The following is a 125,376-nucleotide window of genomic DNA, read 5'->3' as shown; positions in this document are numbered from 1 at the left end:
GATGGTTCCCACCTTCTTCTGAGCTTTCCAGGAGCCTGCTAACCCCTCATGTGAGAAAGCCAGCATCCAGGAAAGCTCATCTGGGTACCCTAGCTTCTGGTTTGCAGCTGCTTCAGGCTAGATTGGTAGTGGTCATCTAGCTGTGGTCTGCTGGCCTTCGGGACCTCCCAGAGGAAGCTCGACCTATTTGCTTGGAGATGGTCTCAGTCTGTAGGCCACACTGGCCTTGAGCACACTGCAGTCTTTCTGCCTCAGCCTCCTAAGTGCTGGGTTACAGGCATGAGCGACATAACTTGGCTTAGAAACTTGACCTTGAGATTGGGCTCCTAGACCAGGAGTGACTACAATCAGATAAACACTGTACCCCACTCCTGCAAGGGACAAGGCTACTGACTGACAGCACCAGACCTATGCTGGCTGGTAGAGGGACACACTTGAGGCAGACACACTCATGTTCCCCGCCCGAGACCTCTGTCCCCACTGCACGGGAGGCAGGGAGTGGGCTCAGGGGTACCCTCTAAAGTTCTGGTATCCAGAAGTCCCAGCTCAAAGTGACTGCCAAAGCAGGATGTGGATGTTGTCCTAGTAGGAGTTTCTGTCTCTGCTGTCACACTATGTGTCTCCACAGGACCTTATCTTAGCAACTGCAAAGGCTCACTTCTAAAGGTCTGCAACAGGTTAGGATCATGACACGGATCTGGGGTGGGGACTGCTGTTCAGCCCAAACATATAGCTTGAGAAGTCACTCTACCTCGTCCTCACTCTTAGAGCGAGGTGGGACAGGGTCGGGGAGATCTGATGATTCCTTTTTGAAATCTATACAAGGTCATGGGGTAGTCAGGTATTGGAAATAACTTGAAAGGTTTTGGGTAAGAAGCTCCTTCCCTCCCCCACCCTCTCTTCATCTCTCTGTCAAAGCAAAGGACGGTATCTTGTCCCCAAATGTCTGGTCCTTTTGTAAGCAGGTCAAGATTCCCCTGTCAGAGGGGCCCTCAGAACCCCAACTAACATGAGCCTGGGTTTCTCATGGGAATGTTCTTTTAAAATAGCATCCAGATGCCCAAAGGAAGCTATATTATAGATTGTGTTCTATTCCTGGTTCCCCATGTCTAAATGGGGCTGTCACACCTGTCGGGTATGAAGCAGGGAATCTCACAGCCCAAAATAAAGTGGAATGTTTCCCCCCCTTTGGTTCCAGCCCATGGAAAATACTCTCGTATTTATATCTGGGCTGGTGGAGGGCTGAGGTAGCGGAGGGTGGGGGTTGGCAGAGAAGCGGGAGGAGGGTACCTGCCAGGGAACTGATACGGAAGGAACAGAGGACACGTTACACTCCGCAGGCCAGGCTGAAGTCAGGCGGCAGCAGCTGAGCAGCCCTGCCTGCAGACACCTGCGCCTTCCCAGCCAGCCTGGCACAGCAAAGGAACTGGGGGTGGTGGCTTCTCGCTTAATTTCTGGGCCCAGTCCCTGACATGCAGAAAGAGGGTCAGGAAGGGGGGTGCCCCAGTGTGCTTAGGCGGCCTTTTCTCTGGGGTTGCCTGCCTTCCTTGCCTGCCCGTCTACAGAATCGCTTTTTTTTTTCTTTTTTTCGGAGCTGGGGACCGAACCCAGGGCCTTGCGGTTGCTAGGCAAGCACTCTACCACTGAGCTAAATCCCCAACCCCTACAGAATCGCTTTTGAAAGTCCCAGTTCGGGCTGGAGAGATGGCTCAGCAGTTAAGAGCACCTGACTACTCTTCCAGAGGTCCTGAGTTCAAATCCCAGGAACCACATGGTGGCTCACAACCATCTGTAAAGAGATCCGATGCCCTCTTCTGGTGTCTGAAGACAGCTACAGTGTACTTATATATTATAAATGAATAAATCTTAAAAAAAAAAAAAAAAAGAAAGTCCCAGTTCCCCTCCTAAGGAAGAACTTTTGAGAAAACTTGTAGGCCTTTTGTAAGAACCTCCCTCCAAAATGGGAGCAGGGGACAAAGAGGGACAAGGGGCTCAGGAGAGTGGGAAAAGGGGTTAAGTGTCAGCCCTGTGGTGTCTGTGGGAAGCAGGGATCTGCGAGCTCAGTTAACATTCAGGATGAGATCTATAACCCATCCCATCTTGAAGCCGTCTTCCCTGCTCACAGGACAGCACCTGCAGGGAGAATATCTAGGGTCTCAGGGCCTCCACTGGTCTTCCGGTCAGGGTTGAAAGCAAAGAACATCCCCTCTTTCTGGAAGCAGGTGCCTGACCGACACTTTGGATGACCCAGTCTCTCTCCCCACGGCCTGCTTAAAGAAGCCACTTCAGAAAGCCAAAGGGACACGAAGGTTATAGCGTTTGCTTCCAGAAGCTCGGTGGATTGTATAAATAGCATTTTGGCCCGGAATATTCTAGGGGGTTCTCCAGATGCTTGAAATAGCCCACTTGTTACTAACTATACTCAGAGCAGCTACCCCTGGCCGCGCCCACGGGGCTAAGTATAGCTCCCTGGCTGAACTTCATGGAACACAAGTTTCCAGGCTGCTGCGACGGGAGTGGAACGTCCAGGCAGAGTACATGGTTGCTGAGGTAAGCAGTCCACACCCCTGCAGCCCAGCCCAGAACATCCAGTGTCTGCTGAGTTAATCAGATAGCCAGCTTTTCCGTGTCTAGAACTGCTGGGACTGGAGAGACGGCTTAGGGGTTAAAACAGAGACATCAGGCATAGAACTCCAGCTTCGGGGATCCAATGCCCTCTCTCCCTGCCGGCTTCCAGGGACACACCATGCACATAGCATTAAACATATAAACATAAAAATTTTTTTCTTAAAAAGAACCACACAAAATTTAATATCAGAATTAAAGAGACCACCAGACAAAAACAGTTCAGTTACAGAACACGTGGAAGCCCTGGGGTTTATCCTTGTTTCTGAGTTTTTTTATATATATATATATTTTAAAGACATTTATTTATTATATATACAATGCTCTACCCGCATATGTGCCTACAAGCCAGAAGAAGGCATCAGATCTCATTACAGATGGTTGCGAGCCACCATGTGGTTGCTGGGAATTGAACTCAGGACCTCTGGAAGAGCAGTCAGTGCTCTTAACCTCTGAGCCATCTCTCCAGCCCCGAGTTCTATATTTTTATCTCTGAAGTGGGGATGTAGTGTAGCGGTAGAGAACAGGGACTAGCCTGGCTGAAGACCTGGGGGAAAGACAGAAAGAGAAGGAAGTGAGGGAGGATAAAGGATCCTCAAGGCATTTAAAACACAGCCTTGCTGTACCTGAGGCTGGATTAGAACACACTCCTGCCCCTTAAATACAGTGGTCACGCTAGAAGGCCAGATCCCACATCCTGAATAAATCAGGACACACACCCCTGCAGCTCTCTTTGGGACAGAGTTAAGTCTGTTGTGACAGCTCTTTTCCCTTCGTGTGTATGAATGTTTTGCTTTCCTGTCTGTGCACCAGATGTGTGCCTGGTCCCCGTGGAGCTCAGATCCCGTGGGGCATCGGGTTCCCCGGAACTAGAGCTGCAGATTTTGTTTTGTTTTTCAGGACAGGGTCTCTTTGTGTAGTTTTAGCTGTCCTTGAACCCTTGAACTCATAGACATTCTCTTGTCTCTGCCTTTCGAGTGCTGGGATTAAAGACATGCGCCACCACCAACTGGCCTGAGTTATAGGTAATTGTAAGCCACCGTGTGGATGATGAAAATGGAACTCAGGTCCTCTGTGAGAGAACAAGTGCTCTTAAACTGCTGATCCAGCCCCACCCCCATGCCACGTGACAGCCCTTAATAAGACACCTGTCTCCTCCAGGCTCTCTGGCTTACATGCTGTGTTGAACGAAATCGTGTGGCATGAAACTTCCCACTGATTCCCCAAAATGAGGAACACTGGGACCTCACACTGGGGACACCATCTCCTACCTGATCAAAGTTCTCTCCGGCCTCACCAGCTCCTATCTCAGGCTCCTCCCCTCCCCCCCCTCATTTTCCATTGCTACAATTCTTTCCCTCTGGGAGGCAAAAGCAACATTTATCCCACTTCACACAAACTAAGATACTGTTCCACTAGATGAGTCCCTGTGGATGTGCGGATGGAGTCCTTTCCTCTGACTGTTCACTCATGTAGATCCTCTAGCCCTAGCCAGAGGCCCCAGGTCACATGCAGGTGAACTGCATACAGCTTGTTGGGAGGAGTGGTCGGATACTCAGATGGGGTCTCCACGATCCTCCCGACCTGCTTGGCCAGAGGGGAAAGTCAGCAGTCAGCAAGTCCGGCTTCCATGATAATCACAGATGTGGAGAAGTACTTTTTCGGCCACATCATTTAATACACCAATGCCAGCTGGTCCTTCATCGGAGCCTATGGCTTCCCTGGTGAAAGGTTTTTGTCTAAGTTCCCAGTACCAGAAGTGAATCTCCTCCTTTGGGAGGGCATTAAGTACATTCAAAAAGTTGGGGGGAGCTGTTTGTTTTTGTCTCTGTACGTAGTAGCCCTGTTGTCCTGGAATTCTCTATGCAGACTAGGCAGGCATGAAACTCACAGATATTCACCTGTCTCTGCCTTCTGAGTGCCGGGATTAAAGGCGTGAACCACCACACCAGGCTTAGAAAGTTTTATCACACCACCTGGGTGGCTATTGAACTAGCTGCACATTTGTGAAGCACGCAGGGTCCACAACTAAGCAGGACTTTTGGTCTTAATCCTCCCCAGGATCCTTAGTAGTAACTTCTGACCCCACACATAGGTTGATGTCATTATGCAGGTGAGAGCAGGTACAGGGTAGAACGAGGCCTGCCATTGGACAAGAAGGAAGGATGGGCAGGAGAAGTTTTTAGGAGAGGAGGCCAGGGCGAGGAGGTGGTAGGCAGTTGAGAGAACATGGCGGCAGATGTTAGGATTCCTCTCTGCACATATTACAGGTTGTTATGAGTATTTTTTTTTCTTTTTCTTTTTTTTTTTCAGGAGCTGGGGACCGAACCCAGGGCCTTGCGCTTGCTAGGCAAGCGCTCTACCACTGAGCTAAATCCCCAACCCCTGTTATGAGTATTCTTAACGGATGGATGTGTACAGGGTTTTGTGTTGTCTAGATGGGCAAATTATATCTTTATCAACTGGATCAGAGGATATTGTTCTTTCATGTGTCGACTTAATTGAGTTCAACAGAGTGAGTGTATGGTGGCAGTATGTACCGGGCCTGCCACGGAATTGGGATGTGTATGCCTGGCATGGTGGAAACCAGCCCAGAGAGCTGTGAGTGAGAGCTGGGCGGCCTGACAGGTACTGTGTGGAATGGCTGTCAGACGGCAGGTCAGAAAGTAGACGGGGGGGGGGGGGGGGGGGGGACAGCGTGGAGCCTCAGAGATGAATTAGCACTAGTTGGAGCCAGAACTAGTGAGAGAGCGCCACCATCAGGGTACTCTCTGGGAACCCGTTCCACCTTTTAAATTTTAAGGTAATGACCACAGGCTAGCTCGCAGGGAGGAGACACTCCCAGCTGAGTCTAGCTTTATTTCTGCACATCTACAACCAGGGTGTAAAGAATCTTCATCCCTAGGTCTTACCATTCAGTTCTAAAACAGAGCCAGCAACTGTGGCAATGGCTGTTGTCTTTGGGGGCCTCCAGGGCCTCTTCAGCCAACAACTGCTAGGAACCCATCGCTGGCACTACTGAAGTTCTCAATCAACTTTATGGGCTGGCCATGGTGGCATACATACTTGTAAGGCAGAGGCAGGTGGATTTCTGTGAGTTAGAGGCCAGCCTGGTCTACACAGCAAGTTCTGGGCTAGCCACGGCTACATAGTGAGACCCTGTCTCCCAACAACTAACCAACCACCTTATGACTTCAGGGAACACCTGTCCCCCACTCCCATTAATCGTTAACATTCACAGACCCAGGTTATGGTACTTTTTCCCAATCACCTTGGTGGGTAGCATCTGTGCCTTACTCAAACTATAAAGTTCCCAAGAATGTCACGGCTGCACCTGGCCCTGTCACCCTTTTGCTCCTCCTGGGGCAGTCATGCATCTCAAAGGGGTTTCCAAATCTGTAAAAACACTCAGAGCTCAGCATTCTGCCGTCTATGTGACAACGCTTTTCCCCCAGACAGTAATCGAGACATACCACAATGCAAAGGCCTCGACCTCCCCACCGTAATGATTAGTGGCCTGCGTCGCACTCTGAAAGCCCATCACATCACCCGAAAGTGTCGGGTTATCGTAGAAGTTCACAACTAGGAAGATTCCAAAGTCAAACAGAAGCTCACCACACGGAGAGAGTTCTCTACTAGGACCAATCACTTCCTCCACAGATCAAGGTTGGGTACAGTGGTGCGGATAGTGGGAAGGATTCGATAACTTAATTAGCTCTCCACAGTCCTTAGTCGCTCTCTGAGCCTCCACCTCCTGGTGCTGAAAGTCTTCCCAGGAGCCTCCCTGTATTCCCCCAACCCTGATGAACTCAGTGAGGCTGGCTCAAGTTACTCTGCTCTACCCGGGACCAAGTGGCACTACCCAGGCCCTGCTCTCCCCCTTCTACCCCTCCTGGCTCCCTGGGTCTGAGAGGCTCTGAGTTGGGTTGGCACAGTGACTGGAAGGGCAGCTGTTTCTCTATCCACCACACCTGGCTACTGGAGGAGGTCCTGACTAGACAAATGATCTTGAGCCCTGTTGTAACTTCTTGTAGGAGAGAAACGTTCCCTGCTTAGTCAGGAGGTGGAAAATTACCTACCCCTGGCACGGGCTTGACCACCTTCACTTGGATGATTTTATCACAACGCTTTCTGTAAACTCCTCCCCAGGCTTCAAAGCCTTCTAGAAGCTCCTCAGTACAGAATTTTTTTCCCTCCGAGAATCTCCGCACATCTTGCTACATTTGTTTCTGTTTGGTTTCTCTTAAGTTTGGTTTCTCTTAACTGGGCTGGGTTACACATCCTCTATACTAACACGCTATACGTGATAGTCTAAGACACTCAGATCCTCCAAAGCCTTTCCTTCTCCCTAAGGATCCTGTCTCACCAACAGCCCAGCAAAGCCACAAAACTCCAAGCCAGATCCGAGGTCCCCGATGGATCCAGCTCACTGGCCCCTTACCGAACGTGTGGCTCATACCTGTTCTAAAGGCCACATTGGGCTGTGGTCACCGAGTCCAAACAAAGGGACTTTAGAGGCTGCCCAGTGCAGGTGTCTGATTTGTCAGGGCCAAAGTCCAGGCAAAGAACAAGCCAGGGGGCTCGGGAAAGTAGGGACAGTGAGTCCTGAGGGCTGGTGCCCAGGTACTCGTGTAGATCAGAGGGATTGGTGACTCCCCTCCTGGCCTGGCTAAGGAAATCACTGCCTGGGGTGGCCCCGACAGCTTCTGGTTTCTCCTTCCCTCTTTCTTTCCCCTCTGCTCAGTCTAAGGCAACTTTTCTTCCTCCCCTAGTTCTGCTCAGGCTCCATACCTCCTCTTTCTTGGTCCTTTCCTACTTTAGCCCCTCCTAAACACAGCTGACAGCCTACAGCCACCTACTTGATTGGCTGCCCCTGCTAGCCATGCACTGGGCTGTTTTTCACAGGGAACCAGAACCCCTGGATGAAATCCACCTCTTCCAGTCTCTCTGGTTGTCCAGGCCCCAGGCGCTCTGGAACAGCTCTGACCTCTGAGAACTTCCCCAGGGAACTGACTTCAAAGGGACAAGGGATGGGGTACAGAAGTCCACAAACAGTATCTTCCCTTCCTAGGTTGCTTGCCGAGGTTTTCTGTCCCCAGTGTCTGGGAATCACAGCTACACTTTGGTCCCCTCTGCTGGCCTCTTCAGGCCGAACCCTGAGGTACAAGCAGATGATGCTGGGCCCTGGTACACTCTCCTCCCTTCCTGTGTCTCATACATGTGTACCCGTGACCTAACAATGAACCTCACATCAGGGACAGACATTTATAACGTTTGATGAAAGAGAGATGACCTACCACTGACTCTTAGCTTCAAGGGACACAGGGTTCCAGGCACTGGTGTCCTTCAGCCCTTGAAGTGACCTTGGCTTCTGTACCTGATAACAATGTAGGAGGACTCCCATGAGTGAAACCATTCCTTCTGGACTGAATCGTTCTCTTTAACTTAGTGGTTTTATTTATTTATTTATTTATTTATTTTGGTTCTTTTTTTTTCGGAGCTGGGGACCGAACCCAGGGCCTTGCGCTTCCTAGGTAAGCGCTCTACCACTGAGCTAAATCCCCAGCCCCGGTTTTATTTTTTAGAGACAGGATCTCACTGTGTACTTCTGGCTGGCCTTGAACACACAGAGAGACACCCCCCACACACACACACCATTCCTTTCTTCTTCTTTGGGTTTATTTATTTAGGTTTTTTTTTTTTTTTTTCCCTCTGTGTAGCCCTGGAACTTACTCTGTAGATCAGGCTGATCTGTAATTTACAGAAATCCACCTGACCTCTGCTGCCTGGGTGTTGGGATTAAAGGTGTGCACTACCACCTTCCTGTTGGGGTGTGTGTGTGTGTGTGTGTGATGCAGAAAAGTTATTGCAAGAGAAATGGAAAATAACCGCCTAACAAGCCACAAGGAAACAGCAGTGAGATTCTATTGGTCAGCCGTCAGCCAGGCTGACAGGCTGTCTCCTGTAGCGCAGAAGGCCTATTCACACACTGGCGCCCTAGCGGAGATTGCTGAGCAATCGATCCAGCTTCCAAGATGGCAGTCAGCCAACAGCTATCACCGTCGCCCCAGGCACATAGCTGCTTGGCTGGTTCTTCCACTTCTAGGAATCTGTCTACGGAAGCATTCTTATACAAAATGCAAGGAAAGTGCATGGCTTCAAAGGGAGACGGCTTGAATAAATTACCGACGGTCTAGACAAACAAGGAAGTCGTTTTGGTGTGGTGCTGGAAATTGTTCAAGACATTCAGTAGAAAACTTGCAGCGTGGAAGAAAAAGCAACTCCCATTCATTGTGTGTAAAATGCCAGCCAGAAGACTGTTAAAGAATTGGTACCATTCGCATTCCTAGGAACAGAACTGGTGGCCTGGGTATCGGATACTTCACATCTTCGGAACTCTAAGCCATTCAAAAGCCACGAAATTTCAGAGGAGATGGAGGAATTAGGAAGTTATATCTGTTTCTGTCGCTGAGTGGTTAGTTCTGGAAACAGAGGTGATGGCTGTACCAAGTAAATAAACTAAATGTCACTAAACTGTAACGTAAAGATGACTCAGAAAAATGTGCCGAATCCATTTCAGCTATGAAAAAAAAATGACAAAATCCTTGCTTGTGTGGAGCTTGGGAGAGAGGACGGCATTTAAAAATGCTCATCTCGGATGCAGCACTTCCGCTGGCGGCTGGACACCTCAGGCAAGCTGGATGGCTCAGACAGGCTGTAAGACCCCAGACTGAGGGAGCAGGAGTCTCGAGACTGTCACAAGAGAAGTCAGAATGTGAATGTAAGAGACTCCAGGATGTGGGGCTCGGGCACGACCTTGGGCTGCGGATTCGAGGATCCCTCCGGATTCACGGTCTAGTGATCTTTGCGTGTAGCCGAGAAGCTGAAAGCGCATCCTTCTTCAGCTCCGCTGTTTCAGCAGCAGATGGCCCCGCAGTCCCGAAGGTCACACAGCCTAGTCTGCGAGGCTAGTGCGAGAAGGAGGCGCCTGTGCGAGGCGGCCTCCCACGCCTGCGCAGATGCCAACTGTACATAAGGCGCATGCGTAGATTCACTCCCTGAGCAGACCCCGCCCCTCGCCTGCAGCCACGAGCTTAGAGGCTCCGGGGGCGGGCTCAGCGTCAGCCGCACATCATTCGATTCTGTCCATAGGCTGAAAAGTGGATCATGGGCTCGGCCCGTCGCCTATTGGACGGCACGGGAGAAGCCCGGTCGGCGGGCCAATCGTACGGCAGCGCGTGAGACTGTAGACACCGGGGGAACCGGTGCTGGGCTCTGTAGCTCGGTACTCCAGCCTCTCGTCATGGCCTCGGAAAAGCCTCAGGACCTAATGGTCACCTGCACCGCGCCGGTCAACATCGCGGTTATCAAATACTGTGAGTGCTGGAGACAGGGGTCACCTCGACCGGGATCGGGGCGTAGAGCTGGAGGCCGTAGTCACCGGGACTGGAATCGGGGGATCCCTGGGCTGGAGGGTCGGGTTCCAGAGTAGCTGGGCTGGGGAAGGGGATCCTCCAGGCTGGGATGGGGGAAGATCACCACCGTCGGAATCTATGGGTACAGTGCTGGAAACGGGGGTTATTGCAACCAGGATCGGGGGTCCTGGGAGCTGGAGACCGGGGCCACAGCTGCCGTGATCGATGGGCACAGGGCTGGAGGTGAGGGTCACTGCTGATGGGATTCAGGGTCCTAGGGCTAGAGCGAAAGGTCCATGTCCGAATCTGGAGTAGCTGGGCTGGAGAAGGCTGGGAAAATAGCTCAAGGATGAAGGGGGCGTTACCTAGTGCAAGGATCAATGGAGCGCTGGGCTGGAGACAGGGTTATCGCTGCTAGATTGGTTGGGATCTGTTCTGGAGAGGGGTACACCACTACTTGTCTGTGATGGTGAAATTAAGGCTCTTCGCTGCTGGGAGAGGCGGGGCTCTCCGTGGGCCAGCCTTAGCCTCACATGCTATATGTACCCCTGGCCTCTATTGTCACTCCAAAGCTTTGCCTGTTGACACAGTGGCCGCTGCACCCACGGTTCTGAGGAGTAGCCTCTTGCTCTTCCTCCTTCCCTGGTGACACCTGTCAACTGGGGAAGTATCGCCAGGGACCAGGGCTTCTCATCACCCCCCTCCCTGCTCTTCCTTCCACCGTGGTCATTTAGAACTGGTCTTGGGGGTGGATTCACACCGCCTGTAGATTCTTGAGTTTGCCTCATTTCTGTCCGCACACTTTTCCGGAAGATTATCCAGGTGGACACAGCAAGATGTCACCGCCCATGGTTGCTTGGCAACCCCAGGAGCTCTGGTACCAGGAAGGTGCTGCCCACATATATGGGCAGGTTTTAGGGTGAACTTTCGTCCTTCCAAGAAAGAATGCCCTGGAGCACCTCTGGGAGAACAAGTGCAGTCCTTTATTCTGTTTAGGATCTGTGGGTTCCCTGGGGTGGCAGTACCCAGATTGTATCCCACCAGGGCTGCAGGGACCATCTTGATTTATGTTTTTTTAAAAAAATTTTTTTAAAGATTTATTTATTTCATGTATGTGAGTACGCTGTCGCTGTCTTCAGACACACCAGAAGAGGGTATTGGATCCCATTACAGATGGGTGTGAGCCACCATGTGGTTGTTGGGATTTGAACTCAGGACCTCTGGAAGAGCAGTCAGTGCTCTTAACCGCAGAGCCATCTCTCCAACCCCCTTGATTTCCATTTCTCTTTGGGTAATTCTTTCCCAAACCACGAATGGCTGTTATTTTTATCAAATATCTTTTCCTGTTGATAAGATGTCCGGGGTGCTTAGCATGTGTGAGAGCCCTTAGGTCCAAAACACAGAGCCTCAAACCAAACACAAACACCAGGGCCCTTGGGAGGAATTGGAGGGAAAATGGGGGGTGGGTGGGTGTGAAAATAACTAAGATACATTGTGTACATGAATGAAAATTTTGAAGAACAGTGTTTTTGCTTTGCTTTTTCTCTTTTTTTTGTATTTTTTGTGGGGTTTTTTTTGTTGTTGGTTTGTTTGTTTGTTTTTGTTTTTGTTTTTGTTTTTTTTTGGTTTTGTTTTTGTTTTTCTGGTTTTTGAGACAGGGTTTCTCTATGTAGCCCTGGCTGTCCTGGAACTGACTTTGTAGACCAGGCTGGCCTCGAACTCACAGAGATCCACTTGCCTCTGCCTCCCAAGTGCTGAGATTAAAGGGTGTGCCACCAAGCTTGGCTCAAATATTCATTTCAAAGCTGTGACATTATTCTGCGTGTTGTCGTGCTGGGGTGTTTTGCGATTGACTGACATTTGGATACCAGTCACGGTTCAGCTGCCTGGGTTTTCACTGCATCTGTCTGTTTTAAATTTGCCCCTGAGCTTTTGTTTCAGTTCCTGGCTTTCTTGGCTCTCTGGTTTCCATTTCTTACTTCATCCTCTTTGCTTCTGGTCGCTGCCTGGAGCACTTTCATGGTGGCTGCCTTGAAGCCTTTGCCAGCAGTTGTGGCATCACTGACACCTCAGTGTTAGTATCTTTTGGGTTTTGTCTCAGGGCGAGATCCTCCTTTTGCTGTGGCATGATTTGGGCTGAGATCTAATGTTTTTCTGTTGCGGTCTGAGACTCAAGTCCTATTAAAGTCTTTAGCTGGCGGAGGAGGGGCACCACCTCTTTTATGGCAGATAGAGGGGGTCCACTCACATTACAGGACACCCGTTCCTGCTGGGGGCTCTGTAGGTTTCCTGAAGGAGCCATCAGGCCTCCTCTGGAAACTGCAGACCAGGCTGGGAGAAACATCCATCAGCTGTGTGGATGAAGTCCAGAGCTCCCAGGCTACCAGGACCTTGGGATGAGAGCCGGGCTGAAACAACCTATGGCGAAAAGTTTGCCTCACCCAGCTGCCTGGGTTCCCTTGATTCAAGTGTCGCTGACCTGGGACCGGTGGGCAGGAAGAAACCCAGATAAGTGTACCTAAAGTCATGCACCCTAGTCATGCCTGCAGCAGAGGGCCCAGAGTCCTATGGCTTGTGTAGAACAGCTGGGCTTTGGCTCTAGAGGATAGAGCATCCCCTCTGTGTTCCTCAGAGCAGCCCTGTGATTCCAGGAGAGCTTCCTGCGTGCAGATGTCTGTAGGTGGCAAAGGGAAATCACCTGCCCAGTGTTACTCTTGTTATCGCCCGGCCACACACCTCCATATTAGCCAAGCATGCGCAGATGCCCAACAGAAGTGTGATACAAGCTCAGAGCCGTGGACGTCGGCAGGTGTCTTCTCAGGCTTTCTGGAGATTTGGCTGTGTTTGGTGTCACACGTGGGGCTCGGAGTACTGGGCAGAGAGGGCCGTTCTGACTGGTACTGTCTGCAATCTGGTCAGGAACGGGGCTCTTCTGGGCGGACCAGCAGGTGGAGGAGGAAATAGAACGCTAGCCAGATAGGCACCGTGGTTCCTAGCAAATGCTCACGGCTGTATTTGGGCAATGAAAGAAAGATGGGGGAAGCGTGAGGCACAAGAGGGCTGCCCCTTCCCCTCCGCTGTGCTCTGGGAACCTGAGCCAATCTAGGAGGTCTTCCTGAGGTGGTGTAGTGAGAGGGGGCACTGTGGGAGTACCATGGGATGCCAGGAACTCACTGGTTCCCGGTTGTTGTTTCAGGGGGAAAGCGGGATGAAGCGCTGATCCTGCCCATCAACTCCTCCCTGAGCGTCACGCTGCACCAGGACCAGGTAACTTGTCACCGCATTGACTGCTCTGGTGGTGGGAATGGGGTGGCTTCCCATGGGACCATAGTCAGTCCCGTGTCCTAATTCCTGTTGACTGTCCAACACACGTTTCCCTTGTCTCCTCATCCACACACAAAAACCCACACTTCCAGACACAGGGATGGTTTTACAGCTGATTCCTTTACTCAAGAGGGACCAGGTGCCCGTGGTTCTGCTGTGGGTGAGACGGTTTACACCCCGACGTAGCGCAGGCCAGGCCAGTGCAGCTAGCCCCAGGGGCTTGCCGACTTCTCTGCTTCCTAGCCAGGGTGACCCCAGTAGCCCTTCTGACCTTCTACATGCTTGTCCCTGCCCAGGTGGGGACAGCCACACTGGCCCTAGGTAGGAAAGATCTCCTTGGCAGAAAGGGATGCTTGGCGGGCATTCGTCCTCAAGCACTGACCCCTGTTTTTCTTCCCAGCTAAAAACCACCACAACTGCGGCCATTAGCAAGGACTTCACAGAGGACCGCATCTGGCTGAACGGTCGTGAGGAGGACGTGGGGCAGCCACGGCTCCAGGCCTGCCTGAGAGAGAGTGAGTTGGGGTGATTGCAGGGTGCTGAGTGCCCACAGGAAGCCCCTGGTAGCAGACAGAGAAGGGCTGGGGTTGGAGCACCCTAGGAGGAAGTCCGTGTGAGAGTTACTGTGTCACAGATTTCAGCCATATTCTCCCCTCTCCCAGCCTCTCCCCTCTCCCAGCCTCTCCCCTCTCCCAGCCTCTCCCCTCTCCCAGCCTCTCCCCTCTCCCAGCCTCTCCTCTTTCCCCTCTCCCAGCCTCTCCTCTTTCCCCTCTCCCAGCCCCAGTTAAACGAGTAGGTTCAGTGGGTCTGCCAACCAGCAAGGTCACTCACTGTGCTGTCTGCCCTGTAGTTCGCCGCCTGGCTCGGAAGCGAAGGAGCACGGGAGACGGGGATGCCCTGCCCCTCAGCCTCGGCTATAAGGTGCACGTGGCGTCAGTGAACAACTTCCCCACCGCTGCAGGCCTGGCTTCCTCAGCAGCCGGCTACGCCTGCCTAGGTGGGTGCCCATAGACACCGGGGGACCTGAGTTCTGCTCTGTGGTAGTAGGAGGTTCTCTGGCCTGTCAGCCTCCAGGGCTCCCACCACTACAGGCTCTGAGTTTGGCCTTTCCCAGAATGCACTTGACCACCAGACTGGGCATTTGTGTGAGGGCCCTTCAGCTCCCAAGTGACACAAGTGACAGAAGCCACCTGAAGGGGGAAAATATCTTGAGTCATGGGGGCCAGGGGATGTTTCTTGGCTCTTCCAGAGAGTTTCAAGGCCTTGGCCCAGCTTCAGGCATAGCTGCCTTCCAGCTGTCTGACCGATGGTCAGGAACTCTCCTCTTCCACCAATATCATCACTGCTTTCTTTTTTTTTTTTAAAGAATTATTTACCAATTGATTTATTTTATGTATGTGAGTACACTGTAGCTGTCTTCATGGCACCAGGAGAAGGCATCGGATCTCATTGCAGATAATTGTGAGCCACCATGTGGTTGCTGGGATTTGAACTCAGGACCTCTGGAAGAGCAGTGCTCTTAACCACTGAGCCATCTCTCCAGCCCCCCATCACTGCTTTCTTGCCTTGGGCCACTGTGTGGCATCCCATTCCTGGCCCCGGTAGCCCACAGTGGCGAGCTTAGCCCTCACCCCTTAGCTCCAGGGGCAGTGACTTCCCAGTCCTGCTGGCTCCTGTGTTGTCCTGAACTGGAGGTGTAGGTGAGCCCTAAGGCAGAGTCAGTCACCTTCTCAAGAGCTCTGGGCTCAGAGAGGGCCCCATGCTACTGAGCAGCAAGCTCCCCTCAACGCCTCGCCCTACTGCCTTCCCGTGTCTCAGGCTTTCACCTGGTGGCCTTCTCAGTGCCTCCTCTTCCCTCAGTGCTCCACTTTGGGTGCAGCTCCTCAAAGAAACTTCCCCACCCCAAGCCCCGAGGCGGTTTACAAGACTGACTGCATTTCCAAACCCAATACTCAGTGAAGCGAGGTGGAGCCCAGAGATGCCAGCCCAGACACCAGAGCCCCAGCTCTGCCTTCTCAGAATCTGCTTTCCCGTACAGTGGGGGAGGGAGCTCCCAGCAGAGCTGGCCTGTACAGCACATTAACCCTTCCCCCGCCTCTGTGCCTTTGCTGTACCCTCAGCCTATACCTTGGCCCGGGTCTACGGGGTTGAGGGAGACCTCTCAGAAGTGGCCCGGCGGGGCTCAGGCAGCGCATGCCGCAGCCTCTACGGGGGCTTCGTGGAGTGGCAGATGGGGGAACAGGCCGATGGGAAGGACAGCATCGCCCGGCAGATAGCCCCAGAGTGGCACTGGCCCCAGCTCCGAGTTCTTATCCTTGTGGTAAGTAGATGGGCACGCAGTCGGTGGGGGAATGGCTGTTTAGCAAGGGCTGGGGCTAGAAATGGAAGGACTGTAGCCGTGCAGACTTCACCAGGACCCTAGGCCAGCGGGGGGCTAGAGAACAGACCAAGGCTTATGATGGCCGTAGGTGGCGAGGTCAGGAGTGGTTCCCACTCGGCAGGGCTGCGCCGGCTTCCATGATGTGTCCAGACGCCTACCCACATCACCCCTCCCTGTTGAGGACTTCAGGGGTGGGACGGCAGGGGACAGGGCCAAGTGATAGGCCGGGGCTCTGGGTTCCTCGTGTCCGGGGACCCAGTGCTACCTCCCATTCAGGTGAGTGCAGAGAAGAAGCCGACGGGCAGCACAGTGGGCATGCAGACCAGCGTGGCGACCAGTACCCTGCTCAAGGTAGGCTTGCTGGGGACGGTAGAGACCAGAGCCCCGCCCAAGGCGAGTCTGCAGCGGGAAGAGTGGAGTGCAGTACCCAAGGTCGGGCTCCCCCCCGTGGGTGGATGGCTCCGGAGGTCCTGGGCCCAGACCTGCTGGCAGAGAGTATGCCCACCCACCCACCCAGCCGCTCGCCCACCTTGCAGTTCCGGGCTGAGTCCATTGTGCCTGAGCGCATGAAGGAGATGACCCGTTGCATCCAAGAGCAGGACTTCCAGGCCTTCGCCCAGCTGACCATGAAGGACAGCAACCAGTTTCACGCCACCTGCCTCGACACCTTCCCGCCCATCTCCTACCTCAATGACACCTCCAGGCGCATCATCCAGCTAGTCCACCGCTTCAACGCCCACCATGGGCAGACGAAGGTGACAGGGCGTTGGGGGTGCAGGCAAAGGGTGGCCATCTCCAGCGAGGGCAAAGGATGGGGGCTGTAGTACTCAAGCACAGACAGAGGAGGGTGCGGGTGGCCTCCAGGATGGGCCTCAAGACCATGCTGACACGGCACCGACAAGCTCCACCCCACAGTTCTGGTCTGTTCTGTGTTGGTTTTTTTTTGTTTTTTTTTTTGGTTTTTTTGGTTCTTTTTTTTCGGAGCTGGGGACTGAACCCAGGGCCTTGCGCTTCCTAGGCAAGCGCTCTACCACTGAGCTAAATCCCCAGTCCCCTGTTCTGTGTTTTTGTGTCTTGCCTAATTCTCAGCCTGGTTGCTGAGCCCCAGGCAAAGGTGACTCACACCGGGGTGTTTGGTTGACACCACTCCTTGGTTTGACTGCCTGGGCCCAATATGGCTCTGGGAGGCCCTAGGTTCCCCAGCGGGTTAGAGGGTCAGAGCCGAGGGTGCTGACCAGACAGCCGGAGATGCGCTTTGGTTCCAGGTGGCGTACACATTTGATGCGGGCCCCAATGCTGTGATCTTCACTCTGGAGGACACCGTGGCCGAGTTTGTGGCGGCAGTAAGGCACAGCTTCCCCCCTGCTGCGAATGGAGACAAGTGAGTGTGCGCCCCTCCTTCCTGCCTTGAGACACACAGAACATTCTAGGAACTAACGGTAGTCACGGCGCTAAGCCTGGAGCTCTTAGGCACATGAATCATCCTCCGGGGACACAGCCACGGCGCGTGGCAGCATTGAAACTCCCCCGATAGCCACACGGTGGGGGTGTGTGAACAAACACCATATCCCCCCCCTCTAAGAAATGACATTTCAGCAGGGTGAGGTGGCTCACACCCGTTCACCTGTGCAGGAGCTCAATTCCCAGCCAGCCCGGACTACAGTGTGAGATGCTATCTCAAAAAGGCAATCTGAATTTTTAAATTATTTTTATCTTTTTTTCTTTTTTTTAAACTTTAAAGAATGATTTCTTTCACTAAACATGGGGGATATTTCTTTTTTTTTTTTAAAGATTTATTTATTTATTATATATGAGTACACTGTTGCTGTCTTCAGACACACCAGAAGAGGGCATCGGATCCCATTACAGATGGTTATGAGCCACCATGTGGTTGCTGGGAATTGAACTCAGGACCTCTGGAAGAGCAGTCAGTGCTCTTAGTGCACTGAGCCATCTCTCCAGCCCCCAAGGGGGGGGATATTTCTTTATTGGTTATTTTATTTATTTACATTTCAAATGTTATCCCCCTTCCCGGTTTCCCCTCCGCAAACCCCCATCCCATCTGTCTGTCTGTCCGTCCATCCATCTGTCGCCCCCCCCACATACCGGGTTTTGTTTTTTTTTTCCAAGACAGTTTCTCTGTGTAGCTCTGGCTGTCCTGGAATTTGCTCTGTAGACCAGGCTGGCCCCAAACTTAGAGCTTCACCTGCCTCTGCCTCCTGAGTACTGGGATGAAAGGTGTGGGTCACCACCACCCGGAAAAAAAACATTTTTTAAAGGAGAGTAATAATATTTATGGAAGCCTAGGGGCCCTTCTTCAGCTAAAGCTGACTTGAGCTTTTTTATTTATTTAAAACATTTTAAGACTTTAAAAAAATAAATGTGTCTAAGATGTTTGCCTGCGTGAATGTCAGTGCTCCCTGTGTATCCAGTATCCTCAGAGGCCAGAAGAGGGCATCGGATCCACCGGCACTGGAGCCAAACATGGTTGTGAGTTGCCACGCAGGTGCTGGGAACCTAACCGGGGTCCCCTGCAAGAGCAACAAGTGTTCCCAGTCGCTGAGCCACCTCTCCAGCCCAGAAGTGGCTGGAAACGCACAAGGCGCATTCTGATGTGCGGTGTTCGATATCTGACACTTTGAAGTGTAGGATCTAAGCAGAGCCCCAATTTCTTCCATATTGAACGAGTCGGAGCCTGTGCGTGTCGTTTCTTGTCTCTTCCTGGCAGGGGTCTGTCTTCTGGGACCGGTCTGAATGTGTGTGCGCGTGCCACTCAGCAATTCAAACTCATGGTGTTCTCATCGTCCACAAACAAACCAACCAACCTCCTAATAGACCCCACCCTCCTCACCCTCTGGGCCCTCCCCGAACACCGTGATCACACTTCTGCCATCATTGCCTAGGTTTCTCAAGGGGCTGCAGGTGGCACCCGTTCTTCTCTCCGATGAGCTGAAAACTTCGCTGGCTACGGAGCCCAGCCCTGGTGGGGTTCAGTACATCATTGCCACTCAGGTGAGGCCAGTCCCCACGGCAGGCACCTCCTGACCTGCTGGAGTGCCCAGGCTCCCTCACCCCACTGTGTCTCAAGCAGGAGGCAGACGCCCTACATCAGCCATGGCACAGAAGTAGCCACACACATGCTGGTCGTCCGAGTCATCAGACACTGTCTGGTTTACTCATTCCCCTCCCAACCCCCCAGCGGTCACTTAGGGACATCTCGAACGTAGAGGAGGAGAGTGGGGTGTGCTGGGATGCGAGGGTTGGGTACACGGGACCGAGAGGAGATGAAAAGTCGTCGCTTGCCAGCATAGGTAGGTGTTGAGGTCCCCAGGACTCTGCTTAGGATGTACCCCACCACAAGCAGGCCAGCATCCCCCTGTCTCCCGATCCTACTCAAAGAGGCTCACTCCGAGTCCTCTCTCTCTACACCAGGCATGTGATGGGGGTCCCTAAGACCCCCAGGATGTAGCCCAGTCAGGAAGGAGCACCAGGCAGCCCAAGTGGTTCAGCTTACACAAGCTGGCGTGGGCTTACCAGGGAGGGACACACCTCAGCCCCAACCTAATCCTACTTTTAGAATCTCCGGCCTGTAAGGTCTCTGCAGCAGTGGTTACCGCTGTAACCCGTGACTGGACACTGATTTTTTTTTTCTCCCCCAGGTGGGACCAGGACCTCAAGTCCTAGACGACCCTCACCATCATCTGCTAGGCCCGGATGGCCTGCCACAGCGGGACCTTTGATCTCTCCCATGTGCATCTGGAGAAAGGGGTTGCTCCCGGGAGCTCGGGAGCTCCTGTGCTGATGGGCCACGTCCAAAGGCTTGCTTGATGACACCTAGGGGTGTCTCCTGTGATGAGCAGCTGTCTGGGCAGCCGGGGACCCCTCTCAAGTGCCTCACCTTCCTGCTGGCTAGCCGACCTTAGGGAAGAGGAGTCGGCGTCTCTCCCACCGAAGATGCCCCCGAGGGCCTCTAAGCGTGAAGGATGAGGGCTCAGACAGCAGTGCCTCTGTTGAGACTCAGGCCACAGTTTCTTTGAGAAGCCTCCTGGTGAGGGTAGGGGCTGTGGAACCCACAGGTAGGGTCCATTGTGGGTGTGGATGTACCACGAAGGTGCAGTCGATGGACCCGATGACCACAGGAATAAAGTGTGCCACTGCTGCCTGCCAGTCTGGGCTGTAGTTTCTTCCTAAAGCAGTTTTCTAGGGTCCCTGATCTACTGGTTACTGATCTGCTGGTCGAGACCTGCGATTCCGTTCAGTTCCCCTATGTAGTGGAGAGGTGGGGCCTGAAGTGGGTCCTGCCAGGAACACTTCCCACCGTCCACAAGCCAGCCCCAGCCACACACCCCCCCATAACCCCCCTGTCAGAGTCTCCTACCTCCTTGTCACCCTAAGCCATACCCCAACATACAGCTGCTGGAGCTGGTCTAGGCCAGAGGGAAGACAATCGAGCACTAGTCTTCTGTGCCCTGCTTTCTGGGTTTTCCCAGCCTTGCACACCACGGTCCTCCCAGCCCCACCCCTTAGTCATGTGACCCGGGACACACCTGCCCCAGCTCACAGTGGGTGGGAAGTAACCTCATCCTCCTTTTAGGGAGCTGCCTTTATCCGATAACCATGGGAGCAGATGAGTGAAATGCCTTACTCCCGTGGTCCTGGGGATACTGGTCACAAGTCACAAGCAGTCCTAAGCAGCCCTGGTACATTCCAGTTGAAGAGAAACGCCAGTGGGGAGACTGTCCCACCCACCAAGGCTCAAAGGGAAGGTGCAGAGGAGGCCTCTGGGGCACACAGCCCGAAAGGGCGGGGCCTGAGCAGGGGGCGGGCTGATCAGAGAGGACTTGCGGAGTGGGCTGCAGAGTTGGACCGAGCGGCTGCGTGTGCTGGGTCCTCACCATGGGGCAGATCGAGTGGGCCATGTGGGCCAACGAACAGGCGCTGGCATCTGGCCTGAGTGAGTGAAGTGGGCTGCGGGTGGAGGGGTCGCTCAGGAACTCTGGGGCACCGCGGGGGAAGCAGGATGGGCTAGTTCTGCGCACCTCCAAGCAGGGAGCCTCGGAGGGACCTACCGGGGCCTCGGGGCTCAGGACGGGTGGTGGCTGCTGCAGGCCGAGCTCGGCCTGTTCTAGAGACGACCCCGCCCTGCACCCTGTTCGGTCCGTGCTGGGACCTCAGAGGAGGAAGTTGCTTGCCGCTGGGGAAGAGGCATTCACCCGGTGGTTTCCCGCTGGGTTAGGAAAACCCCCGGAAGACCCTCTAATGCGCACAGCCCACTTGGCCTGGAGTTGGGACTCTGGCCCTGGGGTCACTAGGGCTGTGGTTTCTCCTGGAGCTGCCTGGGATAGGAACCGAGCTCATCCTAGAGGAGCAGAGGGCTCCATCCCACAAGCTGAGTGTGCGCAGAAACTATTTCACAAGAGTCTCGGCATCACTCAGTGATCTTAGCCCTTATGGCCTGCCGAGTTAAGATGCAGGACACTAGTCTTTAGTCAGGATGACACTGGCCGTGGCTTGAACAGTCCGGATTGTCTGAGAGGTCTCCTAAGGGGCAGTGGGCTTCATTGTACCGGGAAAGGAACCGAATAGACCAGACCAAGGCATCAGGCCTGAGACAGAGAAAACTGCAGAAATGCTTCAAAGCCGAAGGTAGCCAGGAAAGACCTGCAGGGGCAGGATCATGGCCCAGACCCACCTCCACTCACCCTGGAGTAGCGCATAGGGGAGCTAATAGAGAAATCGTCTCAGTCCAGCCGGAAGCTCCCATGCCGGGACCGGAGGTCTTGAAACTGAAACCTTTTGAGAATGGTGGGCATGTTGTCTCCCTTCTTTCCCCTTCCCAGACTCCTGTCAGTGGTGGTTTGTATTGTGAACACTACCGACACTTTCAAAAGTTTCCTCCAGGAAGTAGAGGTGACAGACACAAGCTGGGGTGGGAAGACCAGGCGGGGGCTACTCCTGTGCAGAGCTAACCTCTCAGTGCCTCCTGTCCTCATGCGTGCACAAGGTCTCTGCGAACTGCCTCAGCCCATTGTTCAGAGTCCAGGCTGACACAAGTCTCCTGTGGTGCTCAGGAGAGCTCAAGAAGTCACAGGTCACGGCCACTTTCTCCACCAAGTGTGACTTCCCCTGGCTTTTCTCTTTTACTGGAAAGTACAACTGTCCCGGGGAGGTTCTGAACTGTCTAGGTCCCAATCAACAGAAGCACACTTTTTTGTTTTGTTTTGAACATTTTATTTTCTCACACAGATTATGTGTGTGCCTGTGTGTCTGACCATGTTCGTAAGTGAGGCGCTTGGAGACAAAAGCTAGAAGAGGGTGTCGGATTCCCTGGAGCTGGTGTTACACGGGGTTCTGCCTGACGTGGGTGCTGAGAACCTTACTCAGGTCCTCTGTGAGAGCAGCCGGTGCTCTTAACCCCTGCTCACAGTGAGGACATGACACCCTAAGGACTGTGGGTAGCAGGCCAAGTGAATGTGTAACAAAGCACCCTTCCCTGCTGCAGAACGCACCCTTAATGCTGACCAGCGAAACAGGAAGGTTAATATGTAGTCCAGCTACAGACCATGCATAGAGACACACCAATACGATTTGAAGATAGAGAGGGACCTGAAGTCTGGGGATACCCGGGACAGTGTTCCAACTTTCCCTGAGGCTGCTCCAGGGTCTCTGTGCTGGAGAAGGTGGGAGTCACCACCCTAGCAAGATTCCCATAGGCCATCAGTCCCTCCAGCTGCAAAGAGCCGTTGCTGCCAGGGGTCAGGCATGATCAGCCAAAGCCCGAGACCTGGGCCTGTGGAAGGTGTTAGAGTGAGGCTGCCTCCACCATGGATGCAAAAGCTAGAGACCTCAAGTCAGCCCAGGGGGCTGCTGTGGAATACACACCCTATTGCCATGAGTTCACGCTCAGTGTTTGAGGAAGTGAATCCCGTGAGGAGTCGACACCCACAGGGCAAGGGTGCTGATTCCCCCTGGAAAGGGGGAAAGGCGTTCTTTGGATGTCAAAGGAGATAAATAGCCAACTGGGTTTGAGAACGGGGATTCTACAACACACGCAGATCAGGTCTCGGTATAGTGGATGACCTGCAGACGCACCGCCCCGAAGAAGGAAGCAGAAGGGAGCTGAGAGGAACCACATGGACACGGGGCTTTCTACATAGAAATTGTGTCATACATTGTACAAGCAGAGTGACCATGTGAGGTGCTGAGTTCCACAGCGTGGGGGAGGGCCGGAGGCTATGCAAGCATTACCCAGAGATGATAAGACTTTAGGCAGAAGAGAAAAAGAAGTCTCCTCCCCCACCCCCAGAATGAATAGGAAAAAAAATCCCTTCCCAGACCCATTGAAGTGAAATTAGACAAAGAAAGAAAATGTCATGGGCTAGTACCAGGCTAGAGTTCTCAGGTCGATCATAGATGCCAGGAGACAGGGTAGTAGTAATCAGATACTGAGGAAATAATAGCTCTCCTCTGGTGAGATCCTGCAGAGTTTCAGCTACAGGATCCTCTGTGCAGAGGTGACCAGTGGATGAGTTGTAGCCAGCGGGAAACTGAATCCAGAGCCGGGCTGGTGCGTGAGAGAGAACGGAAACTGCCAGGCGAGAAACAAGTTCGGGAGCAAAAGCCAAACTAAGCTCCCTGAAGTCCACCCACGGCCACGAAGAATCTTACAATAAAGTAGCCTTAAAGATTTGGGAAGTTAATTTTCAGATGTCAGGACAGGGAAAAGAAGAACTTGACTCTGTGCATTTCAAATTGAAAAATAGGAAAGACATCACCATACTTTTGAAAGATCCTGACTATCCTATCTATCTATCTATCTATCTATCTATCTATCTATCTATCTATCTATCTATCTGCTGTGTATATATATACATGTGTATATATATATATATGTTGTGTATATGTATATATATATACACACACACACATATATTTAGTCTGAGTAAAACTTACTGCAAACTTCTAGAATAGAAAGAAAAAATTTTTTTTAATTTTTGCTTATTGTTTGAAATAGTATTGACCTGGAATCTGTGATTCTTCTAGCTTAGCCTCAGGGGTGTGGAGGTTGCAGACATGACCACACCTAGCTAAGAAAACAATACATTGGAAGAGCAGGCGGTTCTCTTAAACACTGAGCCATCTCTCCAGCTCTTTCGTAACCGACATCTTCAGATGCTCCTTACGCCAGGTGCATCACGGTCTTCCGAAGCCTACAACAGACTCCTAGCTTTTATTTATCCGTTTGTTTTGAGACAGGGTTTCAGGTTGGTCTCAGGTTCACTCTGTAGCAGAAGATGACTTTGAATTCCTGGTCCTCTCACAGCCATCTCCCAAGTACTAGGATTTCAGGGACTCGTGTATCCCAGCCTGTCCTGGCGCGTACTATGTAAGGGAGGCTGGCCTTGAACTCATGTCTTCCTGCCTCCACCTTCCAAGTGTTGAGGTTACCTACCAGTCCACCATGTCCAGTTTATGCAGTCCTGGGGGTTGCATTGAGAGCTTCGTGCACGCTAGGTAAGCACCCCACCAACCTAGCCACTTCTCTAGCCTTCACTGGTTCGTTTGAGCCACAATCACTTGTAGCCCAGGCTGTTCTCAAACTCATGGGGTTAGCCTTGAACTCTGACCATCTTGCCTCTACCTCCCCAGTACTCCGATTATAGTTGTTCACCACGGTGCTAAGATAGTAAGCCTATGGAGGTCAAAGGGCAACTTACGGAGTCGTTCTCTCCTGATGGATCCCGTCGGGATGAACTCGGGTCTTCGGGCTTGGTGGTGGCAAGTGCCTTTCCTCGCTCCCTCATCTTGCCAATTCCACAAAATACCTTCCATGCACTCTTACGATTGGTCAAGGAAAGTGTAAAGGCACAATCACATTACTTTACCCATCGCCCTAGATCAGAAGCCCTCAAAATCCCAAAGACGGGAGAAGCACATCAGTAAATCGTGGTTGATTTCATATACTAGAACACGAGATCGATTTTTAAAAGTTAGTTAAGAAGCAGGGTGTGGTGGTCCCTGCCTGCAACCCAAGCACACGGGGGAGGGAGACCAGGAGTTCCAGACCATCCGGTATCGACAGCAAAACCAGCATGAGCCACTGGTGATTTACAGAGCGCATCACTTCAACGTCATCTGAGCCAAAGACACAGATACAAGAAAGAACTTCCTGAAATGAGGGAAGTTGTGAGTTGTGTGGTCCCATGGGGGAACCAAGCCTAACTCGTGTGTATTCTACTGTAAGGAAGTCTTGGATGGGCTGGCCGAGACATTAGTGGGGGTGAGGGTAGCTCGATACTGCAGGAATGTGCCCCTCCCCCTCCCCTCCCCCCGTCCCCCTCCCCACCGCCCCCAAACAGGGTTTCTCTGTTGTTCTGTCTATCCTAGAAGTTCCTCTGTAGACCAGGCTGGCCTCCAACTCACAGAGACCTGCCTGCCTCTGCCTCCTGAGTGCTGGGACTGAAGGTGTGTGCCACCAGCGCCCAGCTATTACCCACCTCCCACCCCCTACCCCCGACGGGGATGGAACTCAGTATGTACTACGTACAGAAGGACCAGGAAGTAACAGCGTAGCTGAGAAGAGTTGACATTCCAACCCGAGTGTAGCACCAACAGCTAATGGAGTCCCGCTTGCTGTGGCCACCTCCCCGAGTGTCCTCTCTGTCCCTGAACCCCATGCCGTACAGTGCCCTGCTCCAGTAGGCAGAGAGTTGGAGGTGGTCCCAAGTCCAGGGGCAAGGTCAAGCTGGCTCACTCCTGCAGCAGGTGGTGAGTCCTAACCACCACCCTCCATCTTTAGTCCTCATCACAGGGGGCATCGTGGCTACTGCGGGACGCTTCACGCAGTGGTACTTTGGTGCTTACTCTATGTATCCTTCTACTGGGGGCCAGGAGGGTGAGGTGATGAGAGCGCTTCCAGGACTAGTGTGTGAATTTACAAGAGCACTACACATAAGCTGTTCCGCCACAGCCTCCGGAAGCAGGGCCAGCCCTGTCTGCAGTTTTAGAAGCCATGGCCCAGGGCTGGACAGCCACTTCCAAAGGTCACAGAGGGTGGGGTTTGGGCAAACATGGAGCTGAGGCCCAAGATCCCAAGGTTTGGACTGGAGTACATCGCCTCCGCCCCACCTTGCTGGACAGTGCCTGAGAACTGAACGGGGTGGAGGGTAGGTATGGGGCAGGAGCTGTGCCTCGACTTACCTGTAGGCAGTAGTACACCCTGGCCTAGGCCTAGCGTGGCTTTCCTTAACCTCACCTCAGTGTTGCAGGAGTGCTCATCTGTCTGCTGGAGTACCCCCGGGGAAAGAGGAAAAAGGGCTCCACCATGGAGCGGTGGTAAGTCACTCCTACCTGGGGACCTGCCCCCACAGAGCCAACTGACTTGTCCAGAGCTTCCAGCCCAAGGCCTCATGTGCCCAGGAGGAAAAGGACCTAGAACCCTGGAAGGGGGCGGATAAGGAGTGACCAGGGATTCTGAGTGCGGTTGGTGCTGACCCTCTGATCTTTTGTCTTCCCGCTGTCTAGTGGACAGAAGTACCTGACCGCTGTGGTGAAGCTGTTCGGGCCCCTCACCAGAAATTACTACGTCCGGGCTGTCCTCCACTTACTGTGAGTCTCTCTGCCCATCCCCCGGGGAACAGGAGACTAGAAAAACACCTCATGGGTCTGTAACATCGTCCACCCAAGCCCCCTTCTTTTTTTTTTTTTTTTGGTTCTGTTTTTGGAGCCGGGTCCCGAACCCAGGGCCTTGTGCTTGCTAGGCAAGCGCTCTACCACTGAGCTAAATCCCCAACCCCCCAAGCCCCCTTCTTCGTTGAGGTTTATCCAGATAGAAAAAGCTTAGCTCAGGCTGAAGAGATGGTTCAGTGGCTAAGAGCACTGACTGCGGGGTTGGGGATTTAGCTCAGTGGTAGAGTGCTTGCCTAGCAAGCACAAGGCCCTGGGTTCGGTCCTCAGCTCTGGAGAAAAAAAAAAAAAAAAAAAAGGAAAGAGCAGACTGCTCTTCCAGAGGTCCTGAGTTCAAATCCCGGCAAATACACGGTAGCTCATCTGATGCCCGCTTCTGGTGTCTGAAGACAGTGACAGTGTACTCACATACACAAAATAAATAAAAATCTTTTTAGAAGAAAGAAAAGCGAAGCTTTTAGAGAGGGCAGAAGGTCCCAAACCTTATAGCAACTGAGCTGTAGGCCCTGCGCTGGGCCTGTTACACCAGCAGTTTTGGGACACACCCATGTGACCACACTCCACCTCAGGCCTTTTCCCCAACAAGATGTCTGAGGCTTGAATCAAAGGACACATCACCACAGAGAGCAGCTTACACCAAACCCAAGCTGGATGTGGGCAGAGCTGATCCCTGCTCATCCGGGGCCCTGGGGATGGAATCTCCCTCTGAGACCTCTCTGACTGATCTCTGTTTCCTCCTGTCATACCTCAAGGCTGTCCGTGCCTGCAGGCTTCCTGCTGGCCACCATCCTGGGGACCGTCTGCTTGGCCATTGCCAGTGTGATCTACCTGCTGGTAAGTGGATGTCCTCAATAGTCAGCCTCCCTGCCGTAGCCCACCCTCATGTCCTTGGTGCTTTTGGCTCTCGTAGCAGCTCGCTCCTCCGGTGTATACTGGGCACTTCCCTGTTGAAGCTGTATTGTGGCTCCACTGGGCAGGGGGATAAAAAGACTAACTTGGAGAGGCAGCGTAGCTGGCCCAGGTCATACCTCCAAGCCTTGGTGTGGGCCTGTGGTTCATCCAAACCTGCCTGAGTTTAGGGTGTGTTAGGTGGACTTCCCAGGAGCTCATGACATAGAAGTGTCATTCATTCATTCATTCATTCATTCATTCATTCATTTTTATTTTGAGAGACAAAGCAAGGCCTCATGAAGCCCAGACTAGTTTCAAACTGGCTGTGTAGTTGAAGATGGCCTTGAACTCCTTCCTGATCCTCCTGCTTCCACCTCCTAATTAATTCTGGCCTTTTTTTTTTTTTCTTTCTTTCCTTTTTTCGGAGCTGGGGACCGAACCCAGGGCCTTGCGTTTGCTAGGCAAGCGCTCTACCACTGAGCTAAATCCCCAACCCCAATTCTGGCCTTTTGAGACAGGGTTTCTCTGTGTAACAGCCTTGGCTGTCCTGGAACTCACTCTGTAGACCAGGCCGGCCTCAAAGTCACAGAGATCCACCTGCCTCTGCCACCCAAGTGCTGGGCTTAAAGGTGTGTGCCGCCGCTGCTGGGTGAGATACTAAATTTAAACGGACACCCCCAGATTCAGAGAACCGGTCACCATGGAATGTGGGGGGTAGGAGGGATAACAGCACTATTTCCAGAAAGTTCTTTGCTTGCCCTGGATGCTTGCCCTTGACAGCCTCCTTACCGAGGCTGTAACGTAGGTGGGTAGCCTTTAGAGGGAATGCAGAAGCTCTGTGGGTCATGGAATCCGTGCCTGGAAGTGCTTCTGGAAATGTTACAAAGCCCAGGGCCTCTCTGCTTCCTCAACTGCAGGGCCCTCCTGGCATGGGTTTGGTGTCAGGTAGCCTCAGATCCTGATTATGTGGCCTTGGGCCAGTCAGTTAATAGAAGCCACACCCATCATGGGACTAAGACCCAGGTACACTTGGCATCCCCACATAGTCCTTCTCTGACCCAGGCAGCCATCCGGGGTGAGCAGTGGACTCCCATTGAGCCTAAACCCAAGGAGCGGCCGCAGGTTGGAGGCACCATCAAGCAGCCACCTACCAACCCCCCACCCCGGCCACCAGCGGAGGTCCGCAAGAAGCCAAGTGAGGCCGAAGAGGAGGCAGCCTCGGCAGGAGGACCCCAGGTTAACCCAATTCCAGTGACAGATGAGGTCGTGTGACCTTCAGTGGCTCCTGCTTGAGTTTCCAAGGTGTTGCTCCCAGAGGGTGGTGATGCCCACTGTAATAAACATGGTTAATAGCTGGTATGGACAAGTAGTTCTTCATGTGAGGCTGGAGGAGGGACTGTGGCCAGCAGTGCATCACACACTCCCTGTCCTGTTTGGCGACCCAAAGGCCAGTCAGTCATAGAAGGCCTGGCCGCTGCCCAGTGGACCCTGGGTGGCTTATGTTTTCGAGGGGGCCGCTGAGCCTAGTCCAGGTCTGGTTCTTCCAGAAGCATAGTGGAAACCGCTGGTACTCACTCCCCTTCACCCAGTGAAGCCAGAGTACTGTGTGCTACCACTGCTGGTACTCAGTCCCCTTCACCCAGTGAAGTCAGAGTACTGTGTGCTACCACTGCTGGTACTCAGTCCCCTTCACCCAGTGAAGTCAGAGTACTGTGTGCTACCCTGGCAGCTCCTGGCTCTGAGTGAGTGGGAATTTAGGTCTCCAGTTTGGCTTTGCAGCCCTAGGTCCCTATTGGGGAAAAGGCCTGGGAGGTCCATGTTGGAAAGGTATGTTGTGGCAGTGAATGTCTGTCTTGATGCAGGGGGTCGTTCCTAGGGGTTAGCCTTAGGCAGAGATGGTCAAAGTAATAACAAAGACTAGGAGGTGCGATGTGAGCTTGAAGGACTGCCTGGGACCACGGCTGCCTCCCGTAGAAAGGTAGAGACCCAGGCCTGATGGCTCTGCCGGAGATGTGTGTTCAAGCCCCTCCCCACCACTGCAGGACCCACTCAACCTCAGGAAAGGAATTTGGGGCTTTAGTTACCCTCCGAGCACCCACTCGGTGGACAGGGCCAGGAGGGAAGAAAACCAGACTCGCAGGGGTTAATGAAGGAGACACTGAACTCTGTCAGTTTAATAACGGTTAAAATAAATAATTGTTTAAAAACAGGTAGCAGGGGGCTGGGGATTTAGCTCAGTGGTAGAGCGCTTACCTAGGAAGCGTAAGGCCCTGGGTTCGGTCCCCAGCTCCGAAAAAAAGAACCAAAAAAAAAAAAAAAAACAGGTAGCAGAAGGGTTTCATCAGGCAGGAGCTCTGGGTGACATAGACCCAGGTTCAAGGAGAGGAAGCCGGTTTCCTTCAGGCTGGCCCACCCCACCGTCTGGCTTCCCCAGGACTCATTGTGTAGACCAGGCTGACTGCAGACCTGTGGCTACCTTCCAGCCTTCAGTTTCCTGGTGTGCGTTAAACCACGCCCAGTTTCCCCATTGGCGGTAGGGGCAAGCTAAATGGTCCTTCCAGACCGTGGGGATTTCTGACCTCCCCAATCCTGAGAAGACCAGCATCCTGGATCCGGGCAGTGTCCATGGATCACAGGAAAGGGCTGGGTATAGCTTCCGCTTGCACTCTTGAGTCAATAAATAATCAATAAATACACATAAATAGAAGATGTCCTCTGCGGAGGTGCCTGGAATGTCTGTCGGGGAAGGATCCTGTTGCACCACGGTGGGACTGTGACAGAAGTCGTCACTGCGTAGACCTGGGAAGAACACAGGTGCAACCGACAGGCACGCGGATGAACTCAGTGTGGAAGGTGAAAGATCCTGGTGTAGGGTCTGCGGCACCGTCTTGGGAGCAGGGCCGTCGTCTCAGCACCAGTAGGCTCTGCAGCAGCTGCACAGAGTTCAGGGCAGCGGTCTCGCGACCCGTCTTGGCGTTGATGCAACCCCGACACAAGCATTCCGCCACTGCCAGCTTCTGCGGGTAGCGGTTCTCATCTGTGTCGATGCTGTGGGGAGGGAACCATGAGAATGCTCACTCTGGCTCGACCCAGAGCCACTCCGAGCTTTCTTTCACAAGCAGCACGCACGGTGGGCTCAGCATCCCTGTTCTTCTCTTTGGCGCTGCACTGGGATTTGCAGTCTGAAGAGTTCAGAACGTGAATGCTACAGACAGAAAGGTGCAGGCGCCAAGAAGGCTGGCGTTCTGTCGGTGCTCGATAAACGATGTTACCTGCACCCCACTCCCCCATCCCCCTCCTCTCCTGTGGCCTCCGAGGACACAGAAGCAGGCTTTAGTGGAGGCTATGGTCTCACTTGGCCCAAGCCTCAGTTTCTCAGGGGAATGTGTTTTTAGAAGTTGGGGTGAGTGTGCACACTGAACAGACAGAGATCTGAGGCTGCGGAGTAGGAATAGAGCCACCCACCACCCCACCAGCGGGGACCCCATCCGCCCTCACCGATATCTCCATGGTGAGATGGAGCGCTCGTGGGTGTCAGCTTCCAGCACCTCCTCTGGCCGCAGCACGGGGCACTGTGTTCCAGGTAGAGGTCCTTCTTGCTGTCTCCTGCGGCCTGTGGCCTCCAGACTGGCCACTAGGGCCACAGGGAGGGCCTGCTCCCACCTGGCACTTCGAGTTAGCAGGTGCGGAGGAGCCTGCCCGTGAGAGAGCTCCTCAGCCGAGTAGCACCTCAATGTCGTCTTATGGCTTCGGGGTTTCCCCCAGAATGGGGGATCTTGGTGGGTTATCCCAGTAGGCAACCAGGCTAGAAGCAGGAGACACTGTGGAGCAAGGCAGGTGTATGGTTAGGGGAAGCCCAGAGAACACCCACTTCCTCCCAATCTCACTGAAAAGATGGGGTTAGATTTCCCTTTGTCAGTGGGCAAACAGGTTTAGCCTAAAGGCATCCCAGGCTTAGAGAGAAGGCCCCAGCATCCACCCCTCCGGGTAGGCAGGTGATGGGCTGTCATCACGAAGCTGGGAAAGGCACGAGGCTCACCATCACAGTGGCAGTGACAGTGGCCATGGCAGTAGACATGGAACAGCTTTACACCTGGCGACGGTCCCAGTGCTGTACCCGGTGAAGCCCGGCTGTGTGCTTCTTTATACCTGGGGCCACACCTGGGGAAAATCCAGCACTGCTTCCTCCTCTGGGTCTGTCCCTTTGCATCACAGAGTTGTCCAGGTAGGTCCTGAGAACAGCCCTGTGCCCTGCCCGGCCACACCTACCCTTTTGTCACAGATACTTAGGAACCCCTGCAAGGCACCCGTTTTACCCAAAGATTCTTTCCCGTGGAGTGGCCAGGAAAACATGGGGCCCCACCTGGTGGGACACTCTGGAACCAGGAACTAGGGGTTCCGGCTGAACGGCTCTCTGCTTGGATTTGTGTCAGCTCAACTATTTGAGCGCAGGGACCCTGGGGTTGGCACTGGGGGGGTGGGGGTTACAGGTTACTTCCTGCCTGTTGTGAGTCTGTAAGGTTCAGTCCCTGGACCCGTGGATGGACTTTGAGGCTGTGCTTCCTGCCTAAGTTCACCACGAACCCCTCCCCTGTACAGGCAGGAGAGACGGGTGCCAAGGAAAACCCTTCGGATTGGAGACCCTACAGGTTTATAACTTTTGTGTGAGCCAGCTATGGTGCCATCCACCTTTAATCCTAGCACTCAGGAGGCAGAAGCAGGCAGATCTGAGTCTGAGGCCAGCCTGGTCCACTGAGTGGAGTCCTGGACAACCAGGGCTACGTGGAGAAACCTGTGTCAATAAACAACAAACAAACAAAGCAGATAAATAATAAACCACCCCCAAAACAAAACACGTGGATGAGTGTTTTGTCTGCCCGTATGTGCCTGGTACCCTTGGAGGCCAGGAGTGGACCCCTGATCTCCTGGAGCTGGAACTATGGCCAGAGGGTGCAGGGAACAGAACCTGGAGCAGCCAGTGCTTTTAACCTCGGAATCTTCTCTCCAGACCATCTCCAAAAGTTGTATCCCAAGTGAAAATCCTGGGGCCCGGGAGGTAAGTGTACCGGAAATGAGTCCAGCCATTGATGGAAGTTCGGTTGAGCCTGGAGCCACCTGCAGTGCCCCCTCCCCCTCTGAGTCCCACGAAGCTGGGTACTGGGGGTGCTTTTGATTATCTAAAAGGAGGACCCAGATCTCGGGATGTTCTAAATGCCTTAGGTTTGAATGCCTTTCTGGGAAAGCCTCCTCCTCCCTGGGACCCTCTGGAGCTCTGACCACCTCCAAAGTCTGTCCTGGATTTTGCTAGAGTCTGACCTGTCCAGCTGTGGGGAAGGAGCCAGGGAGTGTAGCTGTGATATCAGTCTTTTTTTTTTTTTTTTTTTTTTTTCTTTTTTTCGGAGCTGGGGACCGAACCCGGGGCCTTGACCTTGCTAGGCAAGCGCTCTACCACTGAGCTAAATCCCCAACCCTGGATATCAGTCTTTATACCTACAAGCAGTATCAACCTGAGGGCAGAGGCTATGGTGTGGCATCTGCTGTGGCCCAGCTCCAGAGCGAAGGGGGCACATCAGGATGCCCAGTGAGTGACAGCCCAATGGGAGAAAGGGACAGCTCTGTTCACACACTTGAAAGGCCACCACGAGGGCAGTGTCATGCTGCCAACTGGCTGGGGTCAGTTGAATCACTGGAAGCTGAGTGTTGCTGTCACCAGTCTCCCAGCCTGTTCCCAGAATCTGGGGTGGACACTCCCAGCCCCTCCCCTCACATAAAAGGCCAGGTAGGGGATGAGACTGAGTAAATGAGCCAAGGAAGCTCCTTCGGAGATGTCCGTAAGGGTCCGGAAGTTGGCGCTGAGGTGTTTTGTGCAAAGCCCAGCCCTAGTTCCCTCTCTTGCAGGCCTCTCCCTGGCACACACACAAGCCCACCAACATGCACTTAAACTCCCACACGTCCAGGTGTAGCTGCAGGTCCTTGGAGAATGTTCTAGTGGATGGGGGTGGTGTTTCCCAGACCTCGATTTTTCTGGCTAACCAATGAGAACCCTGACATGATTCCCGTGGCCTCTCTGCATTCTGAGTCTGTGAGTCACAAGACTTTTCAAGATGCAGGTGGGAAGGAGGTAGAGTTGAGGTGAGGGAAGAGTTGGGCCAGCTATATCCTGGAAGAGAGGGATGTGTCAGGAGATTCCGGCCACTTCCCTGGTTGGAGTCTTTCTGTATACAACCTGTCTGACAGCACCCAGTGTCCTGGGAAAGGAGGAGGAACGCAAGGGAAGGAAAACCGGTGTGTGCGTATGTGTCTGTGTGTCTGTCTGTGTATATGTGTTGTCTGTGCATCTGTGTATTTGCGTGTATGTGTCTGTGTGTCTCTCTGTGTGTATTTGTGTATCTATGTGTATGTGTCTATGTGTCTGTGTGTCTCTATGTGTGTTTTTCTGTGTGTGTCATGTATCTGTACGTCTGTGTGTCAGTGTCTGTGTATCTGTGTGTCTGTGTGTGTGTGTGTGTCTCTATGTGTGTATCTGTGTGTCTGTGTCTGTCTGTGTCTGTGTGTCTGTATGTATGTGTGTCTCTATGTGTGTGTGCCTGTGTGTTTCTCTGTGTGTGTCGTGTATCTGTGTGTCTGTGTCTCTGGTGTGTGTCTGTTTATGTCTGTGTTTACGACAGAAATGAAAACAAGAGAGGAATACCAGGGAGAAAGGCCCACAGTGCCCTGCTTTAGACCAGCCATCTCTCCCCAGGGCTACCTCTCCCAGAGTGGAGCCCAGAGGGGCCACATGGCTCCCTATGGAAAGGCCACTGTCAGGGAAGTGCCCAGGAAGAGAGTCCCCTGATGTCCACACCTCTGTCTCTGTCCCGCCTAGTACCTCAGGCCCAGGAGAGAATGGGAGCATGAACTATGAACTTTGGAGACAATGCCCAACTATTACCATGTGTACACTCTTCAGGAGCTCCAGGGTACCTACTTCTCAGGTGGAAAAACTGAGGCCCAGGATGGCAGCAAATTAACCCAGGCAGTACAACAAATATGTTGTTCAAATTTGTACTACTCTGCTTCCTGACAGGTCCTAAGGCTGAAGGTCCTGAGGCTGAGATCTGTGTGCTAGGACCAGTTTCCAAATGGAACCCAGCAGAGTTGACCAGACCTCCTGCCTTGGCTCACAGCAGCTCCTTGTTGGTCCTGTGGCCAGCTAATCCCAAGCAGGGCTTCAAACCAGACATCTCCATCTCTTAAAATGCAAAGGACTCTGGGCCAGGCTGGCACTAGCATCCTGGCCTCTGAGCTCCCATGTTGGAGCAGACATTCCATGGGTGTCTTTTTTTTTTTTTTTTTCGGAGCTGGGGACCGAACCCAGGGCCTTGCCCTTGCTAGGCAAGCACTCTACCACTGAGCTAAATCCCCAAACCCCCCCCCTTTTTTTTAAAGATTTTTATTTATTTTATGTGAGTACACTGTAGAGTGAGTACACTGTAGCTGTCTTCAGATACACCAGAATCCTATTATAGATGGTTGAGAGCCACCATGTGGTTGCTGGGAATTGAACTCAGGACCTCTGGAAGAGCAGTCGGAGCTCTTAACCTCTGAGCCATCTCTCCAGCCCTCCATGCGTGTCTTAAGATGGCAGCAGGACAGTCTTGGTACCTGCCTGTCTTCCCACCTTTCTTCTTTTTAAAATTTACTTATTTATTTTATGTGAGTAGTACATTACAGATGGTTGTGAGCCACCGTGTGGTTGCTGGGAATTGAACTCAGGACCTCTGGAAGAGCAGTCAGTGCTCTTAACCGCTGAGCCATCCCTCCAGCCCTTCCCGCTTGTTTTGTGTTTCACTTTAACCACTGGGCGGGCAGCCTGAGGAATCTGAACGCAGCTCTCCTTGGCTGTAGGAAGGATATGGGGAGTGGGTAGATGTGGGCGCCAGAAGGCATGGAGGCAGAGGTAGGTAGTCCTGCTCCTGAGGTTCGTTCAGAAGTCCCAGGTTGGGCAAGACTGGAAAAGCACCCAGGAGGAAGGATGCTGGGCAGACCCGCCCTGGCTGGGCAGGCCCGCCCACACCACACTTCAGCCCACTACACAGATTCTGCCCTGTCTGGGTCAGGCAAGCTTGGCAGGTCTGGAGATCTCAGGTCTCTCTGAGGGGGGTCTTAGGCAGGGGCTGCCTCTCTCCTGTGCCTGGGGTGCAGTCAACAGCAAGGCTGGCTGCTACTCTGACCCAGGAGCAAGGCAGTAGGGAATGGTTACACTGGCCTAGCCTGGATGAAGACTGGAGCTGGGGGTTGGTGAGACAGCTCAGCTGGTAGAGCTGGCCTTGCCAACAGGAAGGATCAGAGTCCAATCCTCAGAATCCATGAAAAATGTCACTTGTGCTGGGAAGGTAGAGATAGAGAGGTCCCAAGGTCTTAGGCCAGCCAGTCCAGCCTAGTGGTGAGTTCCAGCCAATGAGACCATCTCAAAGGAGGTGCAAGACATCTCTGAGAATGACACCTGAGGCTGTCCTCTCAACTCCTCCAGACTTGGGGGGCTTTTGGGTACTTCCTGGAAGGTGGTGATGGAACAGATAAGGTTGGGCACACCACAGGATCGTTTGCCTAGGAAGACATTGTGGCACTGACCTCTCTGGGGCTGTGGGCACCGGCTCGCCCTTACTCAAGTGTTCTCACAGGAACAATAAAGGCCTTGGAGGGACCCGGGAGTGAAGTGTTCTTATCTAGGCTTTGCATATCCTGGACCTGAACGTATGCATGCCTGGGTCAGGGCCAGGTGACATGTTCAAAGCAAGAATGACAAGCAGCTCCGTAGCGTGGGGTCAGCCCAACCGTGTCTACAGCCCCTGCCCAGCCAGGACCCGCTGGAGGGAGGTAGCTCCAGAATCACTCCAAGTCAATGACAGGAACTGGGCTGCTCTTGGCTCAACCACAGATGGGAAAACTGAGGCCTAACACTGCAGGGGCTCACGATGAGCAGTCTGTGCCCACCGGCTCCCTGCGGGGCAACAGACAGCGTCCGCTCTCCTGGAGGGCTCTGCCCACCGTGAGCCAAAGCATGGGTGCCCAGTAGGAAGGCAGCCGAGACCCAAGCAGACATCACCAGGACCAAGAATGCTTATCAAAATATTTTATTTTAGGAGATCGCTCAAAAAAGACCCTCCACATTGGACAGACACCCCAACAATACCCTTGGCCTGTATTATTTTATTTTTTTTGTCTTTTCTTTTTTTCCTTTTTAATCAACTAAAACAATTTGATGCTTAAAATAAAAGACAGGAAATATTTCCCAATCAGACTTTAGGCAAGAATATATATATATATATATATGTATATATATATACTTCTGATCCGGGGGAGGAGGAGGGAGGATGGATGCCTGTAGTCCAGGAAGTGTTCAGCCTTCCTGTCCCTAGAGAGGAGACTGCTGAAAATTGCAGCCCAGGAGGCCCCCTGGAGAAACGAGGCAGAAGGGTGAGTCCAGCCCGTGTGCCCGCAGCTCTTAAGTTACATAGAGTTGGTGCTCCCTGCTCAGTGCTGATCTGTCCATCTGTCCGTGGAGACTATTCTGGAAGGAGCTGGTTCAGTCTGGTGGGGAGGTTGGGACTCAGCGTCATCTTCATCTTGTGTGTGGCTTCTTTTCCAGCTGAGAAACTTTTTTTTTCTTTTTTAATTTTTAAAAAGAATCACAGCCAAAATAAGACATTGGCTGGAAAATCCAAAATGGCCGCGCTTACCCTATTTTTATAAAAACATTGAAGAGTCTACTCCAGGGAGTGAGCTGGGCCCACTACACTTTCCCGGGAATCTTGGCCCGCTTGCGAGCGATGGCATCTTCAACGGCCTTGAGCTGTTTAAGGAGCTCCTCTCGCCGGGACAATGTGCTGGCCTTCCCTGACTTAGTGCCTGCTGTGGCAGTGTCTGTGGCTTTGCCGGGCACACTGGTGACCTTGCTGGAGCTCTTAGACTGGGGCGACAGTGGGCGCTTCCTGTAGGATGGAGAAGGTGTGAGGCAGAAGATGAAAAAGGGCCTGCCCTGGGGTGAGTAGCCAGGGCTCCCCGCTTCTTCTGTCACCCCACTACATAGCCACTCTGAGATCCACTGGTCCTGGCCTAGGGCTCTTTAACAAGGCGGGAAGGTGCAGCTGAGTCCGACTGAGTCTGAGGGTTAAGTGGAGTTAAAACTGCTCTTGTCTGTCCTTCCTCCTTGCCTCCATGTCTCCCACACTCCTAAAGCCTATCACCTGCCCAGGACGAGCCTGAGGGGGACACAAGCAGACTCACCTGTCCGCTGGGGCAGCAGGAGCTTTAGCATTCTGGCCCCTCTGCCTCTCTGGTTTCGGGGAGCCCATTCTTCCACCCGATTTCCGGTCTCGAGAACCTGGCCAGCAAGGGGACAGAATGAAACCACTGCTTTGTACCTGGGGCTATCAGAGAACCCTGGTCCAAAGTATCAAAGTGACCATGTGGTTAGCGAGAGTTCTAGCACTGCAGCTAGAGGACAGAGGGTCAGGAGTTGAATGTGGTCCTTGGTTCCCAGTGGGGTTAGATTCAGCCTGGGCTACCACGAGGCCCTGCTCAAAAAGTCAAAGCTGACCGACACACTTCTCTTTCTATAAGGAATAAAAACAGGAAAAGCCAGGGTGGGAGAGACAGCTCAGCAGTTAAGAGCACTGGCTGTTCTTCCACAGAACCGGAGTTCAATTCCCAGCACCCACATGGCAGTTCATGACTCTAACTCCAGTTCCAAGGGGTTCGAGACCCTCACACAGACAATACATGCAGGCAAAACACCAATGTATATAAAAATACTAATAGATAAATATTAAAGACAAATAAAACAGGAAAAAGGCAAAAGGCAAGTGTTACTTCAGAAAGCAGAGTCCATGCAGCCAGGACACACGGCCTGCAGCTGGCCTGTCTCATGGAGGGCACTCTCTATGGTGAGAGCCTGCTCTCCGCACACTGACAATCAGGTGTAGTGTCGGACTGGAGCCAAGGCACCATGGAGAGCTCTACTCCGTCCAGCTTGGGGCTAGGCAGCGGGGAGAGGAGGGCAAGGCCTGAGCACAAACCAGGCCAGGTGACACAGTGGCCATGGCTCTGACTGAGGAAAGAACTTCCCCTGGGTACAAAGCCTTAAGGTCATGGGCCCAGGACCTGCCTGTGATGAGCCCCGCAGCAGCCTCCTTATGCCTGCTGCAGAGCAGGAGGAAACACTGGCTTTTGCGCTATCAAAGTGAGGCAGGAGAATCCCCCATCTTTCCTGCTGGGCTTAAGGTGGGGTGTCCTGGGAGACTTAGAGGGTCCCCAAGACTCTCTAGTTTCCAAAGTTAAACAGTGACTCAGAGCCACTGTCCCCACAGCGTGCAGAGGCACAGCTGGGTCGGCCTGGGGTGAGACTTCACTGACTGGGGTGTGCAGGTTGGGTTTTACAGCAACTTGACACAAACTAGAGTCATCTGACAGGAGGGAACCTCAACTGAGAGGCCGCCTCCCTAAGAGCTGTTTCTGGGTAAGCCTATGGGGCACTGACTTAATAAGTAATTGATGTAGAAGGGCCCAGCCCACTGTGGGTGGTGCTACCCCTAGGCAGGGGGTCGTGGGTGCTATAAGAAAGCAAGTTGAGCAGGCCAGGAAGCAGCACTAAGCACAGCCTCTCCATCAGGCCCAACCCCAAGTTCCTGTCCTGACTTCCTTCCATGATGAACAGTGGTGTGGAAGTGTAAGCCAAATGGACTTTTTCCTCCCCAAGCCACGTCTGGTCATGGTATTTTACCATAGCAATAATGACCCTGACTACAACAGCGGGTGTTAGGGTTTGACTAGAAAGAGCAGATGCACTCCCATTCACTGCTGCTGCCCCTGACTTTTGTTTTCATGCTGTCTCATGCAGCACAGGCTAGTTTGGAACTCTGTGTAGCCAAGGATGATCTTAAACTTGTAACCCTTCTGCCTCTCCAGTGCTGACATTACAGAACACTGTTAATGTGGTGTGGGGACCAAACCAGGGCTTTTATGCAAGCTCTCTCCAAGCTGAGCTGCCTACCTGACCCCCCCCCCCCCCCCCCGCCCAACTCCCCGTTTTGTTGTATCCTGGAAGGTTGTTCATTACTAACAAACTGTATGTGTCAGGATGCAGACACTTACTCTCTGTAACCCAGGATCTTGTGCTCTACCACTGAGCCACATCCCCATACTGTTATTTAAAACAAAGACTTAAAAACTTGCCCACCATACGCCTATAATCCCAGCACTCTGGAGTTGGAGGCAGGAGGATCATGAGTTGGTGAGCTTTTAAAAGAGACCAGACCTGGTGTAATCGCCAGCATTCCAGTGCTCATGACAGACACACAGTGGAGTTCCCAGGTTCCTCCATAGTTTTCAAAACTGGTCAAGGCCCTGAGGTGGGCAGAACGCTTATATGTGGCACCCACAGTATGACCTCAGGCACTAGACCTCGGAGGCTCACCTCGGTCTGGGGACAAGTTGGCCTTCTTGGCAGGAGGGCTCTGCCGGTCCTTGTCTGAGGGCTCATAGCGCTTCCGGCTTCCTTTCTCAGCCGCCTGAAACAGCACAGTGAGGGTGGTAGGGCCTGGATGGTTGTTTGGCCAGGCAGAGGGTCGAGGTGTATCTGCTGATAGTGGCGAGTGGTCCTCTGCTCCCATGAGCCTCCTCTTGGCTGAACCCCTGACCCTCCAAAGCAGTTCTGTGGCTCTTGCCACCATGTGGTGGGGCCCTTTGTGTTGCATGAGGAAGTGCCTTGCAGGATCCCAACATGTCAGGCCTTGGCCCTTCCAGACATGTGCAGAGCTTTGAAGATGTCTGCTGCTGGGGTGGGGTCAGGAACCAGGCTGGCCAGGCTGCAGGCACAGGCACATAGACTGCACTCCTGGATGTGCGAGGTCCCTTGGGCCGGGTCCCCAGCACCCAGGCCCAGGAATGCAGGCCTGTCCCCTGTCTCACCTTGTTCAGCAATGTCAGCTTTATCTCCTTGTGAGCGACAAAGGAGCCCTGTTGGGGCTGCCCAGGGGCCGCCTGCTGAGGTGCCGCTGCCTGCTGGGAGGCCTTCCCACCTGCGGGGGCTTTGGAGGACTTGGGTGGCTGTGCGGATGGGTCCCGTTTCCGCTTCTCCTCTCTCACTCCGTCTTCTTTCTTAGATTTCCCTATCAACGACAAACCTCAGTCATGGGTTCCTGTGCACAAGGACTGGGCCTAAAGCAAAGTCTCTGTTGAAATTTACCCCCCAGCCTGCACCCCAAGAGCAAGGGGTCTGCCTACCTCTCTCCTTCTTGGTCTGTGCTGGGGTAGGGGATCGAGAGCTGGCTGATGACACAGGACTGGCCAGGTCTGCATACATATCATCTGAGTCCACACTGTGCACTGAGCTGCTACTCGAGGTGGCACTGGACACCGAGGAAACGCTGCTCACACTCAGAGACCTAGACACACAAGCACAGCTGTGCGCTCAGCCCCACGGTGACTGCAAGACGGCCGGGCTACAGGCTGACAGGAGGGCCTCCACAGCTTGTCTTTACCCAATTTCCATGTTTACGGAATGCACAAACAGAGTAAGAAATCTCAGGGGACTTTCAGACGTAATACACAGTGAAGGGACAGCTATGTGTCTCTGCTTCACTAACCTGGATGACACCGTGCTGGGAAGGGAAATATGACCGAGCCCTACCCAGCAGTGATAAAGGCACAACTTTAAGCCGATGGTGCACAACAGTCACAATTCAGAGTCCTGGTAACTTAGGAGGCAGAGGCAGATCTCTATGAGCTTTAGGATGGCACACCAGGGGTGCTGGCAGCAGGAGGTGTGCTGGAGCCCCTCTGGGCAACACAGAAAGACCCCCAATTCAAACCAAAACCAAGAGCCTGCAGCTCAGTGATAGGGCACTTGAACAGAACGCAAGGCCCTGGGTTTCCCCTTTAGTGTGACTGCTAAGACACTTTCTACTCTCTACAAGGCACAGGGGTGGAGTGGGATGGGGAGAGTAGATGGTGATACAGTTTTGACCAGCAGAGCCATGACGTGTCTATCACAAACACCAACCAGCTTCTTCTAAGGTCATCAGGAGACAGAACAGAGGAACAGAGACAGGGAGAGACAGAACCAAGGGTTCATGGTGGCACACACCTTTAATCCCAGAACTTGGGAGGCAGAGGCAGGTGGATCTCCATGAGTTCCAGGTCAGCCTAGTCTACAGAGCGAGTTTGGGCACCTTGTCTCAAAAAGCCAACAAATAAAAGCCCCACAGGTCTTTGAAAGTCTAGACTGCTAAAGCCTTGGACAAAAGCTAAGGCCCTGATGCTCAAGGATAGAAGGAAAAATGATCAACCAGATTCCAAAAGCACCAAGCTGACTCCACCTTCTAACTCTTTCTTTTAACTCTCTCCTCCCAACTACTTCAGGGCTGACTCCCTCCACTAGGGAGCGGCAGGCCCAGAGAACACCCAGTCTCTCCTCAGTTCTCTGTGGGCAGAGAACCTGGGACCGGCCTCAGCTTTGTCCAGCTGGGTAGAAGGACCAGTCTAGGGCTCTTCCCTTCAGGTTAGGAAGGTGCTCCTGTGTGAAGGGAGGGAGGCCATGGTCACCCTGAGCTGTGTTCTTGGACACTGAAGAGCCCCGGACATGGTCAGCCCACCTGGTGAGGGAGGGAAAAGGTCAATAGGGAGTAGGACCAAGCAAGTGACCTGGATCGGGAACTGGAGCCACTGTAGCTGCTACCACTGCCGCTGCCACTGCCGCTGAGCGTCCGCCTGCAACACAAGCAGCACAGGTCTCCTCAGAGGCGCCTCATGGAGAGAGCCTTCCTGCACACCAGGCTGGTAATGGGCCTGTTCCAGGTTGGGCCTCGGCTCCCTGCTGCTTCTCTGGGGATGTACCCACCTCCTGGTCTCCAGTTTTCGTCAGCATTTATACCCAGCAGCACCAAGGACAAGGAGAACTGTACCAGGACTGCTGTAAGTCCACACTGCTCACCTCCTTGGGGGAGTCCTGGTTTGCCGTTCCTTTCTCCTGGCTTCTCGGAGATCTCCAGGCTTGGCAGGCTCAGGAGCAGGTGCAGTAGTTTTGGTGGCCTGTGGTGGGGCTGGGGGCGGGGCTGGCTTCTTTATTGACTTCTCCCTGTGAGGCAGAAGCAGGGTCAGGGAAGGGTAGGGCCAGGGTCCCTGCTTAATACACCCACATCTCAGGGCTCTGCAGTTCAGGCACAGCACATGACTGCCAAGGTCCCATGCCACAGGAACCCGAGTGTAGGTGCTGAGCCCGCACCTCCGCCCACCTGGGAGCCATATCTGCTGCCCCTTGGAGGCTGCTCACTCTAGTTCAAGCATGGGATGGGGAGAGTGGAGAAGGCTGGAAGCCCTGGAGACCCCACGGAGGTGGAGCACCACAGTGACCTGTGGAGGGGCTCAGGACTCACCCTGCTTTCCCGGGAGGCGGGGCCGGCTCCCCCTTGGTTCTGACTGGAGGTCTGTGTGGGGAAGGTGTGGGAGATGGGGATGGGGACGAGGAGAAGGACCGGGACCTGGGGAACAAAGAGAGTGTGAGGACGAGGTTGGCAGATCCCTGATTGGCTGGAGCTGGCGCATCCCCTAGGAAATGGTCCTGATCCACAGAGAACTTGGGTTCATGCTCAGCCGCTTTACCATCTGATCCAACACACACTCAGGAGAGAACAGAAAAGGGTAGCGTGCATGCTCAGAGATGGGTGCTTGTATGCAGGAGAGGGCACATGGCTCTGCCTTAGCATGGGGCCAACCAAATGGGTGACTATGGGTTTGGCTAAGTGTGGAATCTGACCTAGAAGCTGGGAGGTGGCAGAGCTGGTAAGGGTCCCAAGCACTTGGTCAGCAGGCACAAGCACAGCACAAAGGTCATGATAGCATGATAAAAGCAGGGAGAGTACAGTGGGGAGATTATGACCCCAGTGTCAGGTGTCAGCAGGGCAGAGAAGCAGCCCAGGAAAGGGTGCTGGGCCCAGGCGGAGTTTCCAGGATGAAGTTCTGACAGTGAGGTCACACTTTAGTCAAGAGGAAGAAAGATACTGGGTTGGCCTATGTTAGCTACTCAAAAGCCACCAAATGAATACCTATTACTCTGAGCTAGGTGGGGGGTCAGCATGGGTCAGGCTCCTGCAGTCCTTTATGCTTTCACGTTCAAAGGCAGATGCCGGGAAAACCTGGCGTTTATTTGCATGGGCTCCTGTTTGCTGCCTCATCTCTTGGGCAAGCACTACAGGAGGACCAGAAGGGCAAGCACTACAGGAGGACCAGAAGGGCAAGCACTACAGGAGGACCAGAAGGGCAAGCACTATAGGAGGACCAGAAGGGCAAGCACTATAGGAGGACCAGAAGGGCAAGCACTATAGGAGGACCAGAAGGGCAAGCACTATAGGAGGACCAGAAGGAACCCTCCAAGCCTGTGGCAACATGCCAGCTTCCCCTTCCTCAGCCTATACTTCTTCCTCAGCAGGTCCTCCTGAGTGTGCCTTTGGGAGGGGCTACTACAGATGAACTTCAGGAAGGACAGCTGCAATGCCCCAAGGCTAGGACTACAGGTTTCCTTCCTCACTTCAAAGGAGGACGCCCAGAACCACAGGTCTCCAGGAGGATAGTATGTACACCAAGTGAGGCTAAGCTACTGGGAAAAGCATGCCTCCTGCGGAAATGATCAATGATGAGAACATGATGAAGCTTCTGGGGCAACTGATGGGATGGGGAGTGTTCCCACTGGTACACCTGAAACACTGCCATGTACTTCCTGTGTCCTGCCTGCTATGGGACCCATGCGACTTCTTGCTTTCTGTGCTGCATTTACCGGGAAGTATCCAGAAAGACCTACGGACAGATATCTGAGTCCGTGCCTCTCTGTCCTGTTGCAGCTGCCTCCTTGACCCAAGGTCCTAACCTTAGAGCATGGAGTGTTTTTCTGGCTACCTTCTGCTACGATCATTAGCTGCTTGCCCAAAACAAAGATCATACATACAACTTTCTCTCCACACTGAGTACAAAACTTCTAAAGGCCCCTTGTTCTCCACTTCTCCAGCCCCAGATTCACACAGTGCGCTAGGTGACCTTTCTCTGTCTCAGACTCCCTCCCACAGGTTTTCCTTGTCCTTCCCACTCTGGGGCCCATGGTCTCCTCTCTCTACCGTACCCCCTCACTCCTACTCCATCCCCCATGCGCAGACACTTGCAGAAGGAACCTGCCAATGCCTGTGCTCTGGGGTTTGTGTCAGCACGTCTATGGATGGCCGCCACACAGTCGTCTCTAGGCTACTTTCCCCTCCCGGCTGCCTGCTATTTTACAAGAGTTTCAATGTCATGAAACAGACCCACATGTAATTTACTCCACACCCCACAAAACCATCAGTGAGCATCACATGAGACAGCCTCGGTGACCGCAGAATTGCATTCTAATCCTCTCATTACTAAAGCAAGCCCAGTTGGGTGTGCCGGCACACTTCTCTGCTTCCAGCCCTCAGGAGGCAGAGGCAGGTGGGAGTTAGAGGCCAGCCTAATCTAATACATACATAGCAAATTCCAGGTCAGCTAGGGCTATAGAGTGAGACCCTTGTCCCCAAAGAGAGATTAAATCTCAATTTCCTTAAAGAAATAAAAACAAGGGCTGGAGAGATGGCTCAGTGGTTAAGAACACCGACTGCTCTTCCAGAGGTCCTGGGTTCAAATCCCAGCAACCACATGGTGGCTCACAACCATCTGTAATGGGATCTGATGCCCTCTTCTGGTGTGTCTGAAGACAGTGACAGTGTACTTACATAAATATAATAAATAAAATAAAATAAAATAAATAAAAGCAAGACCATATGCCAGGAAGGGGTAACAGTGGAAGGGACCAGATTACACTAAGGAAATAGAGAACATTTTAATCCCACAAAAATGCCTAGTGATATGTCCCAAAGCAGTGAGCTGCATGGCCTTATGTGTACAGTTAATGACCAGGATAAACACTTCCACTTTACCGAACACCATGCCGAAGGTTTGCCTCTTCTCAAGAGCTCATGGTGACGGCAGTGCAGGGAGGGCACACAATGTAGCATCAACTCAGTTCAGGGATGGACCGCTGAGCACGGCCTGACTGAGGTAAAGGGCAGCTTCCACTGGCAGAGATCCTAAGCTGTCAAGCTTTTGTGGGGACAGGTCAGGGTGAACGGAGTGTCTTTATGTGCTGGGAGAGCTTTTGCCTAAAGCTCTAGAAGTATCTACTTCAATGGGGAAAACTCAGAAGACCCTGCCTGACTCTCCTAGGGCTTTCTGGGAAGATGGACACTGCATATTCTACCTGCCACTCACTCAACAGAGACACCTTAGGTGCAGGTCCTTGGTCCAGCACCTGCAGTCCAAATTGCTCTTCAGCGTGCAGTTTACTAAAACCATTCTGGAAGCAGGCTGGGACTCACCTGGACCGGCTGCCTGAGAAGGAACTGCGTCTGGAAGAGCGGCTGGAGTAGGAGCTGTAGGAGGAGGACCGGGACCGGGACCGGGACGAGCCAGAGCCAGAGTAGGATGAAGACCGTGACGATGACCTGTGACCGACGGACAGAGCAGAGGCAGTGAGAATATTACTGCCTACTTCACTACCGCAGCGCTGGGATGCGTGAGCCGCTGTTCTTTTAGTGCCGTGAGACAGCATAGCTCCACAGACACCGCAGTGCCATCACCCTCAGTGCAATGCTGTGGAGACCAGGACTGGGCACCCAGGAGGAGCAGGTAACTCAGAGGCTAGTTTGAGTTGCTAGAGAAGGCCAGAGTGTGAGTTTTCAAGCTGACCTGGTGTTCCCATGGCTGTGTTCCTGGATCTGTCTGGGAGGTTCTTCCCAGACTCCTGTGGAACTCCCTCCCCTCAGTGTCTACAGCTGTCCCCCGACCCAACACGCACACACACTGAGTTCAGAGTCACTAAGGGAAGTTCTCCAAGAGCTAGGTGACTGGTCAGCAGAGTGTGTAGTTCCTCGTCAGCAACCCAGAGTCTTTCCCACAGGATCTGAGAGGCTTTCCCCGTCTTGAGTGACTGTATGACTCTGGCAGACAGCCAGTGTCTATATCATGTTAGGTCACCCGTCCTACTTACTAAGTTCTGGAGCACTGAAAGTCTTGGCCCAATACTTGGTATCAGTCCTACCTAATCCTAGCCTGTCCTTGGGTAGTGACCACACACATGCACATGAACTGGCAGCCAGTGAATGTCACCAAGACACAGTCTTTGGTGCCCTCTGTACCTGGAGGAATTGGAAGCAGAAGCTGATGAGGCGGATGTCTTGCGACGCCTTCGTGCCCGGCTTGGGGAGACTGACACACCAAGTTTCTTCTTGGGAGACTTGGATCGGCGCCACGGGTCCTTCCACTCATCGGCTCGCTTCACCTGTGGCCCCACAGAGGCGGTCTCCTTCTTTGGTGGTTCAGCTTGACGGCTAGAATCACAGAGGGGCTCTCAGTGCTCAGGCCGCTACCCTCCCCCAGCAAGGCTGCTTTGAGAAGAGACTGGAAAGCCAGGGCGGTCAGTGACAGCTTATGTAAGAGATGCTGAAGAAAGTCAGAGAGAGGAGACATGGCACACCTTCTACCCTACAGCGGATTCTCTCCAGAAACCAGCAGGATTCCCATTTACTCTTACGTGTGGTAAGAAGTACTTTCTTGGTGGTGGCGGCACATGTCTTTAATTCCAGCACTTGGGAGGCAAAGGCAGGTGAGATCTTTGAGTTTGAGGCCAGCCTGGCTTATAGGGAGAGTTCCAGGACAGCAAGGACTACACAGAGAAACTATGCCTCAAAAAAACCAAAAAACACCAAACCAGAGCCGACCAACACCCCTCCCCCAAGAGTAAATATTTTTAGAGGAGTCATTATTTAATTCTATCTTTCTGACTGTACTGTCAAACAGGAATAGAGTTCACCTCATTCAAACATGCTTATTTCTAGTGCTGGCACACAGTAGGTACACAGTATTCATGAAATTAAAGCAACAAGAATCGTGTTTTTAAACACCTGTTAACAAGCCCATGCCTTAAGCCTTGTCTTTACATTTAAAGAGTCTGGTTCAACTGCAGCCCAGGAACTTGATTAAAGCAGAGAGAGAATGAGGATCCCAGGCTCTTCCCCCACAGCACTGGCCTCAAGTGCTCGGGAGGCTAGAGAAGGAGGCATTGGGGAAGGCTGCACTACCATCATGGACACAAAAACACTGCCTATTTATACTTTCAGAACTCCTTTTGGTCACCGGCCAGTGGCAGGCACCAGGACTTTTACCTGCTGAGGAGTGCAGGGGAGAGCAACATCCAGTGCTAAGGCTTAACCACAACACATGTGCCCGTTACCTCAGTCCTAACCCCAGAAGCTCGTGCCCAGGTGCAGCCAGGTGCTGCCGATAAAGAAAGGCAGGGAGGAAGGGAGAACCTGACAACCTAGCGGCTCTAGGTCATGGCTTTTCCTCCATGTTCTCATTCTAAATCCAAGGCTGGCTGGGTGGGTAGAGAGACGACTAAGCAGCTAAGAGCACTGGCTGCTCTTCCACAGGAAGTTCTAGTTCTAGCATTGTGGCCCACATAGCATCTTTGATACCCTTTTCTGGCTGCCACTGCCACTGTACACAGATGGTGCACAGACATATATACAGGCAAAATACCATACACATACAATAAAATAGGATTAGAAAACAGAACAAATAAACAAAAAACCTAAGAGGAACTGACACCAGGATCACTAGCCTCTTACTGGTCAACTGGCTAGCTGCAGCCGTTCCACGAGGAATACCCTGGTAGCGGAGAGTTCCCTCTTCTTTAGATGCAGTCAATGCAGTATTCAAATCCACTTCACAGGAAGAGCCCCTCACTACCTCTACAAACAGAAACCAGAGACCACTGAGACCATGCACCTCACTCAGCAGGTGGAGAACAGTGTTGCGGACGGCCTCAATCTTCTCATCCCTGTAGCATGAGCATCTGAGGGCTGGCTCAAGGCTCTCCAAGGGGGAGGCCTGTCCACTATGCCCATGTGTGAAAGGAAGAGTAGCAGCACAGTGTGTCCAGTTTTGTTACTGTAGACACCCAACTTTATTTTAGATGTTATTATCCCAGTGACTCCCCTGAGGCACATGATCTGGTGTTTACTTTGCAGCAATGATCTCAGATTTCCCTTAAAAAGGGACTTTAAGGGGTTAGAGCTGTGGCTCTATGGTAGAGTGCTTTCCTAACATTTGTGTAGCATGAGTTTAATTGCCAAAGGGGAGAAAAGACATTGAAGTTTAAAAAGCCAAAGAATGTGGGGTAAGTAACAGGTAGGATGGGAAGGTTGGGAGTGGGGTGGGAGTTTGTGATCCTCAGGCAGAGCTAGAAATAGCCAAGGTCAAGTGAAGTTTATGTGATGAAGCCATAGGTGTCCAATGTGAGCCCCCTGGCTAGCATTTGGGAACAATGACGGGATGAACCATCCTTAAAAGAATTCATTACCAAATTCCCTGAGAAAAATGTTCATTTAACATTTAGAGGAAAAAGCTGCAAGACTGCTGTGTCTGGAGTGTCAACAAGTCTAGCCACCAAGGCTAACACCCTCCCGGCTGGCACCTGAGTCTTCTGAGTGAGGACAGTCCAGGCTTGGAGTCTGCAGTGACACAGGTTCTGTCTTTGTTTCCCAAGACACCCTGAGAAAACTGCTGGGGAACTACCACCCAGATATCCCATCAGACCTAGAAAGCCAGGCAGAACTCAAAACCACGGGAGGCTACGTCTCTCCACCCGTGCTCTCCCAGGTCTCCCAGGTGCCTAGATGCGCATGTGGTATTGGGGCCTCAGTGTGCAAACGCTGGTCAGGAACTACAGCAGGTAACTACTGGGCAAGGATACATTGCTCTTTACAGATATTTCTGAGGAGAAAACAAAGGCACAGGTGACCTGTGACCTTGACTTTCCGTGCAGCTGCAGCACCCTCTGATCTCCCTCCTGCACAGCACCATATCCAGAGGCCACCGGAGCCTCTGTGGGGCAAGGGTCAGTGTGCTGTCAAAGTCAATGCTGAGGATGACGACAGCACACAGGCCAAGGGTGGCACGAGGAAGTGAGCTGCTGATGAGCAAAGCAGCCACCCCACCTGTCTGGGAACTCCAACTTGGCCAGCTGTCAAGTTTGGGGTCAAAGAATAAAAAGCAACCGATGGCAAGCTGCTTCTAAAATCAGGAGGGTTAAACAGCTAATAAAGACAGGAAGAGGGAACTCACAGCACGTGGGTTCTTCCCTACAACCTCAATCTGCCAACACCCAAGGAACATACACTTTTGTTTATCTCCCAGGAAACTGCACAGGTTCCCCGGGGCTGTCCCACTTGGCCACAGCGTATGCAGTGGCCCTCGTTTCAGTGGGTGGCACCTCTTCATGCCCATGCATCATGCACAGGATGACTTCTACTGGCTAAAACCCTCCAAGCTCAGTAAGTCTTTCTTCCCTCTGGAAGTTCCCCAGGAGCGAAAGTCCTAGGTTTTCTCTGTTCTGCTTTGCCATTGCACCCTCTTCCCAAACACTTGCTGTCTGATCCTCTCTACCAGCCCTACATGTATGAGACAGCGGGGATCTAAGTATTTCTTCCTGCCACTTTTCCACCCTGTATCCTAAAGAACAAAGAAGGCAAACACATGCCAATCTACTGAGACATCAATAAAACCTAGAGGCAAGATGGCATATGCCTTTAATCCCAGCACTCTGGAGGCAGAAGCAAGCATATCACTGTTAAGGCCAGCCTGGTCTACATTCCTAGTTCCAAGATGGCTATAGCCACATAGTGAGACGCTATCTCAAAAGAAAAAACCAAAACCAAAAACCAAACTAGACCAACCAAACACAGAAACAATACAAGGGCAAAGTGCTATCTGTGTGCTTCCCTTAGCTCCAATTACCAGCCGACTGACTGTCTCAGAAGGCCTGAGCTCAGTCCCAACCTGCAGGGCTGGACTGAAGCAAGGCTGGCTTTCCCACAACCCACCACTTGGATTCAAAACCTGAAAATGTATTTTTGACCATTCTCATGAGGCAGCAACCAGAGACACAGAACTGGTAACAAATGACAGCAAAGGCAGCCCTACACCCATGTGTCCTGGGACTGGTGGAAAGCCACACCAACATAGCCTGGCACAGTGGCAAATGCCTGGAATCCCAGCAGCAGGAAGACGGAGGCAGGAAGGATCATGAATTCAAGGCTACCCTACATAGAGATTAACACCAAAACAAGGTTACTTGTGTTATTATAGGTGGTGGGCCAGGTTCACTAAAATGCATTTCCGACATGACACTATCCACGCTGCCCTGGGTTCTTCATCTCACGACTCCCCTCTGCTCCTGTGCCTTGCCGAGAACACGAAGGGAATATCTACCCTGCTGTGGCAGCACTACAGGCTGAAGGTTTAGGAAAACTGGACGAAGTGGCTTCTCTGGAAAATGGTCTGTCAGATTGTCAGTTATGAGATGAACCAGTAGCTCCTCCCATGGGTAACCCAAGAAGAAAAAGAGAAAATCCACATTTGCACACCACATTCATGGCTACAACTGTCAAAAAGTGCCAACAACCCACTGTCCACCAACAGACAGACACAAAGGAACTGGCCACAGTGCTTTCTGCAACTACAACCTAAGAGGAAGAAACTGGTGCCACATCCACACTATGTCCTACACAGGCAGGCTGTTTCAGGGAGCCAAGGAACTGTTGCCTGAAGATCTCATGGAGAGGCCAAGGGCAAGACGTGCTGACAGATGGGGCTTAGGATAGTCTACCTCGGTGGCTGTGGGGACCGGGGCTTCGGCTTCTCCTTGTCCTTGTCCCGGTCCTTGTCCCTGTCTCGGTCTCGGTGTTGCCGGTCCTTCTCATCTCGCTTGGCTCTCTCTCTCTCCCACTCCTCTTTCCTCCGCTGCCGCTCCTTGTCCCGTTCCCGCTCCCGTTCCCGCTCGCGCTCTCTCTGCCTGCGCTCGCGCTCTCGGTCACGCTCTCGGTCGCGTTCCCGTTCCCGTTGTCTGTTCTCTCGCTCTCGCTCCCTCTCTCGGTCCTGGGTTAAAAAGCCAAATACAGATGCTGATTACATGTTTTTGGTAGAAGCAGAGAGAAAACAGGGAGCAGGTAGGAGGATGCTCTCAGGAGGCCATGCTCTTCCCAAGAATTTCCTTAAAACAAGTTTGCAGTGTCTGATGGCAAAGGCCTGCATTAGGAGACTAAGGCAGGAAGGAAGCTCTCAAGTTCAAGGCAAGCCTGGGTCAAGTGAGAGCCTTCTTTAAGACACTGACCAAATATGTCCAGAGTCTTAGGTACTTAGGTTTAATTCCCAGTACCACAACACACAGACACACACAGACACACACAGATTAAAAACAAGCATACAAATTAAGAGTGAAGTCACCCCAACCAATAAATCCAGAACTTTGCCAACACCAGCCTGGTATAAGCCCATACCACAGGCCCTCCCAGCTCATTCTTAGAATGGCTGTCTATGTAGGAAAGCCCCGTTGCAGTGGAAGGAAGAATGTATACCGTTACTGCAGTTCCCCACTGCTGCCTTCTTTTCCTGCTTTAATATTCTCAGCATTAAAACCCAAGAAGTTCAATAATGGCAGAGCTAATGGGACCTGGGCCTCTGGAGACCTCCGAGACCATGCAGGCTCCTGCGGCATGCCTACCAGGACTCACTAGACTCAACAGAGAACAAGTACCTGCAACAGGCACCCCACATCCAGGAGAAAGGAAGCTGTGACTCTGGGCTATAGGGCAGTCTGCATAGCTCATACCTATGGGCTCCTGGGGCCAGTACCTCTCTTTAGTGCTGTGTCGGCTGATGGGGGGTACTCGAGTCACAGCACATAATTACTCAAGGGCTCCTCAGAGGCCTTTCCCAGGACAGACTCCCAAGCAGGCTGAGAGTGAAGACAGAATAGGTAGTCTGGAGCACACAGAGCTTTGTATACACTAGGTTCTTGGAGTCTTAACCTGACCAACATGGCAAGGCCAGTCAAAGCCACGTCCGTAACCAGCTAATGAGATGGGCAAGAATGGGGGCTACAAGTGAGACATTGTCAGGAGACTTCTAAAAGCGACACACCCGTGAGGGTGACAGTCTCCTGAAAACTGGCATTGACAATTTACCAGCAAAGCTAACCTTATAAAACCATGGCAACAATGATTCCAAGAAAGCCCACAGGACATCAGACGATCACAAACCTAGCCAGTGGCTGCCTATATAACCAACCTGGGCTCAAATTCAAGACCATGGCTAAATACATTTTGCTAACTGAGTGAGCTCACAGTAAATACAGCCCAGGATGAGTTGACTGCTGCTAGGCGAGGAAGCACACCGATAACTGTACAGCTGAGACAGGAGGTTTATGAATTTGAGGTTAGCCTAAGGTACGCAGTTAGACCCCGTCTAAGGGAAGAGGAAAGTTTACACATAATCATACTTACGCGATAGTTATGATACGGCTCTGCTTCTGTATACTGCACCCTGAAATTCTCGTACTGTCCACCACGCCAAAAACGCTCTATCTCATAGTCATAATAAGGATCTGCATAAGGCTCAAGTCTGAAAAAAGAGCCAAAAAGAAGGAAATCGTATCACTTAAGAATGCTACAGCACATTCTACATAAAGACAAGCCAGCAGGATCCAACCCCACACAACAAAAAGACACCACGGCTAAGTGGTCTGCATCTAAGTCTGGGACTATCCACGGGTGAAGACAAAGACAGACCCTCTGTACCCACTCCTGAAGAAAACACTCAACCAAACAGGACTTGGTATTTTCTCAGGGAGATGGAAGCACTGGTTAAAGCACTCTAGGGATGCCAGAGGGTGACAACACTTGCTGCAGATGATTTGAGATTGGTCCCAGGAAACCATCAACAGTTCCACAAAGCTATCCTCAGACCTCCACACCATACATTATATGCAAGTACACACGCAAAACAGTAACAGCAGCAGCAGCAGCACTTTTAAGGCCAAAGCTGGAGAGAAGCGTCGAGGAATCCTCTGAGCATTAGGATACAGTAAGAGCCATCCCCACCTGCCCACAGAACTCTCCACTTGCCGTCCTGTGGCACCACACCTAAACAGCCCATGACTGAGCCAGCTCACGCAAACCGCTCACTTCAGTAAGGCAGGACAAAAGCCTAACATGGAGCCTAGCCCCTCACTACAGCTAGTGCAGAGGCACAGAACCACTGGCAACAGCAGCCGGAAGGTGCTTGGGAAGGACACAGTCACCCTGAACATCACAAAGCAACAACTGAGTGAGAGGACGGACAGTAGACTCCTTATCACCGCGCCAGTTCATCCTGCACTGGTTCATTAGCACAGCTCAAAACCAGCCAGTATATTCCTGGGCTAGATAGATCCACTGACAGACTGGGCTACATGACAAAGAGACAGGAGCCTAGCCAAGGAACCCCACAAGGAAGAAGGCATCCTCTGAAGCTTGATAGCAGCACGGTACATGTGCTTCATTGGCTGCAGAAAGAAGGCAGCAGATAGGCACCACTCACACCTGGAAATCAGGCCACTATGCTGGTGAGAAAGTTTATAAACAAGGGGAAGATATGTGATTAACTAAAAGAGTAACCGTAACAATGTAACTAAACTCACCAGAATGTGTAAGCTGCTTACTTTTGGAATTTTTATTCAGTCTTTCTAAACCCGGTAACCCAAACCACAGAAGGGAAAGCTTGTGCCATTCACCAAATTGCCCTTTCACCCTCTCAGCTGATTCTCATCTGGACAGGCATGGACTCAGCACCTGCCCTACCCAGTGCAGAGCTCCAGGGCAGCCCCCACGTGCGTGCGTGTGTGCGTGTGTGTGTGTGTGCCTGTGTGTTTCAGGGTGGAGGTGGGAGGTGGCTAGGCAGCACAGCCACTTATTCCTCCTTGTCCAGCAAGGAGCCAGAAATGACAGGGTAAGGACTGCAGAGACCAGTTTCCACAAGACTGATGGTTAGTCGGCTGGATCATGTGTGGATGCGTGGATTATAACTCCTCCCATTCCTAAGCCCATACCCTGCACCCTCAGCAGACAGACATGTGGCCCATCATCTTCCCAATAGGGTTAGGAGCTCCTGATGAAGAAGCAGAGAAGGAGCACCTTCAAGGCCACAGCACTCCCCTGCCTGGATCGACATTAGTCCTCTGCACCACACAACTTCTCTAGTGAGGGCTTTTTGTTTCTTTTCTTTTTCTTTTTGAGACAGAGTTTCTTTCCTTTGTGTAGCCCTGGCTGTCCTGGACTGCTCTTTGTAGACTAGGCTGTCCTCAAACCCAAATCCATCTGCCTCCCTAGTGCTGGGATTAAAGGTGTGCCAAAACAAGCTCTACTGAGATTGTTTTTTTTTAAAAGACCAGCGTTAAATGTCTGAGAAAGGGACTGAACAGATGGCTCAGTGGCTAAGAGTACTTGCTTGCTGCTCTCCCAGAGATCACGGGTTACTTAACAGTTCCTGTGTTGGATAGCTCAAACAGCCAGAAACTCCAGCTCTAGGTCCAAATGCCTCTTGGGACCTTTGTGGATACATACACATACAACATAAATCTTTTTTAAAAACCTCATTCCCCAAGCAGCCGAGGACGAGGTGAGGAGACACAGGTATAATTCAGCACCAAGCCTGTAGACACCTCAGGAGGACTCCTCAGGGCAGCCTCCCAGCATTGGAACTACAGTGTCCTCCACAAAATCTAGAGTATGCAGATAGTGCCCTGGGGACTTGAATTGGCTACTCTTGGCAGGGTAAGAATGGGGCAGGGCAAGCAGAGGCTTCCTTACGTCGTGTCTCTGACATCTCGTGGGACCCGAGAATTCCAATCTCGGAAGACTTCATTTTCCTTGTCAAATTCCCGGTCGTCTTCACCAATGGTTACTGTGAACCTTTTTTCTTCAAAGTCAGGCTCCTGCTCTTTCCGAATGGTTGCTTTTTTTAAAACCTAGCACCAAAGATAGAAAGACATCAGTGTGAAATAAGGACCTCCAAAGCCACTGGAAGGAACACAGGGAACCCGAAAACTGCATCAAAGGGTATGGCAAATATAGGACTCAGTCTTCCTCTGCAGGCCTCAGAGGATGCTCTCTGCACGGGTCTGCTATGACTCATTTGCACAAGAGACCATCCAGGATCAGCACAGGGGGCCCCAGAAGACTTAAGTGTAAGCAAGGCCTTTATTTCAATCTCCCAGGAGAGAGAACTTGGGCACCGAGGAAACAAGGGTGGGTGTCTATAGACAAGGCTGCAAGTGGGATACTGGAGGCCACGGTGGGTAGGCCACGGGGGTCCTGAGAGACCTATCGAGAGTAGACACTGGGTGTGGGGGGCATTGTCTCACTGCTTGGGGTCATGGCCAGAAACACTTAAAAATATTAAGTCTGCATCCACGGAGGGTCTCTCTGGGCTGAGATGGCTAAATATTACTCCTCATTCTTCTTAAAGAAGCCCAGAAATGTCCTCATAGCTTCTGAGGTTTCACTGAGTTTCCACATTATCTCTGGATCAAAGCTATGGCAGTTTTGTTGGGTCCACTGGGGTGCCACCAGTGTGCTTTTCCTCCTGGACTGCAAGAATTCTTACCTCTTTTGCATGTCTGAGTCCACGTTCCCAGGCACTCTCTGTTGGGGGCTCTGGAGGGGGTGGAGGCAAAATTTCATCAACTACTGGCCCACCCTATTAAGAAATAAGAAGGAGATATTGAGGAAGGACTTAATTTAAATCCTGTTAAGAAATGGGGCAAAACACCTAACAATCAAGCCAGCTGGCCACACAGCCTGACTCTCAGGTACGATGCCTTCTCCATGAGGAACACCAGTTTGTTTTCAGCCCAAGATTCAGACAAAGCTCCGGTGCCCCATCTGGTGGCAACTACAGAGGAGTTCACGCACCCAAGGGTTGGCAGGCATCAGTGGGTGAGGTCCAAGAGGCGGGGCACCGTTGGGTGGAAAGGGTTCCGCTTTGGTGATGAGGGAGTAGTTCCCCTTGTCATTCACTCCAGGGTGTATAAACCTACAGTTCATTCCCCACGTGCAGTTTCCTAGGGAAACAAAAGTCCAGTGAGAAAAGACACCAAAAAAGCCAACTGTTGGAGGGCAGTAGCTGGGGTGTGCAGCACAACACTTACTGACATCTTGGGAAGCAGCCATCGACCTGTTCCTGCCCACATAGGTCACGGACCTCTGCCTGGACAGCCCAGCCCACCTCCCTCTCTGTGCACACAGGTATCCCACAGTCTTACAGAAGTGAGCAGGGCAGGTCTGGGCCAATGGCTCAGGCCAGGCACTTCCATGAGCTAACCCTTCCCTTGATGAGAGAGCCCAGCCTGGATGGACTCCCAGGCCTATTTACAGCCACTCTGCGGATTCTATAGCTGTGGATCACCACACATCAAAAACAGTCTTTGTGTCGTCCTGAACCTGTACAGTTTGTGTCTCCACTCCTTACAGTACAGTAGAAAGGACTTTTTACACTGTGTCCAGGACTATAAACACTTAGAGAGGTTTACACCACAGGAGGGTCCACTGTGCTACGCTGCCTTTTAATGGGGGCTTGGACATCCTCAGATCTGGAGACCATGGGACCACTGGGCACATCACTGTCTGAGCACTGATTCAAGCAGAGAAGCCACAGAGCCTATAGAGCTAAGGGGAGAGACAACACTGGAGCCTCTAGGGAGCTCTGGTGGTGCCTGGACATCTGCTTTGACTCACGCTGAGGTAGAGATAACTGGGAAGCTCAAGTATTATCAAATCTCTGTTGGCTCTGTCCTAGGGTGGCCCTCTCCAACCATTTTAGAGTCATTTCTGGCCCTTAAATGTATGATATTAAGCTATTTTAATTTATCAAACCAAACAAACTACAATTCTATACTTTGCTCATACATAATCAGGAAGCCCAGGATTACTGAGGGAGCTACTCAGTGTTTCAGTGCGTTTGTTTCGTCCGTACATACATGCATCATTAACACTGAACAAAGTTCTATACACACTATTAGAAGCATCTAAGATTTAAACATATTTCCTAGCTTAATACATATAAACTTAAATAATTTAAAACTACATTCAATCTGAAACATATCCCAGTTGAACATTTTTGCTAACAACTCATGTTTTCCTTTATGTAGTTAAGTAGAAATAATTACTTGGTACTTAGGAAAAAGCCAGTTTCATCTTTAAATACCATAACTACTTAGCCTCTGGTGAAGCCAACCCAGCACAGAATAACAGCACACTAATATAAAGTAACAGCACACTAATATAAAGAAAGCACACTAATATAAAGAAAGCACACTAATATAAAGTAACAGCACACTAATATAAAGAAAGCACACTAATATAAAGTAACAGCACACTAATATAAAGAAAGCACACTAATATAAAGTAACAGCACACTAATATAAAGAAAGCACACTAATATAAAGAAAGCACACTAATATAAAGTAACAGCACACTAATATAAAGAAAGCACACTAATATAAAGTAACAGCACACTAATATAAAGTAACAGCACACTAATATAAAGAAAGCACACTAATATAAAGTAACAGCACACTAATATAAAGAAAGCACACTAATATAAAGAAAGCACACTAATATAAAGTAACAGCACACTAATATAAAGAAAGCACACTAATATAAAGTAACAGCACACTAATATAAAGAAAGCACACTAATATAAAGAAAGCACACTAATATAAAGTAACAGCACACTAATATAAAGTAACAGCACACTAATATAAAGAAAGCACCAGGGTTGGGGATTTAGCTCAGTGGTAGAGCGCTTGCCTAGCAAGCGCAAGGCCCTGGGTTCGGTCCCCAGCTCCGGAAAAAAGAAAAAAAAAAAAATAAAGAAATCACAAAATAGACTCAAAATTGTGTCCCTTCAAGTACAAAAATGACAAAATAATTTTTGCATTCGTAAACGTAGTTGAGGCCTTCCATGGAGGTTAAATGAGGTGCACTGTACCCTGGAACATGACTAATGAAGCTGGGCATCTGCAGACAGACACACACACCACCATTTCTTCACAGCCAACTCTCCATATGCACACACTTCTCAGCCTCGTTTACGTAATTAAATGTAACAAAAGCGTACTAGGAAAAGTCAGGCAGGAAGTACCAGAAAGTATCAGTATATGATTATATATTATTATATACATATACCTAAAATTCACACCCAGTTAGTAGGTAAGTGTTTATTATTTGCTTTAAAATGTAAAAACAAAACAAACAAACAAAAAAAAAAAACCCAACCCCAAACCCACTGTCAAATCTCACACCACTCACATGGGCAGAAAAAGAAAACACTGGAGGGAAAAAGGAGAGGGTGCAGGCCGTCCCTGACAGTCAGGGTGACAGAACCCAGGTCTCAGGGAGCTAAGTCAGGTTCCTGCTGAGTGTCTTGACCCTTAGCCACCTAAGTAATGAGGAAGATGGCTCCAGAAAGACCAGTTTTTCTTTCTTTTCTTTTTTTTTTTTTAAAGATTTATTTATTTTATGTATATGAGTACACAGTTGCTGTCTTCAGACACACCAGAAGAGGGCATCGGATCCCATTACAGATGGTTGTGAGCCACCATGTGGTTGCTGGGAATTGAACTCAGGACCTTTGGAAGAGCAGTCAGCGCTCTTAACCGCTGAGCCATCTCTCCAGCCCCCTCTTTTTGTTTTTTTTTTTGAGACAGGATTTCTTTGCAGACCAGGCTGGCCTCAAACTCAGGGGAGATGAACCTGTACCATTCAGATGCTCCTGAGGGCTGGGATAAAAGGTGTGGGCCACCATGCCTGGCTACTCTGCATTTCAGAGGGCTCTCTTTGCACAAAGGGTTCTCAACTTTTTCCCCTTAATTAGATGGTCCATATCTCAACAATTCTTTTATTAATATTTATGCTTGAGTAGATGTTGAATTAAATAATTAGTAAGTTCCGGTGGTGGGGTTTACTACCTCCTTCAATGCTTAAGGTCCCTGAATAAAAGACACACACAGCCTTTATATTTCTTTTTTTTTTTTTTTTTTTGGTTCTTTTTTTCAGAGCTGGGGACCGAACCCAGGGCCTTGCGCTTCCTAGGCAAGCGCTCTACCACTGAGCTAAATCCCCAGCCCCCAGCCTTTATATTTCGATAGGCCTTAATCGGCACAATAGCTAGGCTACTGCCTAACCTTCACTGCTGACAGAATCTACCTCCTGCCCATAGTTCCAAGTTTACAACTTACTAAATTCTGTGTTTTATCTTGGCTGCTCTGGACCCAGAGGGCTGCCGAAGCTCTGTTCTGCAATTTTATCAGGCATGGTAGACCTCTCCCTTCCTCTCCCCTCTCCACCCATTAAAAAAAATTCATTGCCCCAATTCAGCAGGAAGAAGCTATGGAGAGTCATCCTCCTGATTCCTTGGCTTTGGGTGTCTGGTTATGGTTATTTTATAAATAGGTAGGTTGTCACTTTAAGGGATAATTTGTAAATAGTCATAATTTTGGACAGGGAGGAAACTAGAGAGCTTAGATTTGGGGGTTTCTATCTTTCCTCTTCCCTATCCTTCTTTCTTAGGTAAAGGGGAGGGGGATGAAAAGAAAAATGGGGGCTAGAGTAATATAAGAAATTAGATATATGGAGATGGATTACTAAATTAACTCAAACAAAAATTTTATAGTCATAATCTTACACTGGTAGAAACCTTTACTTTTTGATGTAGAACTGAAGCCATAATTTCTTACACTGGTACAGATTTTATATATTGACACAGGTTTAAGGATCAATATATAAAAATAAATATATTTATATATATATAAATAAATATATAAATCTTTGTATATTAATACAAAATTTTAAATTAATTTTGTTACTTAGATGGGCATTGTGCTTGTGCAACTCATTAAAGAAGATAAGGCTCAGACCTTATATTCTTTTTTTTTTTTCTTTTTTCTTTTTTTCGGAGCTGGGGACCGAACCCAGGGCCTTACCACTGAGCTAAATCCCCAACCCCCCTTATATTCTTTTTATAGTACTTTAAAAAGAAGACTTATTAGACTTTATTATATATGATTTTACTGTAGCTATCTTCAAACACACCAGAAGAGGGCATCAGATCTCATTACAGATGGTTGTGAGCCACCATGTGGTTGCAGGGAATTGAACTCAGGACCTTTGGAAGAGCAGTAAATAATCACTGAGATATCTCTCCACCCCAGACCTAGTACTTCTAATAGTTGTTATTACAAACTGTTTAAGATGATTAAGTAATGCAAGTTTTTTTTTTTTTTAAAGTAATGCAAGTTAAGGGCCAGATAGTAAACTTGTGGTAATATTAGATGCTGATTTAATCACAATAAAGTGTTTTCAATGTTATTCAAATAGTAAGTAGCTATGAGTAGTCAAGGTTTACAGTTCAGAAAGACTATATATATAGTTTTCAAAGCATCAGAGATCCAGAGAATATGGCATTTAAAATCATTTCATTATTAACAGATCTTTTGACTAGGAGACATGTGTGTTCCTGACAGCACCCCATCCCACTTCAAAGATGATGTTGAGCATCAGTACCTCCAACTGGAGTTGCTTCAATTGTGACAAACTGGCCACTGGGTAAGAAATAGTCTAATTTCATTCTGTACACAATTAATGTCCAAAAAAAGAACACACAGATGCGGGATAGTCAATCACTAAGCTCTGCCAAGACAGGGCAAGTCAGTCCTTTCATAATTCCTGCTTCACTTAAGGTCTGTCAGATGGTTCTGGGCCAGAAGGCTGAAGACAGATATTCCCAACATTATGAGGGATACTGAAGACTGCCCAGGTAGTCAGCTGTCTCTACAAAATGTATAAGCTTTGGAAGCTGTGTCTTTATGCTTCCTACATACTCAAGTAATATTTAATTCCTTCTCAGACATCCAACTATATAATTGTTATAATTATGTTTAGTGTATATATGAGAAAAGAGCCTTTTTAATTGGACAATAATGGGGAAATACAGTGGGTTTGGCCCAATGTTGCTTGCATTATGATAATAATTTGGGTCCCCAAAACTCCTTACATGAGGTTCCACATGCAAGACACTGAGGGACCCTGCCTCCAGTTGGTTCTGATTGGTAAATAAAGATGCCACCAGCCAATGGCTGGGCAGGGTAGACAGAGGGACTTTTAAGACTGCCAGGCTTGGGACAGAGAGATGTGGGAGAAGGAGATCCACCATGCTGGAAGAAGAGGAGGAGGAGGAGGAGGAGGAGGAGGAGGAGGAGGAGGAGGAGGAAGAAGAGGAGGAGGAAGAGGAAGAAGAGGAGGAGGAGGAGGAAGAAGAGGAGGAGGAGGAGGAAGAAGAGGGAGAGGAGGAGGAGGAGGAGGAGGAGGAGGAGGAGGAGGAGGAGACACACCATGACTGAGCAGAGTGAAGAGTGAAGGACTGGGAGGCACAGCTGGCATGTGAAGGAGTCAGGAGAGTGCAGCCTACTTAGGCTGGCCTGAGTCCAGGGCAGCCAAGGTAGAATATAGAATTTAGTAAGCAATAACTGGGGATTATTGGCAGGAGATGACTTAATCATGTGCAGGTTAGAAAGTGGCCCAGCTGTTGCACTATTTAAGGCATATCAGAATGTAAAGGCTGTGTGTCTTTCATTCAGGAACATAAACCACTGGGGTGGGTAGCAAGAACGCACTGCTGAGGTCTATTTCTTAAATAATTAATTCAACATGTAGATACTATTTAACATGAGAAATATTTTATGGTAAAACGAAATAAAAATAGGTATTTATGTGAATAAAGAATATATTCTCTAAAGAGCATATAGTAGAGCTGGCTGGCTAACAGCAGACCTTTGATTCCAGTACTCAGGAGAATGCTGGGCTACATACATACTGTCTCCTTTTCCCTATCTTCCCCTATCACCAGAACCTTGTGCACAAGTAGTTACCAACTTAAAGGGGAGTCACGCATGTAGTCACCAAACGTCCACCCCATTTTTCTTGAATATATTATATACTCTTGCCTGATCTTTACTGCTTGTCTCTAAGCAATTTAAGAAGAATGAACCTGTGTGATGAGTAGCCAAAGACCCAAAACTGCATCAGTAATACTGACATGACCATAGCAGATCTCTCAGCAGCAATCACGACGCTAAACAGATGGCAGGAGGTGGCTGCCCCATCACCTGCTGGCCACAGTCCCCATGTCCAACAGCCAAGATCTATCTCTACAAACAGATTCTACAATCTAACAGATGCCAGCTAGAGCAAGTACACTGTAGCTATGTGCACGAGGCAATGCATGTGCTTCCTAGGTCCAGAAATGGCCTCTAAGCTTGTGATCTATTGTCTGGATCAGTTATCATCAGCTGCATGTGCTCCACCATAGGCAAAGCAGTCGTCAGAACAGCAAAGGTAGTTTTACACTGTCACTTTACAAACAAAACACTCATTTTGGTCCAGAGTACACATTGTGACAAAGTGGTCCTCTTTCAGCTAGTCTAAGCAGCTGCAAACAAGAAATAAATGCAGCCCGTGTATAAGAGTCAAAGTGCTTCACTTGTTTAAAAAAGGCAGACCAAACAGAAATATAATAATTGAGCCTTAAGCAACGAGCAAACCTCAGACCTACAGATCTGTGCCCTTACAGGACTGAAGACCCAGTGGCTCAGGGCACATAATGGCTCCAGTGACAGATTTGTGTGTCCTTCTCTCAGCTCAGAGACCTAGGAGACTGAAGTTTCTCTCAGGAGATCACAGAGCTGGGATAAATGCCCAAGCTGGCTTGTATGAACCGCTCTGGGAGAATCCTGGTCATCCAGGAAGTCTTTGCTCCTGTCCATGATTTCTAATAAGAAATTTCAATTATCTACTTAAATATAAAAATGTCAGCATGTGTCTATGAAATATTTTAAACTGGGAGGAGATGGCACAGTTTACTCTGAGCAAATGCATGCTGAGGCAATGCACACACTCAGAGCCAAGGCTCTCTGGTCTGGATTTGGTATGTTGGTGGGGTGGTGTGCTGCACAGGAGGCAAGGCCTTCCAGAGGCTCTTCAGTCACACCACAGGTCTGCATTTATGGGTTGTGAAGTCTACTCCAGCACAGAGCCTGGGCACTGGTTGGTCTGAATGGACGTGCCAGGAACTCTGCTCTAACTTTTCAGTCACCTGCGAGGCTGATAGACACTGGAAAGCAGTCATGCCCAGAAGTCCAATTCTCGTACGGAAGAACAGATCTGAACACCAACACACTGACTGTTCTCTCTTCTTGAAAATATTTACTTACTTTTATTTTATATGCATGGAATTTTTGTCTCTGTCTTTATATGTGTGTACCATGTGTGTGCTTGGTACCTGTGCAGACCAGAAGAGGGTACAGGATCTCCTGGAACTGAATTACAAATGGTTGTAAGCCACTATGTGGGTGACAGAACAGAACCTGTGTCTTCTGCAGGAGGAGCAAGCATTGCCAATTGCTAGGCACATCTCCAGACCCCCAGAGTATTGCTTGCAAAGTAGCAGCTTTCAGCCTTCATAATCTGGGCCCAGCTCTGCGCTCTACTAGCTGCACTGTCTATCTAGCTTGAAGGCTGCCTGCCATACTGTGGAAAGGGCGTGCACTGACAGTCTCACTAGGGCGACAGATCCTTAAGGACTGAACTCAGGTGAGACATATACAACTTGGCAGATAGATTGACTAAGAATCACTGGAATATATATATTTACAGTGGGAACACTTTATGGCACATTAATTGTCCCCACCTCTGTAAATCTAGAAAACAGCCAGCTAGAGCCAGGGGAGTGGTGCACACCTTTAACCCCAGCACCCCGGGGTTGGGGTGCAGAGGCAGGGACACTCGGGAGTTTGAGGTCAGCCTTGTCTTCTTTTTCTTTTTTCCGGAGCCGGGGACCAAACCAAGGGCCTTGCGCTTGCTAGGCTAGCGCTCTACCACTGAGCTAAATCCCCAACCCAGAGTCAGACTGTCTTAATATTAAACAGCAGCAGCAGCAGAAGCAGCAGCAGCAGCAGCAGCAGCAGCAGCAGCAGCAGCAGCAGCAGCAGCAGCAGCAACAGCAGCAGCAGCAGCAACATCCCTGTCAAAATTTAAGCTTTTCCTTACTAACATAGGTGAGGCTGGCCTTACACATGCATACACGCAGGAGGGTGTCCTTCTTGCCACTATGAAAACTGCTCTAATTTCAGAGTCCCTTGAATGGTCTGGAGGACTCCAATAGGTTATAGGCCACTCTGACGCATTTCCATTTATCAACATGAAGAGAAAACAGAGATCCCAAAGTGAGCAAACACAGTTGTAAAATGCATAGAGGGGCACATCACTGAACATCTGTGAGCCCAGCACCCCAGACACCCTGAGACACTGCTAGAAATGCTACTATCAAAGTGGGAAATATAAAAGGGTACAGTGACAGCGGAGTTCCTTACAGGTTCCTTACATGGTACTCAACTGATGTTCAAGGCTCTGCGTTTCACTCCCCAGTACACCCCCTCCTAAAGCACCATGTAATGTGCAGCTGCTCCTCTGGATCAACCGACCCGGGCAATCAAGACCACCCTCATGCCCACACAAGTTTTAGGTGGTGACATTTTTATTTCTCTTGGACAAGCACGGTAGAGGGCTTGATGTGGCGGTGTGCCTAGCTCTCCACACCCTAATGCTCACCCTCGGAAACTGTAAGCTCCCAAACAGACTCTTTTCTATAAGTTGTCTTGTTTATGGTTCTCATCACAGCAATTAGAAGTAAGGTAGACAGTAGCTGGGGATGGGACTACTGCTGTGATGGGCCGGACTATACTGTCTCTCTCTCTCTCTTTAAAAGAACTCTGCAAGATGTTAGGACCCTGAAGTAAGAAAGCTTTTGAATACTGTGAGCCAGGCTGAACGGAACATTCTAGGTAGGCGCTTGGGAGGCTATTAGTAGTGCTGAGAGCAATGTGGCCTACAGAGGCCCAGCCTAGGAGACTGCTTATGGGAACAATATTAGAAGCTGGTCTAGAGACAATTCTTGTGATATTCTGCCAAATAGGCTTGCTTTTTGGTTTGAGAATCTGCCTGAGACTAAACTGACAGATGAGACGCTAAGACAGTAATCTCTCTTATGCAGGTTTCAAATGGACAACTAGGGAAAAAAGAAATACAAAATGTGGGCCATGACGGTGTGTGTGCCTTTAATTCCAACATTGAGAGGCAGGTGCATCTCTGAGTTCAAGGCCAGCCTGGTCTACACCGCCGAGTTCCAGGACAGCCAGGGCCACACAAAGAAAACCCTGTCTCCAACAACAACAACAACAACAACAACAACAACAACAACAACAACAACAACAGTTGTGCTGGAAAGAGGGCTCTGTGTTAAGAGTATATACTGCTCTTAAAGAAGACAGGAGTTCAGTTCCTGGCACCCACGCTAGGCAGCTCACCACAGCCTGTAACTCCAGCCTCGGGGGTTCTAATACTTCTGGCCTCAGCAATTACCCACAGTCACACGCACACCTGCACAATACTGAGAAAACTTAATGTAAGAGCTAAGGTTTGTGCTGAGAGATAGAAATGGGACTAAGGGGAGCGGTGCCCTCAGCTGATCCTAAATAGCACCCGGGAAAAGGCCTAAGAAAGAGGTGTGGAATCTTCCTTCACAGTCAGGGAAGGGTGGCCGAAGTCAGGCATGTGGTAGGTGAGCCCAGCATGGAATCTGGATGATGAATCAACTGAGTTCAACTGAACACCATTCCTACAACATAGGCCAGCCAAAACAAAACCCAACAAAACCCAACAACCCTGCAATGCCGAGGAAGACATCCCAGAGAACTGAAGTCCACCATTTCCTTTCCTCCTGCACATCATAAACAGGATGAGAGGAAGGGAAGCAGCAACTAAGCACACCCTGAAAACGCTACTGTTCATGCTTACTCTCCTGGTTAGTTTTAGGTCAACCTGACAAAGGCTACAGTCATTTGGGAAGAGAGAACCTCAATTAAAAAGAAGCCCCAATAAGCTTCAAGATTGGCCTATAGGCAAGCCTGCCTGTGGACATTTTCTTAAGTGATTGATGTGGGTGGGCAGTATCACACGGAGCAGGTAGTCCTGAGGTGCAGAAGAAATCAGACTGAGAAAGACAAGGGGAACAAGCAAGCAAGCATGGCTCTGCCTTGGCCACTGCTGCCCTCCCTGCCCTCCCTTCCTTCAATAGCAGACTATGATGTGGGACTGTAAACTGAGATACCAACCATGCCTCCCCAGACTGCCTTTGGTCCTGGTGTGGTTTCAAAGCAATAGAAACTCTGAGACACCCACCTAAGCTGCTTCCCACCAGACTGCAGAAACCTTAGCATGCATGGCCTCACTCACGAAAACCCAAACATAGCTTACTGTGAGCAGGGTGCCCACCCCGTGCGGCGGCTAAAGCAGCACCGGACCACATGCAGACGCCACCCCCAAAAGAGCTGCTTTGTGTTTCAAAGCATTTGCTTCATCTGTTCTGTGCTTATAAGTTCTGAGAACTACATCAGGGTGTGGGCCCCTGGCTCTTGCTCCAGAAACTCAGGCTGCTGCTGCTGGCCTGTCCCGAGCAGTTGACAAGCTATCGACTGCAAAGGCATTGTGCAACCCAGTCTGAGAGCTGTAGAATGAGAACCAAGCACAGATCCACGCTGAACACACGCCTGCTGCTGTAACCTGCACATCTGCCGGGAGGACTGAGTCTATTCCTTGTGCCATTCCCTGCCAGGAGGACTGCGTCTATTCCTCGTGCCATTCCCTGAAAGGCTCTGCTGCTTGCACTTAGGTTTCTTGAAATACCAGCAATTTAAAGACTTCTAACGACTGAGATTTAGTGTCACGGTCCTTCACTCTTAGGGTACTTGGGGCAATATCAAGTGAAGGTCACCAACACATATACCTACACACTGCCCTGTACCCCACCCCCAATGTGTACAGTTGACTGTGCAACTTAAGATGTGCCAACTCTTTTCACTTGGTATCCCAAGACCAGAGAAGTGAGCCTGAGTGGAGTTTTCATCAATGTCCCATCACCAGGGCATCTCTTGATCTGAGGGACAGAGCTGTCTGTGGATCACTTCTTGGGCATAGCCTTCCCCATGAATAGGACAGGGTTCCACTGCCCAGTTGTGGAAGTCCTTGTTCTTCAAGTGCATGGTCTCGACCTGTATCTCCTCCCCAGCTCTAACGACACTAAGGAGAAAAGGGCCACAGCAGTTCTGTCCCTCAAGCCTCCTCCCTGTTGGCGTCCCAGCTGTGCTCTGGATCCAGGAGAAAGAAGTCTGGCCTCTGGCGCAGGGGACTTTAAGGCACAACAGAGAGTGAACACAGGATATTTTGTACCTTTAACCTGGCCTCTGAGTGGTATGGAATTTGGTATTGGTGGAAGAAGAGTGGATAATGGTGTCACAACATCTGGAAGAGAAGTACAGGAAGCTCTTGTGAACTCAGACTGCACACACAGGCTGGCGAAGCGAGCAAAGTCATCCTCGCGCAAGAGAAAACACCTCACTATCTGTCCAAGGAAGACACTCAACAAGAAATATACCCAAACCATCCAAGCAAGCCTTACAGACTGGAGACTCTTGATTCCACGTCTGAACCCCACCTCACCCCGCCCCCACCCCTGGCTTTACAAAGCCAGAGCACATGTTACTTGTAATGTGGTCAATCCAGATCTAGACAACTGCCCCGGCTGAAGCGCCGAGTGGCACTAGTCCTTCGCAGGAATGCCTTCGGACGCTCTCCCTGGCCTTTCAATACCACCCACAAATAAAGGACCTGCTTCTGACCCATTCTTTAAGAAGTGGTTCTTTCTGGCAGAGGAGGGGAGGCTAACACTGGGGCAGCTGGCCTCACAGAAAGCAGCACTTGGGAACAACTGCCACTGTGTGCTGCAGCCTTGGGTCTGCTGTAAACAGTGGGCCTGACACCTGCAGGGTAAGAAGAGGGGCTGTCCTCTAAGGCAGTTTTTAAAGCCATGACAGGGCCAACACAAGGCCCAGTGTTTACCACCAACACTATCAACTACCACCAACTCTTGTAGCCTAGTCCTACGAAGCCTCACTGACATGGACAGCGTGCGTGCCCAGAGGACGACAGATCACCACCATGGCCCCAGGAGAGCAGAGGCTACACAGATGCTGCAAGAAGGCGAGGCCGACAATTACCTTTCATGAAGAATCGGCAGGTGGGGCGTGGCCTCACCTTCCGGTCACTGGGGTCCTTCACTTCGCCTTCCTCCAGGTCGTCATCCTGGAACAGAGGACAGTCATCTGGGGGTGAGCAGACTGCTTTGCCCACCACATACCACTCTTCCTAGGCTGGAAGCTTAGGATTGGGTGTGGGGAGCATCCACCTTCCAGCTTCCCAAGCTTAAATGCTCAGTTACACAAGAGATGGTCTCCAGTCATCTATAACCTCACAGGAGTACTGTGGGAATGACGGGCTCCACTGGACACTCAGAGCCGAGCTCCCGACTTTCTATCAGTTGCAAGCAGGCAGTGGTCAGACTTTGATCTTTAGTACTATGTACGGTAACAGTGTATAAACTGAGTACTCCATGTCCTTTACAACCAAACACTACTTGCCTCTCATGGGGACGTCAGGTGACCCTGATGGCAGCACCACCTGTAGCTCATTCTTCACCTCACCATTACTGTAGAGTGGCCCAGAAGCTTTACAGACAGAACCCAAGTTGTATTTCCAGGGTTCGAACAGGCAGCCAAGGAGGAGTGGTCTCCAAAGCCACCCCTGTGCCCAGGGCCTGTTCACCAACCTATTCCCACCAGCCTGGACTCCTTGTAGTCAGGCTACGCCCATGGTCTTGTGCTCTCTGGCTAGCCTTGGCCAGGGGAAGAGTGAGCAAACATGCCTCCTGCCTTGGCCTGCTGAACCCATGAGGAGACAAAAGCAGAACAAAGCCAGGAGCCAGAAAGTGGAGGAGCAATCCCTGGTCAACCCATCCGGGCTGCTCCTCGTGTCCTGCAGAAGGAACTAGCCAAGGATCTGTGGGAACAGCCCGCAGGGTCAGAAAGGACGCCTTGCTTTCCTCTGGTGAGGGATGCCATGCCACAGCCCCTGCTCTGCAGGACCCCATGCTCACTACACAGCATCCATCAGGGAACAACTTTTCCAGCAACGCCAACAAGCAGCTGGCCCCCAGTCCAGATTGTATGTACCCGGAACACTCATGTAGAGACACTGCCTGAGACACATTCATCCTGCATGGCAGTCTGAAGGGAAGTAGGTCTTGGCCTAGAAGACTGTTCCTGAGGAGGGAGTCTGGTGAAGCAGCAATCATGAGACTGTGACAAGAACAATGGATATGCTAAGTGATAATCACTGTGGATAACCGGGCAGTGGTGGTGTACCCTCACAGAGGCAGGTGGACCTGAGTCTGAGGCAGCCTGGTCTATAAAGCAAGTTCCAGGACAGCCAGGGCTACACAGAGAAACCTTGTCTCCGGGGAAGAAAAAAAAAATCAGTGGAGGCCCATGAGCCTACAGAGACTTAACAACAAATTCCACACATGCACACAACATTGTGGAGGAAGAGGGAGACAGGGTCCAGGAGAGGAGCTTCCAGGGAAAGCGGCTGCTGGCTTGGAGTTACTGGGCTCTCCTGGGCTGCACTAAAGCTATCCCTCATGGCGCCCACTTGCCCACCTGTCCTGTTATATCTTCAGCTATTGTGATCCTCATACACTTCCAGGATCCCCAGTGTCCAAGACTTCCCAACAACATCAACTATAGGGTACTGTAGGCTAGAAGAAGAGTCTGGTAGGAAGGAAGTGACCTCTCGTGTTACTGGAGGATGCTGGGCTGGGGTCCTTTAGTAGCATGCTACTTCCCATAGGATGCAGAACCATTCACATGGGGATAGCAGGCACAGTAGGCAAAACAAAAACATACCATAGGGGTTGGGGATTTAGCTCAGTGATAGAGCGCTTGCCTAGCAAGTGCAAGGCCCTGGGTTCAGTCCCCAGCTCCAGAAAAAAAAAAAAAAAAAAAAAAAAAAAAAGCACTTAAAAATGTACTGTAGAACTGTGTTGAGCCAGAGAGTCAAGTGGCAGATTCATCCCATACACTGTTTCCAAGGGACATCAGCGACAAAGACCATGCATGCTGTCCAGGGCGGGTCTGGTTCAATCCATTTCCCCACTGACCATACCCATAGCCCAATATAACAGTTACCAGTGCCCCCACTGCCAATGCCCTCCATAATTCTATCAAGATTCTCAACCTCATCTGACTTTCACTGTGGGACAAGGAAGGGCATTTAACAGGGAGCACCTGACAGCAGGCACAGCTAAAACATAGCCAATAACCTCAACTTTATTGAAGTAAAGATCAATTTCCCCACAGGGGAAACACAGACCACCACCACCACCCCAAAAACAACAAACAAAAAACGAAACACAAAAACCAACCAACCAACCAACCACGAAGAAATCATGCACAGAAACGTTCTTCATGGAGGAACAAAACAGGGAACTCAGGAGACTGTTTGCTACACAGCTGGGAGAAGAGGTGAGGCATTTGAGACTTTATGATTGCAGTCATATACATCCCACCCACCCACATTTACTCACCACTGGGACACAAAGTCCTACTACCAACCAGCCTGTGTGGCCAAAGTCATCCTCCACCCATGAACCCCTAAAATGAACTAGATATGCAGGGACCAACAGGCTGCTGTAGGGATGGTGCATGTTGAGAACCTGGGGTCCCCAGATAGTGCCCCCCCACATCACCCCAGAGATGTTTAACCTATCTTCTACCAGGCAAGCAGTTGCTTTCTAGTAAACCTCAGTTGGCTCGTCTAGCCAGCCCCTCCCTCACCTGCTTTGAGCTCAACTGCTCTGAACTTCCAACAGAATCATCTGCAAAGAAAATCTGACCTCCGCACCCATGACTCCACATGAAGACCAGATTTTTTTTTTTTTTTTCCCCCTCGGAGCTGGGGACCGAACCCAGGGCCTTGCGCTTGAGCGCTCTACCACTGAGCTAAATCCCCAACCCCTAAGGCCAGATTTAAAGATGGGATCTGGGGCTGGGGATTTAGCTCAGTGGTAGAGCGCTTACCTAGGAAGCGCAAGGCCCTGGGTTCGGTCCCCAGCTCCGGAAAAAAAAGAACCAAAAAAAAAAAAAGACGGGATCTTCTCGTTTCTGATAGCAGCTTTCCTCTGAGTTTTTCTACATGAGCCTACCTCTCATTCTCCACTGTGAGCACTTCTTCCCCCGCCTCAACACAGCTCTTATTTTTCTGCACGCCTGGCCCAGCCCAGAACTGACCATCTCTCTAAGCACGAGGGAGCCTGAAAAGCCTGCTGTGCCCGCCTCTCCTGGGTCAGGTGTGTTGCTCAAGGGCCAGGGCTCTTTCTCGCCAGCGCCACCATACTCACATCTATCTCCCCGTCGTCGATCTCTCCATCGTCATCCTCTTTCTTCTTCTCCTTGGCAGCTTCTGTGGGTTCTTTTTCTCCCACACTTTGAACATCAGGCTTCCCTTCCTCTCCAGGAGCCCCTTCTCCCTTTTCCTCCTCCTCCTCGGCCCCAGCCTTCTCAGCTTCCTCCTCCTGGGCAGCAGGAGCTGGTTCCTCAGGGACCTCCTCATCATAGTCTAGCTCGTGCTCATCCAGTTCCCTGGTCACTGAGGAGGCTTCGTCCCTGAGATCACTTGTCCCATCTTCCTCAGCATCATCCCCCTCCTCGCATGGGGATCCTGCTGGGCCCCTGCTCAGCTCATGAGCCTCTGAGTCCTGATCCTGGGACTTGGGCTCACTGGCTTGGTCTTCCTCATCTGAGTGAATCTCCTCCTGGCTTTGTACTCTAGTTGCATTTTCCTCTTCCTCCAAATCAGAAGCCCTTTCCCCAGCTCCATCCAAATCTTGTTCAGACCCACTTTCCCTCAGAATGTCATCATCTGAAAGTGCCGGCTGCTCTTCATCCGGGGAGTGAGGCTCCAGTTCAGGGCTCTCAGCCACATCCATCAGGACCCACAGATCTGCAAAAGACAGACACCACAGACTCAGCCTGTGCCCATCCTCTTGGCCCACATGCTCTCTGCCCTTGTTCCACACAACCCCTCTTCCAAAAACCACATGCCTCCCTGTGGAGTGCCAGGGCATAACTCTGCTGCCTATGGCTGGCCTCCACTCAGCCCTGTGCCTTCCTGCAGCTGGCACAGGTGAAGAAAAGGGAGCAATAATAAGTAAGCCATGGATTGCCAAGGATAGCTAACTATTGGGACTCATGGGAACTGACTTCTTTTTTTTTTTTTTTTTTTAATTTTTTTTAGATTTATTTATTTATTTTGTATATGAGTACACTGTAGCTGTCTTCCGACACACCAGAAGAGGGCATTGGATTTCATTACAGATGGTTGTGAACCACCATGTGGTTGCTGGGATTTGAACTCAGGACCTCTGGAAGAGCAGTCAGTGCTCTTAACCACTGAGCCACCTCTCCAGCCCCGGGAACTGACTTCTGAAAGTAATGTTTCTACCCTGGAATGAGATCTTACCGTAGGTCAGCTGCAGTTTCTCTCTTTTTTAAAAAGAGATCTAATTAATTAATTAATTAATTAATTATAAGTATACTGCAGTTGTCTTCAGACACACCAGAAGAGGGCATCGGACCCCATTACAGATGGTTGTGAGCCACCATGTGGTTGCTGGGATTTGAACTCAGGACCTCTGGAAGAACAGTCAGTGCTCTTAACCACTGAGCCATCTCTCCAGCCCCAGCTGCAGTTTTTAACTAAACCCTTTCCTTGTACTCTGGCTCTCAAGCAGTTTTATGTCACCTCTTTTTTTTTTTTTTTTTCAGAGCTGGGGACTGAACCCAGGGCCTTCCACTGATGTCACCTCTTTATACCCCATCCCCTGCACCCTACGATTCAGACCTTTCACCCAGCCTACAGCACTGTTCTCCAAAGGCAGTGCTCTGGGACCAGTGACTCCAGAGTCCAAACAACCAAAGCTATCTAGGTGTCTGTTGTACAAATGAACTATGACAGAATTATTTTTAGACGTTTAAATCATATACTTATATAAAAGAACCTTTTCCCTTTTAGAAAACTCACTTCTGGGGTTGGGGATTTAGCTCAGTGGTAGAGCGCTTGCCTAGCAATCACAAGGCCCTGGGTTCGGTCCCCAGCTCCGAAAAAAAGAAAAAAAAAAAAAAAAAGAAAAAGAAGAAAAAGAAAACTCACTTCTATTTCTAGGAATCCAGATTTATTGAAGCAAATTTTTTTTTTTTTTTTTTTTTGGTTTTTCCACCTCCTCAACTCATAGAAAGCACTTTGCTCTGCTGGGCATAGTGGCACATGCCTGTAATCACAGCACTTGGGAAATGGAGGCCACACTGTTACACAGCAACACCTTGAATCAATTTTCAAAAAGTACACTGCTGCACTTGCTTTAAAAGTGGCTACCTAAGCTCAGGTTGAGAGTAAGTGTAGACATCACACCTAGCAACTGTTAGCCAGTCTTTCTTTTTTTTTTTTTTTTTTTTTGTTCTTTTTTTTCGGAGCTGGGGACCGAACCCAGGGCCTTGCGCTTCCTAGGCAAGCGCTCTACCACTGAGCTAAATCCCAACCCCCAGTCTTTCAATCTCATAAACAATAGATGCCAAATCACACACAAAGGAGGAAGGTTTGGAGTTCAGTCTGCTTTGTATTCTGAGGCTGGGAAAAACAAAAGCGGGCTGGAGAGATGGCTCAGCGGTTAAGAGCACTGGCTGCTCTTCCAGAGGTTCTGAGTTCAATTCCCAGCAACCACATGGTGGCTCACAACCATCTGTAATGGGGTCCAATGCCCTCTTCTGGTGTGTCTGAAGACAGCAACAGTGCTCTCACATACATAAAATAAACAATTAAAAAACAAACAAACAAACAAACAAACAAACAAACAAAAAAACCAAAAGCTGCTTGGTACCTAGCCAAAGGAACAAGTTACTGAATTCAGCTCACTCTGTGTTTACAGGCACCAAAGCCACACACATTCACACACCTTATGTTGTCTTTACATAACCTCACACTTAGCTACTAAAGAGAGAACATATTTTTCAATTTGTGCATTTCTGAGATGGGGCAGTGTTGGAAGACTGAATTCAGGACTTTGCACATGTCAGGTAAAGTACCCTATCACCAAGCTACAGACCAGATCCCAAACTTGGACTTTGAAAAACTTATAGCCTGGGTTGCATGCTGAGTCAAAGGCCTGTCAGGGCTTTAGAATAAAAACTGTCTCAAAAATAAAAAAAGATGGGCCAGTAAGATGGCTGAGTGGGTAAAAGGCACCTGCTAAACCTGAAAATCCAAGCTGGTCTCTGGGACCAACATGGAGAAAGAGGGCCAACACTTGCAGGATGACCTCTGACCTCCACATGCTGACACACTTACACTTACACACACACACACACACACACACACACACACACACGAAGGGAGAGAGGGAAAGAATTTAAACAAGAAAAAAAATTAAAAGATCACCTGTTTTAAACATGCAGTGTCAAGAGTGGGCATCAAAGGGGCTGGAGAGGGGGCTGGAGAGATGGCTCAGCGGTTAAGAGCACTGACTGCTCTTCCAGAGGTCCTGAGTTCAAATCCCAGTAACCACATGGTGGCTCACAACCACCTAAAATGAGATTGGATGCCCTCTTCTGGTGTGTCTGAAGACAGCTACAGTGTACTTATATATAATAAATAAATCTTAAAAAGGGGGGGGAGGGCTGGAGAGATGGCTCAGCGGTTAACAGCACTGACTGCTCTTCCAGAGGTCCTGAGTTCAATTCCCAGCACCCACATGGTGGCTCACAACCATCTGTAATGGGATCTGATGCCCTCTTCTGGTGTGTCTGAAGACAGCTACAGTGTACTCATAATAAATAAATAAATAAATCTTAAAAAAAAAAAAAGAGTGGGCATCAAAATGTTTCTAACCAGGTGTGGTGGAACATACCTTTAATACCGGTGCTTGGAAGACAGGCAGAGGAGAGAGTTCAAGGTTATCCTCACCTAATATGTCAAGTTTGAGACTAGTCATAGCTATATGAGACACAGTTTCAAGAAAAAAAAAAAAAACAAACCAAGGTTTGTTGGGTAACTGAATACAATAAAAGAAATTTAAAATCAGTCATTTGTACACACAATGATTAAAATTTAAATTTACTGATCAAATCAATCAACATTAAGTGGTGGTACATGCCTTTAAGCCAGTACTCAGGAGGCAGAGACAAGGGGATCTAAAGAGGGAGTGAGTTCAGTGATAGCCAAGGATACACAGAGAAACCCTGTCTGGAACCCTGCTCTCACCCCACACCCAAATAAAACAAGAAAAACAAACAAAAATCCCAAAACCCAAACCCCCAAACAATTTATCTTAAGTGACTCAAAAATAAACAGCAGACAAGATTTTCTGGTCATCTAGTGTCACTGAAGAGGAAGGACTACTGAAGTCAGTCCTACCTGGGATAGCAAACACAGGTCAGTTTGTAACCCCAGGATATCTGTGCGCTAAGACACGAGGCTGATGGCAGTAGCAGGCCAGTCTGAAGTGAACAGTGAACTGCAGCTCGTCTGGGTTAGTGAGAGCAACGGCACGTTAAGGACAAGTTTGGAAGTTCTCTGCACAGCCCTGAGCTCTGCAGAGTGCTTGTGAGCATCCTTGGTGCCTAAGGCACTTATACAGTGGGTGGGGGTGAATGCCATGTAGCACAACAGCCAGAATGGGGATCTGTGCTTTTCTGTAGTTTGAGAGAATGTTTGTGCAAAGCTCTAGTGTATGTGTGGTCGATAGCGTCAGTAATTAAGTCAGGCTAATGTCAATATGTCAATATACTGAACACAAGAATTCCTTGGTGTATAACATCTGATCCTTAACACTGCGGTCTTAATTGCACTGTATATTTTTAAGTCTCCATAGAAGCCCAGAGACTTTTCATTTCTCCAGCTACCAAGGTTTACACTTGGTAACCATAGGAAGTCAGCATTGGTGAACTGGCTATCAAGTCTCATACACCCTACGTAAAACCTGTCAAATCCCTACTCTGGCATTTTATATCTAAAGGCAAACTCATAATGAAGGTGTCTTTTAAACCAACTGTTATGCAAAACCAACTGCCCTGTCTGATTTGGAAGTCATACAACTGTAGCACGTAAGGCCCCTGCGCCAAACTGCATGCTATCTTGTGTACTGTTCCCGAGACCCTCTTCTAACCTGTTCATAGCCCTTTTCTGGGCTTCTGGACACAAGTTGGTTTGCTTTTGGTTTCAGTCAAAATTAGGTCTAACAAGTTGTGTTTTGTTTTATATTTCTGAAAATCCTGAGATGAAATCCTACGGTAAGAAATGGAGACATAGTACCTAACTAAATATCTGAACTGTAGCAAGCAGCAGGCTGGTGAGGGAGGGAAGATCAGGGTTTCTGAGTTATAACCTGAATCCTTGCTCTATTGCTTCCTGGGTTTAAAATCTTGGGCCAACTCAAACCCGCCATGCCCCAGCGCTGTCATCTGAACTACAAGGACAACAGCAGCTGCCTTATGAGGTTGCTATAACCTGACACCTGACGATGAGCTGGAAACATGCTCGGTGTATGTGAATTTGACTGAAGATATAGCCCTTCAGTCAAAACGCCATCCCCACACCACTCCTGCCATCTGCAGTTTAGTATCCCAGAGCCCTGGGAGAAACATGCTTATTGTTCCATTGGATAACTATGGGGACAGCACATTTACCATGTGCCTCATGAGACTCCTGGAAAACAAACACATTTCCTCACGCCTCATGCTTTTTGTTTTTTGGTTTTTTTGAGACAAGGTCTCACTGTGGTGTTTTGGCTGTCCTGAAACTCAGACATCTGCCTGTCTCTGCCTCCCAGGTGCTGAGATTAACGGGATGTGCCAATGTGCTCAGTTTCTTCACGCAGCTCTTTTTTTTTTCCGGAGCTGGGGACCGAACCCAGGGCCTTGCACTCGCTAGGCAAGTGCTCTACCACTGAGCTAAGTCCCCAACCCCCTTCACGCACCTCTTAATCCCTATTTCAACCTTCCAAGTAAATAAACTGAGGCCATATGGCTACTGCATAGGTCTCAGGATTGCCATTCAGGGATATTCTGGAACCTGTATGCCCAGACATGAATGGAATTAGTTCTACTTCCAGCCACTAAAGTTACTACTATAAATCCTTTTTGATATATACCATATATAAACTAGAGTCTCTACAAACCTGTAGGCTCTATTTCCCTCTCCCTCCCTCCAAATATCAAGGCACTGGTATATCATTTTTACACAAGGACACAGCCAGGCTGATTAACTTGAGAATCCTGAAAGGCTGGTGTACTGTGCACATGGCCACTGAGCTTTAATACCCTCCAGGTGAATTTACAGTTACTTTGACGGCAGGAATAAGTCAACTTCTGATTTGTAAAGGCAGTTGTCGGCACATGCCATGAAGTAGTGGGATGAACAGGTATTCTGCTGTGTGTCTGCAGGGAAGGACAGACAACTCCTGTGAGGAGTTCGGAGCAACCCATGACAGGTTATAAACCAGCTCAAATATACAGAATTTCTCTCTTTCTGGTAGTTCAAAACCCCAGAATTCCTCTCTAAGTTAGGACTCTTGTTTCTTATACTGTATATTTTTGTGTTTATCTAACTGCAGTGCTATGCAAACTCCAACAGTTTATTTGAAGGCTGTTATAAGTTGAGATCTTATTTCCAAAAGCCCAGATGTTAAAAGTCTTAGTCCCTAAGGATTCACTACTAAGACGTGCAGTGTAGGATCTCCCTGACCCCCCCTCCCCTCAGGACAGGGTTTCTCTATTAATCCCAGGTTGTTCTGGAACTCATTCTGTAGCTCAGGCTGGCTTTCAACTCAGACTCACCTATCTCTGCTTCCCAAGTGCTGTGATTAAAGGTGTATGTCACCAGCTGGCTCTGGCCACAATGTGCTACCTTACCACCTGAACTCTAGACTCCAGCAAACTGAGAGCCAAATATACCTTGTCTTTCTCTCCCTCCCCTCTTTCTTTTTTAGTATAAAAACAGGTTTATTGGGGACAGCTCTTGGGTGAGTTCACGGACCATACAGGAAGAGGTCAACAAAGTCTCCATGCAGAGGGAGACAGAGGGGTCTGGAATAGAAAACATGTGCATGTAGAGAGGAGAGTGAGTGAGGGTGAGAGGAGGGAGATAGATCTTCCTTTTTGAGATAGGTCTAGGTATTCCTGGTTGTCTGGAACTCTATGCAGATCAGGCTGGCCTCAAACTCACAGAGCTCTGCCTGCCTCCCTAGGATTGCTGGGATTAAAAGTATTCACCACTACATCAGCTTATATATTTTCTTTATATGAGTTCATCCCTTCAGGTATTTGTCATAGTGATGAAAACTATGCTCATCCTGCTCTAAAGTGTGAGGGGAGATGATGGAAGCTTTGAAAGGGCTGGCTCTCAGCAGCCTGTACATCACACACTGCACTCTATCTGCCTGGAACACTTGAGACTGCAATGCCACAGTAGCATCCACAGGAGGCACGGCCAGGGCTTCTGTAGTGCACTTGCCTTACAGAGGCCCTGAAAGATTTTCTGAGAAAAGGAGCTGCACTATCTTCCCTCCCATGGGACCTACTGGGACTGTATTACTAGAGGCCACATCAGATGAACGTCTTTCAGAGACAACTACAAATCAATGTTTATCAGAAGCACACACCAAATTGTACCTTTAGGCTAGGAATCTCTGGGAATCAGTAGAGAGCTTAATCTCCAGTCATGCTCCAAAAAGGTCCACTGTCTCTCTAGGTGTTAGTGTTTTGTTTTAAGACTAATTTTGTGTGTTACCCTACACTGGTCGCAGGGAAGCACATATGCTATTACATATAAACAATGAATCTAGTGTCCTCAGTACAGCTACAATGTCTACAATCTTCTTACCCACTAACCCAGTAGTGTAGGACTCCCGAAGTTCAGAGCTAATCTTTAGTCCTCCTATCCACAATGGTGAATATGTTCAGGGGATGGAATGACAGTCTTTCAATAGCTCTGTCCCCTGATGCATTTGACATACTGGAAAATGCTTGACTAAATGATAAAATCCCATTAATCCAGGAGCCACCTGTTGCAAACAGAAGACATCTAATAAAGTTACCTAAATTGTAAAACATTGTAACAGAGCTCGAGAGCTAGTCTCAGCAGCAGCTCTAGAATGCCAAAGTGACTCCTCCCACTTTACTAATGGCAAAGCAGTTAGGTCTTCTTCTCACAGTTGGGTCACTTAGAGGAACTGCTACAAGCTGCTAAGAGCCTGGCCTGGTGGATTTTACCAATACAGGTTAAAACAATTCTTGGTCAAACATGGGGTGTGACCTAGGGAGGAGAAAGGGTTTCTCACTGTACCCCTGACTGGCCTCGAACTCATAGATTCACCTACCTCTGCCTCCTGAGCTCTGAGATTAAAGATTTGGTCACCACTGACTGGCTGGGGTGTAACTATTAATTTCTTTACACGACTTACTACTGAGAAAAGTGCTCCAAGCAGGTTTTGTTAAGAAAGATCAGTAACATACAAATACAACTTCTGGGAAATGACTTTTCGTTTGAGCCAAGGTCTCACTTTGTAGCGTTGGCTGTCCTGGAACTCCCTATGTAGACCAAGCTAGCCTTGAGCTCAGAGATCCTCTTGCCTTTGCTTCCCCCAAGTGCTGGGGTTAAGCTGTGGGTCACCATGCTCAGCTGTGGGAAACAACTTTCAGCAGGGCAGATCCTATGTTGATGTCTAAGTTCTGTTATGCCTGGATAAAATCCTCACTCATAGCTTCATCCATGTATAGGTAAGAATGTCAGGATGTTGAAAAACACCACCCCCAAAGCGACTTAAACTCTGCAAGAACTCTTTGATAAGGAGATGGTCTCCTTGAGATGGTGTGCAGATGACAGGCTATCTCTTTGGAGACAAGCAAGGCACAAGCTTACCTGTTGGCTGCTCGGGAAGAAAATCCAAACTTCTCTTAACATGTTTGAGCATTCCCCACCTACAGCTGGAGAGGAGTTTCAGGCTTTGGGACATATTGAATTGGTTCCAGGACTGGCTGGGCTTCAAACATGCTGAAGATCATTCCCATTCTCCTCTCAGGGGCTGGGAAATGCGAACTAGCCTAGCGGGTAGAGAATCTCAACCTCTGCCTTGGGATAGATGATGAAGAACCAAATGCCTTCTTTTGTTATTCCCAAGTGGGTCTGAAGAATTACCTAGTCTCGTTAATGAATGCTAAGAAAAAGCTCATTTAAAAGTTATTGTGCCCAGTAAACTCAGCTGTCAAAAGTATACGGGCTAAACTAAATTTCCAGTAGGAGCGAGACTATAAGTCTTAGCTTAATTTCCTTCTAGCACTACACGTTTTTGGCTACTTTACACTAAAGAATCGGCATCTCTAAGCTCCCAGTCCAAGAGGCGTGGAGGTTACACTTCTAAGATATCCCGGACTCTTAGAGAGAGCACAGTGGGTATGTCCGACCTGTGCTCACTTGAAGTTGCGAGAGCAAGTTGCAGGAGGCTCCAGAGAGCTCAAAGTTCCCCATAGAGACGGTCGATAGTCTAAGCCGGCCTCCTCCCAAGCCAACCTGCGTGATTCGCTCCCCTTTGTAGGCGGCGAACATGTGCCACGCCGAGTGGCCCGGAAGGGAAAATGACAGCTTCAGGAAAACCAACTTCACTATGGCAGACCACGGCGCGCCAAGGCGCCCGGACGTCCCAGGCCGCAGCGGGCTCGCGCCTGCCCGCTGTCCCGGGCCGCGCTTCGGCCCGCGGCTGCGCACAGCCGGGGGCGCGCCCGAGCGCTCGGGAGGCGGCGCCGGGCTCCCGGGCCTCGCTCCCGCCGCCGCTGGGGCGGCCTCCTCCTCGCCTCCCGCCGGCCCCGCTTACCTCAGCGCGAGGACTGGAGGCGGCCACGGCTCCGCTGGGGTGGGGGCGGCGTGGACAGGACGTCCCTCAGCCTTTCCGCTTCTCACTGGCTCTGGCTTCAGGCACGACGCGGGCGGAACAAACGGGCTCCACTACCCGCGGGGGCCGGCCATTGTGCGACGTCATCAGGCCGCGACGGCCGTCCTGCGAGCCGGCGGGCTTCCCTCACTAGCCCCGCCCTCCTCGCGCTTTCTTCCGGCCTCCGCTGGCCCCGCCTCCGTGGCGCGCGCTCTGAAGTCTCCCCTACTGCGCAGGCTCACTGAGGTCGACCCGCCCTCTAGCGGGACTCTTAGCGGCGCGTGCGCAGTCTGTGGACCTTCGTGGTAGTTTCCTTGGATGAGATCAGATGGGGAGCAGGATGGATGCGTGCCGGGTAGGCAAAGCCATTTGAGGCTCTTGGTGTGTGCGTGTGTACACTCCAGGGTCTAAAAATTTAGCATTCGTTTACCCAGGGCATGAACTTTCTGCCATATTAAATACCAATACTTGACCCAAAGTGTTTTGGGGGCTGGAGTGTAGCTCTGAGGTAGAGAGACAGCACCTGCCAAGTATACGCGAGGCCCTGGTATTCTCACAGAAAGGATTTTTGGAGTTGGAGGGGTTAGATTTTCTTACCTGTTTCTGTGGTGTTAAACATCCCCAATTGTTAAATGTGATTACGGTGACCCAGTGTAATCTCCCTGGGGAGGACTTAAACTGATTGTGTCATTGGAGCTCTGCCGCTCGAGGCCTAAGTCCACACCTCTAACCCTCGCTACTGACCTTATAAAGGGTACCGAGTTCATTCGGTACTGGGCTCTTACAAAATTTGGAGCCGGGCTTGGTCTTACAAGGTTGGGGTCTGCCTGTCTTTCTCAGACAAGGTGAAACAGTCCAGATGCCCATAAATTTGTGAAAGAAAAAAAGGTCATAGTCTTGAAGTGCAGCGTTAATTCAGCCACAGAAAGGGATGAAGTCTGACACATGCTACAAGCACAGAGGAACCCTGGAAAGAAGCCAGTCACGACAAGTTGAATACTTTTGACTCCACAATTTGGGCTGAATTATGCTGCCCATCCTCCAAGTTCCATGTAAAGTCCTAGCATCAAGTCGGTATGGATTTTGAAGCAGAACTTCTCCATGAGGTCATAAAGGTAGGGTCTGGATCTCATAGGATTGGTGTCCTTCAGTAAATACCAAGGAGAGATCAAGTCTCACTGGGTAGCCCAGGCAAGCCTGGCACACAGAGAGCTGCCTGCTTCTGCTTCCCCAGTGCTGGGATTAAAGGTGTGTGCAAGGAACACACCTGGATGCTGCCCTGCTCCTACCTTGATGATGATGGACTGAACCTCTGAACCTGTAAGCCAGCCCCAATTAAATGCTGTCCTTAGAAGAGTTGCGTTGGTCATGGTGTCTGTTCGAAGCAGTAAAACCCTAAGTAATTCAGTAGTCATTTGCATATGTGGGCGTGTGTGTATGTGTGTGTGTGTGTGTATGAATGGACGGATGGATGGATGGATGGATGGATGGATGGATGGATGGATGGATGAATGGGTAGGTGGGTGGATGGATGGGATGAAGGAGCGGATGGGTAAGATGATGGATGGAGGGGGTTGGGGATTTAGCTCAGTGGTAGAGCGCTTGCCTAGGAAGCGCAAGGCCCTGGGTTCGGTCCCCAGCTCCGGAAAAAAGAACCAAAAAAAAAAAAAAAAAGATGATGGATGGACAAATGGATGGGTACGTGGATGGACAGTTAACTGTGTAATTGTATGGATGGAACAACTGATCGAGGTAATGACTAAGAGGAATTTGTGCTAGAAGCAGCAGTGACAGACCACAAATGACAGACTGAATGCTTTGCCACCAGACCTGTCAAACTTCATAGTCTGCCTGTGCGTCCTTTGGCTCCCCTGGCACAGGCTGTGCACTCAGCACCCTTCTGACCCATGTTGACCAGAGGGACCCAGCATCAAGCAAGCACACAATCTCAGCCTCTTCAAACAGACAGCAGCACCACGGGAAGACTGACAGAAATCAGGTTCCCAACTTCCTAGCCACAGGCCAAGTATTCTGATAGGCAAAAATGGGGAGACGCTTCCAAGCAAAATGGAGCTTGGCTCCTCCTTCAAGAGCACAAGGGAAGGCTTTCTGGAGAAAGCCACATCCCAACTGCAAGTCAGTAGAGACGCAGAATGAACCTAGTATAGGCCTGGGAGGGGAAGCACATGATAGCTGTCAGGTGGGGAACAGGAGCCACTGATGGTCCTGGAGCTCCCAACACGAGCAGGCAGCAGACAGGCTGGGCAGGCGGCCGGAGCTGGGCACTGATGGACTTGGGTTCCTGCCTCTTCCAAGGTCCAGGCTTGGCTTCAGGGCCAAGAGCTTTGAGCAGGGAGAAGGCTGATTGCAATCTCGGGGGACCTTAACTGAGTAGCAGCTGTGCAGATTTCTGGGAATGCAGAAAGATGGCTATCCAGACATCTTGTAAATAATGCCTTGCTAAATCCATGTCACCATGGACATTAAAAGGCACGATGAGCCACTTTTCTTGGTGAGAGCAAAACTAAGAGTGGCCAGCCTGTTAAGTTCTTACCTCACCCCGAGTGTTCACAGTGGTCAAGCTGAGCTGCTTCAACCTCCATGTCGTCCAAAAGTGACTCCCGTTTTACCCATAAGCCCAAAGGTTGCAGGGCCGGCAATCAAGGCTCGTGACTGTCAAACTATTCCCAAGCTTCTTTGAGGAAAAGTTAGCAGAGTGTGGAAACTTAGTCTCCTGGGTAAATAGTGTTCTCTCTAGACAAGTTCTCAAGTGCTCAAGGGGGTTGCTGTGAACCTGATAAAGGACGGGTGGGTCACGTGCTATGTAAATGTTAGTGTGGAAGGGACAGTTCAAGAGTCAGGGCTGGGGCTGGAGAGATGGCTCAGCGGTTAAGAGCACCCGACTGCTCTTCCAGAGGTCCTGAGTTCAAATCCCACAACCACATGGTGGCTCACAACCATCTGTAATGAGATCTGATGCCCTCTTCTGGTGTGTCTGAAGACAGTGACAGTGTACTTATATATAATAAATGAATAAAAAAAAAAAAGTCAGGGCTGCATCTGATGTAGCTATCCAAGGAAACAGAAAGAATCTCCCTGTAGAAGGGTGACGGTGTGTCTCCCAGAGAATGCGCCATGTTCCTGCTCTGAGGGATTCCTGGAGGGAATAGGATGTGCGCATTATAAGTGCTCTCCTTACTCCAGGGTGAGGGCAAGCCTGAGGGAAGTGGAGTTTTCTGGTCACCAGAGGAATAAGGAAGGTGTTCCTGCTGCACAAGGCACCTCCAAAAAGGATTAGAGCATGAGACAGACCCACAAACGAGCTCCCCTCTCGATGGGTTCTAAAGGTAGCGACGCTACTGGGACCTGTAGCAGGAGAAAGTTGGCTACCAAAACCCAAGTGGTTAGGTGCACCTGTAAGAGTCCTTGGAGGTCAGAAGACCCACCCCGAATCTGGATCTTTTGAGGTGGGAAGATCCACCTTTAATCTGGGTCACACCTTTCTGTTGGTAGCTGATATAAAAGTCATGGAAGTAGGAAGACCTTGCCCCTGGCCTGCCTGCCCTCCCTCTGTCCCGCAGGTTATCCGTTCACTGGCTACAGGGCCTCTGCCTTCAGGATTCCGACATATGATGAAGGCTGGTCAAGACATCCAGCCTCATGGACTGGACAACTACAGGATTCTTGGACTTAGTGCTGGTAGACAGCCAGTGTTGGACCACACACACACACACATACATCTGTCAGTTCGTACGTACTGAGCTCTGAGATGGTGAGACAAACACTTCCTATATGTTGGTGGCCATAGCACCAAAGCAGAAATGCAGTTAACAGAGGCTGGGGTGATAAACTAGGGAACTAGTTGGCCTTCCAGTTGGATCTTGAACCTCTCTCTATGCTCTCCATCCCTGGTTCTTGCCTGAATTAATACCAAAGTCGCCTCATCTCACTCCTGCCTCATTTTAGAGCTCAATTTCAGTCACTCCTCCAGGGGCTTCTCCAGCCACAAAATAAAACCTACACTCCTGATGCCCCCTCCTCCCATGGCCTGGTGTTCCTGGCCCATTTCCCATGCACTCATGTTCTCTTTCCTGTACTCAGGTGTGCAGGATAATTTTTTTTGTCAACACGAGCTAGAGTCATCTGAAAAGAGGAAAAAATGCCCCCATAAGATTCAGCTGTAGGGCATTTTGTAAATTAGTGATTGATGGGGGAAGCCCAGTCATTTGTGCATGGTGTCATCCCTGGGCTAGTGGTTTTGGGTTCTACGAGAAAGCAGGCTGGGCAAGCCATAGGGAGCAAGCCAGTAAGCAGCATCCCTTCCATAGCCTCTGCCTTTGGGTTCCGGCCCTGCTTGAGTTCCTGTCCTGACTTCCTTGGATGATGAACAGTGCTATGGAGATGTAAACCAAATAAACCCTTTCCTCCCCAACTCAGCGATCATGGTGTCTCATCACAGCAGTAGAAACCGTAGCTAAAGGTATCAAGTCTTTACGTGGGCCTCTCAAACAACCTGAAACCCCTCTGTCTGATTCACAGTTATTCATCCTTAGGTCTCACCTCGGATGGAATTCTTTTCAGGCACGCTCCAGACGCACCAGGGCTGGGTGCCACCTGTGTGTACAACTCAGCCCTGCTAATCAAGGCATGACCTTGGCAGAGAGTGGTCCACACCAGAAATCCCTGCAACCTCCATTCAGCAGGCCCAGGCGATTCCGATGTTCAGAGCTTGCGAGATTGGTGGGTGACCTCGGGGTCCAGGAGACATGGACAAGAGTAGACACCAAAATCTTATAATAAAATATACAGGAAAAAGTCCTGGAAATGGCCCAAAGATTTATCAGGAGATATTTCAACATTGTAACTAATACTACACGCTACTTACAATGTTACAGTTGTTAAAATTAGATGAATCTGAATATATAAGATACTGTTTAGAAGCAGGCATGAAACTCAAATTACATTGAAAAAGTCAAGTGGCAGAAGATACACAGAGGGTCATTGTTTTCCCTGTGAAAACAGGGAAAGCAGACTGGGGAGTAAAGGGCTAATTCCAGCTTATAGTTTATATATAGTCCAGTTGCCTGGCAGTGGGTGATGGCGATGGCGCAGCCAGCAGTCGGAAGGCGGAGGCAGGCAATGAGTTTGAGACCAGTCTGGTCTACAGAGTGAGTTCCAGGATAGCCAGGGCTACACAGAGAAACCCTGTCTTTAAAAGCAAAACCAAACACAGCAACAACAACCCAGTTTCTAGTCCAGCGTGGAGGGAAGTCAGCAGGAGCTGAAACACACATTGGAGCGATGCCGATTATTGGCTTGCTTCTGTGGTTTGCTCAGAATGCCTCCTTGTAGTCCTGAGGACCACCTGCTCAGTGGTGACGCCTGTCACAGTAACATGAGCCCTCTCACCCAAGTCATTAATCAAAAACACCACACAGGTTTGTCTACAGACAATCTGATGGAGGCATTCTCTTAGTTGAATTTTGTAGTGACAATTGTGGAATTCCTGTTTCTTTTAAAAATAAAGAAATATAAGAATATGTTTTTATTTTAATCCCAGGTGTGAGATATTCGGCTGCTTCGGACTGTCCACAGCAGCGTTGGTAATCTAGCAGCGGAGTGATTTCTGCCAGCTGCAGATACTTTCCGTTGAGGTTTGATCTGGATGCTAATTCTGTAGCAGAAGGTCTGGGCTGATGAGTGTGTTTACGAGCTTTTGCGGTGCAAACTTGTTCTTTGGCTTAAAACTATTGGTTAAATAAAATTGACTACAGCCAATCACTGGAGGGATTCGAGGTGGGTGGGTTTGGAGTGAGCTGTTTGGAGGAGGAGAGACCAGGGGAGAAGGAGGAAGGAGGAGGGGGAGAGAGGAGGCCTCCATGAGAGGAGATGGACCCTGAGCACAGGGCCAGGAGAAACAGCAAGTACCTGGGGAGGTAGCCAGGCCTGCAGTCAGAGGGGTAGATTAGGGGCGACCCCAGTAATTGTTAAAGCCAGGTAAAATAACCATAATCTGAGCTTCATTTATTTGTAAGCTACTTGGGGATAAGCTGAAATTAGTTCTACTGTAGGATGTTTGGAATTCTGGGGACTTTTCAGAGGGTAGATAAATGCCCACGGGTTGTTGAATCACCGTGTGCAAAGAAGAAAGGAGAAATCAGATATCCTGACAGCAAAGATCAAACTTACCCAAGAACTCGCCCTCAGTCAGCAGGAAGTAGTCTCCTTTCCTCCCCTTTCTTCTCTAGTGTTAGGGCGTTAAAAGGTGGGAACATGGTGGAGAAGAGTGGAAGAAAAAAGACACACAAAGTAGCAAATGACTAACTACAAAGTTCCTCTTCTCAGGTAAGTCAAGCTTGTGTCAAGTTGACAAAAGCAAAACCAACCAACCAGGACAATCACACTCACAGAATATTTATAATCATGAGTGGGGTGGTAGTGGCACAGGACTTTAATCCTAGCACGCAGGAGGCAGAGGCAGGCAGGTACCTCTCTGTGAGTTCAAGACCAGCCAGGTCTACAAAACGAGTAGCTACACAGAGAAACCTTGTCTCAAAAAACAAAACAAAAAAAACCATTATAATCCTGGGTATTTTTGGAGGTGTGGAGCAGGTGGACACGTGGATGGACCGCCAGCAGGGGTGTCAATGATGTGTAGAGAGGCAAGTGTCTGGGGTACATCAGTATGAACAGCAATCGTGGTGGATGCCTGTAATCCAAGAGCTTGGGAGGAAGCAGGAAGACCAATTCAAGGACAGGCAGGAGAGAATAATTTGGAAACAGCATAGGGAAAATATCATCAGGATTAATGCTAAGAAAGATGCCTGCGCTGGCTGGAGAGATGGCTCAGTGGGTAAAGAGCACTGGCTGCTCCACCAGAGGACCTGAGTTCAAATTCCAGCAACCATGTGGTGGCTCACAACCATCTGTAATGAGATCCGATGCCCTCTTCTGGTGTGGCTGAAGACAGCTACAGTGGACTTATATATAATAAATAGATCTTTAAAAAAAAAAGAAAAGAAAAATGCCTGCAAAGACAGAAGCGTGGAAAATAGTTGCCTCTTGAGAGCGATATGGAGGAAGGAAGATGGAGGGCAGAGAGAGGGGTATGGAGTGGGGGCTGGCTTTCTAAATCGGGGGCTATAATGAGACAGTGTACATTGAAGGACTCAATTCCCGCTCCCCACATACTCAAGGCATGCTGGACATCTGCATATATGTTTGCCCAGCCTTACCTGTCTGAAATGTCAAAAGGAGCTGACATGATTTTGTCCCAAGGTAGCATTTTTAGAATGGACCACCTTACTGATTCTTCATGTGGCCAGCAGAGGGCGTGGCGTGCCAGAGGAGCCAAGCTCCGCTCTGCGGCTGACCCTGTTCTGGCTTGGCCAGCTGTCAATTCGGCTTGTAAAAGAGACTCACTCAGAATGTGTGGAACTTCTACTTCTGAGAAAGAACCGGGCTGGGTCAGCAGGGGACCTGCTCTCTGGTGTGGAGGGGTTTATCAGTCCTGTCAGTTTTAGGCCTTGGCCGTGCCCCACTGTGAACCCCATCTACTTAATTCAACATCTCTCAGCTGGGCTGGAGAGATGGCTCAATGGTTAAGAGCACTGACTGCTCTTCCAGAGGTCCTGAGTTCAATTCCCAGCAACCACGTGGTGGCTCACAACCATCTGTAATGGTATCCGATTCCCTCTTCTGGTGTGTCTGAAGACAGCTACAGTGTACTCACACACATAAAATAAATAAATAAATCTCAGCCAAGATTCTCACCTCAGGGAGGTTAGACAGAGGATCCCAAGACCTCTGTTGGCTTTTTTTTTCTCTTGCTTCTGCATTGCAGGGCCTCAGCTACTGGTTTGGGTGAGCCAATGACTGCTGCAAAGGGCCCATGTGGGGTCAGCTCCTACCTATATTCAGAAGTTTATTTCTGCAGGGTTGCAGGTACAGGCTGGCCTTGAACTCGCCATGTTGCCGAAGATGGCCTTAAACTTCTGATCTTCCTGCCTTCACCTTGCCAAGGGTCTGGGACTGCAGGTATGCGCCGCCATGCTTTGTGTAAGTGGTACACCCAAGTATGTAACAGGCAGGCTCTCTGCATTGCCACAGCTCCAAATAACTTTGTAAAAATAAGCTTGAGATTATCAGTAAACGCTTATATACCTATTTTTTATATTGAAAAGCCCAGGTCATGTAAAATTTTCTTGGGCTTTCAAAGAGATCATTGAACGGAAAATTTAGGAAGCCCCACACTCAACTTCCACGGGCTAGTGCTGTCCCCACAGCTATGAGCATTATAGCTGGGCTGGCAAGTATTGTCTGGCTGAGGACTATGAATGTCTTCCCAGGGCATGTGGACGTATGCTGTGTGCTGAACCCTCGTTGGAGGTGCGGTTGGCTCCAGGTCAGGTGCAGAAGGCGAGTTGTGAGGGTGAACTCACCAGTGGTGGCTACACAGATGCACACGGGGAAATAAAGTCAGCATAAAGTTGCAAAGCGTACTGCACCTCCTGCACCGGCTTGCTTAGAAATTTATATTTGGGTGTCGACCATGTTAACAGAGGTTGGGGTGACTCGTGGGTGGAGAATCTGTTCAAGGCACTGCAGTCCACTGTGGGGCTGGTTTTCTGCTCTGTGTAGCAAGGATCCGCGGACCACATCCCCATGTCTCACTTTATTGAAGGCTCATGGACTCGTCAGGCAGCTCTCATCTATGTGATAAGGCCAGGACTTGCGTGTGTGTGTGTGTGTGTGTGTGTGTGTGTGTGTGTGTGTGTGTGTTAGGGTTTTACTGCTGTGAACAGACACCGTGACAAGGCAAGTCTTATAAAGGACAACATTTAATTGGGGCTGGCTTACAGGCCAGAGGTTCAGTCCCTTATCATCAAGGCAGGAACAAGGCAGCATCCAGGCCAAGTGTGGTAATGGTGCAGGAGGATCTGAGAGTTCTACATCTTCATCTGACTTGCTTCCAGGCAGCTAGGCTGGGGGTCTTAAGCCTACGCCCATAGTGACTCACCTACTCTAACAAGACCACACCTAGTAGGGCCACTCCCTGGGCCAAGCATATGCAAACCATCACATTCCACTCCCTGGCCCCCAAAGGCTTGGTCAAACATTTGAATCTATGTGGGCTACACCTAAAGACAGCATAATGCTAACGGAGTAGAAGCAGCCCAGGAGAAAGAAGTTTGTTGCAGTCAATTGAAAAAGGAGCTGGAGATCTGAAGTCCGCTTTGACGTCAGACATGGAGATGCAGAGTTTGGGGTTTATCCAACTGGTTTCCTGTCTTGTTTGGGGATTACAGTAAAGTGACTGGATGAATCTCAGAAGAGACTTTGAACTTTTAACATTGTTGAGAGTGCTACAGACTGACTATGGGAACTTTTGAAGTTGGATTAAATGTATTTTGCATTATTTTATGTTTAGGTGTGGCCCCCATAGACTCATAGGTTTGAACAGACTTTGGGGGTGGGGAGTAGAATGTGATTGTATGTGCTTGGCCCAGGGAGTGGCACTATTTGAAGGCGTGGCCTTGTTGGGGTGGGTGTGGTCTTGCTGAAGGACTTGTGTCACTGAGGTTTGGGCTTTAAGACCCTTGTCCTATCTGCCTACAAGCCAGTCTTCTGTCTGCCTTCAGAAAAAGATGTAGAACTCTCAGCTCCTCCAGCGCCATGCCTGCCTGCATGCTGCCGTGCTCCTACCTTGATAATGGACTGAACCTCTGCACGCCCGTCATGCAGGCAGACACGTTGCTGGAGAAGGAGCTGAGAGTTCTACAACTTGATGCGTAAGCAGCAGGAGACTGTGAGCAGCCAGCCACACTAGAGGATGCTTGAGCAACTCCCACAGTGGTGCACTTCCTCCAACAAGGCCACACCTACTCCAACAAGGCCACACCTACTCCAACAAGGCCACACCTACTCCAACAAGGCCACACCTACTCCAACAAGGCCACACCTACTCCTCCAAGGCCACACCCACTCCAACAAGGCCACACCTACTCCTCCAAGGCCACACCTTCTAACAGCCACCACTCTCCGCGGGCATCGAAATGCATGAGTCTATAGGGGTCATACCTACTCAAACCACCACAGAGCCCCAATGGATGCCATAATGTACCAGGCTTCATCAGGGTGAGCCAGTGTGTTCCTAGCTTGATTTCTCCCTCTCCTGTGCTCACGGCTTGAGGTGTCTTCCTCAGTAGGATTTTATCACTAGGGGCAATAGACTTTATCATTTTGGGGACCTCTGGTCTTGGGGATCAGCAGCTGTAGAGGTACTAACACTATACTGTCTAGGTCCACTGCTGGGGAGAGACCCCACTACCTGCACCAGCTGCTCGTTTTAGCAGAGCAATGCCAGGTGCAGCCTCCTGCATGGGAGGTACCACCTTAGTTGACCCTTGTCATTCACTCTCGAGGAGCCTTAGCTTTCATATGGGTCATACCAGCTGTTGAAAGGGCTCTAGGGGCTGGAGAGATGGCTCAGTGGTTAAGAGCACTGACTGCTCTTCCAGAGGTCCTGAGTTCAAATCCCAGCAACCACATGGTGGCTCACAACCATCTGTAATAGGATCCGATGCCCTCTTCTGGTGTGTCTGAGGACAGCTACAGTGTACTTACATATAATAAATAAATAAATCTTTAAAAAAAGGGGGGGGGGCTCTGGTCAGGGTAGTTCACCTCTGCCCTTTCCAGGTCCCGGCTGGTTTCTGTAGTTCCATCCTGACCCTTAGGAAGCCCCTACTGTTGAATAGTCTTGCCACCATTTGGGCAATGGGTAACTTTACAGCTCCCACCTCCCCCTGCCCCATGTTTACCATTTCAGACATCAGCCGGAACTCCAGGCAGCAGTCTGTAGGGTGTCCTAGTAAAGCATCCACCCCAAGAATGTGCCTTTGAAGGGGAGAGGTGACACATTATGTATCCTTGAGGGGAGATGATTGCCCACCCTCAAAAGCGAGTTTATACCCCTCCATCTCTATGGCTTTACCCTCCGTACCCATCCCACCATTCAACAACCTCGGTGCTTTGGGAAGTAACTGAAATCACTCTGCGTCCTGCTCCGGTATTCTGTGCAATGGGACCCATGTAATCTGCATATTTATTGACGAATGATCAATAAGTCATCAATTCAACATGGCACCTCCTGTCACCCTGTGTGGCCCTCATGTGTGAGCTCAATCTTGGCCATCCCTACAGAGGAGTGACTGGGAAGACTCCCATCCAAGGGACACTCTTTATCAGTGTGGGGTACAGGCAGATTGACTGCACCTCCTGGTCACTTTTTCCCTTGGCTTTCCACATGTTAACCAGCCAACCCAGAGTTTGGTTGTCTGTGAATTTTGTCCCTAGAGATTCCTGTGTGGCACAAATCCAGCTATACCTGTGTTCAGGAGACACAGAAAGACCCTTCTGCCTGCCTCCCTCCTCTCTCACTTGTTCTACCTGCTTTAGCACCTTGAAGAACCAGGGTATATGCTGAGGTCCAAGTCGTTTAGGTAGGTCAATGTCTCTCCTGGTTCATATAGGTCTGTGGTGGTTTGAATATGCATGGCCCAGGGAGTGGTACTATTTGGAGGTGTGGCCTTGTTGGAATAGGTGTGGCCTTGTTGGAGTGGGTGTGTCACTATGAGGGTGGGCTTTGAGAGCTTCCTCCTAGCTGCCTGAGGACACCAGTCTTCTCCTGTCTGCCTTCACAGTTCTTTTTTTTTTTTTTTTTTGGTTCTTTTTTCCGGAGCTGGGGACCGAACCCAGGGCCTTGCGCTTCCTAGGTAAGCGCTCTACCACTGAGCTAAATCCCCAACCCCTCCTGTCTGCCTTCAAAACAAGATGTAGAACTCTCAGCTCCTCCTGCACCATGCCTGCCTGGATGCTGCCATGTTCCTGCCTTGATGATAATGGACTGAACCTCTGAACCTGTAAGCCAGCCCCAATGAAATGTTGTCCTTATAAGAGTTGTCTTGGGGCTGGAGAGATGGCTCAGCGGTTAAGAGCGCCCGACTGCTCTTCCAGAGGTCATGAGTTCAATTCCCAGCAACCACATGGTGGCTCACAACCATCTGTAAAGAGATCTGATGCCCTCTTCTGGTGTATCTGAAGACAGCTACAGTGTACTTATATATAATAAATAAATAAATCTTTAAAAAAAAAAAAAAAAAAAAAAAGAGTTGTCTTGGTCATGGTGCCCATTCACAGTGGTAAAACCCTAACTTAGACTAGGTTCCCACCTATCATGAGGCTCAGCCTTGCCGAATCCTTCCCTTAGGTCTCCCATAAAGTCTCAATGGGCTTGTGAATTGGGCATCCAACACCACCTCCCACACGCCCGATTATCTTATCTTCTGTTTTCTGGTCCCTGATATTCAGGGAGACCTTGGCTATAGATAGACAACCAGGTATCCTCAGCCTCTCCTCAGCGCCATGTCCCCAGGGACTGACCCCTCTCACTGCCGCACTGCTCTGGGCTGTGATGCCTTTGTCTCAAGGAAGGATGGGCCTTGCCCAGTTTCTTCTCTTCTGCAGCACTCAGGCCGATGCTGTCTGAGCCCCGTGTCCTAAGCCTCACCAGTCAGGTGGCAGAGGAGCCCTGCGTTGTTGCTCATTCTAAATGTTCCCTAGTTCCACTAGTTCTGTTGTTCAGCATTCCGATTACATAGTCTTCTACACTGACCGTTGTTAAGGCCTCTGTCTGCAATCTGAGACATCGGTTTTCCCTTTATGTTACAGGCTGGACCCGAGGAGTGTCCTGTCACCTTTAGGTTCCTTCCCCATAGGTTCTGTTTTCGGGGTCTCAGGAGGGGTTCTGTATTACCATCGAATAGGGGCGCTCTTCCCTTCTGGCCCCCTAGCCATAAAAAGCAACAGGCCAACATCTCCAGTTATTCTCTCTCATCTGGTTCTCCTGCTAAGTCTCAGGCCAATACAGAAGGCCAGCCTCATCCCTGTCTCCCTTCCAGCTGCCTCTGCCTTTGTTTCTGATATCCCCATCCTTGATGCATCCCCTCCAGGGCTTGTAACATCCGTTCTCAGAGCATCTCTACTCCCTAGGCAAATCCCACCGTCAAGCAGGTCTGCTGCTCCTCCCACCCCGCAAGGCTGCCTGCCATTCAGGGATTTTCTCCACAGACATGTCCATCACTTACGGCTTCCCCTGAGTTTGGTATCTCATTACCTCCATTCCTCTGTCGCTCTTCCACAAACGCTATACAGATAAACCAGTTCAAACCACCAGGCCAAAGCTTTCTGTGTAAACAACCTGTCCCCTCCCCATGCAACCTTACTTTATTAGTTTGTGTCCTGTCTCCGTATCATGGGTGACATCATCGCTCTTCCAAAGCTCCCACTTGTGCTGCTAAAATTCCTTCCCGGGAGGAGAGGTAACATCACCTCCGAGGGTCCCAAGGACAAACCCAGGCACAATTCCACCAAAGTTCACTCCAGAGGGCCAGCGAGTTTGTTGGTCCTCTCTACAGAGCAGGGGTCAGGGATCCGGGTTATTTGCTGCAGCGTGGGTACCTGCTTCTCCACCCGCAAAAGGTGGAATGCAAAGTCTTCCTGCAGTCAGGAGAGTGGCTTCCTCAGAGCCACTAGATGGAGTCCGCCCTGCCCCTCCCCTCAGCCTAGCCCCTTCTCTCAGGGTCACTGGGGCTGGCTCATCTGTGGGACTCAGCTTGGAGCTGCAGTCTAATCTGGCCACTGGGGATTTGACCCACTCTCCAGGTTCCTCTCTGGGCTCTTTGCCGTCCGTCCATCTGTCTGTCTGTCTGTCTGTCAGGTAGAAAGTTGCTCTGCTCCCTAGCAGGAAACCCTGCCAGCCAGATAAACAGAGCATTCTTCCCACCTAAGCTGGAGAGGAGACAGGGATCCCTGCTTCCTCCTCCGGGGGCCCCCTGCTGGAGAGGCCTAGGCTGCGGATATTGGAACAGGTTGACACTGATATCCCGGCTCTGCAGAGGAATCGGAACTGAGGAGCTGGGGAGAAGTTGCTGGGGCTGCGTGTGTCTGTGTGAGGTGCACACGCGCATATGTGTGATGCTGCAGTCGGTCGGCAGGACATGAAGCCGTCTTCCTTCCACGGAATGATTGAGGCTTGGGAATTCTCTCTCTCTCTCTCTCTCTCTCTCTCTCTCTCTCTCTCTCTCTCTCTCTGTCTCTCCCTCCCTCCCTCCCTCCTCCCCCCTCCCTCCTTATATCCCCCTCCTTCCACTCATTCTCTGCTTCCCTCCTTTCCTTCTCCTTCCTTTCTCTTATCCCCTGCCCCCAACCTGGCCGGACCTGGAAAGAGGAAACTCATTGAGTCTTCACCAGGTAAGTTCTCTGACCTTAGAAGTTTCTCTTAGGGGTCCAGGGGCTGTTGGGGACAGTTCTTGCTGGGACATTGTATGCAGTGGTCCCCACTGAGTGGGATGTGTGTGTGTGTGTCTGTGTGTGTGTGTGTGTGTGTGTGTGTGTGCGTGCGTGTGTGTGTGTGTGTGTGTGTGTGTGTGCGCGCACGCGTGTCCTATACTGTGAGCACAGTACACAGGGCTTCACATCAGGGCTAAAGAGGTGTAGAATTTCGGTTGAGAACCCTGGAGGTAAGATGTCAGGGGTGGATCTGCAGCTGTGGAAGATGGATTTCTCCCGCATGTGGAAGAGCCCTGTGAGGTCTCTGGATTCAGCCCTGGTAACCAGCTTCTTGCTGACTGGAGGGAGAGCTGCCGGGGCTGAAGCAGCTGCTAGATCCTGCAGATCGAGGGTCCTCCATCTTGTCAGAAAGGGTTGTTTTTCAGAAATGTCCCCATTGGGTCTGTACGGGCAGACGTGTCATGTATGTGTCTGTGTGGGCATATGAGAGTGGACAGTATATATGCCTAGGCTGTGGAGAGTCAGTCTGTGGTGTGTGTGTGTGTGTGTGTGTGTGTGTGTGTGTGTGTGTGTGTTCAATACTGTGAGCACAGTACACAGGGCTTCACATCAGGGCTAAAAGTCATGTATGCACACATGTATAAGGTTTGAAATGCCTGTGTGGGCAGCCATCGTGTGTGTGGGGTATGATTTGGTTTGTACTTTTGTGTGTGCATGTGTACACATGGATGTGTGCTCAAGTGTGTGTAGGCATCTTCCATGTGCACAGGTACGGTGCACACATGTAGGCACGGGCGCATGCTACAGACATGTGCTCTGTGTTGCATGTGTACAGCTGTGTGTAGTGTGTGGGCAGCATCTGTGGAGGCACAGTTTCTCCGTGAGGCCTGCCTTGTTCTGATGTTCTGGTCCCTGTCCTGAGTGCTGCAGTGGTGCTGTGTGGCACTGGGCCTCAGGCTGAGCAGAAGCGCCTGGCCCTGCATGATGTGCTTGACCGCCTGCTCCAGGTCATCTGAGGGCTTATGTGGTGCTGGGCCCACACGTGCCTACACGTAATCACACTGACAGGGTGCAAGCATCGAGGTGTGTGGGTGTGTATGGCTAGGTGTAGTGTATGTATGTGTGTGTGTGTGTCTGCTAAGTGTGTTGTATATAGTAGCATGTGCGTATGTTGTATATTGGGATGTATGTGTTTGTGTCTATGAAGTATGTTTTATCTTGTGTTCTATTTGTATGCAGTGTGGCATGTTTGCCCTGTGTGTCAGTTGTAGCAGGTATGTGTATGTGCACTCTAAGCTGAACCCCCATTTTGCTCCCAGGTTGGTGCCTGCTCTACCGGGATCCCTAACAAATCCTTTGTAGCCGTCCCCAGGAAGCTGCTACTCCGTGGTTCTCAGAACACACACCCGTCTCCTCCTTGTGATTCATCTGAGTCCCTGTGTCTTGAACCTCAGACCCTCGCATTCCTGAGCAGGAGACCCAGAGTCCACAAGGCTCAGAGCCTGGTACTGCTGCTCCGGGCTTCAGGGGTGTCAGCTGAGTCCTCCCACCTTCAGCCGTGGACTGGGACCACATTGTAGTATCATCGGACTGCTGCGGCAGCTGGTGTCCCGAGAACCATCCATCTTCCTGTGCTGACAGCTGCTGCATTTCCTCCTCCAGCCCTGACTCTATACAGCCCTCCTCAATGCCTGCCATTCTGCACCCCAATGGAGGGTAATCCGTGCTTTAAACCACAGCCTCTCAAATACTCATCCCTACACTGGCTCCTTTCTTGGTCTTCCTATCTGAGCCCTGATGGCTTCTCCAGCTGCTCTTCCAGAGACCTGGGTTCAATTCCCAGCACCTATATGACAACTTACAGATTGGTGGCTGTAACTCCAATCCGGGGGATGCAATGCCATCTTCTGGCCTCCAGAGGCACTACATACACACATGATACACAGAATATACACACGTGTATATTTAGGTAAAGTGCCTGTGCACATAAAAAAAAATAAAAAGGAAAAAAATTAAATCAGAAGGAACAGGCACCGGTCACTTACCAAGGTCAAGGCCTACAGGGCACCACAGAAAACACCAGCAAGATGGATGGCCCCAGTAATGTCTCGCTCATTCACGGTGACACCACGCTGGGCCTGCCAGAGTACAAGGTGGTCTCAGTCTTCCTAGTGCTCCTGGTGTGCACCCTGGGCATCGTGGGCAATGCCATGGTGATTCTGGTGGTGCTGACCTCACGTGACATGCACACACCCACCAACTGCTACCTGGTCAGCCTGGCCCTCGCTGACCTCCTCGTGCTGCTGGCTGCGGGTCTGCCCAATGTCTCTGACAGCCTAGTGGGGCACTGGATCTATGGACGTGCTGGCTGCTTGGGCATCACCTACTTCCAGTACCTGGGCATCAATGTCTCCTCCTTCTCCATCCTGGCCTTCACTGTGGAGAGGTAAGTGCCCACGGGCTACCCCACGCCCTTTTCCTTCCCCTTGTCTTTCTTTCAAGATTTATTTATTTATTTGTATATGAGTACACTATAGCCATCCGCAGACACACCAGAAGAGGGCGCTGGATCCCATTACAGACGGTTGCGAGCCACCATGTGGTTGCTGGGATTTGAACTCAGGACCTCTGGAAGAGCAGTCAGTGCTCTTAACCGCTGAGCCATCTCTCCAGTCCTCCCCTTGTCTTTCTTAATGAGAATCCTGGGAGCCTGGGTTCAAGCAGGAATTCCTGGGAAATTAAGGTCACTCTGAAGAGAAGGGGAGCTGAGTCGGTGGTAGGTGCTGGGAGAACCAGCACAGACGTGGACATTTATTCTGCTTCAAGATTTATGTAGGGCATCAGGGAAAGTCCTCGCCTCTCCTCTCCAGAATGCAGGCAGTTGGATGGTCCTTCTCACCATCCCAACTCCTGGGGATTGAACCCTGGGTCTTCCATGGATTAGGCGAGCCACATCTCTAATCTTTATATTTTTTTAAAAGTTAAAAGAGACAGGGGCTTCGTAAGGCTGATTATAAGCTGTGATCCTCCTGCCTCAGCGTCTTAAGAAACTGAAATAACAGGCCTTCACTAATGTGCTTGGCTATGGAGTCTCTTGAGTCTCCTCCAGCTTGGCTTTTTTGTTTGTTTGTTTGTGTTTTGTTTTGCAAGTCAGGGTTTATATCCTTGGCTGTCCTGGACTCACTTTGGAGAGCAGGCTGGCCCAGAAATGACAGAGCTCCCCCTGCCTCTGCCTCCCAAGAGTGGGGATTAAAGGCATGTGCCGGACACACAGCCTCGGCTTGGTTTTTTTCTTTGCTTGCTCTCTTGTTCATTTTAGACAGGGTTTCATTTGGAATACATACTTGGATGGCAAGCTGTCCTTGAATTCTCTTTGTAGCTGTGGCTGTCTCAAACTCATAGCCACCCCATAGCTTCAATCTCCTGAGTCCAGCAATTACAAATGTACCACCGTGTCTTGCTTAGCTCTGACTGTGACACCCTAAAGACAAACGGTCCAGTGGCTGAACATGCTGACGAGAAGCCTGCATTTTGGGTCAAATTCAGCTGTACTGTTGGCAGGAGCCGAGGCTTTGAACTCCGTAGCTGGTTAGGGCTGCGCAGGATCTGAAGAGAGCCCAGACCTGTCCCAGTTAAACAGTGAATCATACGCTTCTCTATCCCTATATGTTCTTGTCTGGGGACAAGTCAGCGTAGGGATGTCTCATCTATACCATGTGATTGTCCCCGGGGACCTATGAGTGAGCAATAAAGGGATGTGACAGATGTACAGGATGACCCTCTGCCTTTGACGGAGACCCTGACCACATGCGGTGTCTTTAGACCGACCTCAAAGGTACCCTTAGAAGGCATGGGAATCACAGGATGGGACATTTGCAGACTGCTCTGCTCCTCTCTAGAGGCTGGCTTTGCTTTGCCTGTCCTTGAAGCGTCCTTGCCCTAACCCTCTACAGCCCTCTATGTCTGCCCTTCCAAAGTACAGCTCAGTCACCATGACCTAGACAAGTCTCAGCTTGAAACAGGTAGGTGTCTCAGACCTGCGCCAAGCAGTCCTTAGGAGCCAACGTGCTTCGCTCGTGTCCCACAGGTATATAGCCATTTGCCACCCACTGAGAGCACAGACCGTGTGCACTGTGGCCCGGGCCAAACGGATCATCGCAGGCATCTGGGGGGTCACGTCCCTCTATTGCCTACTCTGGTTCTTCCTGGTGGATCTCAATGTCCGTGACAACCAGCGCCTTGAATGTGGCTACAAAGTGCCCCGAGGACTCTACCTGCCCATCTACCTGCTGGACTTCGCTGTCTTTTTCATCGGACCCTTGCTGGTGACCCTCGTGCTCTATGGGCTCATCGGGAGGATTTTATTTCAGAGCCCGTTGTCCCAGGAAGCCTGGCAGAAGGAGAGGCAGCCCCATGGGCAGAGCGAGGCTGCACCAGGCAACTGCTCCAGGGCCAAGAGCTCCAGGAAGCAGGTTAGGGGTCCTCCCGGGTGCAGGTGGGGTTGCATGTGGGAAGAGTCACAGGGAAAGGCACAGGTATGTAAAAGAACATAAAACATACAGGGTGTGATGGGGAAAGCAGGTAAGTGAAACAGTCGCTTGGTCCTTCATTTGTCCAGCTGTCTGTCTATCTGTCTATCTGTCCCATCCACCCACCAACCCATCCATCCACCCATCCACCCACCAACCCATCCATCCACCCATCCACCCACCAACCCATCTATCCACCCATCCACCCATCCATCCACCCACCCATCCACCCACTCACCCACCCACCCATCCACCCACCCACCCACTCATTCACCCATCCATCCACCCACCCACTCACTCACCCACCCACCCACCCACCCATCTACCCATCCATCCACCCACCCACCCATCCACCCATCTACCCACCCACCCATCCACCCATCCACCCACCCACCCACCCACCCATCCACCTATCCACCCATCCACCCACCCATCCACCCATCCATCCACCCACCCACCCATCCACCCACCCACCCATCCACCCATCTACCCACCCATCCATCCATCCATCCATCCAATGCCTGTTAAGCCCTCATATGTGCCAGGTGGGTGTTGGATTGCAGGGAGGGAGAGCATGGAAAGGCTGTCAGATGCCCTCCTTGAACTACAACAGTAGAACCAAGTAAACCCCAGCCTGTGGGAAGGCAGGCAGGAAGGGAGAAAGTGATGCTGGAGAACAGCAGGTAGGGGACAGGCAGTTCAGGGGACTTTGCCAACAGGTGACAAATGGATAGAACTCTGAGCTTGGCAAGGGGGAAACCCAAGCTGGGAGCATGGACACATTCCAGGGAGAGGAACAGTCAAGGCTGCGGTGAGGTGGCAGGCTGAGCAGAGAAGGGACTTTGAAGGTATAAAATGGGAGCATTCAGGATTGGGGAGAGGAAGGTTGGGTGGCTGAAAATGAGGTAGGGGTGCCCAAAGTCTCAATGGGGACCCTATCTGGGGCCAGGGACTTTGTAACAGAATTGTGTCACGAAGACACTGGAAAGGGTGGTGACCGTCCTGGTGCTGTCTGAGGCCCAGTTCCGAGGGATCCCCAACCTTCTGATTTTGGCATCTGACACATGCGGCAGGCCTGTGGTCAGCTCCGCCCCATGCTTGGTGGGCGTCTCCCAGTCACGTTCTCCCCTTTCCTCTCCGTAGGCCACCAGGATGCTGGCCGTGGTTGTGTTGCTTTTTGCCGTGCTGTGGACCCCTTACCGCACACTGGTACTGCTCAACTCCTTTGTGGCCCAGCCTTTCCTGGACCCCTGGGTCCTGCTGTTCTGCCGCACCTGTGTCTACACCAACAGCGCTGTCAACCCTGTCGTCTACAGCCTGATGTCACAGAAGTTCCGGGCGGCCTTCCTGAAACTGTGCTGGTGCAGGGCAGCTGGGCCACAGCGGAGGGCAGCACGCGTCCTCACCAGTAACTACAGTGCCGCCCAGGAGACCTCAGAAGGAACTGAGAAGATGTAGCTGGGCTCCAGTGAGGTCTCAGGTCCCACGGCAGCAGGTCCCCTGGGCTGTCAGCATGAGCCCTACTTCAGTGTGCTCTGAGGACTCCCGCCTGGCCCCTGACCCCGCTTGAGGCTTGGTTGGCATTTGGGAGGCATCAGGAGAGGGGCAGGCAGCTCCTTGCTTATGGGTTTCCAGAGGTTCCTTTACCATGGAGGAAGGCGCTGGAATGTTCTCAGCTGCACCCTGCGTGGGTAATTCTCCTCTCTGCAGAGAGGAAGCTGGAGGCCCAGCCTTCAGCGCCTGTGGGATCAAATCCCCTCATCCGTGTTCACTCAGTGCTTTAAGCACCTTTCACGGGTGTCACCTAATGTCCTTCCATGCTGCCATCGCATCTGTCCCTCGCTGAGTCCGTGCACACAGGGACCCTGGACCCTGGGGTTTACATAGAACGGGTGTCCAGCCAGTCACGTCGCACTCTGGGCTGCTCCATGAGGTTCATCTCCAGCCTCAGCACCCCTTCCAGTCCTCCATCACAGTGGGCAGCCCTGCAAGAGACTCTGCCAAGTGAGCTCAACCACTGTGCATGTTCCTGAAGGAGATCACTATTTGTCTTTCCGATGGCCATCAGGCGGCCACCTCTACCTCCTCGACCCCAAATGTGCAGGCCTGGCTCTCTGAACCCACTTTGCCAGCTGCTGCCCTGCATACCACGTCTACTGGAGGCGCGCTGCGGACTCAGAGACGAGGCGGCAGGAAAAGCCTTTGCTGAGGGACAGCCCAGTCGCTGGCTGAGCCTGAGGACAGCAGGCCTCTGGGTCCCACCCTGCAAATGTGGTCAGTGATCCTATCTCGGTCCTGAGACCTCAAGGTGGAGGGACTCAGTCGCGAGGATGTTCCAACAAGCAGGGCTGTTTGCTCTGTGACGGGAGACCTCAGGAAGGCAGGAATTGGGGGGATGGATGCTTTGGGGTGTGTGGTCGGCCTGGGTGACTCAGCCTACTCAAGCTGTTTCTGGCTTCCTGGCTGGATGTGGTCCTAGTGACTCATCCCTGCTCTGGGGAGCTCAGGTGCTCCAAAATAGATGTGGCTTTTTAGGGGCTCTGGTTACTGAGTCTTGGCTGGTGGGTATTTCGAACTTTGGCAGGAAAGCTCACACAAAGGTGGGGGTGTGCCCAGGGCAGCTGAACTCTATGTCTGGCCTCCCATGTCATTCCCTCCAGCCTGAGTGGCATACACTCTAGAAGCTCACACACCAGGCTCGCTGATGTAGCCAGACAGACATGACCCTCAGATCTGTCCTGTCTCCTGCACCATTGTCTGGGATCAGAGCTTATGTCCACCGGGAAGTAGTGTTGGGGGAGCACAAATGTGGGGGACAAACATGGTATGGCAGGATAGGGACAGCCATGGTCTCCCATGCTGTCCCGCCTGCCTGTGTGAGCTGCTATGGCTGTGGCCTGGACAAATCCACCATTCTTGTTCATGGGTCTCCTGATGTCAGACGTGCCAAATGTTTTCCTGTCCTATCTCGCTTTCCCTTGAAGCACAGCATTGTCACCAACGCGGCTGTGTCACATCTGTTGGAGGTCTATAGCAGCTATCACCTTGTGTCACTTATGTGACAGGCTCACACTGGCCCGCGCTTTAGCTAAGCTAGTCCATGATGCTTACAGCCAAGGGATGGAACCCACAGGTATGGCCGATGCCCGCTGACTCAGCTCTATACGCATCCCCCTGCGCCTCCCAGTGGCACTTGATCCCTGCGTCTGGCCCTCCCTGAATCCTCCTCTCTCTCCTAGTGTCACAGCGAGAGTTGGGTCCTCCGTTCTTCTACCGCCTCAGGAAAGAGTTCCAGCAGCCCATGGACAGCAGCAAAAGCTAAACTGAGCTGGACCCCCAGGCCCAGAGAATGTTCACTTAAAGAATGGAGCTCTACCAGAACAGGGGTCACCGAGAGGTCACCCAGTGTAGAGCTGGAAGGTGGCTTTCACTGCCCCAAACTCTCCCCTCCTGACCCCAAGGTGGATTTTGGAGTCTGATGACTTCAAAAATGTTATAACTAGGGGCTGGGGATTTAGCTCAGTGGTAGAGCGCTTACCTAGGAAGCGCAAGGCCCTGGGTTCGGTCCCCAGCTCCGAAAAAAAGAACCAAAAAAAAAAAATGTTATAACTTGCTGTGCAGTGCACATGTCTCTGCCTAGAAGTTACCTGCGAAGTCCATCAGGGTCAGAATGGCAGCGCTAATCTGCATGGTTCATTGAGCTTTCACTCACAGGAGCTGGGCTCTGGCTTGCTGGATCTGGTTCTTGTTCCTTGTGTGCACCAGGGAGCAGCATCCTAACCCATGCTGCTGTAAGCACGAAATGCTACATCCCCTGCATCCTGCATTTTAACTCCTCCCTGTCCCACTCATGTCTGACTAAGTGCATAATCAGTAATGTCACTGTGCACGGGCAAGGGACAGAATTCTGCTCGCCCCCAAGTATGGGCAGAGACATGGGCCATCAGTCTGTAGATGTCTGAAGAGGAGGAAGGAGGTGACTGCTCAACTGGTCAGCCCCAGAAAGCAGCTGTCTGCAGACCCTCAGCTCTGTGAGAGCTCCTCACAGTGCACAAGACAGCTCCTGGGACACTGGGACAGAAACCTTTGTCAAATGTAGAACCTGAAACACCCCATCATGACACACAGACTCTCCGGTGATTTTGCCCCTCGTTGCTACACGCCTGGTAGGCTCACTTTTCTTGGGTGACCTTGGGTCTTGTAGGGCCCAGTCAGGTTGTGGCTAGGTTGAGCTCTCGAGGTCAGAACTGCGCCATCTTCTGAGACAACCTTATTGGAAAGCTGTTGCCTGTCCTAGCTTCTCTTTTTAGACCATGAGGTCAGCGGCCAATCCCAATCTTGGCTTGGAATGCTCTGTTTGGTAAAGTTGCTGGTTGGTTGGCGAATGCTCTCTAGGCAGATGGCGTCCTAGTATTGTGGAGTTTCTCCTCTGAGCAGTGGCCTTAGGATCTGGTGTGGGATGAGGCAGGCCAGTAGCCCCCACGGGGCATGGGTCTGGTAAAGGTGACTGACATTCAGCCACCTCTGGATGCATTCATTCATTCATTAATTCTTGTCAGTTGGAAAGGGGCAAGGACCTTCTGTTTTCTTACTGATTTTATTCTAGACAGCCTGGTATATTATACTCTTCCTGTGCTGTCTTAATTTCTTTCTTTTTTTAAAAATTTATTTATTTATTATATATAAGTACACTGTAGCTGTCTTCAGACACACCAGAAGAGGGCATCAGATCTCTTTACAGATGGTTGTGAGCCACCATGTGGTTGTTGGGAATTGAACTCAGGACCTCTGGAAGAGCAGTCAGTGCTCTTAACCACTGAGCCATCTCTCCAGCCCCTCTTTCGTTTTTAATATGTTATGTGTATACGAGGTTAGGGTTGTGCTCATGACTTCAGTGCCCTCAGAGACCAGAATAGGGTGTCGGATCACCTGGAGCTGAAGTTACAAGTGGTGGTGAGCCACCCAGTGTGGGGGCTGAGAACTGAACTCAGGTCCTCTGCATAAGTAGCAGCAAGTGCTCTTTTTTTTTTTTTTTTTTTGGTTCTTTTTTTCGGAGCTGGGGACCGAACCCAGGGCCTTGCGCTTCCTAGGTAAGCGCTCTACCACTGAGCTAAATCCCCAGCCCCGCAGCAAGTGCTCTTAATGGCGGCCCAGCCACTTCTCCAGCCCTCTGTGCCTGCTTTGTGAATCTTTCTTTCTTTCTTTCTTTCTTTCTTTCTTTCTTTCTTTCTTTCTTTCTTTCTTTTTTTAAAAGGCAGGGTCTTGCTATTTTGACCAGGCTGACCTTGAACTCTAGAGTCTCCTGTTTACAGCTCCCGTGCTGAGATTGTAGTCACGCATGACTATGCTGAGGGCATTTCTCAAGGACTTAGGCGCTGCTCTTTGGATGGGCGATCGAATGCTAGGGTTCTGTCTGTCTGTCTCACAGTGTCTGGCAGGGTGTGGGGAGGAGGGCTCATGTCAAGGAACAGAGGCACAGGAAATACGAAAGCTCAGAATGACTGGCCAGGCGGCCATCTCTGCTCCAGTTGGCTGCCTCTGGGGATGGGGATAGGAAGCAGGAAGCACTCATAAAGCATTGCTAGGCTACTTTGGGGAAGGTGGTAGATAAAGGGGACCAAGGAAGGGTGGCCCAGGAGGAAGCACAGGGCAGATGCCTCACAGAGGACACTCCGCTGCCCCGCCCCAGGCAGTGCTGTCTGGTTTGACTGAGACCAACTGGAGCAGAAGACAAAGCAGCTGCTGCACTGGGGGAGGGGGTGATTTGATTTGGGGGAGGCACGGAAGGACCAGAAGTGAGCATAAGGTACAACATTATGGGGACTGTGGCACCCGACTTGGTCCAGCTGTGACGTTTGTCCTCCACATCCTGCACGGCCTTTGCCGTGAGCTCCATCCTGTGGCAGAGAAGAGCCGAATGACTTAAGTGGTGGGGACCCTCACGTGGCAAGGGGTCGAGTGGGACCCAGGTAGGTGGTGGGGGCACACGGAGAATCCACAGTAGACACCGCAGGACTGAGGTCCTCGAAGCACACCGAGTGCTAAGAAGGGACAGAGTGTGCAGATGTGATAAGCTCGGATCAGAGGCTGTGCTGGATGCCACTGGGATGGTGGCTGCTTAGGAAGCGAGAGACACTTGATGTATGTCCCCTAAGAGGCTTGTGAGTGGCACGGACGCATGAGGAATTGAGGCTCAGCTCCCCCTCAAAGACTATAGAAAGCTGGGCTCACATAGGTCATGCCCACCGAGGACACCGGCTGCATCAAATGTTGGCAGATCAAAACTCTTATTTTTTTTTCTTCTTCTTTTTTTTCGGAGCTGGGGACCGAACCCAGGGCCTTGCGTTTACTAGGCAAGTGCTCTACCGCTGAGCTAAATCTCCAACCCCATTTTTTTTTTTTCTGCTGGGAAACGCAGGTCCCAGGAGGAGAGATTTGCTTGACATGCTTAGTAATGCTGTCCTGGCTCCCGTGGCCTGATGCTTGCAAGAGTGATGGTCCATCGTGCTCCATCATGACCAGATCCCGGGAACCTTGGGGCACAGAGAGTCATCTGCTAGTCAAGTTGGAACTGCGTCTGCACAGTACCAATACGTCTCATAGTTTCTGTAAGTCATCAGGGTTCTTGGTCTCTCTAGATGGTTACAGGAAAGATTGCAAATCCTGGGTTGGCCCCAGAGGGATGCAGAGGGCAAGGTGGGAGGAGCCCAGGGGTCCAGCCACAGGACTCACTGTGTGGTGAATTTCTAGGTTAAGTGAAGAAGAACCAGAATCCAGACTGAGTCCGAGTTGTGAGTCCTGCTGTCTAGATTCAGCACTGAAAAAGCCGCTTTGGGAGTGAGGCAGTGACCAGGGGACCCACTTTAAAATAATGAGGGGATGAGAGGAGTTGGTAGGCGGGATCCCCTACGTGGGGAGGGAGAACCAGGAGTGTGGAGGAAGACAGGAGTGCTCTCTCTCAAAGCCACCAGGGCTTCAGTGCCACAAAAGGGACAGGGTTGGCACGCAAGGGCCCTCGGTCCTCACCTGTGCTCACACCAGCCGCTCCAGGCTCCAGCTGGCTGACACATTGCTTTCTGTCTCTCTCAAGGCCTCCCTAAACATCTCCCGCAGCCCAGATAAAGAACAAAAGAGAGCACTTCTCATGGGGTCCCGCAGGTCCCCATCTGCATCCACCCCAGGCTCCAGCCTGCAGTCTCCACCCTGCAGGGCTGCACTGGCTCTGCTGGCCCACCCTCCCCCTAAGCTAAGCTTCTGGGCTCCTCACAGCCATCCATTCCGCATGCACATAAATTATCTTTTAATTGAAAGGTTATAAGCGCTTTCATCTTGCTTATTGTAGCTGGGGTGATGTATATTTGCACAGCTTTATTGAATAAATGAATGTCCTTGCCTCCCAAACACCCATTTAATTTGCTTTATGGTGGCGACATGTGTGGGGGGGTGTGCTGTGGGGGAAGAAAGGCCTACACTTGCAGTGCCTAAAAATTGTGGCTCCAGGGGCTAGGGGGATGGACGGCTCAGTCCATAAGATGCTCACTGCACTCGCATAGGGACTGAGCCTCTCAGCACTTATGAGATGTTGGCGTGGATCTCTAATCCCAGTGTTGGGAAGGGAGAGGCAGGATTAAATAAAATAAAAATAAATAAATAAATCTTAGAGAGAGAGAGAGAGAGAGAGAGAGAGAGAGAGGGAGGGACAGAGGGAAGAGGGAGGGAGGGAGGGAGGGAGGGAGAGAGAGAGAGAGAGAGAGAGAGAGAGAGAGAGAGAGAGAGAGAGAAAGGACTGGTCAATCCATAACTTGCTCTCAAAAACCAGCAGTTGGGCAGTAATTAAGGAGGACCTCAGCCTCCAGCCCATACGAGCACAGGGCACAGACATGCTAATGCCGCTGGGAACACGCATGGTGTCTTCTCACTCTCCATATGATGTGGGCTCTGTGGCAAACTACACAGCTTACCTGGTGTCCTCTAGTGTCCAAAGGGTCTTGTAAGGTACAGGCTGCAGGGGCCCTGACCCGATGTGGGTGTGTCTCCAGGAGCCCTGCCTCTGACGCACAAAATAAAGGCTGCACACGAACCACAACGATGCAGAAAACTTCAAGGCCCTGGGTGTCCTGTGGCTATTGTGACAAATGGCCACAAACCAGGGTCTAAAACAGCAGGTCATTCCTCCTGTGCTGCTTGCAGTCTGAGGGTGTGAACTCTTAGGCACCAGCAGAGGCCATGCGTCCTGCGAAAGCCTTGGAAGCTTCATCTCATCTCTGAACTCCTGGTGGTTCCTTGTCTGCTGAGTTGTAGCTCCCGGGCTCTAGGCTCTTCTCTCCTGGCACAGTCACACCTTGTGTATCCCTGTCCCCTATCTTCTTGAAAGAGTGCCTGTCATGTTGACTGAGGACCATTCTCACCTGTATGACAGCTACAAAGTTTCCTGATGAGGTTGTAGTTACAGTTACTGAGTTAGGACTGGAACACAGTGTTTCCGTGGCACATTCAGCCAGAACACTCTCTTGATGCCTTCAGAGGAAGTTTGCCTGCAGCTCTGCCACAGAACAGGGTCATACCCTCCCGGGGACCTAACTTCTTTCCACTAGACCCCAGCATTTTCAACATGCCTCAAACTGAAGACCTAACCTTCAACATACAGGCATTTGGGGAAAACAGTCATGTTCTGTCCCTCAGATGAGACATCCTTGCAGCAGGCATGGCTTTTCTAGTTTGCATTTTAGGGAGGACAATGCAAAGCCAGAGAGGTGGACAGGCTCAGCTCAGTCCAGGAGCTGACAGTGTTAGGCTTCCTGCAGACACGGGACTCAGAGCTGTCAGGGAGCAGACATAGATACATGACATTGAGGTCAGACATTGAGGTCAGCCTGCGCAGCAGAACAGGACCCTACATCCTTAATCTAAAACGAAAGAGGAAGTAAGAAAAACTGACAGCATATTCGTCAGCAAGACGAACACGGTCACTGTGCGCAGCTGAGAACCGTGCAGACTGGAAAAGAACAAGGTACAGGCACGCTCAGCAAAGAAGATTCCAGAGGGCACAGTAGTGAGAAGCCATGGCAGGGGCTGCAGGTGAAAACCCCGTCAACGGGAAACACCCATGACAGAAGCCTCTAGAACACAGAGGTCTCCAGGGCCCTAAGGGCCAAAAGACATGTCTGTTTGAGGGCTCAGCAACCCTAAGCTGTGGTGGGAAGGTTCTGGACCTAGTTAGAGAGGAAGGCCGTACAAATTCATGAATCACTAAGTGTGACTCACTGCGTGTGCTAAAGAGCAGAGAGGGAGATTCTGTGAATTTGATCTCGAGAACAAGGTATATTGCTGGGTGGTGGTGGTTGTGCACATTCTGTCTAAGCTCCACCCTCACAGTTACCTGGCAACAGCCAGGTGTGTCTGACTCACTATACAAGGGGCTGTTCGCCCCTTCCTCACTCTCTTGCTCTTGCTCCCTCTTCCCCCTTCGTCCCTTCTCTCCCCATTCTTCTTCCCCTTCTCTCCTACCTGACCTCTACTCTCCTATTCCTCTACTTTTCTACTCTTCTACTTCTCTTCTCTTCTCTTCTCTTCTCTTCTCTTCTCTTCTCTTCTCCTTTCCTCTCCTCTCCTCTCCTCTCCTCTGTCCTCTTCCTTCTCCTCTTCCTCCTCACCCTCCTCCTCTTCCTTCTCCTCCTCTTCCTCCTCCTCTCCTCCTCCTCCTCTTCCTCTTCCTCTCTCTCTCTCTCTCTCTCTCTCTCTCTCTCTCTCTCTTCCCCCCTACCCTCTTAACTTCCCTCCTCATGCCCTGAATAAACTCTATTCTATACTATACCATCATTTAGCTGGTTCCTCAGAGAGAAGGGATGTCTCAGCATGGGCCCACTGAGGCACCCCCTTTCCCCAGACCTCCATAGAACATATCCCCCTTTTATCTTTCTATAAACACATCAGTAGTACATTTGGGAGGCAGAGGCAGGCAGATCTCTGAGTTGGAGGCCAGCTTGGTGTATATAGTAGGTTCCAGGACAGTCAGGGCTACACAGAAAAACCCTGTTTCAAAAAACCAACCAACCAACCAACCAATCAACCAAACAACCAACCACCAACCACCAACCAGCCACCAACCAACCACCAACCAACCACCAACCAACCACCAACCAACCAACCACTAACCACCAACCAACCACCAACCAACCAACCACCAACCAACCAACTACCAACCAACCACCAACCTACCAACCACCAACCTACCAACCACCAACCACCAACCAACCACCAACCACCAACCAACCACCAACCAACCAACCACCAACCAACCACCAACCAACCAACCACCAACCAACCAACCACCAACCAACCAACCACCAACCAACCAACCACCAACCACCAACCACCAACCACCAACCACCAACCAACCAACCACCAACCAACCAACCACCAACCACCAACCACCAACCAACCAACCACCAACCAACCAACCACCAACCAACCAACCACCAACCAACCACCAACCAACCAACCACCAACCAACCAACCACCAACCAACCACCAACCACCAACCACCAACCAACCAACCACCAACCACCAACCACCAACCACCAACCACCAACCACCAACCAACCACCAACCACCAATCAACCAACCAACCACCAACCACCAATCACCAACCAACCAACCACCAATCAACCAACCAACCACCAACCAACCACCAACCACCAACCACCAACCAACCAACCACCAACCACCAACCAACCACCAACCACCAATCAACCAACCAACCACCAACCACCAACCACCAACCACCAACCACCAACCAACCACCAACCACCAATCAACCAACCAACCACCAACCACCAATCACCAACCAACCAACCACCAATCAACCAACCAACCACCAACCACCAACCACCAACCAACCAACCACCAACCACCAACCAACCACCAACCACCAACCAACCACCAACCAATAACCAACCACCAACCAACCAACCACCAACCAACCACCAACCACCAACCAACCAACCACCCACCAACCACCCACCAACCAACCAACCACCCACCAACCAACCACCAACCACCCACCAACCACCAACCACCAGCCAACCACCAACCAACCAACCACCAACCACCAACCAACCACCAACCACCTACCACCAATCAATCAACCACCAACCACCAACTAACCAACCACCAACCACCAACCCACCAACCAACCAACCACCAACCACCAATCACCAACCACCAACCAACCAACTAACCAACCACCGACCACCAACCAACCAACCACCAACCAACCAACCACCAACCACCAACCAACCACCAACCAACCAACCACCAACCACCAACCAACCAACCACCAACCAACCAACCACCAACCACCTACCACCAATCAGCCAACCACCAACCACCAATCAACCACCAACCACCAACCACCAACCAACCACCAACCAACCAACCACCAACCAACCAACCACCAACCACCTACCACCAATCAGCCAACCACCAACCACCAATCAACCAACCACCAACCACCAACCAACCAACCACCAACCACCGACCACCAACCAATCACCAACCAACCAACCACCAACCAATCACCAATCAATCAACCACCAACCAACCACCAACCAACCAACCACCAATCAACCAACCAACCACCAACCAACCAACTAACCAACAACCAACCAACTAACCAACAACCAACTAACCACCAACCACCAAACAACCAACAACAACTAACCACCAACCAACCAACTAACCACAACCAACCACCAGCCAACAAACCAACAAACCACCAACCAACCAACCACCAACCACCAACCACCAACCACCAACCACCAATCAACCATCACAACAACAAGAAACTTAACAAGATGCCCCAAGAGACAGCTGAGGGACATGAGCTGTGAGCTCCCCTCACATTGCCCTGGTAAGACTTTGGTTTTCATTGCAGCTCAGGGACCCAAGCTTCTCTGGTGGGCTCAGGGCTGAGGCCAGTTCTGTTGGCCCCTGTGACAATATTTGGTGACCCCTGTTGGCACTTTGCCTCACCGAGACAAAATTGAGACAAAGTGGTTAGAGCCTTAAGACAATGGGTTGAAATTTTAGCAATGTTGCAAACACTGCAGCTTGTTTTGTTGTTGTTGTTGTTTTGTTTTGTTTTGTTTTTCCGGTCCTGGAGCAGGATCCCTGGGCTTTCTTGAGCTGCCTGGCAACTGCCTGACACTGAGTCACACCCAAGCCCCCAACAAACTCTGCACACAGGAAGCCTCAGCTCAGAGCTTTAGATGCAGGCGGTGCTCCCAAGGTCACCGTCTAGGCAGCCTCTCTGATTGTATGGCCCAGAGTGGTTACTTGGCTGGGGCCCAGGCTCATCTCCTGCCTTCTCTCAGCCTCTGAGAAGTTCAGGCTTAGGATGCCAGCCCTGCTGCCTGGCTGTTCTGGCCGAGTTCACTGTCATATGACTCTGAGCTGTAAGAATGAGATGAACCCCAGGACCACCTCTGAGGGCTACCAGCTGGCTCTGAGAATCAGCTTGTTGCTGGCCACTGCTGAAGGCCATTGTCCTCTGCCTATGTTATCCTAGAAAGAAGCCAGAGACCCTGTCCACTGCCTTTCAGGTAGGGTCGGAACTCCTGGCCCTGGGCCAGCCTGATTTGTCCTAAGGCATCTTTGCCTGTGGATGTCAATTGTGGGCAGCTGGATGGCCCTGGGAGGCAGGGAGGAAGGAGCTGTCCACAGCTGTGTCTAAGGTGGAGAAGATCCTGTAGTTCAGAAGAGCTTGTGGTAGGGAAGGGAGTGATCACCAAGGAGCCAGAGCTAAGATCATGGTGGTCAGGGCTTAGGCAGCTGTGCCCTTACTTTCCTGACCATCTGACACTTTGGAGAGACACAGGTGACCTCCAAGCCACCTTTCCTCTTCTAACAGTGGGGCAGGGACTAGGAGTCCAGGATCAGCACCCCAAGCTTCAGCACACCTTCTTGCACACTTATATATAAGAGGGGAGATGTGGCGGGCTGGCTTGGCTCTTAGCCTAGGTCCCCACTGAAGACTGTCCTTGTGTCTAAAGGAGAGGCCTCAACACCTCCTACATTCCCTGAAGTGTGTGCGTGCATGTGTATATGTGTGTATGAGTACGTGTGTGTGTGTGTGTGTGTGAGTGAGTGTGTGTGTACACCCTAAGGGTAAGGATCCTCCTGTCTCTGCCTCTCCTGGTTGGGTTTCTGGGCACACTCCAGCTCAGTTGTTTTTTTCTGTGTAGCAGAGGATTTGAACTCAGGTCCTCATCCTTGGGCAGCAAGCACATTACCAAACAAGCCATCCACTCAGCCCCTATCATTTGGAGTTTTGAGATTAAAGTCTTACAGAGCTCATGCTGGCCTGGAGCTCCTCACCCTCCTCTCTTTACCTCCCAAGTTCTAGACAACAGGCGTGGCCCACTGTGCCTCACCCGAGTCTTTATCTGAGTGCTCCCGAGTGCAGCACCAAGTCACTGACACACACAGTAGTAGTGACTTGTACACACAACAGTGACTTGCACACACACAGCAGTGACTTGCACACACATAATGACTTGCACATACACAGCAGTGACTTGCACACACACAGTGACTTGCACACACACAGCAGTGACTTGCACACACGCAGCAGTGACTTGCACACACATAATGACTTGCACACACATAATGACTTGCACACACACAGCAGTGACTTGCACACACATAATGACTTGCACACACACAGTGACTTGCACACACAGAGCAGTGACTTGCACACACACAGCAGTGACTTGCACACACAGTGACTTGTACACACACAGTGACTTGTACACACACAGCAGTGACTTGCTTATTTCTCCTCAACTAAGCACTTAAAAGATCTCAGCAAAAATGTTCAGACACTCGCTGGGTGATGGTGGCAGATAACTGTAACCCCAGCACTTGGGAGGCAGAGGCAGGCTGATGTCTGAGTTCAAGGCCAGCCTGGTCTGCAGAGTGAGTTCCAGGACAGAGAAACCCTGTCTCAGCAAACAAACAAACAAACAAACAACAGTTCTGGTACTAAGGTTTAAAGATGACAGCGTGGCAGCTCCTTTGTGAAACTAATGCTGAGTTGGTGGCATTTTTAGACTAAGGAACACTTTGTTCTGCTTTGGTATCTTTGTTTGTTTTGAGACCCAGAAGTGGCCCTGGACGTCATGTAGGGATTCTGGGAAAAGCAGCTATACATTGGCTTGCAGCCCCACTGGGAGAGTTAGAGTTAGAGACTCCGGCCCACACACCAGGGCACTGGGACCCTGCTGGTCGGGTTGTGTCTGTTACCAGGCAGCAAAAGGTAACTAGGAACGGTGAAGCAGATGTCACGAAGATGCGGTTATGTCCAAGGCCATTTCTGTGTGTGTGTGCACCTGTGTATACGTGCGTGTGTGTGTGTGATGTGCATAGGCACACACAGGTCATAGTGCAAATGTGGAAGCCATCAGGGAACTCAGTGGAGTCAGTTTTAGCCTTCTGTCTTCTGTGAGTTCCAGGGATTGACCTCAGGCTGTCAGGCTTCCGTAGCAAGCACATCTACCCACCGAAGCATCTTGCCCTTAATTATCTATTGAGATGGGTCTCTCATTTTGTAGCCCTGGCTGGTCTGGAACTTTCGAGGTAGCTGGGCTGGCTTCCAGGTCACAGAAACCTGTGCACCTCTGCACCCTGAGCGTGTGCTACCACACCCAGCCTTATTTTTTATACATAACATTTTGAGAAATCCCTACCTGTGCACAGTAAATTTGGATCATATCCACCCTACCCTATTCTTCACAACAGTCTTTCACTGAGCCTGCAGAGCAGTCAGCTGGGCTGGTAAGCCCACGGGCCCCATCTCCAGCCCCTGCATGGAGGTTTGGAGTGTGTTCCCACGGCCTGGGCTTTCCCAAGGCACCACACCCTACTCTACCCCACTGTGAATTGCAGGGCAGGAGGGACCCCATTTTCCTTCACAGAGCCCAGCCTGCCTGCCTCCCTCTCTCCTCCCTCGGCCTACTGAGGAGATGGCACGGGGTGGCTGGTGACAGACACAAGCTTGATTAGGTACAGTGCGGTTAGGTACAGTGCGGAAGCAGCAGTCAGGTGACCTGTTTGCCCTGTGTAGGCAGGGGCTCACTTTCCTCTGGGGACAGAGCTAAAAATATCACTCCAGGGAGCAGCTGTAATTCTGTGTGGGTGCGCGTGCATGTGGGGGTGGGAGTGGGCGTGTGCGCGTACCCCTTCCTTCTCTCCCTTCCCCTCCTCCTTCCTCTATCTTCTTCACCCCCACAGTTCCTCCTTACTCTTTCCTCTCCTGATATCTACCCAGCCTCTCTTTTTTTGGAACCTTTCTATTTTTTTTTTAACCTCCTGGACCTGGGACACGGAGACACAGAGACTAAACAAACCAAGGTTAATCCTAACAGAGGGTTCTGCATGCTGGGTCTCTCACCCTGATGAGGCTGGGGACAGGGACCATGAAAAGGCAGAGCTTGTCACCTCCCTCTTTGCAGCAATAGCCCGATATGCCTAACTTAGCCAGACCTTGAGCAGCTGAGAGCGCTCTGGTTAAACGGCCCAGATGCCCACTGTCACGGGGAGTAGACATAGCGGGTCCAATCTCGTTATTGTGGGGCCCTCCTGAGCTACCTCTCCCCATCCACTGTACATCCAGGAACCATGGGTCCTCAGGGCACAGAGCTCCTCCTGGGCTCTCACCACCATGAGGGCTCTTTGTGCTAGGAGAGGAATTAGTATATCCTTGTCTGGGATCTGGGGTCTGGAGTGGAGAATGTCCAACCTCTGTCAGGTCTTGGCCTGGCCCTGCTGTGGGCTGGGCAAATGCCCAGTGTCCATTTGCATGGGACATGTCCTCCTGGCACACAGAAAGCCCTGGGTAGTGTCCCACAGGAGCCATGTTCGCCCACTTCCCCAGGTTTTATCGACAATGTGGACTTAGCAGGTGTAATGAAGGCAAGAGTGAGGGCGGGGCAAACAGGGTGGGTCCTACATCTGAGGCTGGTGGGGAGGAGGCAGGCCAGCCAGGAGAGAGCCTGCAGGGATAGAGGCAGGCTGCCAGGGTGAGTCCACACAGGTGGGGTCCAGGAACTGTGGGTGGAGGTGGGGGTGTGGGGGGTGTGGGGGTGGGGACAGATTCCCCCACCCCAGGAATCTAGTTTCCGAGGAAGTTGTGGAGTTAAGGACATTGCAAGGGTGAACCTAACTCGGTACTGATGTCCTTATAAAGGGGAGAGTTGGAACTAGAGAGCTAGAGATTCAAAGGGTCTGTGTGAAGGAGGCAGAGACAGGAGTGATGTGGCCTTAGACCAAGGAAACTGGGTCCTCTAGGAGCTGGAGTGGCACCGCTCCCCGCCCCAGCTCTCCCAACATGCATCTGCCGCCCCACTGCTCCCCCCACCCACCAACCGGCCTCTGCCACCCTCCTCCCGCCCTTGCCCCTGGGGAGGACATGGGAGGCCCGCACAGCTCTGCAATACTTTGAGTATGAAATGAAAATTTCTGATCTACAAAGAAGCACTCCCCGTTTTCAGTCATTGGTTATAGGTGCCTCAGAAAACTTACGGAGGGCTGTGTGTACACAGACACCATGACCTAAGCCTGCCTCACCTCCCTCAGTGAATCTGTTGCTAATGGAGTCCTCAGTTTGTGCGCTACTGTTCAACACTGGACAGTTGTTCTCGGTTTCCCGGAAAGCTTTAGGTGCTGGCTAATTTCTGGAAATATGCTAAAACCAAGACTAATATATCTGAACACAACCATTGGTATGATTTTGGAGTGTTGTGTGTATGTGTTGGAACCCCATGCAACTGGGAGAATAGAGCTCTCTGCTGGGAGACTGACGCTCTCAGAACCCCGTGCAGACGGAAGAATGGTGCTCCTTGGCCCCCCGTGTAGCTGGGAGAATGGGGCTTCATCAGGAGATGGCACAGTGCAAACGGACAGTGGTAGGGTAGACTAGGTGTGGTAGAGCTAGAGAACCAGGTGGGGGGTATCCTTCTCATTTGTGCGGCTGTGAGGTGAGCCTCAGCCTTGAAAGAGGAGTTAGGGAGTGTGGAAGAATAATACCCCCCCCCCCCAGAAAGTGCGGGTAGAGCCCTGGAGATGTGAAGACAGGACTCTCAGTGCTAATGGGGGCTGCACTAGGAAAGAGGATCCCCAGGGCAGACTTTCAGAACTGGAGCTGGAGTCTGTCAGACAATGGGTGAGGCCGGATGGGAGCCAGGTTCCTCTGGGAAGTCGGGTGTCTCACGGGAGCCCCCAGCTGGCTTCTAAGTCTTGAGATTCTGTGCTGAATGGATTTGATTAGACCCATAGAAGACATGCAGCTGACTCCGGGGTTGTCCTCCATGACCCTGAATACTGTTCAATGTGAGCTTCAGCCTCGATGCTGACACTGCCTGGATGTACTTGGATGAACTGGTTCTGGTTCTACTCAGGGAAGAGAGAGTAGGGTGACGTTTTTGAAAATCCCAGAATTTTGGTTATTTTAAAAAGCAGAAAGAATGTGCTTTTGTTTTAACCTCAGGTGTGGGGCGTGGGGCTGCTTCGGAATATCCACGGCAGCTGGCGGTGATCTGCCTCACGCTCCAGCAGAGGCGTGGTTCTGCCAGCTGCAGGTGGTTTCTGTGACTGTATGATGTTTGGGATTCTGGGAACTTTTCCAAGGGTCTATAAATGGTAGGGGCTGCAAGAGTTGAGGCTGGATGAGGTTTGCTAGTTCTGCTCGATGAAGAAACAAAAGGGGGAAAAAAGAAACCCCTCAGATTCAGGGATTTTCCCAATTCCCCTCCATCCTTCTACCTAGTGTTAGGGGGTGAAACCCAGGGATAAAGAGTGGGGAAAAGGGCTGGAGAGATGGCTCAGTGGTTAAGAGCACTGACTGCTCTTCCAGAGGTCCTGAGTTCAATTCCCAGCAACCACATGGTGGCTCACAACCACCTGTAATGGGATCCGATGCCCTCTTCTGGTGTGTCTGAAGACAGCTACAGTGTACTTACATATAAATAAATAAATAAATATTAAAAAAAAGAAGAAGAACCAACAAAGCCTCTGACCAGCTCCAAGAGAGTGCTCCAGAAACACAACGTGGCTCTTGATGCCCTCCCTGCCCTCCCTGTCCTATCCAGTGAGTATTCTTAGAGGGCTGAAGAGAGCCCCGGTGTCTGTGGCAAGGCAGGGTAGGAAGAGCAGAGACACTCAGCTAGGTACACAGGCTCATCCTGGCGAGCTGGGATGGAAAGTCACCTTCCACAGCAAACCAGCCACACCCCTGTCCTCCTCTGTCAGGCGCTTTCTGGATGAGTTTGACATAATGCTGAGTAGGGAGAGAGCTACACACACACACACACACACACACACACACACACACACACACACAGCACCATCATACCTGCCTGTATTAGACACACTGGAAGGGACACTGACCTTATCCCTGTGGAGGGAAATGGGAACTCTGTATGTGACCGCAGTGCCCTCCAGCAGTGTGGGTGTACAGTCCTAGAGAGTGACCCGGCTTCACAGTGTGCCCCAGCTCAGCCCCCTTCCCCTGGACTGCAACCCAGCCCAGTGAGCCTTAGCGATGGCACTGCCCAGGGCGTGTAGGTTCACCAGTGCCCACTGCCGTGGTTTGAATGTGCTTGGGCCAGGAAGTGGCACTGTCAGGAGATGTGGCCTGGTTGGAGCAGGTTCGTCGCTGTGGGGGTGGGGTTTGAGGCCCTCCACCTAGCTACCAGGATGTCAGTCTTCTGTCTTCAGTCAGAATGTAGGATTCTTGGCTCCTTCTCCAGTACCTCATCTGCCTGGACACTGCCGTGCTCCTGCCTTGATGATGAGGGACTGAACCTCTGAACCTGTCAGCCAGCCCCAATGAAATGTGGTCCTTAGAAGAGCTGCCACGGTCATGGTGTCTGTTCACAGCAATAAAACCTTAACTAAGACACCAACTCAGACACATGCAGCAAATGTATGAGAGAGAGAGAGAGACAGACAGACAGACAGACAGACAGAGAGAGAGAGAGAGAGAGAGAAGTGGGTGGCAGAATCACCTTGAAGATGTATATGGTTCATCTCAAGTAAGAACTGGGTTGACATAGACTAGATGTTCCTCCTTAGCTGACTTTGGGATAAGCTGTTCTAGACTCTCGGGCAAGTGAGGGGTGACAAGGCTCTTATCAGTAGAGGGAGCAGGAGAGAGAGAGCAGTCTTGGCTCTGAAGAGGGAGTAGCTGCTAGCTAAGGAATGTAGAAGCTTCTAGAGCAGTGGTTCTCAACCTTCCTAATACTGAGATATTGCAGGACATATGATTACACTGTGAACACCCAAAATTGGTGTCATTTACTGGAAAAAAAAAACCAAAACCCTGTTTCTAGCTGTGGTGGCTCATTCCTTAGCACACACTTTAATCTCAAACAATGAAGGTAAAGTTTGTAGAAGGAAGCACCCATGTCTGAAAGTGAGATCTAATTGAGTGGCAGACAAAATGGCAAATCAGAGAAAGATTTAACAGAATTCTGGGGAGGAGAGAGGGGAGAGGGAAGCTACTTAAGGGGGTAGCACAGAGAGGGGGGGGCAGTTCTACCAGGAGACAGAGACAGGTTGCAGAGAGAACAAGGTAGACACCGGTGAGGACAGAGTGAGCCAGGGAACGAGAAGGAGCCAAAAGGTCAGAACAGATTGACAAGGTTAGGATGAGGCCATGCAGACCAATTCAGCCAGAGGCTGAGAGAGAGGCCAGTTTGAATCAGTCAGCTTGGAGAGGAGTTGGAGCCCGAACAGCTGAGTTGAACCAGCCAGCCAGAGCTCAGAAAGAACAAGAAAGTATGAACTCAGTCAGCAGTGCGAGCCTCAGCGACTGAGAACATCCTAGGCCTAGATAAGGTGCACTGAGGCTGGAGGCTTCCAGGGTAGGCCTAGTAAGCCTCAGAGATGACAATCACAACAGGAGAATAAAAACGACAGTTTTTCACCTTCTGGTGACCCCAACCATAAAATTACTTTTGTTGCTACTTCGCGACTAACTTTGCTACTGTTGTGAATTGCCATGTAAATTAGCTGTGTTTCCCCATGGCCTTAGGGACCCCCGTGAAAGGGTCCTTTGACCCCCAAAGGATTTAGAACGGCTGTTCTAGAGGCTTGTGGAAATCAAGGAGAGGATTCTCCTTGGAGTCTTTGGCAGGAACCACTCTACTGACCCTTAAACTCCCTGTGACAGCATTGGGCCCCTGTGCATTGTGACTATGACAGAATTCACACGTGCTGTTTAAGCCATTAGTCTGGGGCCTCTGTTAAAACAGCCACAGAAACCTTCCACAGGAGCCCCACACTACACTGGGGTCAGAGCGCCTCAGGCAGCAGGCTCACAGGTCTGCAGGGGCTGCAGGAGTGTCTGAGCTGGAGGGAGACCTGTCATGAGGTCTCTTCTCACCTCGTGAACATGAGTGGTAAAAATAAAATCGTTCAGAACAGGCTGCGAAGAAAAGTCAGTGTGTGCGCTTTGCTCCCGGGCCAGCTGGAGAACGTAGTAGGTGTGGAAGAGGGGATGTGTGAGACCAGGGAAGCAAGACAAACGGCAGAGAGAGAAGAGACATGATACAAGTTCACCTGGGCAAGGCTCTGTATGACACTAAAAGGCAGCAGAGTTGGAGTGACGTGCTGGGGTTCTGCCTCTAGGGGGCAGGGTGGGGACATCTTTCCTATAGCAGCAAGAGGTCACAGGACCTGTGTGTCATCACAGTCCCATGAATAGAAAAGTGTCTCCAGAGTGGGAGCCACAATCTAGAAGGACAAGGGTGTGCAAGGACCACTGGGGGCCCAGGCAGAGACTGCTTGAGACAGGGCTGGGCCCTTTCGGGGAAGGCAGCTAGATGCTGTCATGGAAACCTAGATGCTAGAATAGCAAAGCATCGCCAGTGCCAGCTCTCAGGAGGCTGAGGTGTGGGGTCATGAGTTCCAGGTCAGACTGGGCAGAGACAAACCAGTCAGACCCACCACAATAACGCCACAGTGTGGCTCACTCTGGTGATGCAGGGGTTCCTGTCATGGAGGGGTGCAGGCGTTTAAGCTTAAGGATGTAGCATCATGTAGCAAGAGTGTTAAAACAGCCCCCACAGTGGAAAATGGGACACAAAAAACCTAAATTAACTGGCCACGGTGCATTTAGTCCTGCTTCTAAGGAGGCAGAGGCAGGCAGGTCTTAAATTCTCTATGAATTTAAGGCTAGCCTGGTCTATATACTAAGTTCCAGGCCAGCCAGGGCTGCGCAGTTATATCCCAGCATACACCTGTTGGCTCACAACTACATACAACTCCATGAGGATCGGTCACTCCCAAACACTCACCCACATGAAACAAAATGTATCCAAAAGGATCTAAAATTAAATAAAAATTTAAACTCTAAGGAAGCAGGCTGGGGAAAGGGCTTAATAAGTCCCAAGGAAAATAGCAAGGTAAAGCAGACGTACGTACGTATGTACATAAGACAGGGTGTAAAGACGTATAATCAAGGTGATAGGAACTTAAAGTGTAGCAGTAGCTGATTGAACACCCAGTTCTGACATGGACACTGGGCGCACTGAAGGCAAGCAGATAGATGCTGGGCCCCAAGGGTGCCCAAGCTTCCCTGCCCAGGTCTATGGGATCCATGAGGCTCCAGCAGACTATGGAGTGGACATGAGGGTGCAGGAAGAGCACCCTGAAATACCTGGGAGCCCCACTGTGGCTGGAGACAAGAGGCTGAGTTCCACCCCAGGTTAGATGCGTGCACCCTTGTTCAGGCCGTTTGACCTCTGGGGCTGGTTGTGCTAGTGGTTTCAGGATGAGGTTAGGGTAGAAGGCGCCATGTGCCCCGAGCACAAGATCCGTCCACAACATCAGGAACTTTTACCTGCATGAGTGCCTCTCCCACTCAGGATCCTGTGCACGGACCCAAGGCGGCTCGCTGACTGCCTGGGACTTCAGGTTCAACCTGGAGCAACGGGAATGCACAGGTCGCTTCTAAGACGTTCGAGATGTGATTCTTCCCTCCCCGTAATCCCTAGTCAGCTCACTCTGATCAGCTCCGTGCCTCAGTTGGCCTGCTGCTGCCTGGCAGGTCTGTGAGGGTGAGGGCAGAGGCTCCTGGTGCTCCCGCCCAGGACGAGTGAATGACAAAGTAGGACAGAGAGCAGCCACCATGGAAGGGACCAGGTTCCCTTGGATGAGAGTTTGAGTTCAGCTCCGCCTCTCTCAGCACGGCCCCTCCCTCCCCCAGAGGCTGAAGGTGGTCTGTGCGGCAAGTGGGCACTGTCTGCTCCCGAGCCTTTCAAGGAAGGCGCTCACGGTGTGCGCCCACCTGTGCAGCTGCCCGGATACCCAGGTCTCTTCTCTGAGGCTCAGAGGATACAGAAGCTCTGAGGATCCGCCCAACCTCACCCTCCAGTCTTGAGGAGCTGCCAGCCCACATGCTCGGCTCCCAGTTCTGGTCTCAGGCCCGCAAGCCTTGCTCATCTGTCTCCCAGGGCTCCTTCAGGAGTCCGGGAGGCACCCATGGGGGTGGGGGAAGGGGTCGGCGCACTTGAGGTTCTCATGGCTCCTTTCCCTACCTCAGGGGTTGTAGCATCCCTTAGTGGTGGGCAGGCCACACTAGCTAAGCGGCAGCAGGCCTACCATGTGCTTCCATGAGCCATCACCGCCCTCTACTGTCCTGAGTCTCCACTAGTGTTGAAACCTAGAGCAGGACTTGGTGGGTGGTGGGGTCACCATCTGCTGGGGAAGGGAGAAGGCTCTAAATGGGGGTCCCCAGAAGATCCAATGGATGGTATATATTGACCCAATCGGACATGTATATATGGAGTCTTTGGAGGGGAGACAGTGCCAGCAGCAGCATGAGGTCCCCACTCCAACTCTTCCCTGGTCAGCTGGTGGTAATGGCTGGGCCTGGGAAGATGGTACTTAAGAGCCCCAGTGCAGGGGGCAGCCCAGCCAACATGGCTAAAGCCCAGCTGTACCCGAGGTGCTCTGGCAGGGGCTCAGCGCCATTGAGCTTCATGTCCCTACCTGTGGACTAAACCCAGTGCTTGGTGACGACAAGGCCTTGTACAGCTGGCAGAGATGAGGGGCTGGGGGGCAGTGCCGTTGTCCCCATGTCATCTCGTGGGTGCTCATGTGCCAAGCATCGTGAGGTGGTGCAAGGGCAGATGGATTCCATCAAGCTTCAGTGCCAGCAGCTTGGCCAGCACAGGTCTACAGCAGAGGGGGGAGTATTGAGAGGGAGACGTGGGGGGGTGTCCTGCCTGCAGGGCACTGGGAGGAGCATGGTGATCTGAGGCTATCTTGATGGGAGGGTGAAGGAAGCCACTGTGGCTTAGCGAGCGGGGTCCTAGGAACCAGGTGGTGACGCAGCAGTGTGTTGGCTGCACACACAAGGAACTGGCGTGGGTGATTGTGTGGATACACACAGGCAAGCAGTTGGGAGGATCATGGTGACTGCCATCGGGGTCTGCGTCTGGGGACAAACTGTAGGTGAGGGGCAGGATGGTTAGGCAAGAGCTGGTGATCTGTGGAGACCCGTAGCTAAGGAAGAGAGTAGACTGAGAGGGGTTGGGCTTCTGACAGTGGGACCAGAGAAAGACCCTGTCCCTCCTTCATGGTGGAGCCAAGTGAGGGCCGTCCCCTCTGCTAGAGTGGAGAAAGGGGTTTACAGAACGACTGAGGCCAGAGGCCAGGCCTTGTACACGAGCAGGAAGGTGGGAGGAAGTGTGGCATTCTGGGGAGATGGGGATGGGGACCTTAGAGGACACCGGGAGGAACATTCAGACTGGGGGAATGAGATGTAGGCTAACAGCGAGTCACAAAAGTGCATTGGGTGGGGCCAGTGCCTTCCTCACTGTAGCACGAGGGGCAGCGGGGTCACATGGTGGGGGGGGCTATGCCCAGGGAAACGTTGGGGTAATATCTCTCAGCAGGAAGTCAAGAGGCATGGCCAGACCTGTGACAAACTCAGGGGTGTCCCAGTGCCCACGGCCCCTGCAAACCTTTAGAAGGGAGGCTGAGACAGGTCTCTCATGTAGAGTATAGCCACCCTGGGAGCAGGACAGACACCCAGGGGAGGTATGAGAAGTGTCCATTGGCTGTCTTGCTCTGGTGGCCACATGTGTGAGGGGCATAGGTCATAGAGCAGGTGCTGGAAACCCCTTGGGCCAAGGGGATTTGGGGGGAAGAATGGGTCATGAGGGCACACAGCGATTGCTGACATCTGTGGAAGTCTGCTGGGGCCGAGTGAGTTCTAAGTATGGGTGTGTTTGCTCACAGCACTGCCCGAGACATGGTAGCTCTCTTACATCCCAAGGTGCGGAGCACAAGAGGGACTTCCCGGTACCAGGGTACCTCCGGCTCAGCCTGGGTGACAGTCACAGGGTCCCTTCATTCTCAGAATCCTATTTTAGAGGCATGGAAACTGAGGCAGGGCAGGATGAGACGGTAAGCCTGTGGCAGTGTATACGAAATGCGGCCAAGGGCGAGGTTGGCCGTCATCTTGGGCCTTCTCTCATTAAAGCATCTATTACTCCCCAGCCCATTTCCCTGATGTCCCCATCACCTTTAAACAACTTCACGCACACACCAAGGTAAAACTTGTTTAAACTGCTAGAGAGCAGTGTGTGCAGACTTGGAGGCCTTTGCCTTTTATCAGGTTTTGAATGGGAACCAGAGCCCTCCCTGCACATAGTCACAGATAATGCAGATGGGCAGAACAGAGAGGGTCTGTGGCTTCTGTGGACTTCCCATCTGGCTGGCGTTTGTGAAGAGAGGACCCAAGAAGAGGCTGCCTGACTTCTCTGGGCCCTTTGCGGGCCAAAATTCCCTGGAATCTAGTTGACCTGGAGGCTCGTAGCAACACCTACTAGAAAGGTATGGCTTGGGGTTGGGGATTTAGCTCAGTGGTAGAGCGCTTGCCTAGGAAGCACAAGGCCCTGGGTTCGGTCCCCAGCTCCGAAAAAAAGAAAAAAAAAAAAAAAAAAAAAAAAAAAAAAAGGTATGGCTTTTACTGTACCCCTTGTGGTAAATTGGGCAGGGCCTGTGAATGGACTCTCAGGAACATTTATTCTCGTATAAACCCAGACCCATTAATTAGCAGGTCACCTTCTAAGGCTGGGTGAGGCAGACTGGCCAGCAGGGGCCAGGTGCCCAGAGGTATTTTCAGAGTTCACTTTCAGCCTCCATAGCT

At 51.0% G+C, this 125,376-nt stretch overlaps 5 protein-coding genes across 12 annotated transcripts; 3 read left to right on the top strand and 2 right to left on the bottom strand.

Moving 5' to 3' along the window:
- Positions 1-9,847: 9,847 nt before the first annotated feature.
- On the top strand, positions 9,848-19,911 carry Mvd (mevalonate diphosphate decarboxylase). The gene is made up of 10 exons (NM_031062.3): positions 9,848-10,001; positions 13,237-13,307; positions 13,765-13,879; positions 14,215-14,361; positions 15,485-15,684; positions 16,021-16,095; positions 16,281-16,499; positions 17,010-17,125; positions 18,648-18,756; positions 19,404-19,911. Exons 1-10 carry the CDS (start codon positions 9,929-9,931, stop codon positions 19,482-19,484), a joined length of 1,206 nt encoding a protein of 401 aa, NP_112324.2. The 5' UTR covers positions 9,848-9,928; the 3' UTR covers positions 19,485-19,911.
- Positions 19,912-20,607: 696 nt separating this feature from the next.
- On the top strand, positions 20,608-28,679 carry Cyba (cytochrome b-245 alpha chain). Its single transcript, NM_024160.2, has 6 exons — positions 20,608-20,698; positions 25,544-25,613; positions 26,005-26,079; positions 26,269-26,352; positions 27,183-27,264; positions 28,384-28,679. The coding sequence occupies exons 1-6, from the start codon at positions 20,641-20,643 to the stop codon at positions 28,591-28,593; spliced, it is 579 nt and encodes a 192-aa protein (NP_077074.1). The 5' UTR covers positions 20,608-20,640; the 3' UTR covers positions 28,594-28,679.
- A 1,428-nt stretch (positions 28,680-30,107) lies between these two features.
- Positions 30,108-31,387, bottom strand: Il17c (interleukin 17C). Its single transcript, NM_001191115.1, has 3 exons — positions 31,361-31,387; positions 30,820-31,142; positions 30,108-30,369 (listed from the first exon to the last, which is right to left on the bottom strand). The coding sequence occupies exons 1-3, from the start codon at positions 31,385-31,387 to the stop codon at positions 30,108-30,110; spliced, it is 612 nt and encodes a 203-aa protein (NP_001178044.1).
- A 5,034-nt stretch (positions 31,388-36,421) lies between these two features.
- Positions 36,422-81,382, bottom strand: Zc3h18 (zinc finger CCCH-type containing 18). Of its 8 annotated transcripts, none has more exons than NM_201416.2 (19): positions 81,220-81,382; positions 71,701-72,302; positions 68,465-68,549; positions 67,638-67,709; positions 56,211-56,359; positions 55,903-55,995; positions 55,107-55,264; positions 52,764-52,881; positions 51,089-51,357; positions 46,557-46,748; positions 45,738-45,863; positions 42,738-42,842; positions 42,296-42,439; positions 42,007-42,072; positions 40,588-40,748; positions 40,273-40,472; positions 39,779-39,872; positions 37,591-37,687; positions 36,422-37,295 (listed from the first exon to the last, which is right to left on the bottom strand). In NM_201416.2, the coding sequence occupies exons 2-19, from the start codon at positions 72,286-72,288 to the stop codon at positions 37,097-37,099; spliced, it is 2,916 nt and encodes a 971-aa protein (NP_958819.1). In that variant the 5' UTR covers positions 72,289-72,302; positions 81,220-81,382; the 3' UTR covers positions 36,422-37,096. The 8 variants fall into 8 exon arrangements, with proteins under 8 accessions (NP_958819.1, XP_087450409.1, XP_087450413.1 ...); XM_087594283.1 differs by lacking the exon at positions 81,220-81,382 and adding an exon at positions 80,271-81,113; XM_087594287.1 differs by lacking the exon at positions 42,007-42,072.
- Positions 81,383-95,540: 14,158 nt separating this feature from the next.
- On the top strand, positions 95,541-107,558 carry Mlnr (motilin receptor). The gene is made up of 4 exons (NM_181364.5): positions 95,541-95,589; positions 96,948-98,074; positions 99,716-100,100; positions 101,301-107,558. Exons 2-4 carry the CDS (start codon positions 97,716-97,718, stop codon positions 101,613-101,615), a joined length of 1,059 nt encoding a protein of 352 aa, NP_852029.3. The 5' UTR covers positions 95,541-95,589; positions 96,948-97,715; the 3' UTR covers positions 101,616-107,558.
- Positions 107,559-125,376: the final 17,818 nt, after the last annotated feature.

The sequence above is a fragment of the Rattus norvegicus genome, chromosome 19 (genome assembly GCF_021556685.1).
Source record: "Rattus norvegicus strain SHRSP/BbbUtx chromosome 19, alternate assembly SHRSP_T2T, whole genome shotgun sequence".
In the NCBI taxonomy this organism is placed as follows: domain Eukaryota; kingdom Metazoa; phylum Chordata; class Mammalia; order Rodentia; family Muridae; genus Rattus; species Rattus norvegicus.
The sequence above is the reverse complement of the archived record's forward strand: the minus strand, read 5'-3'. Positions and strand labels throughout refer to the sequence as shown.

Bases quoted from the DNA above. Each gene is read 5' to 3' on its own strand.
- Mvd (NM_031062.3), top strand. From the start codon at position 9,929: ATGGCCTCGGAAAAGCCTCAGGACCTAATGGTCACCTGCACCGCGCCG. The intron at 10,002-13,236 runs GTGAGTGCTGGA...TTGTTGTTTCAG, and splicing joins CATCGCGGTTATCAAATACT to GGGGAAAGCGGGATGAAGCG. The intron at 18,757-19,403 runs GTGAGGCCAGTC...TTTCTCCCCCAG, and splicing joins AGTACATCATTGCCACTCAG to GTGGGACCAGGACCTCAAGT.
- Cyba (NM_024160.2), top strand. From the start codon at position 20,641: ATGGGGCAGATCGAGTGGGCCATGTGGGCCAACGAACAGGCGCTGGCA. The intron at 26,353-27,182 runs GTGAGTCTCTCT...TCATACCTCAAG, and splicing joins CGGGCTGTCCTCCACTTACT to GCTGTCCGTGCCTGCAGGCT. The intron at 27,265-28,383 runs GTAAGTGGATGT...TCTCTGACCCAG, and splicing joins CCAGTGTGATCTACCTGCTG to GCAGCCATCCGGGGTGAGCA.
- Il17c (NM_001191115.1), bottom strand. From the start codon at position 31,387: ATGGCCACTGTCACTGCCACTGTGATG. The intron at 31,143-31,360 runs GTGAGCCTCGTG...CTTGCTCCACAG, and splicing joins CTGTCACTGCCACTGTGATG to TGTCTCCTGCTTCTAGCCTG. The intron at 30,370-30,819 runs GTGAGGGCGGAT...CCCTCCCCACAG, and splicing joins ATCTCACCATGGAGATATCG to CATCGACACAGATGAGAACC.
- Zc3h18 (XM_087594283.1), bottom strand. From the start codon at position 80,364: ATGTCCCAAAGCCTGAAACTCCTCTCCAGCTGTAGGTGGGGAATGCTC. The intron at 52,882-55,106 runs GTAAGGAAGCCT...CTCTTTTTTCAG, and splicing joins CGAGATGTCAGAGACACGAC to ACTTGAGCCTTATGCAGATC. The intron at 45,864-46,556 runs GTACAGAGGGCA...CGTCGGTCACAG, and splicing joins TCTGCTTCCAATTCCTCCAG to GTCATCGTCACGGTCTTCAT.
- Mlnr (NM_181364.5), top strand. From the start codon at position 97,716: ATGGATGGCCCCAGTAATGTCTCGCTCATTCACGGTGACACCACGCTG. The intron at 98,075-99,715 runs GTAAGTGCCCAC...CGTGTCCCACAG, and splicing joins CTGGCCTTCACTGTGGAGAG to GTATATAGCCATTTGCCACC. The intron at 100,101-101,300 runs GTTAGGGGTCCT...TCCTCTCCGTAG, and splicing joins CCAAGAGCTCCAGGAAGCAG to GCCACCAGGATGCTGGCCGT.